The following is a 127,381-nucleotide window of genomic DNA, read 5'->3' as shown; positions in this document are numbered from 1 at the left end:
GATACAATAGGAAATAGTGTTTATTTTGGAAAAGAAGGGATTTGGCTATTTTCAAGGGTCAAAATTTTAGTACAGACCAAGTCGTCATGACCATTTTATATTGGTTTAAATTATTAATGTGGATGGCATCTGAGTCACAAAAATTTGTATTTACATTGTAGGAAGTTTTTCAGACAGAGTGGTATAAACTTAATATGGATGGGAGAGTTAACATGCGATCTGGAAGTGCGATAACAGGTGGGATAGTAAAATTCCACCAGGGTGTCTGGGTAGTTGGGTATGGGCGTAACATAGGTGTTAGCTCTATCCTAGAGGCAGAACTCCGAGCAATTGTTGATGGGGTAGAAACAGTTTGGCAGAAAAAGTGCGTCAGCTACTAATTGAAAGTGATAGTAGGACAGCAATAGACCTAATACTTGGAGCCAAAGTGGTGGGATTGCCGAGATTAGCATCGAACGTTTGCAATTGGATATCAAGGGATTGGCAAGTGGACTGGAGATTCGACATGTACCATGAACAACAAATATGGCTGCTAATGCTATACACAAGGCAATAAGGTGTTGTCAAATAGGTTTTTTATTTTTTCTCACAATCTCCTTTGACAATGTAAAATGTAACGTTGAGAGATAAGTGTTGAGTAACTAGTCTATTGTTATCGGTTGAGCGTTATAGTTGAACTTACTTTTGTAACTAAAAAAAAAAAATATCTAAGAGATCTATGTATTATAGGGATTGTATCAAATTAGTCATTTTATTGTTAAATGGACCAATTTATTCTCTATACCATTAAAAGAATCAGATAAGTTCAAATTTTAACAAAATAAACAATTGTTCAATAAAAATGTTTTAATTTTTTCAGTTGTAATTCAATTCTAACAAAAATTTAATTTATAAAACCATAAAAACTTTAAAAATATTAATTTAGCTAATCAATAAATGATATTTATTAAACAATAATGTTTACTCTATTCTAATTTGACATTATTTAATTATTTTAATAATATAAAGATTAAATTATTGAATCAACCATCCCATTATGCAAAACACTCGGTGGATTATCAAGTTCTTAATAGATGTTGTTAATTTTTAATGATTTAATTATCATTTTTTTACTCGAAACGCAGCGTTTTCACGTGACTTTAAAAGATAGCGCTTAAAATGATAAAAAAGGAATTAGGACTAAAGTGACAAAAAGCGTAAACATTAGGGATCAAGTTCAGAATTATGCTTAGCAGCCATGTTTAAAGAAGCTTGTATATTCCAACCGCCATAATGTGAAAAGGGGAAATTTTCTTAAATTCCCATTTTTGCTTTCGCCATACTTTCTCTGACTTTTTTTAAAAAATTTAATACAAAGTATAAAATGATTGGACTACTTTAAAACTATCTTTTGATTCTAGATATTGAATTGAAATGTTATTTTAATGAAATTTTGAACTTGAATGATCTCTATCTCTCCCTATGTAACTTCAACACAAATAGCTTTCGTATGTAAGCTTTATAAAAATAATTGATATCCTGAAAGCAATGGCTTAGGGTCATAAATGCTAATTTCCCAATTCTTTATTGTTTTATAAAAAAAAAGTATTCATATTCTATATAAATGTATATCGATCTAGACAGAGAAATTGAATCAACCTATAAACAAATTGTTTAAAACCAATAAAAATTAGAAATCGAGACAAAAAATCGACCGTTGAACCAATATAGCTAATTTTATAATATATTATTGTTTCTATGATTTTTTAAAATTATTTACTTAATTATTATCGGATCGAATATTGACTTGAAAATCAGTAATTTGATCTAATAATTAAAACATTGACATTAAGCAAAGGTCTTATTCGTTAGACCCGAATAACAATGGTCCATAAAAAAAGGGATTAGATTATTTTATAGTCATAATGTCAAATTTAGCCCTCAGCATTTATATCCATTATAAATTTGATCCTAATTTTGTAATTTATAATGTAATACATTAATATTAATTTTGCCTAGTCTTATACACGACATTTTAATTTAATTTAATTTTCACAAACCACTAGCACTATTATTGATATTACATAAACAGATAATTATACTTATCTAATATAAAAATAAATATAAAATTAAATTAAAATATATATTTTTATATTTAAATTAAAATCAAAGCTTAAAATATGAGTTTAAATCAAAATTTCCTTTTATATAAAAAGAAGTTTCCTTATGTGAACGCTATCTCTGTTATGCAAACTAACCCATCTTTTCTCCTCATCTTATATCAAAGTCAAATATTTGATTTTCAAACGAATACTATATATATATATATAGACATCTCTTTTGGGTTTTATATATAAAATATGTTGCCACTTATAGGCGGCTAGCAGTAGTCGCTTAGCCAGCAGGGCTGGTTGCTTAAAATAGAAATTTTTATATTTTATAAAATTTAAATTAATAACGATAAAATTACGATATTTTAAAAATAATAATAATTTAATTTAATTTTAAAAAATTAAAAATATATAAATTATTAAAATAATAAAATTATATTTTTTACTATCATAAAAATAACTTGACTCTAAAAAAAAATTGTTACTCCCAAACTGGCTAAGAGCCAATTTGCAATGACAGAAATTTGACAGCCAAGTCAAATGTTAAAACAATATAATATCAACATTAACACAAATTGCAATAACGATGTTGACATATATTAAAGGTAATCAATTATTTTCGATCTCTCTAGAGGATCATATACGTATGGGAACAAGTTTCCATCGTGGTGAGAAAATCTACCGTTATCTAAAATTATTTTTATATTTAACAGTACATATGAGTATGGTATGGATGGGTAATGTGGAGTACAGTGGCCCGTAAATATTATCCGAGCCTTTTATTTTCTTTAAAATATTCATTTATTACGTATTTAAATATGGATGATAAGATGTGGTTGAATCAAATTAGTCTCAATTTTTTTAAATATGTTATTTACTTTTATAAAATATAATAAATTACGAAAATAAAATACATTAATATATACTTATAATCAAAACGAATAATTGACTATTGAAAATATAAATACGCGTTCAATCCTTGTAGATTGCGAAAGTTGAAATTTAATCTTTATAATATACATAGAAAATTAAAAGTTAAAAGTTAAATTCTCTCATTTTCTCGCTTATTATCAAAATTTGCTTACTATGTTGATAGTATTGAATGATAATAAAATTTGACAAAAATACTAATGGTATGAAAGATGGTCTATAATTTCAAATCGAAAAAATAAGAAGAAGATTCCATTTTTAAAAATTTAACATATATATGGATTAAATTATAAAGTTCATTCAAGTACAGTGACTCACAGCATAATTTGACCAACATTCCAGAACCAAATGCAGATTATAATAAATTTCGTCGTCCACTCTCCGACATAGTGTGAATCAGCCAGAAAAGTCCCCAACAAAAAAAAAAAAAAGCTAACATAATATTCAAAACATTAAATTAAAAAAAAATTCAACAATTGAAATTATTAATCAACTTTTGAATGGCGTGCGGGGAATTCCAACCAAATTTGATTTCTTTACTCAAAATTTACATTATATAAATACCATTCCATCACTTCATAACTCTCCATATATCCATCATTTTGCCTTTGCTAGTTTCCTTTTAATTTGAACAATGGAATCTACAGATAAACCGGCGGCGGTAGCGGCGACGACAACCACAACACCATCAACGACGGTTGCTGCTAGCAAATGCCCTTTTAATTATTCAGCTGTAGATGTTGGTCTTAGGGTGGTATTGTTTGCTGCAGCTGTAATTGCTGTGGTGGTTATGGCTACTAGCAAGCAAACTGAAATGGTTCCTGTTCCAGGCTTGCCTACTTCAGTTAGGGTTCCTTTTTCGGCCGAGTTCACCGATTCACCTGCCTTTGTGTAAGTCTTTTTTAACTTATATCACTCGTACTCGGGTTTAGTTATATTCTATATAAATAGAGGTAAGTATTTAATCGAGTTGAATCAAGTCAAAAAATTTTGAGTTAGTCAAGTTGACAAATTTTATTTTAGCAACTGAACTCAATTTGATTTTTTTTCAAATTGAATCGAATCGAGTCAAATCAAGTTGAGTTAACGAACCCTATTATTTATTCTCAATGTTGCATTTAGATAAACCAATTATTTAACTAGTAAGCGAAGTACAATATTATTTAACTATAGCAACAATATAATGATTTTACCTTTTTAACTTAATGGGTAAATATTTATCAAAACGACATAGTTTTGACTTTTAACTTAATTATTTTGAATTTTAACTTTTAAAAAGTAAACATTTATCAAAACGACATAGTTTTATATTTTCTAATTGAATTTTGAATAACTTAAATTGTATAATTTATATTCGAGTTAAATAAAAAACTTAATTTTTATTTAAGTTGATCCGAATAATTTGATTAACTCAAATAACTCGAATTATTTAATTCAAAATTTAAATTTTTATAAAATTTTTGAATCGAATCGGATTTTGCTTACCCTAGATATAAATACACATTTCACATGAATACGTTGAAGAGTCATATTATATTTTATCTTCTCTATTTAAAAATAATAATAAACTAATATTTATTTATTAGATTAAAAAGTACTATTAAAATTTCATTGGTTTCTAATGTTAAAATTTAGTCCTTATACATTAAAATGTCATGTGTAACTTTTAATTAATTTATCAATTACGTGAGCTTTAAAATAAGTAGAGATCATATTATATGAGAGATATATCATGTCGAGGTCGGATAAAATATTATCCCAATAAAATTTAGTATTAAACAAAAATTCCAAGATTGATGTTATAGGATCATTATTTTTATTATTAAATTATATCTCGGTATATTATATTCATAAAATGAGTTTTCCGATAACCGCTATGAGAAATCTAGTTTTATAATAATGTAATTAATAAAAATAATTATTATATAATTGTGCAGATACTTTATGGCAGCATTATCAACAACAGGCTTATACAGCATCATCACTGCTCTCGCATCAATTTTGCTCGGCCGCAAGCCTTCTTATACCAACACCATCTTGCTCGCCTTTGCATTAATGGATGTGGTAAGGCTGATAATTATTCCTTTCAAACCCCTTTCATTAAGGGTTGTCAATTGATTTGTTTTGGATAGGATGAATTTAAGTTTGTTAGTCAAATTTTTCGAATTTAAGTAAATTTTAGATACATTTTAGATTATTTTATATTTAAGAAAGGTTTTGAGAATTTTAACGACTCTTAATTTAAATATTTTATCTAATTTAAATAATGTTAGTCTAAGACATTTTGAATTTATATCATTCAAATTTTTAATCGATTTTTAGGGTCAAGTCATATTAAATTATAATTATTTCGAGTTTAAATTTTTTGTTTGGATCATTTCAAACTCAAATTAACTAAATTTTAAATTTTTTTATAGTTTCACCTAAAAAAGTTAATAGGTGGGGATATTCAATCAATTTCAATTTAATTTTTTTTGGAAAATCAATGTAAAATCAGCCGAATTAATTAAAATGCTTTAACCGATTAACAAATTTTCAAAAAAACCAATAACTGACTAAACTAACTAAATAAATTGATTTTCAGATCCGATTAATTTAAATCAAACCGAATTAATCAATCTTAATCATACAATACAGGTATTTGTGGGAATTGTTGCCTCAGCCACCGGTTCCGCCGGTAGCGTCGCATACATCGGATTAAGAGGCAACAGCCACGTCCGGTGGGACAAAATCTGCAACGTTTACGACGAGTTCTGTCGACATATTGGAACGGCAATCGCATTCTCGTTATTTGCGGCCATCTTGTTGGTGTTCCTCACCATGTTCTCCACCTTCGCCCTTTACAAAAAGATCCGTTGATAATTTTTAGAAACACAGTTCTTAATTACTCTCATGTCTGAATTTGGATTGTGTGTTCATCTCTTGACTATATAAGTGGCAAGTGTTATTGTCTGTAAATGATGGCTTAGTTTGTATTTTTTTTTTTTTTCTTAGATTTGTTTGTATGTTTTTTATTACATAGTAAATTGAATTGTTTCACATTTAAATAGTTTAAATTAGATAATTGCCCATGGAATAAAATATACTAGAATTTATTTACAAAGTGAGTAAAAAATAGGTTAAAATATCTCATAAGTTTATCTATTTTCATAAATTTAAAATTTAGTTTATGTATTTTTATTTTTAATAATTTAGTTTTTTATTTTAAAATTTAAGTTTAATTGTTAACTCTATTAATTTTTGTTGGTTAATTTTATTGGTATGACATTTTGGAATAAAAAATACTCATTTGATAGCAATGCACCTATAAAATGTGTTGTAATAAACTTAAATTTAACAAAATAATTTTTGACTGTGTTAATATTTGGATTTCGATTTTAAAATTTGAAAAATAGAAAGATTAAATTCTTAAAAATAAAAGTATAGAGATTAAATTTTAAATTTTGAAAAGTACAAAAACTTTGAAATAATTTGAAGTTTAAGACCGATTTAGAATGGGTTAAAGTACACGAGAAGCCATTGTATTATAGGGACTAGATTAAATTAGTCCCTTTATTTTAAAATAGATCAATTTAATTCTTATACCATTAAAAAATCAAATAAGTTGAAATTATAACAAAATTAATATTTTTTATAAAAATGTTTTGAAAATTATTTTTTCAATTGCAGTTCAAATCTAAACAAAAAATTTATTTATAAAATTATGAATACTTTAAGTATATTAAGTTTATTAAACAGTAAATGATATTTTATACATTAACATTAATTTTATTCAAATTTAGTCTTATTTAAAATTTTAATAAAACAGAAACTAAATTAATTTATTTCAAATTCCTATAATATAAAATTTGAGCCATAACTCGGCAACAACAAATGGAAAAATTCATGTACCAAAAACGACGTAGTTTGTAACTTTAAATCACAGCCTTCCGCTAGGAAACTCACAGAATCCTAGATCTCAAAACAGACAGCCAAGTCCAAATTTGGCCCACGTTGCAAGAATCCGACAATCGAACATATTTTCTCAGATCTTCTAGTTTCCCATAAATTTCGGACAGAACACAAAATCCCACTTTTAAATAATCCCAAAAATTTAGTAACCAACCAAAAAAAAAAAAAAAAAAAAAACCACATGAATCAATCAGATTACTCATACAGTTCACTACCAAATGATATAGCTCTCAAAATTGCTTCTTCCCTTGAGGTTCGCTTACTTGCTTTATCTTATTTCTTTTTACTTTTTTTTTTCTTTTTCTGGGTATTGAATTGAAAGTAAATGAGATGTTTTTGGGTATTCGGGTTTTTAGGTACCGGATCTTTCTTCATTGGGTTGTTGTTCTCGGGTTTGGCGAGAGATATGCGGGTCGGATTGTTTATGGGAGTCACTTGTTAAAGAAAGATGGCCTCTTTTATATGAAGCTGTTAAAGACCCTAACTTCAAGGTTGTATTTTTTGTTTTGTTTTTTGGTTAAGTTTTTAATGTATGTAAATATATGGTGTTTTTTCCCCCTCATTTAAGTTGTTTTGGACTAATTGCTCTTGTTTCATGGCTTTGAACTGGGTGTTTTTAGCGAGGATACGAGTAAGGGTGTAAATGAGATGTTGGTGCTCATAAGCTATTCCAGTTTAATTTGGAAAAACTTGAATTTGATCTGGTAACTGTGGAGCCGATTTACTATTTGGATGGCTTACGAGCCTAATCAAGCTTTTTCCTTTTTAGTATAATTTTATATCATGAAATTAGAAAGAGCTTAATTACAAATGACACGATAGCCTAATTGAGCTTTTCCTTTATGAAGTTACATTTTTATTATAGAAAGAGTTTAATTACGAATGAGATCGAGCTTAATCAAGCTCGAGTAGTTGGATCATGTTTGGAGCTGAGCTCAAGCTTTGAAATTGATGTTCGAGTCGACCTTGAGCTTGCCACTATTTGATTACACCCATAGTTATGAGTTTTATATTTGTTTGGTAGAAAGGAAAAGGAAGGAAAATGGTGAGGAAAGAAAATATGGAGGGAAAGGAAGGTAAAGTTTCATATAAAATTATTAGCTTAAATTCATGAATGTTTTCTTTCTACACTTGGAAAGATAGGATTTTGAGGGAAGGAAAACTGTAAATCCACTCATTTTACTTCACTCTTCCTATTTTCCTTCCTACCAAACAGAGAAAATGATGGAAAAAATGTAACTTTTCCTTTCTTTTTTGCCCCTCATACCAACCAAACTATTACTTTTTGTTGATTAAGCAAAAAGTACAATTCCTTCGGATTGGTGTTTGAAACTTGTGAAATGTATATGATATAGGATTGGCGAGGATTTTATGTAAAGCAGCACGAAGAGAAGAAGGGTCAAGCCGATTCTGTCATTAACTTGGTGGAACAATGCTCGCAGTCCGATTCACTCAAGGTTATAGACTATCTGCATGCAATCAGAAGCCTGAAAACGATGCAGTTCGGTTTCAGAGATGTTCAAATGCTGCTGTTGAAACAGAAGCTGAATGTTCTGCTTAACTTGATTGGACTACATTACTGCCTTAACATTCTTCAAGTGCAGGTAAACTTCTTTACCATTTGTTTTCGTTTTGGATCGTGTTGAAATAGTGTTTTTCCTGTCTCCATTAACTGTTAAATCCGAGAATGTAGTGCTGTAGTGAAATATTTTGGTTTAAGTTGTTAGTTGATATATGTCGGTATTGGTGTTCATGTTGAGGAATTTGTGTTTATGTTGAAGATCGGTTCTAATAAGCTTTGAAGAATTGAAATTCTTCGATGACTGGTGGATCGGAAGCTTCTTTTATTTGATGATGATAAGACAAGATGACGTGTTAAAGAAAATTAACCCCTTAAATTTTATTGACATGGTCTGTTTTCCAAGTCGATTGTGACGTAGGTACACTCACGCTTTCTAATTATGCTTCATGTCATATCCGAACTAACATTTAATGCCTAAATTGACAACTAGAATGACGGTTAAAAATATCAAGGAGGCCCCTATACTCTAACAAATTGCATTTTATCCCCTACTAAAAAAATGGGCAAATTAGTGTCAGTACGTTAGATCAAAGAGTAAACTAGTCCTTTCTATTAAAAGTTTTATCTATTTCTACAGTTAAAAACTTACATGATTGACAAAATAACCAAACAGCAATATGTGTACCTTCTACTGACATATAGGGACCAGTTTTTAATAGTAAAAATGGATGAAATTTTAACAAAATGACCAATTTACTCTTTGATCTAACATAAAAGGATTAATTTGTCCATTTTTTAAGTGGAAAGGGCAAAATGTAATTTGTTTCTTAGTACAAAAGCTTCCATGGTACTTTTACTTAGAATGACCTGATTAATAAAAGACTAATATTTGAGTATTCAATTAGAGTGTTTTGAAGTCTAAGGACTAATTTGGAATCTTTATGATAGTTTGAGGGTGTTTAGTGCTATTAACCCTAGATTTTAACTCTTCATTTCCCAAAAGTAGAGAGCCAAAATCCTCTACGTATGTGGAAAACTTAAATTTTAGAGTACGCCTGTATGAGATATATATCGGTTCTACTCGCCTCCGATTTTGACATCGTAATTGTACAGGCTTTTTGTATCGCAGAAGCACTTCGGAGTGGTAAGATAGTTGATCGACAAGTTTGCGTAAAGTGGCGACAGCCCAGGAGATGGGTCTACGGCTTTCGTATCCGAGATGGATATCATTCCCGCTGTGTCTATCTCGAAGATCTTGTGACGGGAGAAGATGATGGCGAAGTGTTGACGGTACTTGAACGAGGAGCTACTCATGAATTTTTACGAGTTCAGGTGTTTGTTGTTAATTCCCCCAAGCAATCTCCAGTCTAGCCAAACCTCAAATGACTGGTTTCATGTATATATATATCTGTACAGTGTTCATGTCATAATGGTAATAATGTAGTAATAGAACTAAAAATACATTATAATGAACTTCAAATTAACAAAATAGTTAACAATATTAACTTTTGGATTTTAATTTTAAAATTTAAAAAGTATAGAGATTAAATTTTAAATTTACTAATAATTATGACATATTATAACATAAAAATTGGAATGGTGGTTGAACTGGTTAGATTATTGTTTTTGATTAAATTATTGTTTTTGATTAAATTGTTGGTTCAATAATAAAATTTTAAAATATATTAAAAAATATAAACTTGTTCAATCAATTTATTTTATTTTGAATTACCTTTTTATTAGTTCGGCGTTTTGACTTAAAATTGATTCTATCTTTTGTCTTTGAATTCATATATCAATCGGTTCGATCTAATTATAACACTGTAAAATGATATGAATATGCGAATTGTGAAGTAAAAACAACTTTGAATCATATTAACTTGATATTATCTTAATTTGATTATAAAAATTGAATTAATTGAATCAGTTAACGAGAACATAAATTGACTTAATTTAAAACTAGTTTAAACTTAATGTTTCAAAACAATAAATCTAAAAAATTTAACTAAAAGAAAATAAATAATCTGAAATAACTCGAATTCATGATAATACAACTTTCAAAAACTAAACTTGAAATCATTTGAATCTGAATTCGAAGTAACAAGCATATCTATTTCAAACAGATTAAAAACATGTTGAACTGTTATTCAGATTAGAAAAAAGAATCCAGTAATTCAATATTTCAAACATCGACAACCCATATATTTGAACCCCAAGCAGCAAATTTTCCCGGAAAAATAGGCGAAAAGAGCTCGTAAATTCTTACAAATTTCAACAAATTTGCAGTCACCGTATATTCGTTTTCCGATCATCGGTAACGATAAACAGCATAAACAGGACGTCGTGGCTGAGGGCTACAAATCGACATCAACAGAATCGCCAAGATTAAAACGATGAGAAATCCGGTGAGACTTAAACCGGCATCATCGGATTCTTCCACGCAACATACTTTCCCCATTGTGAAATATGCCTTTCAGCTCAGAAATTCTTTTTCTTTGTTTATTTGCTTAAATATAACATTTGATGAAAATAAAAACATTTATAAGAAAAATATCTAGAGAGAAAAGTCAACTTGGATTTTCAATGGTTTTATTGTGGAATTTTGGTTTTCTTTGAAAATAAGTAAACAGGGTTTCTAATATTAAATTTCTAATTAAAATTTGACTTTAGCACTGATGAAAATATAAAATTTACAACTATTTTTCTTTTGATAGTTGGGAGTGAGAGAAAGTTGGTTCAAACGGAGGGAGTTTTAGTCTATAGAAGGAAGTATATGAAAGTCTTGGAATAGGTGCGTGAATAATGAGGGGCGCGTCATAGTTTAAACCACTAACTAAAACTTCACTTACCTTCATTGATCGAGACGCTTCTCTCTTTGAGCTGTACACAACTCCCCACAAAAGGTTGGAGACAAAACTTAAAAATTCGAGTCAACTATCTAGAGAACGACACTTTAAATTTTTCTCTTAAAAGAGTTGATTTTCCCAACAATAAAATGATTTTATTACTTTTATTATTTATTATTATAACTAGTTTTTTATTTGCTCGTTCATGAATATATGTGTTCAATTTTCTTGAAAAAGTTTATAAAAAAACACGAGACATAATTTTAAATAAATTGATCTTAAACATAAGGTGAAGTCTTATAAATGAGCTGAATACTATAAACAGAAAAAAAAATTAACCAACAAACAAAAACCTTCATAATTATAACACCCCTAACCCGTGCTGTCGCTGGATTAGGGTTACAATGCATTACGGAGCAAAAATAAAACTCCAAACATTCACACATTCATACAATTCATACTCATAAATATATAAAGCACATGGCTAATTAAATATTAAACATGCTTTATTTATCATATTGCATTTATGAATCATATCTCAAAATTTAACCGAATCTATACCTTTCAAAGAATCACATTTTCATTAACAAATATAAACATACGCATATACTTTCATTATATACCCAAACCATCATTCGAATTAACAATCAAAGTACATGTATACATGTACACATAATTATCAATTTTGCAAAAATGCATATAATGCTCATGGTGTACTATTGCATAAAACCACTATTCAAATGGTCATTTATCAATGTCTCACTTACAAACATTATTAAACAATAAAATCTCAATAATTCACCATTAATAAACTCATAACTAATTATAGTACTTATACATTTTTTTTTTCATGCAAACCGAACTAAACTAATCTTTGCATATTCGAATATAGGCATGCCTCATATCATGTATTTCTAGTATACATGAAACATGCTAACACCTGAGCTTACGTTTATAAATGAATAAACATATATCAAAATCAAATCATCAAACCATTTTTATTTATATTTAAACATATCAAAACCAAGCAACCAACCACAGCCAATTCCACTTATCATTTCAAGCTATTACCAGCACATATAATACCATTCACATTTACTTTTCATTCGCTTCACATATCATTATGATCAAAATGAGATAAACCATTGCCAAACATAACCATATCCAAACTCTAAAGATAAGCCATATTCACATGGCTCAATATATATATATATATACATATTCAAAGTTGAACAAAATACATATTAGCCTATACATGCCATAAGTTCGAAAATAAACTTTTAATAGTACCGAAAGTTGATGATAGTGTAGATGACTTCGATAACGATCCCCGAGCTCGTGACTTACAACCAAAATCTATAAAACAAAATAAACAAACACAAAGAGTAAGCTAACTTAGCTTAGTAAGCTTTAAGCACAATAAACAACTCAATGAATAATCAAAACATTCAACTAACCAAATTATATCAATAATATTACACATTAACACATTAAGATACCTTAGCCGAATGTTCAAAATCAAATATATATCATCATATATATATTTCCTATATAACCGATTATACAAGAACAAATATGTTATCACATTAGCACTTACATGTATAGCCGAATACACAAAATTCTTAATGGACTCACAAATGGCCGAATATATAAAAGTTAAATAAAACATCATATGTAACCTATAGTTCAAATTCAATAGAACATCACATATAGTCGAATAGGCACATTCAAGTTAACTTCACATATGACCGAATACACAAATTCAATATAAACTCACATGTAATCGAATATTCAAATTTAATATAACCTCACATGCAACCGATTATACAAGTTCAATATAAGCTTACATGTACTTACCTATGTGGCCGAACATAAACAAGGTAATTTATCTCAAATTCACTTGCTCAATATCCACAATAAGTTGAAATCTTATAATCACAGACTTGTAAACAAATCACCAGTATAAAACCTGCTAGGCATAAGCCTGAATCACACACTGGCACAAGGCTTGCTAGACCTAAGGTCTGATATTTATTCACTAGCATTAAGCCTGCTAGGCACAAAGCCCGATCAAAGTCACCAGCACAAGGCTTGCTAAGCTCAAAGCCCGAATATCACAAATATAGAATCATTCCATAACATTTCATATATCGAATCATATAATATTCCACGTAACACATACACACTTTCAGAGGTTTTAAACCAGTCGAATGAAACTCAACCACAATAATTCAATGATACATCCATTCGACTATTATACTAATAGATTATAAAATTCGAATCATCACAATAAAACATTCTATGTTCAAAATAAACCATGTTTAATTGCTTAAAGACTTACCTCGGGTATCGACGGACGTTACAAATCGGCTATTCGACTATTTTTGTTTTTCCCCGATCCAAGTTCGATTTCCTTTGTTCTTGATCTATAGAATTTCAAATTAAACTCATTTAAACACAATTTCATTCAATTTAATCCAACAACACATAAATGAAAAATTACCATTTTACCCCTGATATTTCATGCTTTTTACAAATTAATCCTAATTGTATAAAACACAAAATACACAAAATCTCACAACAATATAGTTGGGCCAAATTTTCCATATAAACATACTAGTCCATATATTTCATCTATTTCACATTTTAATCCCTCAATTTATTATTTTTGCAATTTAGTCCTAATAACTCAAAATCATCAAAAACTCCAATACAAAACATGTTAATCTAAAACATATTTTTGATATTTTATCATCAAACATCACAAAACACAAATATTCATCAAAGGCATAACACAAAATATTCACCGAAATAAAAAATTAGAGCATGGGTCGGGTAGTATTCGAAGCAACGATTACAAAAACGTAAAAATTATCAAAAACCAAGACAAAACATGCCTTAAAATTGAACCAACAATGGCCGAATATACCAAGCTTTAGTTCTTTTTCTTTCTTTTTAGTTTCGGTCACAATATGAGCTAAAATGCATGGCTTTCTTTTCTTTCTTTTTTTTATGTAATAATATATCATATATGTCTTTTATTATTTTACAATTTTAACCTTAAAATTTTAATTATAAAACCATATAAATCATGCCTACAACCGTCCACTCATATAGCCAATGGCATAATTACAACATAAGTACTTCCATTTAAAAAGACAATAACAATTCAACCCTTATACGTTAAACTATCAAGTTTTCATTTTATGCTATTAAACCCTTTTTATTTAATTAAGCACACAAACAATCAAATTTTTATACGAAACTTTCACACATGCAAATTCACATATAATAAACACGAAAAATAATATTTAAATATTTTTTTGTCTCGGATTCGTAGTCCCGAAACCACCGTTTCGATTAGGTTCTAAATCGTACTCATCTCAACATTTCGTTGGATAGGGTGGATTGGCCATGCCTCTTTAGGATCATTGATTGACGTATTTGGAAGAATCAAAACTTGTTTACCTTTCAAGGCATTTCTTGGAGTAATGATGAGATTCTTAAATTTTCGTTTAGTAGGGCAAAGCAATACATTTTAATCTCCAAAATTGCATGTCACAAGCCTCACAATTATCTCCACTCTTCACTTTTAGCTAGTTGTTGGGTTTGTTTGAGAACAGATAGTTCGGTTATGCTTGATGAAAGTTTTGCAGTAGTTGGAGGTTAAATATGTTATCATAATGGTGGGTGGATCATTAGATTCTGCCGATATTTGGGTAATTGCACAATGACAAAGGCTGAGCTTTGGGAAATCTTAGATAGGTTAAACCTTTTTTTGAAAAGATGATTCGATGGGGTCTCAATCAAAACTGACAGTATTGAGGCTGTTAACATTATTCAAGATGGCTCTTCCAGAAACTCTAATTTGATCCTAATCAGGAGAATACTTCAAGTCCTGAATATGTTTAAGTAATGGAAAATTCAACATTTGCCTAAAGAACAGAACTCAATTGCAGATAGTTTGGCTAATGTTTAGTTTAGCAATGCTTCTCAAAAGTGTTTTTGGAGAAAAAAAAAACTTTTGGAGAGAAGCCAAAATTTTTAGCTTATCAAAAAAGTACTTTTGGATTAATTTTTGGCTTGGAGAAACACTGTTTCTCTCAAAAAGTAATTTGTTTAGGAGTGATTTTGTCTCAAAAGTGTTTTTTGTCCCAAAAATGCTTATTAGAAGTAATACTAAAGAAGCCTTAGTTTAAGATTATTTGAGGATCCTCTTTGTTTATCTAATTTAATTATTTTGTAATTTTAATTTTTCACAAAAAAAAAAACCAACCTCAATTTAGCCCAATTAGATGCATTCATTGTTAGCATACATATAAAATATTAAAAGGTAAAATATATGTAAGGTCATTAAATTATTAGAAAGTTTATATTTTGATCACTTAACTTTAAAAAGTTACAAAATAGTCACTAAATTATTCGAAAGTTTTTATTTAATTCATTAGACTATTAAAATCGATGTTGGATGGCCTCCTTCGTCTGCACCACTTACACCAATCAAAAACTCTTATTCCCCTTTCTACAATTCAATATTTTTTCATGAAATAACTTTGAATATCATGTATCTATGAACCAAAATCCAAACACTTTTTTTCTCCGATCTTTGACATGAATCTAAGGTATGTTATTTTACTTGTTGATGAGTACCGATTCACTCAATGGCGGAGCCAGGATTTTTTTTTGGGGCGAAATTAAATTGTATATTTTTACGATAGTAAAAATGCAATTTCACCATTTTAATAGTCTATATCTTTATAAATTTCAAAGGATTAAATCATTTTTTTTATTATTTTGGAGGGCCCAAAGTGTAATTTTACCATTATTAATTTAAAATTTTATAAATTATAAAGGGCCTAAATAGAAAATTTTTCATTTTAGGGGGTCGAGGCCCTTGCCAGCCCCTTGGGTCCGCCACTAGATTCACTGTACCAATCTTGAATCATCTTTTTTCTTTAGAAAAAATTAACAATCAAATTACTTAAAAGAAAATTTTTGAATAATTCAATGATTTAAATAAAAACTTTTGAATAGTTCAATGATCATTTTGTAAATTTTAAAATTGTATGATTAAAATGTATACTTACTAATACTTTAGTAAATAGTTTACCCAATACTGAAAATGTAGTTATATTTTAATTTTATTATTTAATTTGAATTTTCACAGGTTTAGTTGGTGGAATATTTATTTGTAGCCCTGAAGACTGATAACGATTGCTTTTACTAATTTTAAGAGTTACTTTAAAGTAATAATAATATAATAATATTTTCATATAATATATTAATACGTTAACTTTTTACAAAATTAATTAATTATGCCTTTTTATGAAATATTACTTTACTGACCACTTTATTAGTCATAACAGTTTTCTTTAATCAAACGTTAATAAAAAGTAATTTCAAAAGATAGAATAAGGTTGGAATTTTAAAGACAATAATATTGAAAGAGATATTCATGAATATAAAATATTAATATTAAAATATAAAAGAAATTGTTATTTTACAAAAGGGTGACCTACTTTTTTCTTTCCCTTTTTCTGATTTAAATTTGAACGGTCGTGATCATCATGATGACCATAAGAACAACAAACAATAATAAGTGAACATACATTGTAAAACCAAAAATAAACGGTACGGATGTTGGTGACTCACTGAGTCGTGTACATATTTAACGCAACAAAGGCATCATTACAGGCTGAGTCAAATGCCGGCAGCACTGTTCCCAACTTTTTTATTTTATTTTTCTTTTAAATGCATCAGTGGGAAAAAAGGGATATCTCATGATGAATCTCACCGTCCACATGATTTCCAGGTGGAGTATCAACTAAATGGATCCTCCAATTTTTTTAAAGGGTTAATTCTACCAAAGTCCTCTGGTTATGGTCTGGATTTTAAATTGGTCCTTGATCTCCAAAACGTTGTGATTGATTCTTTTAAGTATTAATATCATATTAATCGGTCCGTATTACATTAGCCGTTAGCTTAGACAATAAATGTTAGCTCAAATATGATGTGATGCATATTTAAAACGTGTTGATTGCATTATAAATATGTATATATCTATCGCATAAACTTGGGGGTAGAATGTCATTGGAACCAAAGGGGCCATAATTTTGGAAAATGTTCAACATGTCCTTTGTTTGAATGTTTTAACTAGGTCCCTCAAGAATTTTAAAGATACTAATTAAGCCTTTCAAAAGGTGTAAAAAATTTAATCAATCCCCCTCAAAAATTAAAAATTATCATTAATTTTAATATATATTTTAAAAATTTTAACTAGACCCATTGAGATATTTTAAAATTTTAAGAGGTCCTTCAAAATTTAATGTCATGTTCCGCCACTACATAGGCTACTTGAATTGACATATTAAAAAGAAATAAAAAAAATTAGCCATACTAAATTTTGTTGACATGTATGGTTTTTTTTAATATGTTAAATACAAATTGCCCATGTGATATGTAGCTTTGTATTTACAAATCGATTTACGTGTTAAGCATGCTCAACATCAAATCCGAACTTCATTTAACATCTAGATTGACATTGAGGCCATCGTACAGACCTAAATACAATACTCTGAAATTTTGATTATCCAATTAGAACATTTCAAAGTTTAAGACTGATTTATAATCTGAGTAATAGTTTAGGGGCATTTATTGAAATTGATCCTTGTTTCTAAATTTATGTTTCCTGCTCCCCACTCGTGGGGTTTTTTTGTCTGCACAGCCACTCGCGTGGCGTGGATTGCAGGCACCATGATTATGTCATTTGTTTCACTTTTTTAAAGATTTTTTTTTATAGTTTTAATTATGTTTGATTAATGTCGTTTGGTTTTATGTCATTAGTGAAATGAAACAAAAAAAAGGACAAATTTTATTAATAACCCACAAACAAGGAATAATAATATTCGAAATTTTTTATAAAATCTACATTATTTGATTATTAATTTTTTTAAAATATAATTATATTACAAAATAAAATACAAATTGCTTGTTGTATTGCAACTAATCAAAGTTGCCGCCAGCAAATGTCACTGGTGCCAGTGAAGGTGGCTTTTCACAATGGGTTCGTGTTCCGTTAATTAAAATAATTTTATATTTATAGAAGGAAAATAGGTTATTGGAAGAAATTTTCAAAATGTTGTCTTTTGAGTAATTGATTTAGATCTTAACAATTAAAGATTTTCAAAGTTTTGTCTTTAACTTTTATGGAGAGGTTGTTTCAATCGGTAGAGAAGTAGGTACTTGCAAGACTCAAGTTAAGTGTTAATTTTAGACAAGTCAATGATAATAGAGATGCATGAGTATGTCGTAATTCAAACCACTAACTTTAGCCTTATATGCACTTTATTTGTAAATATTGTCCCACTCAGCAATCTTGTAAATACCTACCTCCACTAATTGATGCGTCCTCTCCGTAAACCGTATATAGCTCTCTGTGAAAGTTGGAAGTGAAATCCGGAAATAATACCTTTAATTATTAAAATTAATATTTGCTGCCTTGACTACTTCGAAAAAGTCAATTCTCTCTTAATGATTATAAATAAAATATAGCACAAATAAAATTATTAATTATATTATGATTTAATAATAAAATAAATATTAAGCTATTCTCGAAAGAACTTTTTCCATAGAAATAAATAAATAAAAATAATTTATTTGAGTTTATTTCAAACAGTAACAATTTTTTGTGCATAATTATTTATTTAAGGGTGAATGTAACATTTGGCCTTCAACTTGTAAGTAGGTTGATATTGGCTTCTTAATTTTTTTTTTATTCGCTTTGATATCTAAATTTGCAAATGATTATTCATTCAAGTATATTTTGTCAATAACCATGAAAAAAATGAGATAATGTAACTTTTGCCTCCTGAATTTGGCAAGTAGGTCCACATTGACATCTGAACTTGACAATTAGGTTTACTTTAGTACTTGTTCTTTTTTTTTTTGCCCACTTTGGCTTTTGAAATTAATAACTAGGCCTATTTTGATCCTTAACCTTGAAAAATCTAAAAGATTGATGATGTGGTACTTTGAGGTTGAAAAATAAAATAAAATTTTAAATGATAGTATGGTACAATTTCAGAGTGTCATATTTAATATTTTAATAACCAAATCGATAGTTGAACAAGTTAAGACACCAATTCTTAATTCAACCAGTTTAACTGATTTGACCGTTGGACCAACGATAAATAAATAACCATAAAAATATGAAAAAAAAAGTAATATATATAATACTGGTTTTACTTGGCTTTTTAGATTTTTATGAATTTTTAATTATTTATTTAATTGTTGTTGGTTCAACTAGTTGAACCTAGTATAGGTGATCTAACTTGCTCACCTATCAATTTGGTTATTAAAACATTAAGTATGTCACTCTAAGATTGTACCACATTATCATTTTTTTTAGATGATGATGTGGCATAATCTTAGAGTATCATATCATCAAACTTTTGAATTTTTCAAGTTTGGGGATCAAAATGAACATAGTTGTCAAGTTCAAATGTTAAATGTATGGCCCAAATTTTGCCCGGGGCCCAATAAAACCAAACCCAAATAAACATAACTCAACTACCCAATTAAAACCCAATACAAACCCAAAACTTAGCCCAAAACACTAACCCAACCCCCAAAAAAAAAAAATCCGAAAAAGAAAAAACCTAATCTTATCTACTCCATCACCATAATTAGCCACCCACCCCATTTTGCTCCACTTGCCTACAATGGAAAAAGCAAATAAATTAAAAAAAAAAAGAAGAAAAGTGGTAAAAGCTTATAAAAGCCACAATCTTAATGTAAAAGAGGGAGGGGATTGGAGAGAATTTATTGTATTTTGGAGAGAAGAAATTTTTTGAGATTCAAGAAGAGGAATTTTGATTAATACAAAGAATTTATCTTCAAAAATACCTAAAGGTGATTTTATCTTCTTTATTATTTTACTCTTATTTTTATTTTTTATTTTTTTCCTTTTTTTTGAATCTATTAATCTATATATATATACATCATAATAAAAAAAATATAATAAATATATATATACAAAACAAATATAAAAAAATTACATTTTTCGGCCATCGCGTGCGGTGGCGGCGCCAATGACAGACGGATTGACCGACAATTGTCCATTGACGACCCTTGGCGGATTCCCCTCCCCTCCTTCTCTCTTCCTCTCTCTTCTTTTTTCATTTATTTTTCGTATTTACCTTAGATTTCATATTATTTTGCTATTTAATTTAGCTTTAAATATTAACCATGTTATATATGTAATATTGTTATCACTATTATTTTATATATATTGTTAATATTATATTATATTTAGCTATATATATATATTTTCTTTATGTTCCGTTTCTTACTATTGTATGCATATATATCTATTATTATATTTATTATTAATATTGTTAGCATTAGTACTTTTACTTAATGTGTATGTAGATATACATGTACATATTAATAGTTTTTATCATATGTGTATATTGTATATATTATATTTATATTATATATATATTCTTAATGTTATTAGTTGTATACTTCTTGTATATTTCCATGTATATATTTTATAGGGTCTCATGTACATACTCAAATACTATTATATATATACGTATTTTTAATACCATATCATGTATATATTATTATATTTATTTTATCCTTATTATATTTATTATTAATATTAGTACACATATTTTATTATAGGAGTATATATATTCTTTTCTTTATATAGTATTATTTTCATATATCGTTATATTTATTATTATATTTATCATTTTCTCTAATGTTACTTACTATTTTGTTTTAAATTATTATGTATTATTTGGTATATATCGTCTTTTATTATTACTCTTATTATCATTATTAGTTCATGTCCATTATATATGTAGATATTTTTAATACATATAAGTACATATTCATGTAGTGTCTTTAGCATATATATATATAAAATATATTTTTCTGTTATTAATATTTCTAATATATGTTGTATATTTTCATTTTGGTATGTCATGTATATATATATATATGTATATGTATGTTTTATGTATATATTGTTATTTTTTATTGTCATTATGAATATATTATTTTTCTTATTATATTGGTAGTACATCATTTCTATTTTTTTTGTAAATATTAATATTGTTGTTTTAATATTCTCAGTTTTAACATTTCATTATTAATTGCATCGTCGTTTTGTATTATTTACGAATTCTTATTTTAAATAATGTTTTACTCATAATTTTTAATTTCAATAAATAAGGCAACATGCCGATTTAATATTAAGTCATTGATTTCATCGCTATGTTGGGTGAATATCAATCGACTCGTGTTAAAACGGTACGTCCTTCTCAAAAGAAAACGAAACTTGAAATTTCTCGTGTTTTGATTGGATCACGATTCAATGTTACTTTGAACTTGCAATTTTGAAAATTAAGACAATACCTGTTTAATAAGATACCAATTTTGGGCGTCGTAAGGGTGCTAATACCTTCCTCGCGCGTAACCGACTCCCGAACCCAACTTTACTTTGGCTTTTGACATAGACCTACATTCGGCCTTCATTTTTGCGCAAGAATAAGTTTTCTTTTCTAAAAAAGGATGATTTATTAGGTGTCCGGTCACACCTGGAAAAAAGATCGGTGGCGACTCCCTTTGTTAATAAAATCGAAAGTTGGTTTTCAAATGTTTAATAAATCACCACAATTAGCGACCAAGCGAAACTAAAATTTTTTTTTACGTCGCTACATTAAAGTGAACCCCAAAAAATTATAGGTACCAAAGTAAACCTAATTGTCAAGTTCAAGAGCCAATGTGGATCTACTTACCAAGTTTTGGGGCCAAAAGTTACATTATCTCCATTTTTTTTACGGTCATTAACAAAACGGACTAAAATGAATAATAATTTTTATGTTCAAGGGTCAAAGTGGATAAAAAAATTTAGGGATCAAAAGTTACATTATCCGTTTATTTAATTAAAAAATCTTTTAAGGCGGTGGGTTAGGGTACAGTTGCACTTACGTAAGCGCATTAGACTTGGTCGGCCAAGTATTTTTGTTTATTCAGACAAACCTTTGTTTCCGACAGGAAAGCGACAAACAGAACAGAAGGCTACAACAAACTGAAGAAATCACCAAAAGGCGAATCTCACTCGTTTTCACTTATTTTATACACTTTTGTAATCTTTATATATATTTTTAAATACTATTATTAATAGGAATTATGAAAAAAAATAATATAAAGATATCACATACAGTAAAACGATTAATAAACCACTATAAATTAATACATAAATGTATATAATTTTGAAAAAAAAAAGAGGTAATTTGACAGTAATTGTAGCATTGGAATAATTTGAAAACAAATAAATCATGCATTAACTTGATCAATTTGTTAAAATTTGCATCCTAACTTTGTCATTGTCAAATTAATCTGATGATAAACACCAATCAACTAAAAAAAAAAAACTACCAAAATCCCTGAGACACACACCAGATCTATGATACACAAAAGTCAAATCTCAAAGGGCCTACCCCTCCTCATCTTCTTGAATTTATCACAATCACTATAATTTATCATGATAAAACCATTCGAGAATGGTTTCTAAGAGATTTGGTTGCACCTTTATATTGACAAATATCATGTCTATTTGACAACATAATTAAAAGTGAAAATAAAATCATGTATACTTTAAAGAAAACCGACTGGACAAAATTAAAAAAAAAAACTAAAAATGTGGACAAAATAAAACCATGAAACTATGGACAAAAACAATGATGATGTGAATTGAAATTAAAAATAAAATAAAACTATGAAGAAAAAAATATTGAAGAAATCACTACCCATAATTAGCCCAAAGTTCGTCATTGTCTTCTACCAAACAAGGATTTAATTTGATGAGTAAATTTAAAATAATGTAAATTACACTTAAAGTTATTAAATTATTAGTAAGTTTACGTTTTCACCATCTAACTTAAAAAAAGTTGTAAAATGATAACTGAATTATTTAAAAGTTTTCATTTAAGTTACTAGACTGTTAAATTTATTGTTGTCTGACATTTTCTGTTTGCACCATCTGCACCAATCGAAAGCTTTTTTTTTTCCCTTCTCTTCCACAATTCATTTTTTTTCATGAATTAACTTTGAAAATCACGAATTTGTGAACCAAAATTTATATAGCTTTATTCTACGATTTTCAACTCTGATCGTCAAATCGACTTTGATCAAATGTATGTTTTTTACTTTTCAATAGATATTGGTCCACCATACGAATCATTGAATCATCACTTAGAGCTCAGTACTTAGATTTTTAAAAAAATTAACAACCCAATGACTTAACTTTTTAATAACTTAAATAAAAATATTTGAATAATTCAGCACTTTGAAGTTAAATGAAAAAATTAAACTTAATAATAATATAATTTACCCTTAAAAATATTGAAATATTTAATATTATTCTTATTATTAATGTTACAACATACCAAATCACTAAGATTCTTAAAATATTCCAATTACTATATACGTTTAACCTCTAAACTCAAAATTTTTATTCAACCAGTTAAATTGATAATTTTATAAATTTCAAGTGATTTTTGAGTCAAATGATACAAATTTCAACCTCATTGTTTAAATCACTTCTCAGTTCATCCGATCTAGTCCTATTCTAATAACACTAGTCAGATCATCAAATATAAACACAATTCAAGTTCAAGACTAAAATAGATTGAGTTACCAATTCCAATAACCAAAATGAACAAAAAAAAAAAAAGTACAAGTACAAAAATAGATGTAGTTGCCAAGTGAAGGGACCAAAAATTATATAAAGTACATTAATTTAATAATCCTAGGAGAGCGGAGAGCTTCCTATTCCATTTGATACACCAATATTGATTCGACAAAATGATACTGTGTGGGCCCATCCGTAATTCATTCCGATTTTCTTTCTCTTTCCCCTTCGTTTTCCACCTTCAAAAATTAAGGAAACAATCCCATGCAAACCGAAACCATCTACAACTCCATCACAACCGTTTATTTATCATACTTTCTATAATTAATTCTCATCAACGGTTAAAACCGTTTCCATTTTTTTTTAACTTCTTATGAAAAAGAAAATACTATAAATACTTTGGCGGACTCTCTCACTTTTCCCATCTCTTCGCCTTTCGCTCCTGCACTCTCACTCTCAATTGAACTGCAAACTCTCAAAGCTTTGGATTCTCTCATTTATTTTAAAAAAAATTCTCTGCTGATTTTCGTTCTTCTTTTTTTTTGTTAAATTGAAATCAGCATTGCTTTGATTCAGTTGGAAATTTGATGATCCAAAAAGGAATGTGTTTTGTTATTGGATTGAAGCTTTGAAGTCCGGAAATCGAGTTAAGGTGAGTTGAAACCTGAGTCAGTTTTTTCTTTCACTGATTTATTTATTTATTTTTGTAAATAAATTCTCCCTTCTCTCTGTTTCTATAATATTTGAAGTTCCCGAGTTGAGTTGTCGACGTGGCTCTGTTTGGCCACCAAGAATATGTGTAGGAAAAGAAAAGAAAACTAGAAATAACATGATTTTGTGTTATAAGCTTTTCTTTTATTATTTTTTTCGATTTTTCGGATGTTTCACTTTGAGTTTATTTCTTTTTGAATTTGAATTCTTGGATTTTGAATCTCCTTTTTGTTTAAGAAACAGAGCAATCGCTAATGAACTTATCTTGGTTTTTTTCAACAGATTCTTAGGGGAGCTAGCAGCTGGACGTCACTGGAATGAGAGCTTTCTGATTCAAATTCAAATATTTAAAGGAAAAAATCTGAATTATAAAACCGAGCTTTGAGTTATAATATAAATTAAAAACTCTTAGCAAGGACTTCAAAATCATTAAAGTATTGTTCGTTGACACAATGGCAATCGGGATACTAAGCACTCTTTTAGCAAAATCAGAGACGATTTTAGGGTCTGGTCACAGCTCAGTAGTTTCAATGAATTTATTCGTTGCTCTTCTTTGCGGGTGTATCGTGATCGGTCATTTGCTAGAGGAAAGCCGATGGATGAATGAATCCATTACTGCCCTTGCCATTGTAAGCTTTTTAGATTTTTGTATATAGATTTCTTTATTATTACATATATTTAATAATAATAATAAGCTATTAGTTTTCGTAATTTTGATAATTTTTTATGATAGGGGCTGTGCACTGGAATTGTAATTTTGCTTACAACAGGAGGAAAAAGCTCTCATCTTTTAGTTTTCAGTGAAGATTTGTTCTTTAATTATTTGCTTCCACCTATTATTTTCAATGCAGGGTTAGTTTTTTGTGCTTGTATTTAATCTTTATAATAAAACGATTGATTTTTTTGCTTGTTCTGAATTATAAAGTGCACTTATATGTATTTTCTGGTTTTTTTTTAGGTTAATGTAACTTTTAGTTCTCGAACTTAATAATTAGATTCATCTTGATATGTATATTTTTTAGTTCATTTTGATACATGAACTTAGTAATTAGGTTAATTCCTAAACTTGACAAATATAAAAAAGTTTGATGATGTGATACTTTGTGTTACCTAATCAAACTTGAGATGAAATCTAACTTCAAAGACCAAAATAAATTTAGTTATCAAATTTAGGTATCAAGGTGAAAAAAGTATAATTACCAATAATCATTTTGAGTATGTGGGTATTTGAATGTGAGTTTTTAGTAGGGAAATATTGACACCCTTAAAGATGATATTAAAGGAAAGATATATACAATTAATGGATTATTTTTAGTAATTAAATATTCCTTAAGCTCCTTACTTTTAATTTAGATCATACAATGGGATAATACTTGATAATATAGTCTGCTTTAGTGGAAGCAAATTGATATTATGTTTTTCTTTGGTTCCAGATTCCAGGTGAAAAAGAAGCAATTTTTCCGCAACTTTATGACCATAATGCTGTTTGGTGCAGTTGGCACTTTAATATCCTTTGCCATCATATCTCTAGGTAATGTGTTAATGGGGTTTGATGATAGATAAACCTTGGTATGCATGCACATGTTTTACTCTTATCATTGCCTCTAGAAGTTCAAAAGCATGGACGTTGTTGCATGCGTTGTCTTCAACTACTTGACATTGTAGTGATGCTCTATGAAAAATCCATTGCTTTCAAATAATAGTCTTTATTGGCCTATACAAATAATACAAACATGCACTTTTGTTGGTAAAAATATTATTGAGATTTTTGTATTAGATGTGATGTCATATCAAAAGAGTAAATTGGTTCTTTTTGTTAAAAATTTCATTCATTTCTATTATTAAAAAGGGGCATAGCTGACAGAATAACCGAACAATGACATTTGATGTGCCATTTGTACTCATGCTGACATATAATGACCAATTTTTAATAGTAGAAATGGATAAAAATTTTAACAAAAGGACTAATTTACTCTTTGATCTAATGTATAGGGATTAATTTGCCCTTTTTTTGCGTAGAAGGGACAAAATGCAATCTAACTTTTAACACAAGGGCATTCATGATACTTTTACCTACTTTTGTTCATACACAATAACAAATACAAAATGAAATTGGTTATTTTCAGAAAGTATGACCTTAAGCTGTTTGTGTTTTTAACTCACCGCTATTTCTTATTTCTTTCTTTATTGTGCGACATAGGTGCCATACATTTTTTCAAGAAAATGAGTATTGGTAATCTCAAGATAGGGGATTATCTTGGTAAAATTTTCATGCCACTATATCTATTTTAATTCAATTTCTTTTTGTATTTATATTATAGTCTTTTGTTAATTCTACTTGCTCTTCTTAATTGCAGCCATTGGGGCAATATTTTCAGCAACAGACTCTGTTTGCACTTTGCAAGTATGCATGTTTAAGAACTAGAATTCCCTCTTTACAACTCTTAAAGACCAGCACTTGTGCTTTAACCTATTTACCTCTCCTTGTTGGCTCAGGTGCTTAATCAGGACGATACGCCTTTATTGTATAGTCTGGTTTTCGGGGAGGGAGTTGTGAATGATGCCACAGCGGTTGTTCTTTTCAAAGCAATCCAAAGCTTTGACCTTCCTCACATCAACACCACCATTGCTTTGCAATTTGTTGGGAACTTTTTATATTTATTCATCTCGAGTACATTGCTTGGGGTTTTGGTAAGACTATTTCTCTTCTCAGTCCTTGATTGTTGGTCTCTATCTGCTCCTCATGAACACTTTTGTTGATCTCCTGCAGGCTGGATTGCTTAGTGCTTACATTATTAAAAAGCTCTATTTCGGAAGGTTCGTATACGTTCCGGTGTTCGTTTTTCTGAATATTAAGTTGTTAAGATAATGTCCTTAATATCTCTTCCCTCTTCTTACAAACAGGCACTCAACGGATCGCGAGGTTGCTCTCATGATACTCATGGCTTACCTTTCATATATGCTGGCTGAAGTAAGGTTTTCATAATTCTACTGGTGACCCCTTTTTCTTTAACATTATGCAAAAAACAGTCTAATAATCACAATGTTGGCATTACTGTCTTTCTTGCAGTTTTTCTATTTAAGTGCGATCCTCACTGTGTTCTTTTGTGGGATTGTTATGTCTCATTATACATGGCATAATGTTACCGAAAGTTCAAGAGTGACAACCAAGTATGTTCAATATCCACTATCGGTTACTTTGAACACTTGAATTAGTTTCCCACCTTTTCTTGCGGAAAAGCCAGCCAACTCGGAATGGCAACGGGTTTTCTCACTGCAATCCCGGTTTGATTCGGGGTTTTTTGGCCAACCCTACAGCCAACATTGTCGTGCTATTGATATTTCATTACTTATCAATTGATTACTGCAGGCATGCTTTTGCCACACTATCATTTGTTGCTGAGATTTTCATCTTCCTCTATGTTGGTATGGATGCTTTGGACATTGAGAAATGGAGAGTAGTTAGTGATAGGTGAGGTCAATGGTTAAAATATTAATATTTGATGCATTCATAGTGTAAAGTTAACGAACTAGATTTGGACATATATTTGATTGGTAAAGTACCATGCAGGCTCTTATATTATGAGTCCGATTGCATTATGTCATTTTCATTAAAAAAACTGACAAATTAGTCCTTGTATGCTAGATTAAAGAGTAAACTAGTCTTTCTGTTAAAAGTTTTATCAATTTCTACTGTTAAAAATTGATCCTTTTATGTCAACAAGAGGTTTGCATTTATGTCTAGTTATTTCTTTAGTCACCTTAATTTTTAACAGTAGAAATGAATGAAAAGAAATTTTAACAGAAATATAATAAACAATGACTAATTTATCTATCTTTTGAGTGAATGAAATAAAATGCAATATGACTTCTAATATAGAGGTTTCTATGGTGCTTTTACCTATTTGATTCACTGGTGATATTGCATCAAATATAAATAAATTTAAACTTAAAACTCAGTTTTTTCGAATTTTGGGATTGATTTAACTCATTTTTTCTTCTCAGCCCTGGGAAATCAGTTGGGGTGAGCGCAATTCTATTAGGCTTGATTCTTGTTGGGAGAGCAGCCTTTGTTTTCCCTTTATCTTCCATTTCCAACTTGACTAAGAAAGCTCCATGTGACAAAATTGATTTCAAACAGCAAGTATGAGTTTCAAAACACTTAATTGACTTTGTATGATCTCTATTCGGTCTTTGAAATGGATTGGTGAATGCTTACTTCGCTTTGGACTTACTTAATTTTTGCAGGTTACCATTTGGTGGGCCGGTCTTATGCGTGGTGCAGTTTCAATGGCACTTGCTTATAATCAGGTATAAAAGATTTTCTTCTTCCGTAGATAATACAACATTATATAATTTTCTGATACTGACGGTAGGATGGATGTTGGAAAAAAAAAAGAGTGCTAAATTACAAGCATGATAATCCATGATTTTATCACAAAAGTTTTACAATTTGAATCTGTTGAATCAATTTAATCAAATTTAGGACAATTTAGATTCAAAACGATTTGAACAAGTAAATTGAAATGACACAATTCTAAAGTAATCAACACTTAAAATGATTTAAACTCGTAACGATCCTACTAAAAAACTTAAACTTTAAATCCAAATGACTTAAACCAAAAACAATAAACAACTAATATGATCCAAATTTGAAATTAACTTAAATTGAAATGACTTAAAAATTTAAAATAATAAATTCATCCGGTTTAGATTAACTAGACACAAAATTAACTTAGCTAAGTCTAGTTTTCCTTTGGACCATTTATGAATGTTCCTTAGGATTAGCAACAGGGTGGGGGTGGGGTGGCTTTTGCTGGCCCTAACCTTGACCTATCCAATTTTTATGTATACTACCCGACATTGCTCGAATCCAATTTTATTTAAAATGTTTACTTTTGTTCTTGAAATAGTTTTTTTTTTTTGTCTTAATTTGTCACTAAATTTTAAATAACATTATATAATATATTGTTTTTAAGAAAATAAACCAAATATATATTATAGAATCCTATAAAATTGTTTTCAAATATAAAAATAGTTATAAATTAAAAAAAAGGTATTTTAGAAAATATATAAGGTAAAGGCGAGACAAGATGAAGAGTGATTTTACCTAAACCCGACTCTGCTGAAGTATAAGAAATGTGTGACAATGAGCTTAACTATTCGTTTTTTGCAGTTTACCAGCTTGGGCCATACTCAGTTGCGAGGGAATGCAATGATGATAACCAGCACAATCACAGTTGTACTTTTCAGCACTGTGGTAAGAATCTCAATTCATCCAACTCGATTCGAACTGTAACACTCTGGTTTAATCACATGAAAAAACATCGAAGAAATCTGAAAATTAAGTTCATGATCCCCAATTTGATCATTGGAAATCATATGCAGGTTTTTGGCTTGATGACTAAACCATTGATTAGAATCTTGCTTCCTTCACCGAAAAATCGAATGCTCTCTTCCGAACCGTCTACACCTAAGTCACTCACCGTGCCGCTTCTCACCAATGGCCACGACTTAGAGGCTTACGAAAGCGACCGAAATCTAATAACCCGGCCAACAAGCTTAAGGATGTTCTTGAGCACTCCTTCCAACACCGTGCACTACTATTGGAGAAAATTCGACAACGCGTTCATGCGACCTGTATTCGGAGGAAGGGGTTTCGTACCCTTCGTTCCGGGATCGCCCATCGAACAAAATGATCAACAATGGCAGTGAATAATGAAGAGATCACAGATACCAGGTACTAAAATACTACACTAATTTTTATAAACTTGTAGGATAGTGGAATGAAAACCGGCTTTTCAGTGTGAAGTTTGCTAATATATACGTGAGAGTTATGTTATTTGGACTCGGGTTTGGGTTTTAAATATGGGTATATGTCTGACTTGGATATATTCATAAAAAAAATTAAAACAAAATAGAAGGACACAAAAGTGAGAGTTTGGCCGGTTGATTTGATTTTAACAATTTTTTTCCAGCGTTTGCTGTTTAATGTTTGATTGTATCTTACATTGAATGCTGTTTTGGAGTTTTTTTTTTTTCTTTTTTTGTGAGGGTTTTTTTTGTAAAAGGTTTAATTTTATTGATTGTATATCTTTTATTAAAAGTACCCCTTCCTTTATTTATATTTTTATTTATACACTCTTGCTATATAATAATAAGGTTAAAATAAACCATAGGTTCTTATTTTTTTTTTAAATTTAGAATTTAGTTATTGTATTTTTATTTCAAAGAATTTAGTTTTATTTTTGAGGTTTCAAATTCAAGTTCAATTGTTAAATTCTTTTGTTAAATTTGTTGTGTAACAATTTTAAAATAAAAAAATACTCACTTGGTAGTAATATAGCTAAAAATGACATTCTAATGAACTTAAATTTAATAAAATAATTTTAAAAGTGTTAATGACTAGATCTGAATCATGAAAAAGTAGAAGAATTAAATTCTTAAAATAAATGTATAAAGATTAATTTTAAAATTACTAAAAATTTAGGGACATGGCTTACTATTTGACCTAAATTACTATTTAATAATAAAAATAATATTAATGTAAAAATAATTAGATGATTAGACTAATTTAACCTATTCGAACAATGAATAAGTTAATGTTAGAGTTTAACATATTTATGATTTAATTTCATTGAAGGGATTAAACTCGGGTGAATTTTTATTTAATTGTAATTATTATTATGATTAAATATAACAATCTCTTTTCTTTTCTTTTTTTTTTTCAAAGGAGATTGAGTTAGGCTATCTAACAAATCAAAATAGTTGGCATTAGGTAATTGGCAAAATTTGGGGCAATAAAGAGAATAGGTTTGATAGTGTACAATAAGATATAATTATTTTCTCTAAATAAAAAATGTTTTTCAGTTTGGGTAACTATTTAGTTGGTGACCCAAATTTTAATGTGGATTAATTTTGGCCATCTTAAATGATTTTTTTTTTTAATTTGGTCACTCAACTTTTAGAGCGTTTTCATTTTAATTATCTAAACGTTAAATTTTTAATAACGGTTAACTGTACATGCCACATCATGTCTACATTTTCATTTTAGTCACTCAACTTTTAAGTCGCTTTCATTTTGGTCACCCAATTTTTTTTCTAAAGTTTTGATTGGGGTAAAAAAAATTAAGGATTAAAGTGAAAAAGCGGTAGAAACTAAAATAATACACAAATTTTGTGAAATTGTATTTGTTTATACTATCACAATAAATTTTAAATTTCTAATTTTAGTATTCAAATTTTAAATTTTAAAACATCAAAACAATTTGAACAAATTACTAAAAATATTATCTATTGATAATGTCAATCAATTTGTTACTATAATATTAAAATTACTTAATTTAATCTGCTTTTTAATTTTTAATTTTATTTTATGTTTCAGACTATCCTTACCAAAATCAACTCAAATAACTCATATTTAATAATTGTCTACAAAATTTAAATTTCTTTTAATTATATAATCTAAAATATTTCATGCTAAGCTAAAGTTAAAAAGAAAAGATACTTGCAATTAATTAAATTAAATGCTTGTTCTTTGTTTAGGTAAAAAGTTATGAGAAAAATTTATGAGTTTTGTTTGGAATAAAAGATAAAATCAATTAATTGCAAAGACTTTTATTTGCTTTTAGCTTAGAATGGAAGATTCAATATAATATAATCAAAATAAATTTGGGTTTTATGGACAATTATCAAAGATAATAATTTTCATTTATAATTTTTAAAAATAATTTCAAACATCAAAATAAATTAAATAATTTGTTGAATTTTTTTATCCATTAATAATGTCAACTTATTTGTTATGATTCTTAATATTTTATATTTTATATTTCAAAACCTAAATTTAGAATTTTTCGGTAATGAGATAAACAAATAAAATTTTAATAATTTTTTGTTATTTTAATTTCTATCATTTTTTCACTTTGATCCTAATTTTTTTACCCAATCAATACTTTAAAAAAATATTTTTGGTGACTAAAATGAAAACAACCTAAAAGTCGGGTGATCAAAATGAAAGTGCAAACATGATGTGGCATATACAATTAACTACTGTTAAAATTTTATTGCTTGAATGATTAAAATGAAAGCATCCTAAAAATTAAGTGATCAACTAAACAGTTTACCCTTTCATTTTTAATTAGATTTGTTCACTATTTAAAATATTTAAAACTGGTGTTAAAAAATATGATGGTTTTTAATCTTATTTATATTATTTTTTGAAATTATAATTATATTAAAATTTCAATCAAAATCAAATAGTTTAAAATAATGAACTAAATAATTAACTCGACAACTAACTAAACCCAAAACTAACTAATTATAATCGGAATAAATTTGAGAGACAATACATATATTTAAAAAGGATTGGACTTGAATTTGGAATCTCAAAATCGCCATTTTCTCAACCTTGTCATTGAGATGAGACCTCGATGACATGCTTATGGAGTGTATTAATTTCACATTAAATGTATCTAATGGTAAATTTAAAGGGTTCAAATGTATTATAATTGCTTAGATTCTTCGTAAATTTGTAATTTTATATCTATTTTTTTATTTCTAACAATCAAGTCTTTCTAACTTTTAGAATTTAAAACTTAAGTCTAATTGTTAACATTGTTAAAATTATTTTATTAAATTCAAGTTCATTACAATAATTTTTGGTTACATGGTTACCAAATAAATTTTTTATTTTTTAAATCTGAAAAAGATGGACTAGACCCTAAAAAATGTAGGCATTAAATTCCAAATTTATAAAAAAGTAAAAGAAATTTACATGTTTTAAATTATTTGAAATTAGGATAAGCTACAATTGTAGCCACCCAAGTATTGGTAAGTTTATTTTTTGATATTCTAACTATGAAAAGTTACAAAACTGGCACTTAGTTATTCAATTTTTTCTTCTGTTAAATAACTTACAAAAAGGTGACGTGAAAGATTTTAAATTTGGCATAATAAAAACTTTAGCCCTCAACATTTATACATTATATCAATCTAGTTTTGATTCTAAAAAAAATAACCCTTAATGTTTACATATTGTGTAATTTGCCCTCCTTTTAAAACTAAAATTGTTCAGAAATGTACAAAAAATAGAAACACCCAAAAATTCAAATTAATAAATTTCATATTTTCTCTTTCATTTAAAACTTACCCTCAATGTCATAAATAAAAGTAAAACTATAAAAAGACTAAATTACACATTGTGCAAATGTGAGGGTTACTTTTTTAGAATCATTATTAAATTGACACAATTTATAAATGTTAAGAGTTAAAGTTGCTATTATCCCAATTTTAAAAGATTAAAATTTGCTATTAGTAATTGTACTTTTGCAAATGTTGTGAATTTAGTCCCCAAACTTTATTTTGGTCTTTTTTTTGTCATTGTACTTTTCAAAATTTAAAATTTTAGTCCTTACCAAATGATAACTATTAAAATTTTAAGTTCTATTAATTTTAAAATACGATTCAACAAATATATTATCACAAGTGTAATGCCATGTCATGTTGTTATTTCCACAAATTACTTACTAAAATTTCAATTAATGGATTAACGACTGCCATTTTGCATCAAAACTGAAAATTTAAAATTTGAAAAGTATAACGACTTAGAATAATTAAATTAGAGAATATCGACTAAATCTACAATTGTACGCATGGTATAAAACTAGTAATTGAATTTAAATAAACAGATTTAATTGTTACTATTTGGGGTATGACTAAAATTTTAAAAATTGAAAAGTATAGAGACTAAAATTGACCAATTCAAGAAGTACAATAACCAAATTTAATCAAATCAAAGTATAAGAACTAAATCTATGATTTTTGCAAAGTATAAGGACTAATAGTATAATTTAATATTTTAAAAACTGTTGAACTTAAAAAAAAAAACATTAGTCCAAAGATTTTGCCAAAATAACAAACACAAAATTCTCATATTCCTAGACAAACTTGAAACATGCAATTCTTGTTTAGTTTTGGTTATTCTCCAATTCAATCGTATGGGTTGAGAGCATCTCTTTTAGTATAATTATTTTTTCCAACACGTGAATTGTTGGTCAATATATTCTCTTTATTTTCATTATTTAATTAATAAATTTATTTAATGCAATTACATAAAATAATATTAAGGATAAATTACATAGGTCATGGAATTATTCATAAATTCAAGTTTTAATTTTAAATTTTAAAAATTACAAAATGATTATTAAATTATTTAAAAGTTTCTATTTAAGTTATTAAGTTATTAAAATCGTTGTTGTACGACCTTCTACAATTCCAATTTTTAAGAAATAACTTTAAACATCATAAAGCTGTGAAATAAAATTTAAACAATTTTCTTCTCGATATCTAATATTAATCGATAGATCAATTTAGATCTAAGTTATAATTTTCTACTCATTGATTGACACCAATCCATCATGTCAATTGTCAAATAGTTAACCATCCATAACTCCAATAGAAATTTTTGAACAGTTTAGTAACTTAAATAAAATTTTAGAATAATTTAATGATTATTTTGTAATTTTTAAAGTTTAGTGACTTAATTATAAAATTGCTAATAGCTTAGTGACGTTTGATGTAGTTTACCCAAAATGTTTTCATTATATTATATTATATTATTAAAAAAAGTTTGCCTGATGGAGAAGGCAAGTAAGAACAGTGTTGCTTTTCGATACAAACTATGAAATGCAAGAGGGAAATTAATTGCCAAAACAAATCTCAACCAAATTCCAATACCCTCACAAGGCAAAAAAACCACCACCAGAGGCATCTATAAAAACAACTCATTCTTTAAAGCATTCCAAAGAAAAACACTTCAAAACACCCCCTCCCTCTTCCATCGTGATCTCCGCTCTCTTCTCTCATATCGAACAAAAAAAAACCCGATCCCAATGGCTTCTTCAACTGGATTTTCACTCAATTTCTCCCCTCTTTCAACTTCTTTCAAGCACAACCAGGTCTTCCTTTTTCCCTTTACTTTTTGGTGTTTTTTTATCTGATTATTGTGCTTTTCTTTTTTTTGGTTTTTTTAAGTTGGGTTTTGGTTATACATTGATTTTTTTTCTTCTGTTAGGGATGTTTTAGATTTGATGCTGAGATTTGAATATTTAGCTGAAAGATGATCTTTTTAATCACTAATCAGTTATTGAATTTAAGTACAAATAATCGAGTTCAAGCAGTTGGATTTTTATTTTGAATCACATTTAAATTCTAAAAGTGAAACACGATCGAGCTCGACTTCGAATTTTTCACTGATTTTATTCAATTCTATTTTTCTGCAGGTACCTCATCATGGGATCTCTAATGTCAACCTACTTAGTCTCCCATCTCTTAGAATCCGACCGGGACCTATGCGCCTCCGGGTTTCTTGTGCGGTACGTATCGATTCGAGCCTAAACCGGTGCCGGCATATACCAATATGTGTAGTTAGGGTAATACCGAAATGATATATTTAAACACACCCATATCCGGTACATACCGAGAATGGTATGTTACCGCATCCGAAAATATAGTCATTTAGTGGTACAATGCCTGACTAATTAACAACCGGATCCGCATCGCTAAATGGCTAATGCGGTGCCGATTAGCCGATCATTGGAATCCTTTTATACGAAAACAAGATCATAAATGTGTAACTGTACCGGTGAAAGGACCTTTAACTGCAACTGTTTGGGCCTAGCCGAAGTTGTTTTTAGGAAAATATATTATGTTAAATCGGATTTTTCGATTTCTTTGAAATATCTGTATCCGATATTTGCTTTCTTTATATAGTTGGATACATGTAAGTCTAGTTGTGTAAAAATGTGTGGAAACTTAAACTTTGAGCATGCTTGTATTTAACATTCAATTTCGAGTTCGGGTAACATAGTCCATATGATGAAGCCTTTACATGCATTTCTCTGTATCAATATGCTTAACTGGCTCTTTGGATGTTAATATCTTCAGGCCAAACCCGAGACGGTGGACAAAGTTTGTAGCATAGTGAGGAAGCAACTAGCACTACCCGAAGATTCTTCTGTTACCGGAGAATCTAAGTTTGCTGCACTCGGAGCTGATTCTCTTGACACGGTAACCAAATATCTACCCTATAGGATCTATTACGTTTTGATATTTTGCTGGAATGAGTGGATATATTACATTAATAAACTCAAAAAACACTAAAATCCAATGATACTTGTTCTTGTGATTCAGGTCGAGATTGTGATGGGACTCGAGGAGGAGTTCGGAATCAGTGTGGAAGAAGAAAGTGCCCAAAGCATTGTCACCGTTCAAGATGCAGCGGATCTGATTGAGAAGCTCGTGGAGAAGAAAGATGCTTAAAACACCATTGAAAACGGCTGGCTGTCCGGCAACGAGTCCTTAAAAAATATATCCCCTGTTTTTTTCTTTTTGGCTACTCCTATGTTGTTTTAATGTTAGTTTTGTTTTTGTTGCTTATGGAACATGTAAACCAACATGAAGTTTGGCTGTTTCTCATTGTGGTTACAGTTTTAAGGGTAGAAAACTCAAAAGTGTCTCATTTCCATGTTGTCTTGAGCCATTTGTTCTATGAAATCTCGGATTTAATTTAGTTAGGTTTGTATAATCATTTATTTAGCATTTCTATAGCTCATATTTGGTTTTATTTAGCATTTCCATGCTATTTCGACTTATTTGATAGAATATTCTAAGAGTTAAAATCCTTATTTAAGGATTTTTCAATTTTATGAAAATCGAAAAGATCTCATTATCGTTATAACATGGATTTCTTTTTTAATTCAACGGATTGAAATAAAAGAATAAAAACATTAATTTGATAATTTATTTAATAAGTTTTAGACAAACAGAATCCGAAAGATTCTACAAGATCTCCCTAAAATAAGGTTATAAACTTAAAAAGATTCTACTAGATCTCACCAAAATAAGGTTATAAATTTATGGATTTTTAAATTAAAGTTTAATTATAAAATTCTCCCGTCTGATTTATGAAATTTGGGAAGTGAGAAGTTAATTCCTTTTTACTAAAATTGTGAACTGGAGTCCAATTGATACTTTTAAACCATATCATTTAAATTGCTGACTTTAAATTCTATACATTAGCAATTTATAGACTAGTAATAAGCAAAAATCAGCACTGCAGCAATGTATATATCATAGTTTAGCAAAAATCAACCGCTTAATTCATGTGTTTACCAGAGGATCGAATTTTGACAAATTATAATAGAGAGGTTAACTTTTCCATTTTCATAAAGTAAATGGTAAAATTCAGAATTAAAAATCTAAATTCCCATTATCTTGGTTCACAAAAACAAAAAGGGTAATATACCATTTGGTACCTGACTTTTTCTTCAATGTTTAATTTGGTACTTGAGTTTTTTTTAATTTAGTACCTGAGTTTACTTTAATGTTCAATTTAGTACCTAGATTAAACAACATAACGTGGTTTGATAAGTGTGTTCTGATAAAAAAAAGGACTTAATTGAGTAAAAACGCTCAAGTACCAAGTTGAAAAAACTCATGTACCAAAGTAAATATTGAAGCCAAAATTCAGCACCAAATTGAGAAAAAAAAAACTCAGGTACCAAATTGAACATTGAAGCCAAATTCAGGTATTAAATAGCATATTAACCAAAACAAAGGGAGAAAATAAGAAATTTCCCCAAAGAAACTCGGCACGCACGTAAAACTTGTACGTGTGTTTTACGACCATTTTTATTTACTCTCTTCGGCTTCCTTTTGTTTCCTGCAAAATCAGAGAGCTCCATTCCCATTAATGAAGAGGTTTTCAAGTTCGAATCACTCTATGTAGCTTACCTAAGAACTCTTCGATCTCCGACTAGGTTTGTTTTTGGGCCTTTTATTTGATCGAATTTTCTTCGGGTAGGGTTTTCTCGTCATTGATATAATAACATTTTCGAGGAAAAAAGAACGATCGTTTCTCGAGAAACAAACAAATTGCTAAGCAAGTCGCATTACAGTGTGGTGTAAGTAGTTTTGGATCTTAATTTAGTGGTTTTCAGCTTAATTATAGATTTTCTTCCATAAAAATGCGGTTACTGTGCTAGGACGTTTTAGGTGGCCATAGAAAAGAAAAGGATTAGGAAAATTTAAGTCTCTGTTTTATTTTATTTAGTGTTTTGTTGTTTTATTTTATTGAATTTTCAGTTTAATTACTATCATATACATGGAATTGAAAATCTGTAAGTCTTAAGTGTCTAAGGAATCGGAAATTACAAGTTTGGTGTGAAATGTAGGGATTAAATCTGATGGCTTGGGACTAATAAAATTTTACTTGCTTAGTGGCTGTTAATTTTATAGTTAGTAGGAGGAGATGGCGTCTTCTTCGCATCATGTTGAGTTGGAGGCCGCAAAGTTTCTGCACAAACTCATTCAAGATTCTAAAGATGAGCCAGTGAAGCTAGCAACTAAACTTCATGTGGTATGCATAGGTTTTTGGTCAATTGAGCTGTCTTATTGTGTACTAGTTAGCTCTTAAGTTTAATACCATTTATATGGATTTTGTTTTAGATATTGCAACATATGAAAGCTAGTGGAAAGGAGCATTCAATGCCGTTTCAAGTAATATCAAGGTGAAGTATTTTTGACTTATCTGTCATTTGATGGGCTTTATTAAGAATTCTTGTTAAAAGACCATTGGATTTTTGTAGCTTGGGGAGAGAATGTATCCAAGTTATTTTCATCTATATGGAGATAGCAAATTAGCAAATTGAGTTAATTAAGATAATGGTGGATCTAATAAATAATTTTGATAGAGTGTGCTGTTTACTTTGCTTATCAATTGGCACTTGAAGTTTTAGTTTCTTTATTTTGCTTTAAAGGGATGCAAGTGCTTTATATTATTTTGTAGATATTGAAATGACCGGTGGAACTATTTGGTCTTTATTTGGGTAGTCATGCAAATCTTGAGACACCTTTAATGAAGAGTGTGCCCTCTGCTGTTATCAGGGCATCAATTACCCCACCATGCATATGGTTGGATAAGCTAAATGTCTCTCTGTCTCAGTTAAAACTTTTACTTTGGTCTGCCCTCTTTTTCGCCAAATGAAGCTGTTCTTACTTTTCTCCTTCTGGATAGATCTATGTATTGTAGCAACCAAGACATGCTTGAATTAAATTAGAAATTTGGGTTAACATTTAGCTTTGTTCGTATATATGATAATTGCTTTTTAACTTTTTATATTTTACTTCAGGGTTACATATGATTAAATTTCACAGCTTGAATCAAAGTGGTCTGAGCTGCAATAAAAATACAGTCACCTAAAATTCAAATTACAACTTGATGTATCCTCCTTTGTTCAGTGTACTTAATTTTATGTTTATTAAAAAAAACCTGTACATGATTTCATATATCTTCATCTTGCATTTGTTCTTTGGCTGATCGAACTGTTGTGTTAACTTTTGTTTGTCCTTTTTAGTATTGGCATGGTTGCAATGGAGTGTTGAACTTACTGTTTCAACTTTTATGTTAACTTTCTTTTGTTCTTTTCAATATTGGCATGGTTGCAGTGGAGCTTTTAACTTCCTATTCCAGCATGTGCACCCTTTCTCTGATGTTTTTTTCTTTATTGAAGGGCAATGGAGACTGTTATCAATCAACATGGTCTTGATCTTGAGGATTTGAAGTCATCACGGCTTCCTCCAACAGCTGGACCGCAAACATTAGATGCTACATCTGGACAATATTCTGGTAAATTGCTGTTAATCAAACTTCAGTTAGCTTGAAAAAACATTTTGCAAATGTGTCCTTGTTAAGTGGCATACTGAGCTAATCATTTACAAATGAGACTCTTCTGTCCAGGATCTTCCCAGGGTGTTTTAGTTCCAAAGGACTCTAAAGCAGGATTGGCCCAAATTGAGATGCCTAAATTTGATCCATTCTCATCCGGCAGGCAGCCTGTTGGTCCAAGCATTGCCGGACATGACTACTATCAAGGAGCTGGAACTCATAGGAGTAGTCAGTCTTTTGATCATGAAAGTCCATCTAGTTTGGACACTCGGTCTGCTAACTCGCAATCCCAAGACAAACAAATGAGTCAAAATGATAATAAAAAGGCTGCATCTAAGCGAAAGAGGGGTGATCCAATGGAACCAAAATTTGACACTTCCCAGCAACTTGATTCTTGTAATGCTCCGATTGATCCAAGGAAAGGGAAGATGAATAAGGCTGAACCATCTGGCCCTAGTAACTACAACATGGTCCAAAGTAGCGTCCAAATGGAGCATTTTCCATCTTTACCTGGTAATATCAGATCAGTGCTTAGGGGAAGACAGGATGGTCAGAATGTTACAGAAAATCTAGTGGATTCAACTAGCAATTTGATGTCACATGCTCCTAGTTCAAAGTATCCTGAAGAAGTGGAAGATTCTTCCAGTCAAAATGCACCTGGGCTGCAGCAAGAGGGACTACTTGGTGCACATGAAAACTTTCCCTCCGGGGGTGGTTTATGGAACCAAAACAAGGCTGGGTTAGCCTTTGATAGATCTCAACTTCACAGGTTTTCTCCAAATGTTGTTTCTGGCAACATGACAGCTGAAATTTCGTCTCATCAGTCAATGCATGCATCATTTGTACCAGGTGAGCTGATAAAAGGGAAATAATTTCTATTTGTTAGATATTTTAATACTCATATCTGTCTCCCACACTTGTGTTTGAAATAGTTCAATTTTAGCTGGGTGACAAAGGAGAAAGAAACCTTAGCTTTAGATTGTCTGAGTTAGAGAACTTGTCTCTTGACGAGATCATGTATCTTGTCTCTTGACGAGATCATGTATTTTTTGCTCCTTCACTCTATTTTTCTTGTTCTGGTAAAGTTTAGTTGTAGTTTAAATATAAACTGGACCCATCTTGGTCTTGACTGTTTTTGTATTTATTTTGGCCTGGCCAATTAAATTTAAACCTCCCCTGCCCTTTTCACAGAGTAAATATATTTGAGAACAATTATTTTTCTTGTTGATAACAATCTATAAACAGAAGTTGAATGACAATTTTACTTGAGGTTGAACAGTTCTTAAAATGGAGTCTGGATTTCCTGAATTTCCAAAGTATCTCCTTGGTCAGATAAAATAATTATCAAGTTATTGGTATCGTTCAACTTTCAGGTGCTTTTGGGAAGGTTCAAGGACTATTGCCTGCCACATCTAATTCATATCCTGCAGGTGAGCTACCGTCCTCAGGCCCAGGCCAATTTAGTGGCTCTGAGTGTCAGAAGCATGGATTATCCAAAGGTTCTGTAGCAAGTCCTGATGGGTTGTCCACAACACTTTCTGCTGGAAAAGTCTTGGAACATGATGGAGGAAGTTCAAATATGTTGGCAGAAGCAAATAAGACAGCTCAGGTAGTCACTATGGCTTTTCCTCCTTTTCATGCACTTCTTTTTATTTTTTATTTTTTAAAGTCACCGTAGCTCAAATATGCTATTTTTTATCCAAAGGTGCTAATTAGACTTGGACTACTTTTTAATATGTTGCTTTGAATTTGTTAAGAACAGGTTTTTTCTATTCCATCTTATTCATAAGAAATTACATAAATATTTATACACATAGTAAGCCTAACTTAGGAAACTCTATACTAGGAAACAGACTAACTCTAGGGATGCTGTCTAAAAAAAACAGCCTTAAAGTTAGGGATAGTAATCAGTAAAATATTTACAGAATCCTATCTGATACACTTAAATATTCCTTAATTAGTAAACTGTAATCTGACACTCCCCCTCAAGCTGGGAAGTGGATATCATCCATTCTCAGCTTGCTTACTAGTTTCTGAAACAACTTTCCAGACAACCCTTTGGTAAGTATGTCTGCTAGTTGACCATCAGTGGACACAAATGGAGTGCAAATTAAGCCACTGTCCAGTTTTTCCTTTATAAAATGTCTGTCAACCTCAACGTGCTTCGTACGGTCATGTTGAACTGGATTATGTGCAATATTGATAGCAGACTTATTATCACAATACTACTTCATTGGACCTTCCCACTTGATCTTCAAATCTTCCAAAATAATTTTTAGCCATAATAGCTCACAAATTCCAAGAGCCATCGCCCTAAATTCAGCTTCTGCACTAGATCTAGCCACAACATTCTGTTTTTTACTCCTCCAAGTCACAAGATTGCCTCCTAGGAAAGTGCAATAGCCCGAGGTTGATCTTCTATCAACCATAGACCCTGCATAATCTGCATCAGTATAGGCTTCAAGGGTTAAATTCTCCCCCTTTTTAAATAGGATTCCTTTACCTGGCGTGCCCTTTAAGTACTGTAGAATTTGATACACAGCGCTAAGATGTGATTCTTTGGGGTTTTGCATAAACTGACTTACAACACCGACTGCATAGGCAATATCCGGTCTGGTATGAGACAAGTAAATGAGCTTCCCCACAAGTCTTTGATATGAACTTTTATCAACTGCTGCATCTTCTAGTGCATCTCCAAGTCCGTGATTCACCTCTATGGGTGTGTCTGCTGATTTACATCCCAACTTGCCTGTCTCTGTCAACAAATCAACTATGTATTTTTGCTGGGATATGAAGATTCCTTCCCGAGAGTTTGCCACTTCAATACCAAGGAAATATTGTAACTTTCCGAGTTCTTTGACTTCAAATTCTTTTACTAGGCATTTCTTTAAATTCTCCATTCCTTCTAGGTCATCACCAGTCACTATAATGTCATCTACATAGACTAATAAAGCAGTCACTCCCCCTGAAGATGAGTGTTTTACAAACAGAGTGTGATCTTCTTAACTCTGTTTATACCCCAACTTGAGCATTACTTTGGTAAATATTCCAAACCAAGCCCTTGGGGACTGTTTTAGTCCGTACAAAGCCTTTTTTAGTCTGCAAACTACCTGTCCTGTATTTGGACCGAATCCTGGTGGAACATCCATATAGACTTCCTCCTCAAGATCACCATGTAAAAAGGTGTTTTTTATGTCAAATTGCTGTAATTTCCAGCCTCGGTTGGCAGCTAGTGACAACAACACTCTCACAGTGTTCATCTTTGCAACAGGGGCAAATGTCTCAAGGTAGTCTACTCCATACATTTGAGTGTACCCTTTAGCAACCAATCTTGCTTTGTACCTCTCCAAAGAACCATCTGATTTATACTTCACTGTGTACACCCAGCGACATCCCACTGGTTTCTTTCCTCTCGGTAATTTCACCAAGTCCCATGTCTTATTTTTTTCAAGAGCTTCCATTTCAACCTTCATGGCATTTTTCCAATTCTCATCTTCTAATGCCTCGGATACTGTTTTGGGAATGGAGATAGAATTTAGGCTAGTAAGAAAGGCTTTGTGGTTATGGGACAAATTTTTGTAAGACAGAAATAAGTACAAGGGATGTTTTGTACAGGCTCTAATCCCTTTTCTAATAGCAATGGGAAATTCATCTAAATTTTCAGTAGTTTCGGTAGTAGGTTCAGCAATTACCTCAGGTTGTATAGGAGGAGAAGATGATTGAACTTGCACCGGTGCCTTCTTCCTTGAGTAAACCAGTAAAGGACGAGTAGTGTCCTGAATCCCTCTTTGTGATTTGGGTGTATTAGGCTCTGTTTCAGGTTGCTGGACAGGAGCTGGAATGTGAGTGTTTGGTTGCTGGACGGGAGTTGGAATGTGAGTGTTTGGTTGCTGGACAGTAGCTGGAATGTCAAGAAGAAAGAATTCTCTGTCCTTATCTTCTGTGAATAAGATCTCCCCCTGAAGATAAGGACGAGTAAAGAAATTCTCTTGTTCTGCAAAAGTAACATCCGCTGATACATAAAATTTTTTTGTGGCTGGATGATAGCATTTGTACCCCTTTTGAGTGGAAGAATAACCGAGAAAGACACACTTGATAGCTCGTGGATCAAATTTTCCTCTATTTTGAGAATGTACATGTACAAAGGCAACACAACCAAATATTTTGGGAGGAAGGCTACTTGAAGTACTAAAATCAGGAAAGAATTTTGCTAGAACTTGCATAGGACTTTGAGATTCAAGGGCTTTTGTAGGCAATCTATTTATCATATGAGTAGCAGTTAGAACAACCTCCCCCCAGTATTGTTTAGGGACATTTTTTTGGAACAAGAGGGCTCTTGTAATAGCTAAAATATGACCATTTTTTCTTTCGGCAACACCATTTTGTTGGGGTGTGCTAACACAAGATGACTCATGTATAATGCCTCTTTCTTGGAAATATGGTGAGAGAAACTGATTGAAATAGTCCTTGGCATTGTCGACCTAAACCTTTTATTTCAGCTCCAAATTGTGTTTTGATCATGTTGTAAAGGTTGAAAAGACAGACCTTACATCAGATTTCTGTTTTAAAAGAAATATCCAAGACACACGGGTACAATCATCAATAAAGGATACAAACCACGAGCCCGAAATATTTGAAATAGTGGATGGTCCCCAAACATCACTATGAATAAGAGTAAAAGGAGCGGATGTTCTTTTATTGCTTAGGAAAAGAGGTGCGTTTATGTTTTGCAAGTTCACAGCATCACAATGGAATTTTTCAACAGTTAATCCTTTGAACAATGAAGGAAACATAATTTTAAGGACTCTAAACGATGGATGACCAAGGCGGAGGTGATGAAGCCAAATTTGGTTTTATTGGTTTTAATAGATTCGGATATGAAAGATAATGGTGAGGAATTGAGCACTAACTTCTCCTTTGGATTCCTCAAGATAGTATAGGCCATTTACTTCCTTAGCACGTCCAATCATCCTCCTCGTATACATTCTGAAAAAGACATCGATTGTGATAGAAAACCACACTACAGTTAGAGTCTTTGGGAATTCTTTGGATGGATAGAAGATTGGTAAATAGTTTTGGAACATGAAGGACATTCTTAAGAGTAAGGGTTTTGTTTATAACAATATCACCTGACCAGCCATTGTGATCACAGAACCATCGGTTCTTGTTATCTTTCTACTACTAGGACAAGGTGTATATGAAACAAATTTTTGTGAGAGTGGGTCACGTGGTGCAGTAGCTCTGAGTCAATGACCCAAGAACTTTTTGTGGGTATATCCGAGATTTTAGAATTTTGAGAAGAGGATATACCTGAAAAAACCAAACCACTAGTACCTATTGAAGGAGATTTTTCCAATGATCCCAGCAGATTCTTCAACTTCTCAATTTCTTCTTTACTGAACTCAACAGATGATTCTTGAGAATTCCCTTCTCCAGTGTTGCTGGTTTTGACAGTTTCAGCCATGTTTCTTTTGAACAAATTCTACAGGCTTGAGGGTTGATCGGGAATGAGAAGAAGTTGCGGACAAAGAAAAAATCCCAGAATTTGAGCTAAAAACGGCTCTGATACCATGTTAAGAACAGGCTTTTTCTATTCCATCTTATTCATAAGAAATTACATAAATATTTATACACATAGTAAGCCTAACTTAGGAAACTCTATACTAGGAAACAGACTAACTCTAGGGATGCTGTCTAAAAAAAACAGCCTTAAAGTTAGGGATAGTAATCAGTAAAATATTTACAGAATCCTATCTGATACACTTAAATATTCCTTAATTAGTAAACTGTAATCTGACAGAATTTAATTGATTTTATACAGTGAATTTTCTGGCAGTTCATGTTATTCACCTTTTGTAGGTTGGCAGGCAAAATATGGCCTCTGAGATGACCATGGTTAGAGCCACAACTCCAAGAGATATGGGAAAATCTCCTGTCTCCCAATCTTCCACTTCCTCTGGCATGCCCTTCAAGGAACAACAATTGAAACAGCTTAGAGCCCAGTGCCTTGTTTTTTTAGCTTTCAGGTAGTACCAATTTCTTGCAATATATGCTACCATCTTTAATGGGGGTATAGGTGGTAAGAATCTTTGCATGGTCTGTTGTTTTTCTTTATTCTGTATAACTTGTGTTCTCTACGTGCAGAAATGGTTTGATGCCCAAAAAGCTGCATCTTGAAATTGCGCTTGGAAACATATTTCCCAAAGAAGGTTGTTTTAATTATTTAAATTTGTTTTGCAAAATTTAATTTTCAGAAGTCTATATCATTTACTTGGTAATCATCAGCTGGCAATACAGATGGCCCTCACAAAGAATTGAATGAATATGGAGGGAAATCACAAACTTCCAATGAGCCAGGTAGCATATCTGAAGTTGCAATGTCATTTGGAAGGATGAATAATGCACCTCCAGGTTTCACATCTACTGGAAGATTCCCTGAGGCTGATTCATTGTCAAAAGAAGCTGAAACATTAAAAGTGGAGGAGAGTAATGGCCCAACTTTTGATCTTTCAGCAATTGTGGACGAAAGGAAACAAATTCTAGCTAGAAGGAAGGCAGAGCCTGAAATTCAGAGCTATGAGACAGTGGGGCCACAGGCATATTTAACTAGACAGCCTGACTCTGCTACTGTAAGGGGTGGTTTTACTGTTAGTAAACCTGTGGGTGGCATGGATAACTGCCATCTGCTAATGAGAAAACCTGATCTAATTTCTTCTGTGATGGTGCTAATATGCAGGTGAACCCTGAAATGATGGGCTGGTCTGGAATTGGCAGTCATAATGAGGTTTCCAGGGCATCTTTGCCAGCGGCTGCTGTCCAGCATGATTTGGTGCTAGAGAGAAAAGATTCTGATTCTCAGTTTCAAAGTCCTGGTAATTTATGGAATCAATATCTTCCTAAAAGTTAACTTCTTATTCATCAACTTAGTTGAAACTAGAATGATAATCTTTAAAACTTCTTATTCATCAACTTAGTTGAAACTAGAATGATAATCTTTAAAGCTTTTTTGATTAATTGAAGTCAACCTTTAGGATGTGGTGAATCTGGTGATTATGGTGCAGAGGATTCAAATTGGGTACAAAGTTCATTCTATTAACCATTTGCTAAGAAATGATGTCTGTTTTACACAGAGCAAGACGAGGAAGATAAATCTGTATCAACTGAGCCTTTGCCTTCTCCAAAGCACACTATGTCAGAGAAATGGATTATGGATCAGCGAAGACGGAAGCTATTAGCTGAGCAGCAGTGGGTTCTAAAACAGCACAAAACCAAGCAGAGAATGATTACTTGTTTCACCAAGTTAAAGGTTTGCTACAAACTTTCTTCTGAAGTTCTTAATACCTGGTTTAACCTTGTTTTTCCCTCTATTTGTCTGTAAAACCATCCTGCAACATTTTTAAGGATAGAACTGTTATTTGCTATATTATTTGTGAGCTTTTATTGAAAGGAAAAGTTTATGTGTCCCCTGGTACCCACAAATTTTGTATGAATAACAAAAGTGGAAGAAAGGTCGTAAAATCAACCGAAAATTTCTCTGTAGAATAAGTGAGATTGGAGTAGAAAGTTAAATTTTAGTAGGAAAGACCAAACAAAATGTTCTATTGTTTTAGTAAAGCAATCGTCCATTTCTAATTTGTATGCACTTTATATTCTTGCTAAGAGAAGTGTTTGAGATTTTCATTCTTTTTTAAGTAAATTTCTTTTTGTGAAAGCCAACGAATGGTTTTGTGTTTAGCTTTAGAATTTGGAGTGATTCTGCATCATAGACTGTGATCAAGATTGAAAGGAATTCATCTCTAAAATTTGGTAAAGCCTTATTATTGGGTAGAAATGGGCGATTTTAGCACTTAAGCTTGCAAATTTGAGTAAGAAGCTCACTGGATGGTATAATAACATCTAAAGTAGTGCATGCTTTTATTATGGATTTAGAATTGCATGTGCATATGCTTTTGTAATTAATGCATTCACATGTAGGAAACTGTGAGCTCATCTGAAGATATATCTGCAAAAACCAAAAGTGTTATAGAATTGAAGAAACTCCAATTATTAGAGCTCCAACGCCGTCTGCGGAGGTAATTGATATGTAAAATTTCCCCTCAAGTTATTATTTTTTGTATTTCGTATCTTGGTTTATTGTTGCCAGTTGTAGCCATAAGTAGTTGGTTTGGCTGTTTCCTTGATTTTGTTATGAATTTTTATTTCACATTTTCTTCTTAAATTTTGGCAGTGGTTTCCTGAATGATTTTTTCAAACCAATTACAAATGATATGGAACGCCTCAAATCATACAAGAAACATAGACATGGTAGAAGGATAAAACAACTTGAAAAATATGAGCAGAGAATGAAAGAAGAGCGGCAAAAGAGAATTCGTGAGAGGCAGAAGGAGTTTTTCAGTGAGATAGAAGTTCACAAGTATTTACCACTTTGCTTTTCTTACCATTTAAAGCCTTTGTCTTAGTTGGTTGCTTTGAATAAATCTACATCCTTTCTAACTAGCTTGGTAAATTGAAACCTCAGGGAAAGGCTGGATGACGTGTTCAAAATTAGGAGAGAACGCTGGAAAGGCTTCAATAAATATGTGAAGGAGTTCCATAAGAGAAAGGAGCGTATACATCGTGAGAAGATCGACAGAATCCAGCGTGAGAAGATTAACTTGCTTAAAATCAATGATGTGGAAGGTTATTTGCGAATGGTTCAGGTTAGCTCAGGCTTACTAGCTTCAAGTAGTGCAAAAATTTTTCTTTCATATTCGTATTGAATATAGTTCTTGATGTTTTACAGGATGCTAAATCAGATCGTGTTAAGCAATTATTGAAAGAAACTGAGAAATATCTTCAGAAACTTGGATCCAAGTTACAGGATGCCAAGGCTATGGGAAGTCGCTTTGGGAATGATATGGCTGAGATGCGAACTGCAAGTTTTTTTGAGAATGATACTGCTGTTGAGAATGAAGATGAGGCTAAGGCAAGTTTTTTACTTGTGCATTTCTGGAGTTGCTGTCTTTCCTTTATCCAAAAGTTTTTCAGTCATCCTTTGTTAGATGTTGAATTTTTTTGTCATCAATCTGGTCTGCAGCATTATGTGGAAAGCAATGAAAAGTACTACCTGATGGCTCATAGGTATCAGTTTTTCATATTTTTTCTTGTATTTTTTTTAATTAAACATCTTGTGGTTGTTTTGTTTCCTAATTCTTTTCTTAATTAGTATTGAATTATTTGTAATTGCTGAAAGTTTCACAATTAAAACTGTTTTTGCAGCATAAAAGAAAACATCAATGACCAACCAACTTTTCTTAAGGGTGGAAAATTAAGAGAGTGAGTAGAATATGCACTTTGCCAACATATACATGTATATATATTTTGGGGAGGCCTGGCATGGGGAGTGCTTTGTTCATTCTCTTGCTTGAAGTTTCTTTCAATTGTACTTTTTATGTGCAGGTACCAGATGAATGGTCTTAGATGGCTGGTTTCACTATACAATAATCATCTTAATGGAATTCTTGCAGATGAAATGGGTCTTGGGAAGACTGTTCAGGTATTGATGGTTCTATATCTTTTCTTGATTGCAGTTTATTTTATAATTTATTGTAAAATATTTTCATTTGTAATGTTATATACTTTTGTAGGTTATTTCTCTTATTTGTTACCTAATGGAAACCAAAAACGATAGAGGACCATTTTTAGTGGTTGTTCCATCCTCAGTTCTGCCTGGATGGGAGTCAGAAATAAATTTCTGGGCACCTGATCTACGCAAAATTGTTTACTCTGGGCCCCCAGAGGAGAGGCGTAAATTATTCAAGTAATGACATTCAAACTGGGAATAAGAGCCCTTCCTATCCTATACTTTTTGTTGTTTTAAAATACATGTAAGCCTAGTTATCCATTTCTGGTGCAGGGAGAGGATTGTACATCAGAAATTTAACGTTCTCCTGACAACATATGAGTATCTGATGAACAAGCATGATAGACCAAAGCTAAGCAAAATTCACTGGCACTATATTATAATTGATGAAGGTCATCGGATAAAAAATGCTTCTTGCAAGTTGAATGCAGACTTAAAGCACTATCAGAGCTCTCACAGATTGCTGTTGACTGGAACACCATTACAGGTTACCAATAATATTCTTTGGATGCCTTTTAATATATTCTATTCATTTAACATTTGTAATCAATACTTGCTGTCATTTCCTTGTTGCTGAGCCAGCTGTATTTCGTGCTGCTTCTTTATGAGTTATTGTGTTGATACAATGTAATTCTAACCTTTTACTTATCTTTTTATGTAGAACAATCTTGAGGAGTTGTGGGCACTACTCAATTTCTTATTGCCTAATATATTTAATTCATCAGAAGATTTTTCTCAGTGGTTCAATAAACCATTTGAGAGCAATGGGGATAATTCTGCTGATGAAGTATTTAACTTCGACCTTCTAGCTATTGGAGTAATTTACTCTATTATCAAACTTACGTGTTTATGCTAAATATTTTGACTAGGCCTTACTATCTGAGGAAGAAAATTTGTTGATCATAAATCGTCTTCATCAAGTTCTCCGACCTTTTGTGCTTCGGAGGCTGAAGCATAAGGTTTGTATCTACATGGATATTGTATTAAGGATAACTTTTTCTTAGTTAAATACTGATTGTCTTTGTTTGTTTTTATGTGTCTCATCATAAATGTATGCATGACTTAGCACTTATGAAACATTGAGAGGCTCAATATTTTGAAGTCATTGTTTTGTGTGGTACTAAGATCCTCGGAATTCAAGTATGCTAATTGTCTTGCATCTTCTTATCTCTTTTGGTAGGTTGAAAATGAGCTTCCTGAGAAGATTGAGAGACTTGTCAGATGTGAAGCTTCTGCTTATCAAAAACTTTTGATGAAGAGGATTGAAGAAAATCTTGGTGCAATTGGAAATTCAAAGGTTCCCTTATGACATTCTATTCTTATTTATAGACGTGAAAATATGAACTCTTCAGTATATCACTGTTTTAGACATTTACAATTCTTTATTCTGACCATTCTTCTTTTGCAGGCTCGATCAGTGCACAACTCTGTTATGGAGCTTCGTAATATATGCAATCATCCATACCTCAGCCACCTTCACGTGGAGGAGGCATGTCCTTTTCCTATCTACTAATGTTTAGTTTTCTTGAGAATTCTAGGAGATAAAAGATAAGAAAGTATAGGACAGTCTCTTTTCTGAAGCATCCTGTAAACCTTTTATCTTCTTTATGTAATTAATTCTGGAATAAATCAGTAGTTCTTAAAAAAAAAAAAAAAAATTCCTATGAAAACTTGGTAAGTTGGAATACTCAAAGAGTTAAATATAATATTGGTCCACTTGATTATTTTCTTGTAGCAAACTAGGATATCCTTAGTTGGCTGGTATAAATTTTGCCTTGACTGGTACAAACCTAACTTTTGGATAAAACTTTTGTAGGTTGATAGTTTGATACCACAACATTATTTGCCCCCAATCATTAGGCTTTGTGGCAAGCTTGAGATGCTGGATCGAATACTCCCCAAGTTGAAGGCAACTGACCATCGGGTAGGCAAATCTTCTGATGTGGTTATGCTAAGATCTGGGTGGAATGCATAAAACTCTGTTTTAGCATGATCATCTGTGATTTTCCTTGCTAGAACCTTCACATTCTTCCTTCGTTAGTGAATGCTTGTAAATATTATAGTTTTTTTTAAAATATAAATTAATGAAACATTCATTCCTTTAATTTGAATTTGTAGGTTCTTTTCTTTTCCACAATGACTAGGCTACTTGATGTGATGGAAGACTACCTCACCTTTAAACAGTATCGCTATCTTCGGTTGGATGGTCATACAGCTGGGAATGATCGTGGTGCGCTTATTGATAAGTTTAATCAACAAGATTCCCCCTTTTTCATATTTTTGCTCAGGTATAATTTTCTCCTTGGTCCTCACATGCAAAAATTAAGTAATATGGATAAAGTTTTAACTGCACCACACCAAAAAAGAAAAAGGGGGGTGGGTGGGTGGGGGAAGAAAAATTCAGCTATGCTGTATGCTTCTGAACTTCGCAGGCTCTTTAAATGAGAGTTATTTGTGGATTGAGACGAGATTAGAATGTTGTAGCGGAGAGGAGTAAGGAGGGAAAGTTCTAGTCTAGAGGTTTATCGAAACTTGGGCATGTTCTTATAATACATTTTGTTCTAGTTATATCCTAGGGGGTTATATTTTGTAAGGGTTTAGACATTAAAGGGGATCAGGTATTTGAATATTGGATGGTTAGCATGCACTAGGCATCATTTTGAACATAGAAGTTTATCAAAATTTGGGCATGTTCTTATCATTTAAAAAAAAAAAAAATTACCCCTGCAAATCCCACTCTTGGAACTCATCCTTAGTAAATGTTCTTTATTTTGGGAGGTTGAAAATAATTTAATATACTAAAAGAGGGTAGTATTAGACTGGGACTCTTTGCCTAATCATTTGCTACTTAGATTATTTGTATGTCTTACTACTGAGTAAATAGTCTTGTAGTTTTGACATTTGAATGTTGGTGTCAGTATTCGAGCTGGTGGTGTTGGAGTCAATCTTCAAGCTGCTGATACTGTGATCATATTTGACACTGACTGGAACCCACAGGTTTTATAGAATGTTACATTTCCTTGATAGTTTCTTATGATATTGGTTATAATATATATATTTTGGTTGATACTTCTTAGGTTGACTTGCAAGCACAAGCAAGAGCTCATAGGCTTGGCCAGAAGAAGGATGTACTTGTTTTACGTTTTGAAACAGTATGTTCCTAATCATTAAGTAGTGTTTTCTGTTGCGTACCTTTTTGTTTTACCTTGAATTGTGTTTGATTATATTTTCTTTGATAAGGTTCAAACTGTTGAAGAACAAGTCAGAGCTTCTGCTGAACACAAATTGGGAGTTGCTAATCAGAGTATCACTGCCGGATTCTTCGATAATAATACAAGGTAAATTGGGTTGTTTGTTGAGCTATAGTTAGTTGCATGGAGCACAAGCAGTTTCAAGAGTGTTTTGACTCATGCTCTTAAGTAAATTTCTGTGATTTTATCGACAGTGCTGAAGACCGTAGGGAGTATTTAGAGTCCCTCCTGCGGGAGTGTAAGAAAGAGGAAGTTGCTCCAGTGTTGGATGATGATGCTCTAAATGATTTGTTGGCTCGCAGGTATTCTTAGATTTGATCTTATTTATCTATCTGTAATTGACCGGTGAAGGATTCCTTATATAAATAAGAGATTTTGAGCTGTCAGCTTTCTCTGCAAGGCTATGTCTAGTTGGAAATGACTGCATTTTCTTTTAGATACTTCGAGATTTTTATACTGATCCAACTTTACAGTTGTGCTGTAATTTAACATGACAATTACTTTCTAGTAATATTATGAGCTTTTAGTTAATGACATGATTTTGGTATTAACATATATTACATGTCTCTGTGATACAGTGAGTCTGAGATTGATGTGTTTGAGTCGGTTGATACACAAAGGCGGGAAGAAGAGACGGTATGCATCCAAGTCTCTTAGACAGGAAGTTTCTCCATTGCTCATGTGCAGCATAAACGTGCTTGGCCTGTTGTGCTTACTTCTATTTTGATGCCTTTTTTTTCCCTTAAAACATGCAGGCAAAGTGGAAAAAGTTGGTATGTGGATCAGAGATGGATAGCTCTAAGCCTCTACCACCATTACCACCTCGCCTTGTTACAGATGATGACTTGAAAGAATTTTATGAAGCAATGAAATTGTATGATACACCAAAGACTGAGTTACAGCCTAATAATAATATTGGGTCAAAACGGAAAGGTGGATCTCTTGGCAGTCTTGATACGCAGCAATATGGGAGGGGAAAAAGACAAAGAGAGGTTTGTTCTCTCTCTAATATTTATGGCTTTGCCTGTTGCTGCCGTTGCCTCTTTAATCAAGTGAAATTGCATTTTGTCAATCTTAAATTATTGCTGTATTAGGTGCGCTCATATGAAGAGCAATGGACAGAGGAGCAGTTTGAAAAAATGTGTCAAGTTGACTCACCTGAATCCCCCAAACCAAATGAAGAAGCTGTTGAGAGGAACATGCCAAAAGATGCTTCAAGGGGGACAGTCAGTAACACAGAATCTCCAGCTCCACTTCCTCCACTACCACAACCACCTGCGGTGGAGCCTGCACATCAGCCACTGCAGCAGAACAAAGATGCTGCACCACCACCTAAACGGGGACGTGGAAGGCCAAGAAGAGTACCAGTAGAGAAATCTCCCCCTACGCCAGTGTTTTCAACACCTTCTGAGACGAGTAAAGTGGATGTTGGGTTACAAAAAGCAGCAGGCTCTAGCTCATCAGTATCTACTGCTCCTGATCCTCCTAATACTTCAGGAGTTTCTCCGAACTTGCAGCCAAGAATACCTTCTGTTTCTATTACACCTGTTGAATCTAGCCCACCTGGGTTCTCTTCACCAGTGCAATTAAAAGGACAAGGTCAAAAGGCTCAAAGTGGTGGACAAGCACCTCGTCGAAGGGCAAAGAAACAAGAGCCTGCGTCCATCCCTGCTGCTGATGGTTTAGCTAGTCCAGGTCCAGAACCAAATGAGCAATCTCAAATTAAATTAGTTGATCCACCTGATAATCAAGCTGTTGCTATAAGTGGAATTGTTCCCAGTGTCTCCAATGTTCCCATGACCAAGTGCAACAATCTGTTACCCATTTCTCCTGGTATGGATAGTACTAGTGTAACCAATCTTCCTTCTGATGCAGGGGTTAGTTTGAACTCTCAGTCACTTACTACTTCTGGTGCTCCAATTGCTCAATCAGCTCCATGCCCTACAATACCTGTCCAAGGTAAAGGCCAAGGCCGTAAGGCTCAGAGTGGGGTAGGGACACCTCGGCGTACAGGAAAGAAACCGGCACAAATATCAGCTGCCGCTCAGGATGTTTTGGTTGGTCAGGATTCAAAATTGAATACTCAAGCACAGGATCAATCTGCAGCTGCATCACCAAATAAAGTCATTCCAATCAGAAGCAATCAAGAATACGATGCTCCTTCCCCAACAAAGGTTATTCAAGAGCAAGCACAGGGAACTAATGCACCTGCTGTAGTAACTGGTCATAATCAACATTCTGCTGAACATGACAATTTATCTCAAAGCAAGCGATCAGAGAGCTCACCGGAAGTACCTAATGCTAATGCCGTAACTCTTGGTAAGAATTTGGATGAAATGGATCCTTTAATAATAGTCGAATGGATATTGTACTATATACTCAGTATGAGAGACTTTTGCAGGGCCTGCTGTGGGACAAATTCAAAATGCTGATGCTCGTGACAAGGTTTCTGTGATTGCAGAAGTTTCACCTGTTATACCTGTATCAAGTCAGACCGCAGTTGAATTGGTAAAGAACCAGATTGCAGCACATAAAGCTTATACAACAATGTCAACTGTGAAAACATCTTCAGTTGCTAGTGCTCTGACAGATAATTTGCCTTCATCAAATCCTTTAGAAGGTGGCAATAAAACCATTCCTAGTCCTGGTGCAAAGACTGCTTCGAGCTCTCTGCCTTTTCCAACTAATGCTTCTGTTTCTTCAGCACCACAGTCTGCTGCTTCTAGTCCTGCTGAATCTGTTCAAAGCAAAAGGCCAGGTCCCAAGAACACGAACAGGACAGAAGCACCTAGGCGTAGAGGAAGGAGACCTGCTATTCCTGATGCTTCATCTGGCCAAGACTTGAAAGTAAATTCGCTGCCCTCGAATAAATCAAGGGAATATTTGGTCAATAAAGCTATTACAGGGAAGAGCAATCAAGATTCTGGTCCTCATGAACTGGAAAATGTCACTCCCGTACATGCACCTGAAGTTCTTTCTCCGGGTGCTTCTGTTGGTCATGATTCAAAGAGAAAAGTGACTAGTGCAATTCCAGCATATAGTCGAATACAGACTGCTGATGTTAATGATGTTGCCCGAGTGATGAAGGAAATTTTCTCTGAAACCTCATCAAAAACCAAAGCTGGTGAAACTTCTGGGAGTGAGGGCAGGAATACTCCTACTGCACCCGCACCCTTATTGAACCAGACACCGGATGTGTCAGATGAAAAAAGTTTAGATGGTAAATCAGCTGTCTGCACACCAGCTCGTGAAAAAGCTGCTCCAGCTTGTGATGTCCCCAAAGAAGAAAGTAAAAAGCTATCTGTTACTGAAGCTGATGCTAAAGAACCGGAAAAAAATGCAACTCTTGTGGTCGAGGCCTCTGTTCAGGGGGCTGATTCTTTGAAAGCTGAACGCAAGACCCATACTGGCTCAGAGAATGTTGCAAGTTCAGGACAGGTTCCAGATGAAAATTTAATTACAGAGAGTAATAGGGAGGTTGATATTGCATGCCCTCAGAATGCCGGTGGCAAGCAAGATGTGTCTAAAGGAACTTCTGCTTCTGGCGGTGATCAAACAGGTTCTGGAGTTCAAGACCCGTCTCCCAGTCCAACGGAACTGCCTCGAACAGGTGAAAGTGCTAAGAGTGATTGTGTTGAAGTTTGTGATAAAGAAGTTAAGCCCTCAGAAGCATCATCGTCCGAGACAGCTATGCAACCTTTGGAAACAGCAGTTCCTGTTTCTGATATCTCACAAGACAAGAGTATTGAACAGTCCCGGTCAGAAGCAGATGCAAGCAAGTCAGAGGAGAAATCAGTGGCTGCTACGGGCCCTGATAACATTCCAGATTCCAGCCAGCTTTCTTGCGAAACCACAATCACTGAGAGTGGCAAGGAGGCTAAGGGAGATGGCACTGACCCTATTGTTGTGCCCTCTAGCAATCAATTAGAATTATCTGCGGCATCTCCTACTAAGGTAGAATCTGATCAGTTGAATCAGAATAGTTCTGAAAATGAAACAGCTATCTCTTCAGAAGACTCTCTGGAAATGACTCGTGATGTTAGTAAGCTTGAATCCGCCGTAGAGTGACAAATGGCAGTCAGGGCAAAGAAATAAACCCCACAGGAACAGAACTTCATTCACCCCAGCCGGAACATGTTGCCAAAGCTCCATAGCTAGCCTAAGGTTGATAGTTTTGATGTCTCCAATGACCGAAGCAACTTAATCTGATTCATCATATTCCCTCGATCTATAAGCTCTGAAGTTCTTTTATCTAATCAAGAACTCATTTTTATTGTTCAGAGTATTATAGGATCGAAAATTTTACCCTTTTATTCAGGTTCTGTATGCAGATTGATTGATGATTGCAGCCTTTCAAGGCTCGATGATGGCCGTTATATATTTTTTATTTGACAGGCTTTGTTGAAGAGCTTACTTATGAGATAGATCGCGTTGCATTAATGGCGGATAAATGGTCGCCTGGCTGGGCTCGACTGCAATGCAGTTGAGGCAAAAAGCAGGTCATTATTAAGCTTTGCTATGGTAGAAGCATGTTCCTGTCATGGATTTGTGGCAATGTTGGGGGATTGTTTACCATATCTTGGTCGTAAAGATATATTGGCCATGTGTGTTTTATTTAATCAAACTATGGCATTTAATAGTAAAAATCAAAATTTTATCCTCAATTATGAAAATTATTAGGAACTTATAATATGTCAACATTCACATGATTAGTTTATTTATATAAGGGAAAAGAAGTAAATTGATGTGGAGGATATTGTTAATGCCTTAGAAATATGAAAATAAAATCCTTTGAAATTCCAAATTTCTACAATTTTGATTTACTAAGTAGGTCCTTTTATTATTGAGATTTAATCAAATTGATCCTTTTATTATTAAATATAGATAGTCCTTCAAAACAAGATTAGATAGATTAGTAAATGTCTAAAAATATCATCTCTTTTTATGGAGTTATTATTTTTAAAGTTTTATGGTTTTGTAAATAAATTTTTTGTTTAATTATGCTATTTTTAAACAGTAAATTTAACTGTGTTACTTTTTTAATAATAGAGGATTTAATTAAAGGTAAATTATATAAATGGTCGCTTAACTATGTATACGTTTTTTTTGCAAATAAATTTTTTAACCTTTAAATTTGTTCTTTGGTCATTTTAAATTGATAACAGAAATTTTTTAACTGATATATTAAACACATTTAGTCCTTAATACTTACATATTCTATCAATTTGATCTTAATTTTAATGAAAACTTGTTTTAAATTGTTTTTAAAGTTTAATTTTATTAATCTATTTTGAAAATATTTTGTTTACATAGTTTAAATTTTAAATTCAAGTATGTTACTTAAAAATTAAATTATTTTTAATTTACTAATAATTAGATGGCTACCAATATAGTTTATCAATTAAATAAGAACAATTCAGATTTTACTGTTTAAATTAAAATTATTAAAATTGAGTAACCAAAACAGGAACTCAAGTATAGTTGAGTGACTATTTCTAAAGTTTACCATTAAATTAATTCTAAAGTTTACCATTAAATTAATTCAGTTACCAATCATGTAAATTGTAATGGTGAGAAGAACCAAGTATTGATTGCTACATAGCATAAATACATGGTATAGAAAAAAGTGGTAATAGAGAGAAACATGTATCAGCTACTGTTGCAAATCATATACTGAAATATGAAAACTGAATCAAACATTTCGGTTTGATTCGGTTTTCGGTTTTCTTTGGAGTTGAAAAGGGAGGGTAAATAATGGAGAAACAATGCAAGTAGAAACACACGTCAATTTATTCAAAGCTTTTGCAAAATTTGATATTGTCAACGAGAAACAGAACCTAGGAGTAACATTGATTTCAATAGCTGCTACTACCAGCTTCAACCTTTATTTCATTTTTTGTTCAGTGAAAAGAACATGGCGATTTACACGAGGATCGTACTTGCGGAACTCGAGTTTCTCAGCCACTTTCTTAGCACTTTTCCTCTTCACATAGAAGAAACCGGTTCCAGCAGCCGAGACAAGACGAATGAACATGAAAGTCTTTTTCTTTTTGTCACCCATTTCTGGACATACATGATATAAAAAAAAGAAAAAAGAAAAAGAATGAACATATCAGTAGAGAGAACAAATCCGAGTCTGAGTAGCATAGACATTAATCACTCCAATTGGTAATCAATCATCAATTCTGTAGTTTTACAAGTGTAACCCTAGTCCCAAAACTACGAGGTTCCGCTATGACATGTATGCTTTTCAAAAGAAAAACAAACCCGAGTCAAGTAACACAGACATTAATCATCCCAACTGGTAATCAATCATCAATTCCGTAGGTTCACAAGTGTAACACTCTAGTCCGAAAACTATGAGGTTCGGCTATGACATATAACTTTTTTGAAAGAAAAGCAAACCCGAATTGTGTAATCAATCGCAAATATTGATTACTCAAACTGTAATCAATCACCAATTCCGTAGGTTTACAAGTGTAGCACCCTATTCCCTAAACTATGAGGTTCGGCTATGACGACTTTTTTGAAAGAAAAACAAACCGGAGTCTTGTAACATAGACATTAATCACCCTAATCGGTAATCAATCACAAATATTAATCACTTAATTGGTAATCCATCACTAATCCTGTAGATTTACAAGTCTAGCACCCAAGTCCTAAAACGACGAGTATCCGCCATGATGTATATGTAAAGAGTTAAACCTACAAGCCACCTTTTGTAAAAATAAAACCGTAAAGTGCTTGGGGCCTTTCTTCATTATATTCCGAGTTCCAAAACCACCCCAAAACCCTAAAATTTCTATGTTGATCGTTGATGGGAGCCATTTCAGAAGAAAAACTGGGTTCTTTTTGGCAACGATTAAGAACATATATCTAAAAACCCATTGCAAGTAAAATATAAAGAACCATAACCCCAATGCAAGGAAAAGGAAACACTTTTTCTTTTTTGCGTAAATTCAAATTCCATTTTCTACACTTAAAATCAGATGGAAAATCTCTGTAAATTTCAGCAAACTCAGTGCTTTACTCCATCACATGAACCATAGAGAAATACACACATATTAATAAAGAAGTGATTATAGCCATTAAATCAAAACAAAAGGATTTGAAAACTTACCTTTGAATTATGTGGCGGAATCACTTGTCTTGAAATTAGCTGAAGACAAAGCAATGAAATTGAAGAAAGCCACCAGGGTTTTTGGCCATTGGGGACAAATTGAAATGATGTAAAGACGTAAATACCCTTCATTGCAGAAAAGATTAAGGTCAAATTTTGCTTTGTGGATTTAATCATTTTTCCTTTTAACTCTATTTTTCGGAATTTGGGATTACCCTTTTCTTATTCTATTGAGAGTGTAAGGTACTTTATCATTATTTGGATTAAGAGTTAAAATTTAAAAAGGGTAAAATTATTTTTACAGTTCCTCTCAATTTTGAAATAGAATAAATTAGCCCCACTTAGAAAAATCGAAGGTCCTAATTCCTGTCACTTTTAAGCAACCAAGGACAATAATTAGTGTGTACATAATTTTAATTGGTATAATAAAATTTTAACCTTAATGTTTATATATTTTATCAATTTGGTCTTGATTTTAAAAATAATTAATAAATTTAGTCTAAACATTTACACATTTACATAAATATTACAGGCTAAATTTGTTAAATTAAGACCACATTGATAAAATATCTAAATTTTGAGAGTTAAATTTATTATCGTATCAATCAAAATCATGTACAATTGATAGAAAATGTTAGCTCATGCTAATTATCCTTAATTACTCACTTTCTAAATTGAAAAATATTAAATTGATAAGAATCAATTTGCTCAATATAAAAATTAAGAGGGACTAAAAAGGTCTGCTTACCGAAAAAACTAAAATTGAAAATTAGAGTAAAGAATGAAAGTCGAAACTCAACATAACATAGGGACTAATAGTAGAATTTTATCAAAGTATTACAACCCGTCTTCACCGAAAGTATCACTACCTAACCAAAAAGAACTCCCAATTTCTCTCTCAAATCCCAATCTTTTCTTTCAGTTTAAAACAAAACCCATTGATTGATTAAGGTAAAAGATTAGTCACAATCTTAATTGTATTGAATTAACGACTTTTATTTTAATGGAGTTTGTATTATTTTACTTTGGGTACTTTTTTGATTGGTACAGAAAGAAGCGATCTTTCTTCGGAAATGGCGAACGTGGTTGATGCGGCGGGTGAACCGATCCCGACATCGTCGGTTCTAATGGCGGCCGCTAAGCACATCGAAATTAATTGCATGTCCGAAAACGTGGAGTTCCTTAAGTGTAAGAAGAAGGATCCGAACCCTGAGAAATGTCTCGATAAGGGCCGCCAAGCTACTCGTTGTGCCCTTGGACTGTAAGCATTTTTATTTTTCAGTTTTTACCTCTTTTATTTCAATTTCTTTGTTGTTATTGTTGATTTCCTTTTTGCTGGATTTTGTTCCATATGAATTGGGTTGGAATTGATAAGGAATTCGTATGGGATTGATAATTAGGGTTTTTGGGGTAAAAGTATCATAGTGACTCCTATGCTAGTAGTCAGATTGCATTTTGCCCCCTTTGCTCAAAAAATGAATAAATTACTCCTGTATATTTATCAAAAGGCAAATTGGTCTTATTGTTAAAAATTCTATCAATTTTTGCAGTAAAAAACTGGTTCTCCTATGTCACCATGAGATAACGCCATGTGTCACTATGTGATTATTCTGTCAATATTGTCAATAGTATAAATGGATGAAATTTTTAATAGAAACCATCAATGTGCTTTTTGATCTAATGTATAGGGATTAGTTTGCCCATTTTTTGAATATTGGGGGAAAAATGCAATTTGACTTTTAGTATAAGGGCCTCCATAGTATTTTTACCTGTTTTTGGGTTTTAAAAAGTTGAAATTTAGGGAATGATATTAAATCTAATATGTGTATAGTTAGATTATGTGCATAGTTAGAAATTTCAAAGTTTTTTCAATGTATTTCGAGGATTGTTGAAGGTGATATCCTGTGTTGCTCGAATTCTTCATTTTTCATTAAGTACCTTCAAATACATGGAAAAACTTATAAAAACTCGCCATACCCATGTCAGATACATACCTTTCTTTGACACTCACACTCAAGTCCGAGGAACATAGGTCATATCTCTATATCCTTGTATCAGGCATGAAAATCAGATATCATTACTTTAAAGAAATACAAAGTGGAAGCAACATAGGTTCTATAATGTGAAAGTTTGGCTAGAGAAAACAGGGATCAGTCCTTGCCGGTTGGCAGCCGGAGAAATGAGTAGGCCGGGTGGTTTTGGATATGTCATTGAAAAAAATTACTAAAATATGACAAATTTATGCAAATACACATGATCAAATTTAGAAATGAACCTCTATCGCGGTTTTGATTTGTTTAACATTTGGATGAGCTTATTAGTTTTAGATTTGCTTAATGTAAACCATGTTTTTTATTAGGTTTTAGCCTTCTCTTTGTTAGTAAGATACTGAATACCATTTGGTTAAAGCATCTAACCAGTCCCTATATTTTACTCCAAAGTGTAACTTCGGTTTTTGCATCATAGAACTGAGTACCAGTTTAATCCTTGTACCTTTGCATTGGAGCAAACAAGTAAAAATTGATTAATAATGTTAACGGAAAACAGTCTAAAATGTGTAGATTCGAAGTCGGTTTCGGATTGGGTTTATTGGAATCTACCTCAGCCACATTTTCGTATTTTTTCTATATTGTCTGCTCAATCTGCTTGAATAATCTGTAATGGTAACCATCTTATATATTGATGGTTTGAGTTCCACTATCAAAATCGTACATATATATATGGGCTACTTTGGAGTTAAAAAATTGAATACACACGATATGCATATATAGATGTATGTATGTGTATGTGTACATAAATATATGTGTGTATACATATGGTGATGTTCAGTTCCCCATGAAAATGTGCTACATTCTATGTATAATTGGATACCAACATGAGTGCACTCAAAATTTGAAGAACCGTTCTCGTCCTCATGTCTAAATATGCATTCAATATAAATGTCAAAAATGAGTGTTTTAAAGAAAACGAAGAATAGGGATAACATAGCTTCAATACTTTACACTTTTTGTATTTCTTTTCATAATCATAATGTAATGTTTTTGAGTGTGCAGGCTAAAAGAGCTTTACCAGAGATGCAAAGACCCGATGGAAGGATACGTAGGCTGCATGTATTACCATACAAACGAGTTTGATTTATGTCGCAAACAGCAACAAGCATTTGAGAAAGCTTGTCCTTTGGAGTGAGTGATATTTTGGCAATGGCAACGAACATTATTTGAGATTTCCATGCTTGAGAAATAAAATTTTTAAAATGAAAAGGACGGGTTTTGCATTTGAGCAAAAAACTTGTTGCAGTACAATTGTATCCTGATTTCCATTGTGATAAGCAGCAATGTCTTTTTTTAAGCTAAAATTTGACTCTCAAGCTGCCTTTTTTTTTTAACATGATTAATCATTATGATGAATGATTTATTCATGGTCTCATTCGGATATGCACTTTCGCATATGATTTTTGTTGACTGGGGTTTTAATAGTTTGGGGAAAAGTCTGTGAAACGTAGTTCTCTGTAGAGAGTTGATAATAGGTCTAGTATTATCTTCGGTGGAAACTGTGTCCTCGCCTTTGCTTAAGAGCCACAAGCAGCAGTGTTGTCATAAGCCTAGACCTTTAGCCTAGTAAACCGGGAGAGCGCCTTTGTCACAGGCTTATACTTTAACCTAGCAAATCGCGTGGTTTTAGGCGGTAAATTCGTTTCAAAAATGCCAAGACACTTAAAAAGCAACTAACTTTGGTAGGCCTTAGCCGGTAAATTTATTTCAAATTTACTTAAATCAGCTTGAATTCTCGAAAACTGAGGATTTTAAATAGAGTTTAAAATTAAGTGTTGAAAAATAAATGTTAAAAAATGGGTATTGAATTATAAAATATATTTGGTATTTTATTTAAAATTAAATATTAAATAGATTGTTTGTTAAAGGATAATATAATCTTAAATGAAATAAAATTAAAAATTATTGAATTTATTCTCTATTAAGTGATAAGTAGGTTCCTATCTATTTATTATTTTCTATACTTTATTTATAGAAAAATATTATATCTATAGTTTTCATTGAGGGATGTCAAATATGTTTAGCAAATTAAGTTGTTGAAAATATTAATTTTAAGTTGATTAATTTTTTTCAACACTTTATCGTGTGAAATAAAGCACAAGAAAGCAAAGCTTGAGTAAATGCTCTCAAATTGATTATTGAGAAAAAATGATTACAGTATTGAAAAATATAGATGAGGTGGGAGAAGACTTTTATTTATACTTGAGCTTTTTTAAATCTAATAATACAAATTAAATTATATCAACGACTTAGATCCAAGCTTTTCTACAAAATAGAGTCCTAAGGAATTTAAATTTTCAATAATCTTATCTTTAGAATTACAAAATTACCTTGGTAATTATAATTTACTGGAGTGTTGTACTGGATCACTAGACGACTTTTCACAATGTTCAAAGACTTGAGCCAGTCTTGATAGATTAAGCAACCCCAATTTAATAAAATAATTACTTCAGGCTGTTCTATGTGCTTTGGTTACGAGCCTTTGTGACTTTGGTTACAAGCCTTTGTGCACGAATTGTAATATTTTCACTTATAAAAAAAATTAGTAGAATTTGAATTCATGCCTTCACATAACATTTGTGGTAAAATGATACCTTTATTTGGAAGGAAATTTAAGTTTGTTATTATTTGAGTTGGGTTCATTTACACTATAATATGATTAGCAGTCTAATTCGGTCCCAAACCTTGGGCTGGACCATTTGAATAATTGCACCAATACTAATAATCAAAGTTGGAAATATTAATTAATAATTACACGTTTATAAATCTTTAATTTTTGGCCCCATCGTTTTGACTAATTTCATTATCTCATATATTCATTCATCACAAAGTATAAACAAAAAGTAGGAATAAATAAATATATATATATATATTAAATGAAAATAAATTAAAGACAAACGAGCCCTATATTATAAATATAGAATTAAAATAATGAATACGGCCATTAATGTCATTTAGATGAAAGCTTTAATTAGATTCAAGATTCTTCCACAAGTGGTGAGATTGGATCAAGATTGGATTAAAAATAAAAATAATATTGATTCGTATAAATGAGTTGAAGTTGAATTAATTGGATTGAGAATAATTCTAAATTAATTACACTAGATTTTATAATTTTAATGCATATATTTATTTGCTATTTTATGAAATTTTTAACAATTTATTTAATTAAAATCAAACGAATTATTGGATTAAAATTTAATATTTAAACCAGTCTGATTCTGAAACCCGTGTTAATTTAAAATTTTGATCTGAATAGACAAGTTGAAGACTATCAGTTTTGACTCGAATTTGAAATTTTGATCCCACTTATTTGAATGCAGACTTGACTTAATTTAATTTGACTATAAAAAATCAATAACTCGAACTTACTTAACCAAAATTCCAAAATGATTTAAACACAAGTTCATAAAATAAAATAAAACATGAAACACGCGTAGATTGTCATGCGGGCTGCCATGTTTAAAAATTTAATGTTTTAATCCGTATTTTTATTTAAAACAATAATCCAACTCTTTTAAAAGGTTAAAAGTTAAATTTAACTAAAAAGAGACTTAGATCAATAAAAATATAAACATTAAGAGTTAAATTTATCATTATACTTTCTTAATTTTATATCAACAATGTTTCATTATAAAACAGTGGAAAACTTTGAAAAAAAACCTAAATTATCTATGTACTTTATCAACAATTTGTAAATTTTCAAAATCTTATAATTAATTTATATTTTGACCTTTGAAGCTTTGCGTGAGATTATCAATGGTGATTTCATCATTTTATTATAATAAATCTTTAGAAAAATGTATATATTTTAATTTTTTTTGTTGTAAGTATATATTTTAATTTTGGTCAACTTAATGAATCCCCCTTTTCTTCTTAAAAGTCACGCTTGCTCGTGCTTTGAAAAAAAAAATTGATCATTAATAGCGTTTTATCAATTGCTTCATTATTCAATGCATCTAATTCTAACTTCCTTTCCAAGTTTTCTTTTCCTTTTTTTTAAATAATAGATTTAAAAAAAAAAGATGAGTTTTGACTAGGGTGAATATGAAATTTTTTAATTATAAATTGTTGAGATATTTATCATATATAAATTTATGATTTTATGATTTTTGAAAGAAAGAAATAATTTGTTTTATTAATTTATAATTTAATCATTTAGATCTTTTCTATTTTTGTATTTGCCCCTAATTTGATTTTAACATATTAAAAATCATTGAAGTGTCAAACTTATTTGATAAAAAAAATGGTGTTGGGATTTAGATTATCTAATGCATTCCAATGCTTAAATAATTGGAAGTTTTATGATTTTTCTGGCACATTTTTGTTGAATCTATTCTTTTCTTGGTGGAGATGGTGTAATTAAGTTAATGCCACTAAGTACATAGTTTAGTGACTAATCACTTCTTATCTTAATCTATGTACTTTTATTTTAAATCATCGGCAAATTTTTAAATCCATCTAATTAAAATAAGAGATATTATTCACTTAATTGAGTTTAAATTTATAATCTTAAAATTGTTGCAACAACAACGATGTCAATTATACTAATATTTAATTGCGATTACTTAAAAAGTGTTTAAACGTAATTAAATGTATAATATCCTTTATTTTAATTAGATGAATTTAAAATTTACAGTTGATTTAAAGAAAGTACGTAAATACTTATTATATATCAAGAGAAACTATTATCAAGAAAAACTATTTTTAATAAGATTTAAAAGTAAATTAAATAATTAGGTAAAGTTTGTATTTTAAGCACCAAAAATAAAAAATTATTTATATATTAGACAACAATAATCAAAACAGGTTTTAACATTAAATAATTTTAAAATTGGAACTAAGGTCAGCATAAACCCTATCCAAACACATCATATTGAGAATAAAATAAAAAAGAGAGGATGTGTTGAGTTTGACCAAAGATTAAAGAAATAGAACTAGTGGTAAAAGGAAAGCTCCTTTAACTCACGTAAAGGCTTTAAATTTTTGTTATTAAAGCAAAAAGCATATTCCTACCCTATCTAATTATGCATAGTTAAAATATATAAAAGCAATGCACTTTTCAAGTTCCACAATCGATGTGGGACTATTTCTCTCCTTAAGACCTATAAAGGCAATTCTCATTTAATGGCTGTGAAACAAGATCTTTCCGTTAGTGGGATACCCCTTTGAAAACTAATTACCAAACGAGAGTTATATTATTATAAATATAATTAAATTTTTTTTCCTGAAATTGACTCCAGATTATTATTAACTGAATATATATATATATATATATATTTATCATTTCATTGGTCGACATGCATGTTAAACAAAATTTTCGAAGTTCCTTTTAGATTTGAATTCATGTTCAAAATGGGTTTGATTTTAGAGATAAAGTAATATTTAACTTTTGAATTTGATAATTTTTCAATTTGCTCCTTAAAATTTTTCCACATCAGTCTTACATTTTGATAATTGTATGTGAATTATTGGTCTGATTTTTCCTTTTGGGGTTCCAGTCCATGACAATTTCACTTTGTTTTCATTGTACTTTTTGCATCAAACACGGCAAGTCATATTGAAGATGTCTTAAAAGAAACAAAGTCTACTGATCCAAAATAAAGAAAATAAGAAACAAAGTCCGAATAAGTTACCTGTTCCCTTACCTGCCAAAACATGTCCAATTCAACCATTACACAAATTTCGTTATTAGTCCCTGTATTATGCATAAATTATGAATTTAGTTTCTATACTTTTTAAATTTTGAAATTTCAATATTAATGCAAAAAGACATCAATTAAATACATTTATTGGAATTTTTTAGTAATATGTAGAATAATAAACTAACATCACATTATACATGTGATAATATATTTGGTCAAGACTAGAATTTCAAAATTCAAAAAAGTATAAGGATTAAAATGATCAATTAAAATATAAAACTAAATCCATAACTTATATAAAATATAAGGACTAGTAATGGAATATAACCATATGTTTAAATAAGAAAATACCCAATTGAGCAAATGAAAATGAAGACCCCCAAAAGTCAAAGCATAAGTCTAAGGATCAACCATAAAAAACAATGGTTGTTTCATTATTTTTTCAATGTTTATTTTATCTCACCTACAACATATTATTAACTATTTAAATGACTCTTTCAAATTTATTATATTTTTATACTCGAGTTTGATAATTTGTATTTTTTGTCTAACGTGATACATTTATTTAACAAAAGTTATACATTTTAGTATCAAAGGTAATAATATTAACTTTTAGTATTTAATTTAGGTTTTATGATTGATTTCATTAAAGTTAATTGAATAAATTTAATACTAATTGTGAATTATTTAATTTTGTGTTTAATTTCTTAAATATAGTTTGATGATTGTGCTCTTTTCGACTATTAAAGTTGATTTAATAAAATTTAATTATTAATATTATTAATTAATTAAGAATTTCCATCTTATCAATTATAAAACCGAATTAAATATTAAAAATTAATATTGTTAATTTTGTACCAAAATGTATAACTTTTGTGTACCACATGGGGAAGCTTGCCTCATTAGTCCTTTTAGAAATTGCAAAATTTTAAGTTAATATAATGGTAAGATTTTATTTGACTCCTTCTAAAATTTAAAATTCAATTATGTCTTTTCAAAATTGAAAAGTTTATAATTTAATCCCTTAAAAAATTGTAAAAATTTACACTAATACGATGCCAGAATTAAAATTTTATCTCTCAAAAAGTTATAATTCATATTCAGCCTTCCAACCAAAAAATAATTCAAGTACTTTTTTAATGTAAATGATGATGCATTAAGGCTAATCAAATTAATATAACATGAGTTTTTAGTTACCCATATGTATAGGTGAGGTGAGGTGCTTGACTTTCAAACATTATAAAATTTCCAACTTTTCCATGTTTTTATTTTTTATTTATAATTTCCGTATTTGAAAAGTTATAAGACTCTGATGCAGTACTCTTAGAGAAGGCATAGTTTCATCTCATTTGTCTCTTGTCTCTGACCAATAAAACCTCCATTAATTTTCAGAACATTTATCATTCAAAAACTCCCCCTAGTTTATTTTGAAACTGCATATATTTATTTTATAATTTCTTTTGAGTTTTATAGTTTCAGACATTGATGTAACACTTGTTTGATCACTTGTCTGAAAGAATTTTCTTTCTTATTTTAGCTATGAAAATGTCAAGGCAACTGAGAAATTCATGGATGGTTATAGTTTTGATCATTGGAACAAGTCTTTACTCTGTCGAAGCCGAGCCTCATCGGATTCTGTTGGATAACGATGCCGATACCGATGATTTCTTCGCGTTATTGTACCTGTTGAAGCTTAACAGATCGGAATTTCGTTTGGAGGTAAGCTATATAAAGAAAAATTGTAACAACTTAAAAATTAAATGAATGGTTCATTATTTGTGATTGCAGGGAATCACTATCAGTACAAATGCATGGACTGATGCTGGTCATGCAGTGAATCAAATTTATGATATACTTTATATGATGGACCGTGATGATATACCTGTTGGAATAGGAGGAGAAGGTGGGATTATGGAAAATGGTACGATACAACCGAATGTTGGCGGTTATCTTCCAATTATCGAACAGGTACTCGGCGGTTCGAGTTTTGGTTTATGTGTTGGTTCGAGTTGTTTTTATATACATGTTGTTTTGTAATTTGATTTAACAGGGAATGACAACGTACGGAGGTTGTCGATATAGGCAAGCAATTCCGGTAGGACTCGGTGGACGGTTAGATATCGACACGAATTACGGTCTTCGAAAAGAGTTGCTTCCATGGGGTAGTCGAAGATATGTTCCTCTTCAACAGCTTACTGCACAGCGAGTGATGATTGATACAATATCTGCTGGTCCTACTAATGTGATTCTTACTGGAGCTCATACAAATTTTGCTATTTTTCTTATGAATAATCCACATTTAAAGAGAAATGTTGAGCATATATATGTGATGGGTGGTGGGGTGCGGTCCGAAAACCCGACGGGTTGTTGTCCCGAGAATGGTACGTCGTCTTGCCAGCCTCGACAGTGCGGAGACCGTGGTAATCTGTTTACGGATTACAATAGTAATCCATATGCCGAGTTCAATATCTTTGGAGATCCTTTTGCAGCATATCAAGTGCTTCATTCAGGTATACCGGTAACACTTGTTCCCTTGGACGCAACGAATACGATCCAAATAACCGAGGAGTTCTTCAAGGCATTCGAGGAGAGGCAGGGCACTTATGAGGCAGAATACTGCTTTCGGTCCTTGAAAATGGCTCGTGATACTTGGTTCGATGACCAATTCTACACGGTATGTACCCTGCAAAATGCTAATGCCGTTAGTCTTATGTCACTAACCGTTGTGTTACGATGTTTTGCAGAGTTATTTCATGTGGGATTCATTCACGTCCGGTGTAGCAGTCTCGATTATGCGTAATTCGCACAAGAATAATGGGGAGAATGAATTTGCAGAAATGGAATACATGAACATAACCGTAGTTACTTCGAACGAGCCTTACGGAATATCTGATGGTTCTAATCCCTTCTTTGATGGCCGAAAAATTCCGAAGTTTAATCTAACAAAAGGCGGAGTGCATAGCGGCCATGTCCAGACAGATCTTCGAGACCCTTTTTGCTTCGTCGAGGATGGAAAAGGGAAATGCAAGGATGGTTACACAATGGAGGTAACTGGTCCGGATGCAGTTCATGTTCTCGTTGCGACAAAGGCAAAACCGAATAAGGACGTTAGCAGCAAACTCGACCGGGAATTTTACATAAGTTTTCTCGATGTAAGTTCTTACAAATTTTTCATTGAATGTCTGATATTTATGTATGATGTGTCATGAACATTGTTTGAGCCTGGTATGTGTAGGTTCTAAATAATCTGGAGCATACAGGGCGGTTCAATCTTATGACCGAGTTCCCGTATTACAGAGAAGTTTATTACAAACCGGATTTTCGAAACAAAAAGGGGAAACCAGTTGTTTTCGATATGGACATGAGTGCCGGAGATTTCCTGGCTCTATTTTATCTCCTCAAAGTACCTGTTGAAGTGCTCGACATCAAGGTAATGGGTTTTGGTTTCATCGGTTTCACTTGCTTAACTAAGAAGTAAGCCTTATGAGCTCTCCAAAAAAGCAGGTTTGAATGGTTTAATATGCTCGACTTTCTCCTTATGCAGGCAATATTGGTAACTCCGACCGGTTGGGCTAATGCTGCAACTATCGATATCGTCTATGATTTACTACACATGATGGGTCGGGATGATATTCCGGTTGGTTTAGGAGACGTATTTGCAATGAATCAATCCGATGTAGTTTTCCCTCCTGTTGGAGACTGTAAGTATGCTAAGGCTATCCCGCATGGAAGCGGCGGATTCTTGGATTCAGATACTCTTTACGGGCTAGCTCAGGAATTACCACGAAGTCCTAGAAGGTGTTGTACAATGTCCTTGTTGCTCTTTAACTGTATTTCTTGTCGGAAAATGCTTCGGGAACTGAACTGAAACATGTCGGTTTTAACTGCAGGTATACTGCAGAAAACTCAGTAAAATTCGGAGCTCCTCGGGATACTGATAATCCCGAACTAAGACAACCTTTTGCATTGGAAATTTGGAACTCAACATTGAAAACTTTGGATCATGGATCAAAAATTACTATATTGACAAATGGACCTCTGACTAGTTTGGCCAAGATTATAACTCAGACAAGAACAGCTTCATTGATCGAGGTACTTGGGTTTTCGATGTTTTCTCGGATTCGACTCTTCTTTCGATATCAATATGCCATGTCGAGTGATATTAAGATTTTTTTTTTTACTTGCTGTAATTGCAGAATGTGTATGTTCTTGGAGGACATATCAACCGAAGTCACCTTGATAAAGGAAATGTCTTCACTATTGCTTCCAACAAGTATGCTGAATTCAATATGTTTCTCGATCCATTCGCTGCGAAAACCGTCTTCGAATCAGGGCTAAACATCACACTCGTTCCGCTTAGTATTCAACGCAAAGTTGGTCGGTTTCTAAAGACACTCGAGAGGGTAAAGTTGACGAGGAAGACTCCCGAAGTTCGGTTTGTCAAGCGTTTGTTGTCCCGACTACAAGCATTGCAACGAACTCATAAGAGATATCACCATATGGTAAAGTTTTTAAATGAGCTCAAAAGAAAATTTCAGTTTATGCTTGATTTCTTGTGCTACAAGTAACAACCGAATCGAATTTAATTGCAGGGTACATTCTTGGGTGAGATCCTTGGTGCAATATTAATGGCTGAAAAACATCACAACCTGAAACCTGAAACAGAAGAAATGGCCATTAAAGTCATTGCCGAAGGTGTCGAATCGAGGGACGGGCAGATTTTAATTGATAAAAAACGAGGAAACAAGGTGAAAATATTGAAAAATGTTGATCATAAGGCTTATTATGACCTATTTGCCAATAGATTGGGTGATGAAAAGCAATCTGCTGTTTTAGGAAGCTATGATGAACAGAAAAAAATGTGGAGAACACCATCGAATCGAACTTGAAAATGGTTCAGATCACGAACTTGAGTTTTGTTTTTGTGTTAGTGTTGCGGATTTATCTGTATTTGCTCAATCTGTTCATTGTAGAATCTGCCCCAAGGGAGACCATATGCTTCAAATAAAGCTGAGTTAAATGAAGATGCCATTAAAGCTCATCAAACCCAAACTCAACTCGTAAATTACATCAAATCAAAGCGGTTGAAATACGGAGACCTGCACTCGACTTGTTCAACTAACGAAATATTTAACAAATCTCTTCATTCATCAAATTCAAGCTCAAAGTCTGCTAAAGAACAAGAAGAGAACGTCATTTTATGTCATTACAAAACACTATTTGCTACTTAAAAACCCAATTCGATAGTTGGAACTGACCCACCGGATGCCATGATCTGTTGCTCTAACTGCAATAGCAAAAGAAACTCATTATTTTAAACCGAAAACCCATCATGAATGAATGAACCAAATAAGCAAAAAAAAAAAAAAAAAAAACCAGGGTTCTTTTTAAGTACTAACCCTGAACAAAGTTTCAAACTTGTTCTTCACAAGGTAACACTCTTGCTTCACTTGTTGCAGACATGTTAGGCACCTGTTTTGGGCTTCCGTAAATTTCAATCGGAAAAAAGAACAGAAAACTAGATACTTTTCGAAGTGAAACTAAAATCTCACCCTTCAATGTTCTGCACATCACAGTAGTTGCGGAAAGCAATGCAAGCATTTTTAACCCTTTGTGCACCAATGCTGTTTTAAAACACACACAAGGAACCATTGAGTCTTCTTAGAAAAACAAACAACGAGCAATCGCGGCCAAGATGGTAAGGGGTTCTCAGTCGCAAATTCAAGAGAAGATTATAGCAAAAACGAACGGTTTATCGGGAAATAGGCTGGTAGACTCGAACTTTGTTCTTACATGATTGGTTTGATTTCGAACAAGGCAACCAAGTTGTTCGTAAGAATCAAAATGGACAGATATTAATGGTTTCTTCTCTATCAAGTTAATGGTTTTAAGACCTTTTTTATTTGAGTTACCCCAATCTTTTTGCAGTGAAAGTTTGAGGTCAAATTCTTTTATTAGTCCTTGTACTTTTTATAAGTTATTAATTTAGTCCATGTACTTTTATTCAGTCAATTTTAGTCTTATACTTTTCAAAATTTAAAAATTCAGTCCAAATCCAAACACTAGCAGTTAAATTTTGTACTAAAGTTGCAGATTTTGTACATGTTCTCCAATTAGATAATCCTTAGTCCCTAGATTTTGCTATAATATTTAGACATTTAGTACATGTATTCCACTAAAAATGACCAAATTAAAGTATATGGACTAAATCCACAACTTAATACTAGTACAAGGACTAACAGCAGAATTTAACCAAACTTTAAGCTACAACTTTCAACTACTGTTGAAGAAAACAAAAAAAGATATTCAGACAAAATGTAAAACAGTAAAGGGGCAATTTTATAATTACCTGGAACTGCTACCTTTCAATTGATGAACGTGGCTATCAAGTTTTTTAAAATCCACATTTGGCTGATCTCTGTAAAAAAAAAAAAAAAAACAAATGATAATCTTTAAATAAAATAAAAAAAGCAGCAGCCATGGCAGGGATGAATGAAGAATTTTGACACAGTAACTCAGTGAGTTTATTACAAAGCAATGGTGAGTTCATTGAGGAGTTTCTCGAAATCCTCGAAGAAAAGGGACACAACTTCGAAGACAAAGTCTGGGTTACTATCATCTTGAAGCTGTTGAAGCTGTAAGAACTGAGCATCCAGGAAACCCTATATTTTACCAAAAAAAAAGAAGGAAACAAAATCAAAATATACCCAAAATGAGATTTTTGTTGGGTTTTTTTAGGGATTACCTCCATAAACAAGGATTTTGTGTAGTCCACCAACCTTCTCTGAATTTGAACCAACTCCATTTTCTCTTTGCCTTTCTTTTGTGTCCAAGAACAGAGAAACCAAAATTTTCTCACTAATAAATGCTGCAAATATGAGTGTACATATTATATATAAATATGCAAATATGAGTGTGTATATATATGTGACCCAATCCCAATAAAGGTGAAAGCTTCGTGGCTTAAATTTTGTATCTTTTGGGGGTTAGAATTGAATGGAATTCTTGCACACTCAAAAAGAAAAGCAAACAAACAAAAGGGTATAAATGCTTTTATAAACTTTTCAGAGGGATTTGATGTTTATTGGGATTTATAATTTGCTACAAAGATTCCAAAGTTTTTTTTTTTCTTTGTCTAAGTCCAAGTGTCGCAAGTTGCCATTTTTTTTGGGTTAATGAAATTTTGTCCCTTGAATTTGTTAACTAAGTTGATTTTGGTCTTGTATTTTTGTTTTCTATTTTGATAATTGAATTTAACAATTAGAACAATTTTTATCCTAAACTTATAAAATGTAAAAGTTTGATTATGCAGTATTTTGATATCCATTTTTAAATGATAATGTGATATAATTTTAAAGTGTTACATCATTAAATTTTGACAGAACTTAATTCTAAAGATTAGAATGAATTTAATTGTTAAAGTTCAAATACCAAAGCTGACAAAAAATAGAAGTACCAAACTAGACATAATTACTAAGTTTGGGGGACTAAAATTCATCTTAACCTTTTTCTCTCTCTCTTTGAGGCCTTAATTTCATAGTCTAATCGAGTCAAACTTTTAAATAAGAAATAAAATTCTCTTAATATTGTATTTTTCATTTACAAAACTCGAGTATCAAACTTTATTTAAAGAATATTAAACTCACCACTCCTAATCTGCTTATAATTATTTTTAAAATTTTATTAAGCTAAATTTTAATAGTAATTAAATTGAAATATTTTACGTGTTTAAATATGCTGAATTCATAATCTGAGTTATTACCTAGTTAACCCTTTTATTATTTAAAACATCAATAAAATAAATATTAATTTTATATTAATGATTTTTAATTATATTGAGTGAAAACTTATCTAGACTAATTTCTAGCCATATATAAGAGTTATATATATATATATATATATATATATAACTAGTATGATTTTCCACGTTTAGCTTTAAGTTAATAGTTAAAATTTAAAAGTTATAATATGCTCTAAGTTTTTGTACTCTTTATATATTTAAAATTTAGTCCTTGTATTTTAATTTTTAAGAATTTTGTGTCTTTATTTTTTAAATTTAAAATTCAAGTCCAATTATTATCATCATTAAAATTATTTTGTTAATCTTACTTGTGTGACATTCTAAAATTTAAAAAGCACTCGTTTGATAATCATGTGATAAAGAAATAGTATTGTAATGAACCTAAATTTAACAAAGAATTTTAATGAAATTAACAATTTTAAAATTCATATCAACATTTTAACTAGAATAAAATATTTCAGTTAACTAATAGCATTATAAATGTTGATGTACCAAATTATATAAAAATTAAAGTATAAAGATTAAATCTTAAATTTAAATATTGTACACGTGTCAAAATTAAAATTTAACTATATTTATATAATTTAAAATAAAAACCAAAATTGAAATTTAACCAATAATGTGAAAAAAAAAACACTTGTCAAAGAAAGAAAATCCCATGTTTCATTTGAGTTTGAAATGGTAAATATGATATTTTCCACCAATTACTTTGTGTCATGTGGTTAAAATTATGGACGGCACGGCTGTATGATAAAAGAATATTTTCAACTATATAAATTGAGTTATATGGATTAACATATGTAAATATTTAGTGTTAAAAGAAATATAAAATTATATTCGTAATAATATAATTTTATAAAAGAAACATGATTTATAATAAATTTTCAATTAATGACACAAGACTAAATAATAGTATTAATTTTAATATCTTCCTCTCAATTTCATTTTAAATAATAATTTATTTAAAAAAAAAACAATGAAAGAATCTTTGGGAACAAGAAGCCTTACATACAGCTAATTTTACTTATTTTAAAATTAAAAAATATTGTTCAAATGATATTATTATTATTTTTAAAAATTATTTATTATAAAATAAATATTTACCATATTAACTAATTATTACATATTATATATATATATATTCAAAATATGATATGGTAGAATCATTTCTCAAAGTTGAATTCCTAGGGATATTTTATTTTGTGTGGACAAGATAAAAGCATAAACGTGGAGAAAGAACCCTTATCTTTTGCCAATATTTTATTCTTTAAAAAAACATTTGATGGTAAATGAATCCAACGAATCACAGTAGAAGGATTTTAAATAAATTATAATTAATTTGTAATTATGTTCAAATAAAATTTTCATTATTTTTTATTTTATTTATTCACGAGATATTTAATCGTAATTTGTTATTAGTGCATAAAAATTTATGCATTAACAACACATTAAATATTACACCGAAAAAATTTGGTAGATATCTATGTCCATTGCATTATTGGTCTGTTTTACATTATTGGCGTATGTCATTGGAATGATCACAGTCAATATGTTTATGATGAATATTCCGATTACCTGCACTTAGGCACCTTTTTTTTATTGTTGCTAGAGGACATTGAATTTTTTTTTTTGTCTACCTAAAAATTTTTTGAAAAAAAAATTAGTTGTATTATAAATAAAAGTTAACATTTAAAAGATGTTGATGAATCAAGTTTGCATTTAAAAGATGTTGATGAATCAAGTTCGAGTTGAATTTAAATAGGGATAGATAGTAAAATTATAAATAAATTTTGATTTAATTTGCGATATCACACATGAACTTTAATTTTGTATAATTTTATAGATTAAATTTTGATTTGGCTTAATTTTTAAAATCATTTACAATATTACCGAATTAACATAATTTTACGTTAATATATTACATATACAAATAATTATATTAATTTAATATAAAAATTAATGTGTACTTAATTATATAACTCAATTGAATTTTTCAAACACACTTAAAGTACATATTGTTGTTTAATTTAAGGATACGTAATAATTTACATGTGGTAATAAGAATGGTATAAAAGAATTTTAAGGTTTAAAAGGCTGGATCTGATTAAAAAATTTCTCAAAAAATAAAAATATAAAATTCAGGTACCAAAACTAAAGATTATTGATCACGTATTCACAGGCCGGTCCTCATACAACTTTAGTATAAGACTCGACGCATACAGATCGAGCAGCCTCACCGATCTTTGGAGCGGTTTATATCCACCACATAAAAGGTTGACCACTATAACCATATGGGAACATATTGCTTTTAGCTGCAAATCCCCAAGGCATCTATGGTTGGATAAAAAATTTCCGTCCATTTTTTCCAGCTAATATATGTTTTCAAGCAGGAGTAGAATATGGAGAATGAAAACTTTACTATCTGATAAAGACTTAAAAGATAAAATGATAATCTTCATAAAGAATGTGTTGACCAATGCTAATAAGACCGAATCCGGTTTTACAAACAATCGGGTTTTTTTGGGGCAGACGGAGGACGAAACCGGTTAAGTACTTAGTAGAGCTAAAGGAAAAGGAACATGTACGAAAAATCAACAAATAATCCACATGAGAAAAGTTTAATAGCAGAAATAATCATGTAAAGATGGGAGAGCATGTAGTGTAAAGTTTAACATACTTTGCAACTTCTTCTACAGTATCCAGGAAGCTCGGGTGATCCAATCATGTATTCCGGGTTCTTCGAACACTCGCCGAGAACAGCCCATCTCTCGCAGCTTTCGTTCGAATCCATGCAGTTATCGCCAGCTGCCAAATTTTTGTCAAAAGAGTCAACATGAATCCACTTTGTTGCCGACCATTTCTCACCTTCGGTTACTGGGCATCCGGCGTGAAGACTGCTTGGATCGGGGATAGCATTAGGGTGGAGACTGAAGAAGAGAAGGGCATCCCCTCTTCGCGGTTTCACTAATTATTTCAGAGATGCAATGGTAAGAAAACAACAAGATATCAATTAATAACTTGAGTAAAAGTATATAAATTTTCAGAAAAGCTGTTCTACTTTCTATGTGGCTAACCTGCAATGCCTTTCTTTGCACAGTCAGAAAGATCGTCTTTTGCAGGAGTCGTGTGAAGTGACGATTCCTGTTGATGAACTTAAATTAGAAAATTAGTATTAAGTATAATAACATAACCACAATCATCCCCGCCTAGCACCGTATTGGGAAGCTTATCCCATTTATCATCCATAAGCATGTATCTTATATGTAAGAACAGATCTCAAAAACTTCCAAGGATGAAATCATGAAGCCTAAAAAATGTTTAAACCATGAGAAAGCACCAGTCGAAAAGAACATGCAACTTAAATCATGTGAAATAACAGCGGAAGAGTTCTAATACGATTATGGACACTTGAACAAACCTCTGCTTCGGGGAACACGGTTTCACCACCTTTGGTCACATTTGTAAGATACATTAGTACAGTTGCCGTGCGGTGTCCACCCCTGGCAATGTTCACCTTGTCAACAAAGTAATCATAATGCGGATCATATTTCTGTCCATGCTCATATCTCAATACTTGTATGTCTTCCCCGTTTTCTGGAATGAGAAAACAAATCATGTTACTATGTACTTAATTTAATCACAATTTCTAATGTTTTTCCTCCATTTTCCTAAAATATATATACAGATATGTATGTTCATGCATATACCTGGCTTTACATTAAACCTATCATACATAAGGTTTGTCACTCAACCAGGGAGTAGCGTGAAGCTTTATGATGAAGACTAGAAGATAATCACACTAAGATTATTTAGATATTGAATGTTCACAGATCGTTAATGCTCTATTTGGGAACATGAATTTCAAATTTTGGATTTGGATTTCATTTATTAATAAATGCTAAGAATGTGATGCATATATTATGAGCAAATTAGTTGAGGTTCAATACAATATATCTTAGAAAATGATAAAAACATCGATTTGTGAAATCCAAGAATACTTTAAGAATTTCAAGTTTATTACTAAATAGGCATCTAACAAATACATGAATTTAAGAAATTATCATGAATGTTACCTTTCTAAATAGTTTACTACTTAATTTACACTATTTTTCAAACCCAAATTCTAAAATCTGAATTCTCAAAAGCTACCTAAAAAAAGGCACTGGAGATGCATAAATTAGCTATCCAGCTATCTGATTCACAGACACAGAAATGTGCAGAAATAACAACCTTTATCCTGTAAAAGTACCATGGAGCCCCATGTACTAGGAGTTTGATCGCATTTTGCCCCTTCACTCAAAAATGGACAAATTAATCCTTGTACGTTAGATCAAAGAGCAAGCTGATCCAATTATACTGTTAAAAACTATGGGGGTTGACAGAATAATCAAATAGTTACTTGTGGCGTGCCACGTTTACCTTGTTTTGACATACAAGGACTAGTTTTTAACAGTAGAAATAGATGGAATTTTTAACAGGAAGACCATTTTGCTCTATAATCTAATGTACAAGGACTAATTTGCCCATTTTTTGAGTAGAGGGAGCAAAATGCAATCTAAATCCTAGGACAAGGGCTCCATTGTATTTTTACCGCAGAACATTCAACATTTTCCATGCCCACAGCATAGTCTCTGGTCAATCTTGTCGATTGAGACTTATCAAATAAGGTTTCGTGCATTCAAACTGGAGGATACAATCACAATAGCAGAACCTAACTAAATTAATCATTAAAATGCAACCTAAAACCTTGACGGCTTGAAGATATATTTCAAAATTCACTAACCTATAATCATTATGGTGTGCAAGAAATCTTCATATCTTGTCAAAAAGTCACGAAAACATAAATTTATGCCAAGGAAACAAAGGAAGTGATTGTAGCAGTCAACACCAGTTGGTGCCAATGGTACTCAGGCACCAAGGGTCAGCTGGTCCCAACGATGCTCGAGCACCAATGAGCAGCTGGTGACCAATCGTGCTAGTACCCAAATTAATTGTGGTAAAAAGTTAAGATAAGGAGAGAAAGATGCATGACCAACATCTTTCTTGAGCATTCATACCTTTGGGAAGAAATGTCCATGTTGAAATCTTGTCCTCAATACCAGCAACAATAGGATCCTAAAAAAAAAAAAATGGAGACTTTACATAATGTGTCTCGTAGAAATACCCAATAATCAAAGGCATAATAGTTTCAATGTTGTGAGTGCATCCTTTAAAAACTTATGGCTAAAAGCATGTCAAAGAAAACTCTTTTGAACATCATTAACATATACTTTTCATCATAATATGCCATACAACTCAAGGCTATATAAACAATGCAAAATCATGAAACTATGGGACCAGCACTATTATATGTAATAATAAAAGCATGAAATTTACTACCATTTTCACTAAATCCCACAAAAATAGTTTCCTTTTATATCAAATGGCCAATGTTAGAAAGGGGCGAAGCCAAAACATTGCTTTAGGGGCAGAGATGAATCATCAATTTTTGGGGGCCAAAGTGCAAATTTATGATTATACAAATATGCAATTTCATAAAATTTTAAGGGGCTAAATGGGAAATCTACCATTTTTTTTTTGGGGGGGGGGGGGCAAGGCCGGCCCTCCTACAAAGGATTAAGTGTTAAAGTAAAGCTTAAAGCTTGGTTTCTATAAATGCCAACAATTAGGAACTTCCATGATTGGATCAAATTAAGATTTAAAAGCAATACAAATATAATGCATAAAAAATTGGATAAATGATTGAACCTTTGCTTTAGAAATAAACATCCCTGAGCTAGTACGGACTTCGCTAAGCTTGCTTTTTCCACTAACATTATCAGCAACCGCAGATCTCTTTAGCTCAGATTTCGCCTTCATAGTAATAAAAAAAGATCGAATCATTATAAAAGTACTGAAAATTAAATGAATTCAAGTTCTGAAACAATCGATGGAAGTGGAAATGCAACTTACGAGAGATATCAAGTGATCGCATTCGAGGTCCGTCAAGAAGCCTTCATAGACAAAAGCTCTGCAAAAGAACAAGAAAATCTTTTTAAAACAAAAAGAAAATGAAATTTCTACTGAAATCAAAATGAAATTTCTACTGAAAGAAGTGGCGAAATGAAGAGAAAATTGAAACCTAGGTTTCCAAGAAGCTTGTTTGACTTTAGAAGGATTGATAATGGAGCTTGGAGGAGACAAGAAGGAATAGCAAGACTGGTACAAGAATGAAGCGATTGAGAACAATATCATGAATCGCAATGTGCAACTCCTCGAAGCTGCCATTGAAAACGTCGAATGATTTGGATCGAAACTGAGATTTTCCGCGAAAAAGAAACGATAAAAGTCAAAATTTTCTCTGGAAAATGACACTTTCTTGATCTGATTCTAAGTTCTGACTTTCTGACAAAGAGAGTTATTTAATTAAACTATAAGAGCAGCCATTCACGACGGTTGGTTATTCTTTAACTGGTTATTATTTTGTATGTGATGAGATAAACGGTGCCGTTTTATATGATATTTTGAAAAAGAAATTATTAAGTTGTAAAATATGCTTTGTATTATTTATATGGTTGGAATTTATTTTTTATTTTTACTTTTATGAATTTCGACACACTATTTTTTATTTTAAAATTTAAATTTAATTATTAATATAATTAAAATTCTACTATATTTTGAAATAAAAATATTCTTTTGAGAAAAATATAATAAAAAGACGACATTAGAATGCACTTAAATTTAATATAACAATTTTATTGATTAAATATGAATTTTAAATTTGAAAATTAAATGGATTAAATTTTTAAAATAAAAGTAGAAGGATTAAACTCTAAACCTATAGGGAGTATAGACACTTAAGTACAATTTAGCTATTATTTAACTATAGTATAATAATAAATTTAACTTTTAATATTTATATTTTTATCAATTTAATCCTTATTCGTTTTTTAATTAAATTTGCCTATTAACCTTTTATAAAGAATCAAATCGTTTTTCTTTTAATGGAAATGTTGATTAAAATATTATTTTTTATAAATTTTATAAATTTATAATAATTTTTAATTTTAAAATATATTTTTGAATTTTTAAATTTTAAAAATTAATTAATTGTTGACACATCAATAATGTAAGTTGATTTGATAAATAATGCAAGTTTAAGAATTAAAAGAGACAAAAATTAAATAAATAGCTAAAATAAATTTTTATAAAGAACCAAATAAATCATTATGCCTAATAAAATTAAATTTAACATCTTAAAAATTTAGAATTTAGTTTTTGTCTTAATTTTTTAAATTTCGTCCCTGCTTCGAGGGACATCCCTAACCATGTTACAGCATGGACCAGTTTTAATTCTGGGACTCTTAAACAATGAGATGTCATGCATATTTGTCAATTGAATCATGATTAGAGGAATAAAAAAGTTTCTATTAAGTTTTTAGTTAGGTAAAAGTATAGTAGCAAAACGTAATCTCACTCCAAATACTGAGGCCTCATGGTAATTTTACCTTTTTAGTCGATGCCCAACTTCGAGTTGAATCTCGAAGGAACTCCAATCCCTTCCCTGTTATAACTAAACTGAGTGGAATGTATCTTTTCTCAGTCATGTTTTTTTCACCTGTACATTTGGTATGTTGCTATGCTCGAGCTGTTTGATTGGTGATAAAAGAAAAATCAAAATCCATGTCAAAGAACATGATGAAACATAATCCCTTAAATTGTAGCTTCTTCACAGTTCGAATAATCACCTTCTGGCAATGCACAGAAAAGTGAAAAATTCTCTGGTTTTCTCAAAGGAAAATTTTTTTGGTTGAAGTGTCGGCAAAAGAAAATGTAAAAAAGAACAAAAAGCTGGCAGTTTGTTTACTTTGTTTCACGTTCTAAAGACCCAAAATTCCTTCAATAAGCTAATTATAGGAAACAAAGTCGTTTCAAACTTTCAGTTTTCAATTTGTTTTTATAGATTTATGCCAAAATAAGGGAAATGGATTGAGAGAAAGCCTACTTTTAGGCACAAAAAACCAGGTGATCTGTCGAAGTAAAAAAAAAAAAAATCCAATATTTCAATTTTCACACTTTTTTTTATTTATCATTTTCAGTATCTCCATATTCTTTGGCTATTGTTGTTTTTTTGTTTGGCTTCTATGGTCTCCCTGGTTTAAAGCCCAAAAAACCATGGGAGGTACCAAAGAACCTTCTGCACATTCATGGTATATTCTTGCATATTGCTTCTTTTTTTCATTTTCATTTTGTTTGTGTTTTTGCAGCATTGGGTTTCAAAGAATTTTAGAATATTCATATGTTTTTATGCTTTGATGTTATATGTGTACATATATATATATTGTGCGGATGCATTGAGTTATAATTTTAAGGTTTATTTTCATAAAATAATTAGCATTTGATGATTTGAATCATTTTTTTCTTCTTTTTTTGTGGCTTCTCAGGTCTCCCTGGTTTGAAAAGCCATGGGGGATACCAAAGATTCTGCTAATTGATGGTACTTTTGAATGCATCCTTTTTGGACTTTTAGCCTTTGAGTCCCTCATTGTTTATGTTTTGCAGCTTTGAGTTTATGTATTTATACTCATGTTTGATCTTTTTAGGCCTCTTTTCATATTATATATATATATGTGATGGATTTGTAATTTCTTGCCATGTTCTTTAATTTCTTTTCATTCAATTTGTTCACACCATCTGTTTGTTAAAATTTCTCACTTGTAGTGATGAAACACCAATTGGCATCAAACTAATCAAGAAAGCCTCTGAAAGGAGGAGATGGGAGCCTTTCCGGTTTCGCAATCCACGGAGACGGCAACATCGAAATGCTTTCTCCGACACGACCGCAACTCGTGGTAATCAAATCATCCATTTATTTGGTATAAGAAAACATCAACGATCTTTGCTAAAAACATGTTGGTGTCATTTTTCAGACATTGCATCATTAAGCTATGAAGTAGAGACAATAAATGTGCCATCTTCAACAACTGTTAATGAGGACTGTTCAACACCTACCACAGAATGTATAGAACCAAATCAAGAATCTATAGGAAGTTTAGGGTCTATGGAACCTGAACCAACTTCTTGTAATAAGGCCAGCATTTCATCAGATTCCGAGAATCAGTACAGTTTTGCTCAAATCGTTCAATGGCGTGGTTTCCTTCAGTTACTAAAGAAAGGTCCCGGAATTGCTTCTCAAACTTTACCTCAATTCAAGCCTAGGTTCTCTAGGAAAAAAAGCAAAAGGCTTAGAGATGAAATGGTTCCAAATCTATGTTCAGCTCTTGATGCTGAAATGTCCTGTTCTAAATCTTCATGGAAGAACTTTTCTCTTTCAGAACTTGAAGAAGCAACCGATAACTTCAGCCCTGGTATTCGTTTCGATTTCATTATCCTATGATCATTTTTTTTGTGTGTGTTTATAAATATTTATTTGATAGTCTTTGTGTTTTTTTCTTTGAGAAGAAAATCTGATAGGTGAAGGAGGGTATGCAGAAGTTTATAAAGGGAAATTGAAAACTGGAAATCTCGTTGCGGTTAAGCGCCTAAACCGTGGTCCGTCGGAAGAGATGACCATCGATTTTTTATCTGAGCTAGGAATTGTAGTTCATGTTGATCATCCAAATATTGCTAAGTTGATTGGTTATGGAATTGAAGGAGGGCTGCACCTTGTTCTTCAATTGTCTCCCCATGGAAGCCTTGCTTCATTACTTAATGGTTCTTTTCGCCCTTGAAGCTGCTTTAAGTTCTATTTTCTTTAAAAGTTCTTCATTCAACTTATTGCAATGCATGCATATGTGCATAAATATATATCCAGGCTCAAAGGAGAAATTGAATTGGCAAATCAGACTCAAGATTGCTTTAGGGGCTGCTGACGGCCTTTGCTACCTTCATGAAGGTTGCCAGAGGAGAATTATCCATAAAGATATCAAGGCTTCAAATATTTTGCTTACAGAAGAGTTTGATGCTCAGGTACATGCATGCATGCATACATACATACATATATATAAGTATAGGTTTGGGTTGAATTTCCAATTTGTTTGCAGATATGTGATTTTGGACTAGCAAAATGGTTACCTGATCAATGGACTCATCATACAGTCTCTAAAATCGAAGGAACATTTGGGTTTGTAAATCCTAAACCCTAAACCCCTGATTATTTTTTTTCTAAACCTTTGAAAACTCTTTTTTATTACATAAAAACTCTTGTTGTGACAGTTATCTTCCACCTGAGTTCTTCACGCATGGTATAGTTGATGAAAAGACAGATGTCTATGCTTTCGGTGTGTTGCTACTGGAGCTTATCACTGGGAGGCAAGCCATAGATAATTCACAACAAAGCATTGTTACGTGGGTAAGGTTTGCTTTACTGCACCACTTTGTTACTCGGACTTGGTTTAAGTGTTGGATATGTATTTGAGTATTCGGAGTAAACTAGTCGATTCTTTACCTGATCAACTGGAACCAACCCATATTGACCATAACAAGTCAATAAATTGAAACAAAAAATGACTCCAATGTGAAATGATCTAATCTTGAAATGATCCAACCCTGCAAACTGAGTGAATTCCCATTATTTGAATTTTTGCAGGCAAAACCTTTGATCAGAGAAAACAAGATGGATGAACTTGTTGATCCGATTTTGGTCGATGCTTATGACTCAGACGAGTTGCACCGTATTGCTGCAACAGCTTCTATTTGTGTACATCAAACTGCAGCAAATCGACCCCAAATGAGCCAGGCATGGTCCCTTTCATTTTCCTCTTAACTAATTTTTTTTTCCTTCCAACCAAACAATCATTATAAGTTACTTGTACTCCAAGTAACAACTGCAGCTTTTGATGATTATTTTTAAACACAAGTCCTCATTTTTCTTAAAGTATTTATCTGATACTTATATTTGACATAGGCATGAAGATATAACCCCCATTAAATTCTTCAAATATAGGAAAAAATTATTTTTGATCTATATACTGGTCTAGTTTAAATTGAGTAACATGGGTGTTTGAATATAGGTTGTGGACATCTTGAAGGGGGATCTTAGCAGCTTGGAGATGCTGAAACAAAGAGAAAAAGACCAAAGGACTCACTCAGAGGAGATCTTTGATGCAGAAGTATACAATCCAACAAAGTATTTGAATGATCTTTATCATCAAATGGAGATTCTTTTGGAACACTCTAATGATGTTTAAAAAAACCTTTGTTAGGGGCCTCATTGAAAATGTATTCTTAGTCTTCTTTTTGTAGGTGACTTTGATTTTTTTGTTCTTACTCTAATTTTGTAAATTATGTAAATTGTGGATTTTTTTTTTTGGATAAGTTGTTTTCTTTTATCTAAGAAGCAACAAAATTTCACTGCCAACTTAGAAAATTATGGGGTTGGAATAAATTATTTAATTTCACCAGAGTTAAAATATAATTTTATTATTTTTAATAATTTATATTTTATAATTTAAATATATATATATGTAATGTTAATAATTAATTATTTTTAAAAATTTAAAAAATTTAATTTTTTATATTTTAAAATTTTTAATTTTAAAAATTAAATAATTATTGACGTGGCATTCACGTGACGGCTCACGTATATGCCACGTTAACAAAGTTTAAATAATAAAAGTTGAATATAAATCTATGATTATTTAAAATACCCAAATAATTATTTTATATTCAAAATAATTCAACCTAAAATTATGTATATATATTAGAGAAAGTATGGGTATTAAGGAAATTCCAAACTCCAAGCTTAAAGCAGAGGTATGGGTAAAGCTTCCGAAGAGTAAAAGCAAAGCCATTCTCTCTGTTACACCATTTTTACGTACAAGCAACTCTCTTTAAACGACACGAAAAACCCAAAAGAAAAAATATTTAAATTATGACATTATTAATATATATAAGTCTAAACGTCTCTAAATATAATATAACACAAATGTATTAAAATTTATATAAATATAAAATAGGTTAAAATTTTCTGTTAATCCTTATACTTTATGAAAGTTATGGACTTAGTCCTTGTACTTTAATTTGGTCATTTTTTGTCATTGTACTTTCTGAATTTTAAAATTTTAGTCCTCAACAAACGATAATTGTTAAATTTATTAAGTTCTGTTATTTTCAAAATTTGATGCGGCGAATATATCATCATATATGTAATGCCATGTCAGCTTGTTATTTCTACATATATGGATTAATGATTGTTATTTGCATCAAAATTGAAATTTTAATATTCGAAAAATATAGGGACTTAGAATGATTCAGTTGGAGAATATGAACTAAATCTGCAACTGTATGTAGAGTATAAGACTAGTAATTGAATTTAACTTAAAAAATTAATTGTTGTTGCTTGGGTCAAAATTAAAATTTCAAAATTTGAAAATTACAGTATTAAAATTGATCGATTCAAAAAATACAAAGACTAAAATTGATCAAATTAAAATACATGGACTAAATTTACAACTTTCGTAAAGTATAAGGACTAATAGCAAGTTACAACTACACTTAAGGTCATTAAACTATTAGTAAGTTTACATTTTGGTCACTCAACTTCAAAAAGTTACAAAATATTCACTTAACTATTCAAAAGTTTTTAATTTTAGTCATTGGGTTGTTAAAATCGTTGTTGTATGGCATTCTCTATTCGCAACCCCCAATCGAAAGTTCACCTTCCCCTTCTCTTTTATAGCTCTATTTTTTTTTCATGAAACAATTTTGAATGTCAAACTTGCAAACCAAAATCTAAACAGTTTTCTTCTCTAATATTTGACACTGATCAACAAATCGACTTGGGCCAAAGCTATATTCTTATACTCATCAATAAGTATTGACCCTCCGTAAATGGTTATCAAATCATCTCTTGGAGCTCATTAATCGAACTTTAGAAAAAACTTAACAGCTCAATGATTTAAATAAAAACTTTTGAATAGTTCAGTGACTTAAATGAAAACTTTCTAGTAGTTTAGTGACCGTTTTGTAACTTTTCAAAATTAAGTGACCAAAACATAAACTTTCTAATAATTTACTAACCTAAAGTGTAATTTACCCGTATTATTTCCCATGATTCTCTTTATAAAGTACTACTAATCTTTAATCTTTGCAAAAACCATCATCACAACCAAAAGAAAAAAAAAAACCTGTTTTAAAGTCATTACCAGCATTTTCACTTTCAATGGCTAAATTCAAGAATGCTAATCCCTCTTCTTCATCAACTTCAATTTCAGACAAGACGTTTACAAGTTTAGGTAATCTTATCAAGCTCCTTCCGACAGGAACTGTCTTCATTTTCCAGTTCCTTAACCCTGTTTTAACCAACTACGGCCATTGCAGCCCTGTTAACAAGGTCCTAACCAGCTCCCTCATTGGCTTATGTGGTTTCTCTTGTGCATTTTCTTGTTTTACCGATAGTTACAAAGGCGGCGACGGTTTAGTTCATTACGGCATAGCAACGGTTAACGGTCTTTGGCCGTCTTCGGGTTCGGATTCGGTCGACTTATCGAAGTATAAGCTGCGTATAGGCGATTTCGTTCACGCTTTTTTTTCGGTCATTGTGTTTGCTGTTTTGTCGTTGTTGGATTCTAATACCGTCCAATGTTTTTATCCGCCATTTGAGGCAACTGAGAAGGTTTTGCTTATGGTTTTGCCGCCGATGATCGGAGCGGTTTCGGGTTTGGCTTTTATGGTGTTTCCGAATACTCGACACGGGATTGGATACCCTTCATCCACTGATTCTTCCGATGAGTACTCTTCGGACGATGACTCGTAAATTTGCTGTGTATGGAAAAATTTTCCATTTTGCATGAGAAAAACTGTATAATTATATTTTAATTTGTTTGTTTGGATTGTAATGTGTGTTTGAAAATATGATTTTTTATGTGTAAATTAATGGGATGTTGATGATGTTTCTATAATTCAAAGGTAAGGTAAGATGGAGATAGAAATATTGAGGAGTTTATGTATTATATTACGTCTGAGAAAAATTATTTTTAACCGAAGAATCCATTTATTCTTTAATTTAATGTATATAGATAAAATAACTCATTTTTTAAAGAAAGAGAACAAAATACAATCTTACTCCATAATATTTTTACCCAAAACATATTTAAAGAAGCAAAGATGACCGTTGATTTATGCTTTAAAAGTTTGTTTCATGGATTAAAATGTTAAATATATTTTACACTAATATATTAACCTTTTAAAGTTAAGCTTTGTTCTAAATTTATGAGAGAATATTTCTTTCATACAATATTAAAGGTGGGGCAGGGGCGAAGCCAAAATAAATATTTAGGAGGTGTTGGATAAAATTTTAATTTTTTATAATTTATATCTTTATAATTTGTAAAGGATTAAATCGAATTTTTATAATTTTAGGGGAGTCAAAGTACAATTTTACCTTTACTAATTTAAAATTTTTAAAAAATTTTAAGGGCCAAAAGAATAAATTTATATTTTAGGGGGGGTCGGAGCCCATGCCGGCCCCCTAGCTTCGCCGGGATGAAGGTAATACAATTTGAACTCATACAAATAGGTTTTTGACAAAAACTTTAACCAAAAATTCATTTAAATTTAGACAAGAATAGATATTGAATCTATATAACTGATAAGAATATCTTCAATAATAGTTAATGCGACGAAAATAATATTAAATATAAATCTTGTAGACTTATCATATGTAAATATGTAAATGAAATTTGTTCCTTAAACCCTCAGGTTTCGTTTAGTTTTAAACCGTAGAGACTATTTCCATTTTCACTTTTTAAATGAAAAATATTAAGGTTCCTGAAACCAAATACGAAATGGAGCGTAAGAAAGACATGTATGGTTAAAATTTTGAAAATAATTTTTGGAAATATGTAAAATATGAAAACAATGTAAAGTCATTTCCATTATATTCACTAAAATTATTTTGTAAAATTGAAAAAAAAGTTGAAATAAGGATTTTAAATTTAATTAATTAATGAATTGGAACTGACTCAAAAGGACAATCTTTAAATATCAAAATCTCTTCCTTAACCTCAAAAGAATATATATATATATATATATATATAACAGAACTCTTAAATTAGCAGTTAAAAAGAAAAGAAGAAATGAAATGAAGTATCATCTTGCACCATAATGCAACTCTCAATAGACTCAAACTCTCCAAAAGGTATATATAAACTCACATGATTATTCAATTCAAAAGAGTCCCACAAACATTATTGATTTAACACTCAACTTCAAATATATATTAAAATTTACGAGTGAGCATAACGTACATTAATACGCCGCTGGATGGGACTCCTACAAGAAGGGCAGTCCTTCATTCCTTGTTTCTCATGGAGCTCATTGCATGCAATGCAAACAACTTGATGAGCACATGGGATGAAAACCACCGACATCTCCTCTGAAAGACACATCACGCATTCGCGTTCGCGTTTCACGGCTCCTTTCCCCGAGAACTCATGAAAATCTATCACTGTAAGAGGGGTTCGAGATTCCTTTTGACCTGTACCGTGTCTGTTATCTGTAAACTTCCCTGCGTGGCTTCCATCGATGCCCCTTCGAAGTGCAGCGATTTTTGAAGAATCTGTTTTCAGTCTCAATTGAGAGATTTCCTTTTCGAGTCTATGAATGTCTTCTTTGTATTTTTGTAAACTGGTTTCGGCTTTTGACTTCATCATGTCCTCCTTTAATTTTGTTGAGGTTTCAATTTCTTCTCTTTCCTTTCGTATTAAACTAGCTCGAGTAAGTATTTCTTCCTTCGCCTTTTCTTCTTGTTTGAATCTAGCCTGTCATTGTTTTTCTTTTCAATGAGAGTAGGATCACAACATACGAAAGACTAAAGTACCCTCAAATAATGTAACTTTTTTAAATACAAAAAAGCATTTTTGTAATTTCTCTAACCGAGTTGGTGTCTGGTTAACTCGTGACACCCTTTCAGTAAAGGGGGCTTAAATAATAGTATAGAAGCCATAATTATCAGGAACACCCCCAAATAGCAGAGGTTTATGTTCTTGAACAAAACAAGCATCATACCTCAAAAATTCTGTTAAGTGGTGGCCTGAAACCATACAATTGACATGCTAAATCCAATCAATTTGGAAATACATAGAAATATTTTCAAGAAAGCATGAAATTTGTGGAAAAAAATACAAGATAACTCCACCAAATGTTTTGATACAATTTGAAATTAGCGCTACAATGTAAAAAATATTAGCTTCTACCCAATTTTATTCAAAAAACTTTTGACATCAAAATCCAAACCAAAAATGTTAATTTAAAAAGGAAAAAATTAATTATAGAATTGACCTGCAAATCTAGAGCAATTTAGGCAACCTATACTCTTTTGGCATGTCATTGCAATGAAAAATCTCAAAAATATCTACTCTTTAGAAACATTGTCCAAACAAAAAATATGTAGTAATTAATACGATTGACCCACACAGCTCGAGCAATTTACGCAATCTGTACTCTTTTGGCATGTCATACAATGGATAATCTCAAATTTTCTAGAGACTTATTCTTAGCATTTTTATTTACTTTTACTGGCAAAAACATATCTTTTACACCTATTACGTGCAAGTGCACCATTTATATGCGTTTACCGTTTGTCACCTCAAAGGAGTTTCCCAATCGTCTGCTGCACTTACTATGATGTGAATGTAACACCTACATGAAATAAAGGACGCCAAGAGACTGCCATGCAAAAATATTTTAGATCCAACACTTCACTTTGGGGACTTCATAAATGGTGTCAAATCATTAAAAACACTTTCCACAATCTCATAAATGAATTACCTTTGTGGAGCAGATTGGCAATTTCTTTTGAAAATTCAGATTATATAACATGCAAAAGATTACAAAGTGCAACCAAGTCTATTATCAGAAATCCAAATCATCTACATAAAGCAATGGATGATTTCCTCACTAAGTCTCATTTTCATAAAGCAGCTGGTAGAAAATTTTATAACATTACCTCTAGTTTCTATGAGGAGAAAATTTGAGAAAGTAGAGATGAAGATATGCTTGAAAATTAAACGTTCACGAAGACATACCTCAAACTGTTCTTCAAGAGCTTTAGCCTGCTGTAATTCCTGTAGCATCTGGGCAACCTTGCGTTTTTCAGTCATGAGTTCTTCTTGGAACAAAGCTTTTTGCTTCTCCCAAGACTGAACTTTCATCAGTGTTTTTTTCTCCCTCTTTGATACCTCCTCACAGCTAGCAGCCGACTCTGCCGCATGTAATTTTGCAGCTTCCATCTCTTGTCGTAGAGCTGCATTTTCCACCTCAAGCCTGCACACAGTAGCATTGGCACGTTCAACCTGCCCACTAGCCTTAGACAAAGCAACATCCATTTCAATGAGCTTCTTCTTAGTGTTTTCTTCCAAACTCAACTTCTCTTTCTTAAGCCGTTCAACTTCTTCTTTCTCTTGCCTCAAAGTCTTAAGTTCAGCTTTGTCCTTACTTAGCCGACAGGCGGCCTGCATGACCTTTTGATTGGCCCACTCAGTCCATTCCTGGAGCTGATTTTGTAGTTCCTGCACCCTTGGGACCAGCTTCAGAATCATCTCATCCTTCTTATCCTGAGGGGCCCAATGCCCATACAGTATCCCAGGATAGCCTGAACTACTAGCCTCGGAATGAGAAACAGTAGGCACTATAGTTGAATTACTTTTGGCGGGCAATGAGAGGGAAAGCTCCGTATCAGCGGTTGATAATGCAGGTGAATGTGGGTTTTTGGTAGGTGGTAATTCAGGTGGAATGTTTACTGGTGAAGTATGATTATCATTATCTAAGCAAAATGCAGCAGAAGAAGAGGGACCTGAATTAACCGAAAGATTGTGACTCCCATTATCTTGAAGGACATCAGCTTCCATTGCTTTAATTTTCAACGATGCATTTTTTACATTAAGAGCAGTAGAGTCCGAGACTGATTTGAGTTTCTTGTCTGTGATTAAACCTCCAAAACCGCTTACTTTAGCTCTGGATGATCCTTTAGATCCATATGTCCTATAGTTTTTATCTGGATGAAGTGACTTCTGCCGAAGAATATGTTCTCTCTTGGAAGAGTGAATCTTTCTACCCACGAACTTTTCTTCCAATGTTGAAGACTGAGATGTTCCTGCTGCAGTGAAGGTTTTATCTGCACTATCAGATATGGAGTTTGTTCCATCTTTCTCTGAGGCTATACCACTTAGAACAAGGGAATTCTTTGATTTTGTTGTGTTATTGATTCCTATAGATGGTACATCTGGCAGAGGACTATGAGAACAAGGAATAGATGGAACAGGTTTACAAGGACTCGGAAGGTTCAATTCAGAAGTTTTGGCTTCTGTCTTCAACGCAGGTTGGTTGAAAGTAAAAGAAGTCCCATTTGAACCTCCATCACCAGCAAAACCATTTGTCGGGTCACCATCCATAGCACAAGCATGCGAGACATTCATATCACAAATTAACAAGCACCACATTGCGTCCCCAATGCTGAAGAAAGGCCGAACTTCTCGAAGAACACAAACCAATTCTGCTAATATATATTTCTCCAGCTGCTGCAGATCCTCGAAACAGTGGTCCCTTGAAGGAATACAATCTTGGCCACTTCTCAGATATGCTAGGGTATTGTCCACTATATTCGAGACAGTGTCTTTACAACCATAACAAAGGCCAGACCTCAAGACTGCCTTAATAGCCATCTCTTCTGCATAACCGCAAGCAACAATTTTCTTTATTGCACTCTTGAATATCGCATCCAAATTGCTCAAAACAAGTTCTTCTAGCTGAGCTTCTGTGAGATCACTCCAATCAGCGTCTTGAAATCCATCAGCTTCTATCTCCTCTCTAGGCTGACTTGGCCAAGCCTCGGAAGAACCTAAGGTGCTAGATAATCCCAGGTCGAGTTTTAATCCGTTGGAATGATCCTGATTAACACCGCACAAGTCACATGCACTAGCTTGACCATGAACTGGGTTGACATCAAACCTCTCAGCACAAAATTCATAACTCGGACACCCATTTTGAGGTGAAGTTATAATCTTATTCGGATCACCTAAAGGTGGATCAGCCCGGAACTTCCTCTTATTCCTACTACCTTTTTCTTGAATTGATATCAATGAAGAAACTTGATTACTACTACTACTACTACCTTTAAGAACCATTGATGCCATTTTTTAAGCTGAATCAAAAACAAAAACAATATGAACACATTTATAAAGCTATCAAACCCAGGCAAAACTACAACACAAAAACCCCAAATTCAGAATTGAAATTTTATTTCATAATCAGCTCAATAGATCATTCACTGGCAAACGAAAAATAGTATTAACATCATATTATACATTCAAAATAAGATCGTATCTTCATATCTCAATATCTCATGTACCGAAATTCACAGCACCAAAAATGTAAATTCCGATACAAAAAAAAAAGAAAAAGGCAAACTCAATTCAAATAAACATAAACTATCCGATCAATGCATTAGCAAAAACCCACCAAGTAAAACCGAAAAATTTTTATCCGATCAGTCATTTCCGATATGAAAATCTAATTTTTTTTTAAAAAAAAAAAAAGCAAATAGATCAATAAAAAATTTCCAAAAAAATAATCGATTCAATCGAGGCTAGAAAAGATACTTTTACTTGATTTATGATCAGATTTCGATAATAGATAAAACATACCCGATTGTAAGCTTATTTTCGTTGTAGCAAAAATCAAAGGCGAATCTCTCAGAGCATCGGCAAAATGGAAGAAAATATATATATACGGGAGAGCTATTTTTTGGATTTTTGTTTTGTTTTGTTTTTATTTTTATTTTATTTTATTTTTATGTTTATGTTTATTTTACATTAAACGTCTCTCGGTCACTCTCTACAAAAAATTATTAAAAATATTTATTTATTTATTTATTTGCTTTTAATGTATGTGGTTGTCTATTTTGCATTCCTAACTTAGCCATGGTTAAAGAAAATTAATTTGGGGCTTGGAATTTTGTTTAATTTTTGAAAAAAAATTATTATTATTATTATAAAATTTCAAATAGAAAATTGTCTCTTCAATTATTATACCAAAAATTCCTTTAAACCACATTTCTTTCAATTCATTTGTTAGTTCACATTATGAAGTTTATGTTTGATATCTAAAGTTGATTAAATTATAACCAAAAAAAATATTAAGTTTTTAAATATAATTTATTATATTTTTACTGATTTCAAATAGACAAATACCACGTAAAAATATTTATTTTGTTTTACAAAATTTAGCTCATTATATATATTATTTTTAAAATATATTTCAACTCATTTATTTTATTGAATTTGGTATCTAGCTTTAAACCAGCTCAATTTGTTAACCTTGATTTGCTTCTTTGGTGTATTGTGCACTTTTCATCGTATTAAAAGTAAAATGATTAAAAATATATTTTTATATTTTTATTTTAAAAATTATTTCTAGTGGAATAAGATATACAATACAACGATTTATAAAAAAAATCGATTACAAATAATAATAATAATTTGGTCACACTCAATTAGAAGTGTTCATGAGTCAAACTAAGTTCAAGTCAGACCTAAGTATAATATTAACATAATTTATGCTTACCCAAATTTGGTCCAACCTAAAATATGGATCTAAAATTTTACCCAAACACACTCGTATTTTAAAAAAAAAATTAACCCATATATCCAAAAAAAATTTAACCCAATTTTAACAAAACATGTTTTTCTTAAGCTCCATTTCCAAAAAAAAATTTGCCTAACCCTAAAATTAACTCATATTTTAAACAAACTTAATTTTTTTGTCTAAACCTATTTTTCAGATCTAATATTTTTATTCAAATCTTCTCAAATTTTGGATAAATTATCGAACTTAAAAAGATAACCCGACTTAACCCCAACTAATGAAAAAAGAAAAAGGCCCCCACAAACTCGTAAGGAGGGTTACAAACGACCAAGAGCAAAGACCTCAGACAGTCTAGCCAATGAGGCCATTGATGGTAAAGAAACAAAGACCATGGACGATCTAAACAGCAAGGCAACCGACGACCAACAAAACACGACAAAGACCAAAATAACCAATAAAGACACTGAATGGCTCCAATCCACAATACATTTATCTCAAATGAACAAGGAAAAGAGCATCACCCATTTGAGAGCGGTTGATAAAGGAGATAATCGGAGACGTCTAACCACGAAACTCTTCACGAGGTGTCACACAGACGGCCTAGAAATGCTTCACAAACTTGAAGTACTAGGGGCGGCAAAAGAGAACCTGACCAGAGGTCAAATGGCCAAAGCGGAAAGAGGTTATCTCATTCAAGGTTGTGAACTGACACCGGGGGTCAACGACAAAGTGAAGTGATACCCAAAAAAAAAAAAAAGAAGTTCGAGAGAAGCAACCAGCAACCATCTGTCCTCTATCCCACAAAGAAAATTTGTCGAATGGCTATGACGAGGCGAAGGCAAAATGCGCAGCCATTATTATTCCAAGAAAAAATAAGAAAAATAATAGTGTAACTATGACACACAAACAATTTGTGCATCACGTAAGAATCCAAACTAATTATATTATTATAATAACTAAGTATAATAAATGAAAGTGCAATTTAAAAAATTGTAAATAGTAATTAATTTATGATTAAAAATATGCAATCCAAACATATTAACAAAATATACGTTTTGAAATCAACTTTTAAGTAAGAAATATCATATTAACATTGTTTTCTAAAATAAAAATAAAATATAATATATTTCGAAAAAATATATATATTAAATGTAAAATTCTCATGATTGACTTGATAATCAAGGGTTATTTACTTTAGAACTTATTCGCGTTTGAACTTTTAGAAGAGCGGTGATAGAAATTTACTTGGACAATTCTCTTTGAACATTTTTTTTTCTTTTGATTAAAGTTAGAAATCTCTTTATAATTAATTCAAAATATTATTTATTTATTTATTTGCAACGAGAAATCCCTCACAAAAAATTAAAAAAAAAATCAAATTCTGCTATCTTCACAAGAGTTTCAACATGATGGGGTTTTAAAGGATTAATGCAAGAACCCTGCACCTAGACAACAATGGCGTGATCAAATGAAACGCAGGGTTCTCGGTAGTCAACCCCATAAACACAATGCTTCCATCTTCAATCACAAGCAAGAAATAATTTTCCTTTGCCTTATTAAACCTATGAGCTTCATCAACAAAAAGCAGTCTTATTATTCTTAACTCTCATCTTCCTAGCTTCGTCAATAGTATCTTTAACATCTTTAACCCCACAAATAACATTAGATAAAGATACAAATAGATACAAAGGCCGTCCTTGAGCCGAGTTAACAATGGCTTTAGCAATGGAAGAGGGATTCTGTTACAATCAAAAGCAGAACCCCATCAGGTTACAACCAACCGTCTTTGTTATCTATGTGTAGGGCTCTTACAATTTGACTTCTAATATAGAAGCGCCTATAATACTCTTCCAGAATTAATGATATTATAAAAATTATGTATGTCGGTTGGATGTGAATATTACACTCGAATATCCATTATCCAATTTACTTTACTTTTGCATAAAAAGTATTCAAAACCATATACAATTTATTTTATTTTTGCGAACACTAAAATTATAATTTAAATATTTTTTACTTTTTAAAATTTTATTTAAATATTTTTACTTGCTAAATTTGAATATTTAACAGATTCAAATATCTAGTGAATAATTTATTTAATTCAAATTCAAATAGTAATCCTCCAATTCAACAAACAAAAGTTAACTAGGGAATTGATACAAAGGACTCAAATAACCAAATGACAGTCACAATTGGTAAAAGTATAATGGAGGCCTAGAAACCGAATTGCATTCTGACCCTATACTAAAAAACTAAGTAAATTACTCCCTGTGTTTTAGCTCAAATAACAAAATGATCCATTTATTAAAAAAGTATCCATTTTTATGTTAAAAACCAATCCATGCACATCAACTAGAGATACACGCACGTGTCAGTGTCTAGTTATTCTATTAATCATGCCAGCTTTTAATAGTACAAAGGGATGGAATTTTTAAAAGAAATAACCAATTTGCTCATTGATATAATGTACAGGGAATAATTTGCCTATTTTTTAGTGGAGAAGACAATGCAATCTGACCCCTAATATCAAGACTTTCATGATACTTTTACTTATTTTTTGTTTGTTAAAAATCATACACTTACAGCTTGTTCTTTATGCTGAAACAACCCTTTTTTCCCCCTCATAGTGAAGGAGTTGCATCGGCTGTGACAAACTTGATTGAAAAGCTGTTGACACAGTGGCGTTCATCAGTCGGCACCGAGAATCCTTCCCCTTTAAAAACATGACCCAAGTGTCCCCCACAAGCTGCACAAGTAATCTCGGTTCTTCTTCCATCAGGATCAGGCTGCAAAAGCATCAGTTGCATGTTTATGATCTAATTGAAGGCCAATAATACTAGTATGACACCGAAAAGAAGGGGATTCGGGAATGAAAAAGACTCACGGTTCGGTTTATGGCTCCAGGGAAACCCTCGTAGAATGCAGGCCAACCGCAGCCGGAGTTAAATTTGGTTGTGGACTTGTAAAGTGGTGTACCACAACCGGCACAATTGTAAACACCTTCCTGGAAAAATTTGTCGTACTCTCCGGTTCCTCGTAACCTGTAAATGATGAATATCATCAACCTTTGGAGCATTATAGACCAAAGTATCTGGCTACCTACATCAATTAAGCAAAGTTCTAACATTCCATGTTTGCCTAAACTAAAAGTTTAGCAGTCTTCTAGGGCAAATTCCCGCACATTTTGAATTTGACATTTCAAAATTTCATGTTTCAATGCTGGGCTAGGTAGGATGACACTGAGGCTTATGAAATGGAAAAAGATAAAAAAAGGGTCATTCGGAGCTTAAGAACAAAATAGATAGCAATGAAGCAAATCAGTGTCTCCAAAACCTTGCAGCCAATTTAATCTCCAACTATCTAAGATGGATGTCCCAGAGAGACAAAAAGTGTCACGATCCACATCAACTTGCAATATATAGTACCTATTCATACTCACGGTTTTGTCCCAGAAAAAATCATGTAGGTTCAAAATGGCACAAAAACTTATATCTCCAGTCCAACCATAGTACATAGCCGATATGAGATTCGTGATTCCCTCTATGACCATGACACCTTCTCTACCTCTATTATTCGTTTGGTTACTAGTGTAATAACATGAGAAAAACCTAATTTAATATATATGCTCTGAAATAATTAAGACATAAAATAAAAAATAATTAGTAAAAATGTAAAGATGTAATTAGAAAAATAAGTAAAAACTAACAATAAGCAAAAAAGTTTTCCTCCTCTTTTGACATAAACAAGTCATGTGGCTAAATATTACCAATTGCGATTAGTTTATTACTAATGAAAATTTTATGCAAATCTGAAAGATTTCTTTCAGATCAGGCACATAACTTTTCAAAATAAAATAACTAAGAAATCTATTAACTTTTTTTTTTCAATTGACACCCATTAGCTATCAGCCTGGTGGCTTCTTCATCATGTTTTACAACTAATGGTCGCAGCAAGAAAACTGTAAACTACGAAATTCTAAAACAGTCAACAACTTTTACAATTAATATGAATATTATTTTTTTAAATGAACAAAGTCAATCCAAGAAAACTCAACTTTGCGATTCAAATACTTGTTCAATGGAACAAATCAAAGATACCCAGTATCTAAAACAAGTCAAAGTTTCTAAACAGAAGTAGTGATGATGTAATTGAAATGATGGGGATTTTGTTCTTACTCGGTTCCTTTTTGACGTAGGATCCGAAACTGTTCTGGGGAAAGAATCGCCCGCCATTCTTCCTCTGTTTTATGAACGGAACCCGATGATGAACCCATATTCAAAAGGCTACAAATTTACAAAGCTCGAGTCTCGTATACTGCAATTTCACCTTTAAAACCTAGCGCATGAATCTGGACTGATAGTAGAAAGAAATTGTATTCTTTGTTATAGATTTTCCCTAATTACTGGAGAATGAAATTGGACCGAATGTTGGGAAATGGGGAAGAATTTAGGATAAAGCAGCGTTTAGTTACTAACGTCCCTGGACTCCAGCGCGATGCATTTAATTTTTTTTTTTATACTAGAGTTTATTTAAATTAGAAAATAAAAATCACTACAGCTTTTGAGTGATGCAGGTAGATTATATAACATTAATTTTTAACAATTTATTGATTTAAATACAATTTTTTAAATAATTTAATGAATATATATTATAATTTTTAAAATTAGGTCACCTAAATAAAAAATTATTAATTAGATATTGTGATTTAACCTTTAAAAAAATAATTATCCACTATAAACTTTTTATGGGCTTTTGGACCAGTAGTGGATACTATGGAGGCTCAAATTTAAGGCCATGGGTTCATTATGAAATCACTCCAACAGCTTTACCAATGGAATACAAACAAAACGGCTGCGTTTTTAGTTACGGAAAACCTGATATAAAATCTAAACTTTTTTGTTGATGAAATTGGGTTTTTATAAAAAATATTTTTTTTATTTTCCAAGTACTTCTTCTCCTTTTGTCTCCAGATTCAAAAAAAACCCCAACGTAAAACCAAGGTCACTGAGCTCCAAGCTTAAAAAAAAAGAAGAAGAAGACCCTTTTTCTTGCATCAGCAAAGGGAACCCATGTTTTGAAATTCCAGTTTACGCCTTAAAAAAGAGCAAAAAAAATTAAAAAGCAAGGTAGAAAAGTGAAAACAATGTCAGGTTTTGGGAAGCATTCAGGTCCAACAACTGCTCCAAAATCTGCAAATCCTTTTCAGTTTCAACGCCCTCCTCCTCCTTCATCCACTCCTCCAATCAGGCGCTCGAGGTATTTTGCTTTAATGCTTGTTCTTTTAACGGTTCTAATTTAATTTTTTTCGGTGTTTAAGTTCGAAGTAATGTTTTTCTTTTGTACTTCTTTAATGGGTTTTTATTAGTTTGGGGTTTAGGAGATTGGTTGTATTGAATGAGGGATAGAAGAATGTGTAAAAAAAAGGATTGACTTTTATGGTTTTTTTATTAGGGTTAAAATTGCTAACCTGACTGCTAGTTTATTTTGTTATGCACCAGTTATACTCCTTCATCTAGTCCTCCAATCAGGCCCTCCAGGTATTTTGCTTTAATGTTTGTTCTTTTAATGGTTCTAATTTGATTTTTTTTTTTGTGTTTTAACTTTTAAGTTCGAAGTAATTTTTTTTTTTTGTACTTGTTTAATGGGCTTTTATTAGTTTGGGGTGTAGGAGATTGGTTTGAATGAGGGATCGAAGAATATGAATAAAAGAATTATTAGGGTTTAAATTGCTAACCTGACTGCTAATTTATTTTGTTATGCACCAGTTATACTCCTTCATCCACTCCTCCAATCAGACCCTCGAGGTATTTTGCTTAAATGTTTGTTCTTTTAATGGTTCTAATTTGATTTTTTTTTTTCAGTTTTTAAGTTAAAAGTAATTTTTTTTTTTGTACTTGTTTAATGGGTTTTATTAGTTTGGGGTTTAGGAGATTGGTTGCGTTGAATGAGGGATCGAAGAATGTGAAAAAAGGATTTACCTATACGATTTATTTTTTTGCTAGGGTTTAAATTGTTAACCTGACTGTTAATTTATTTTGCTATGCATCAGTTACACTCCTCCATCTACTACTCCAATCAGACCCTCAAGGTATTTTGCTTTAAAGTTTGTTCTTTTAATGGTTCTAATTTGATGTTTTTTAAGTGTTTAAGTTCGAAGTAATTTTTTTTTGGTACTTTTTAATGGGGATTTATTATTTTTGTGGTTTGGGAGATTTGTTTGAATGAGGGATCGAAGATTGTGAAAAAAAAAATTGACCTTTATTAGTTTTTTTTGTTAGGGTTTAAATTTCTGACCTGACTGCTAATCTATATTGTTATGCACCAATTATACTTTTGGGATTTAGGTGCTAAGTTTTAGAATTTAGGTGAATGGTTTTGCCTTTATGGAAGTTTTAAGTTGCTTGTTGTGTTGAATCTAGAAGCTTTTCATCGCATTAGTTGCGGATTTGGTTCCTTTTCTTGTTGATTAAAAACTTATTGTTTTTGTTCTTATTGTAGGGTAAATGAAGCTGCAGATAGAGTTTGGACACCACTGTCGGCTTTTGAGAATTTCGGTCCTGCTTTGAGACCTTATCAGTATGGTGGGGTCCAAAGGTAAAGAACTCATGTTATTTTGATCTTATTTGTATGTATTTATTTCTTTTGTTAATGGTGATAGAGCTCCAATTAGGTAAAATGCAACCCTCATGCGACAGTTTATGTGTAATCCTATGATGCATAAATAAGCTTTTTTTCTATTGAAAATTATTTCTCGAGTTGAAAAATGCATTTATCTTGTATTGTATAATATATGTTGCAGTTTTCATGATTATGAAATAGAAAAAATTATTATTTGTTCTGGAATGCCGATTTAATGTTCTGCTTCTCTTCTAGGCCTATGGAATCTTCTCCTAGATGGGATGATGGCAAAATTCCCTTAGAAGATTATGATGCCCAAAGTCGTTTCAGACCTCCTGTGGTCACATCATTTGCTGCTTCACAAAATCCTGAAACTAGTTTTACTGCTAAGGCTAGATTTCAAGAGTCAAAGAGTACTAAATCACCACCGACAGTGTCTATAGATGACACTGTACCAAGAAATTCGAGCCAAACGATCCTTCAAAGGCATGTTCATACATTCGTTTTCCAGCTGCTTGCATGAGATAGTATGGTTTATTTTGTTGATAATGGATTTGAATTGGCGCAATTTTGTGACATTTTGAACTTGGTTTTTTCCGTTACTAATTCCATTGTTTGTAGTTGTATATCAAGATGTCTCTGGACTCCGGCTTCAATTTTTTAACCTATCTTAAGACTTGTGGCTTGAACTGATTTTACCACAGTTGACTTTATTCTATCTTTTTAAAATCCAGAGTGATCATTTTTTATCCATTCATCCAAGCCAAGTATTTTGATAAGTCAACTCCGTTAACTCACACATGTGTGTTCAGTCATATTCTTGGGGCTTTTGTTGAAGATAATTTCTTTATATGGTAGAGACTTCTATCCAATCGCTTTATTCATAAGGATTATTTTTTCTTGCAGACCTTCTTTTAATCCCCATATGCCACAGAATCCTGTCAAGTTGCCAGCCAACTATCCCAATTTCCCAGCTCATCAGGACCGGTCCATGGCCTCACCGCATTTAGGTTCCGCTGATTACAGGAAAAACTTTGTAAATGAAGTACCTGATATGCAAGTTCCCAAACAAGGGAGGTTGCCATCTCAGCAGTTTGATGACGAATTTACCCAGGAGCATCATAAGTCTGTTCGCAATGGTTCTAAGAGGTGAGTATGCTATATTAATGGATGTATAAATGCTTTTTTAGTTTTCTCCATTGAGAGCAGTGATCTTAAAAAGATAAATGATTTCCTTTTCCTTTTCCTCTATTTTCTTGCATAAAAAATGAAGAAACTATCTCTTGGTAGTCAAACCAGTCAGTATTCTACGGTGTTGTTCACTCTATAATTTTCTTGCATAAATGCTTTTTCACCGTCTTATGTGTTTGATAGCCATGATCTTAAAAGGCAAATGATTTCGTTTTCTTTTTCCTCAATTTTCTTGTATAAAAATGAAAAAACTATCTTGATAGAGTTCTTGAAAGTTAAACCAGTCAGTATTGTACGGTAGTGTTCACTATATGATTTGTTGGGGAATTGAGAGATTATGTACCCATGCGTCCAGATATCTTTACTGCCTTGCTGTTTTTATTCATATGCCTTTGTGAATTCCCTTTTTTCCCCGTTAATTCGGTCATTCACTCTTACAGGCCATCTGGATCTCCTCCGAGGTTAGGTACCAAGTCAATCTCTCCTAGCTCTAATTTTCCAATTCGTCCAAGATCCTTGCCTTCTGCGCGCAATGATCCTCCTCCCACAGTGAGAAACATTGGGCCTCCTGTTTCTAAAAGAACGAGATCGCCTTTAATTTACCATGATGACTTTCTTCAGGAAAGCTCCACTCCTATTGAAGATGATACTGAGCGGTAAATTTTAATATCCAGTAAAACCATAACTGTAAATTGCATTTTATTATAGTTTCAATATTCCTGTTTTATTGCAGAGAATTGCAAGCTAAAGCAAAGCGATTAGCGCGTTTCAAAACTGAATTGAGTGAAACTGTTGAGACGAAACGTCCAGATATTGCAGATCAAAGATTGTCTACAACTAGATTTCAGCACAATGTGGAAGAGAGGAAGAAGCATGTTGGGGAACAGCCTATGGATTCATCTGGGGAGTCCTTGAATGACCTTGTTTCATTCGATTTTGATGGCACAGAAGCATCCAGAGTCATCATTGGGTTATGTCCAGATATGTGTCCGGGTATGTTTCAAGTCTCCTGAAACTTAGAGATAAGGTATTGATGGGTATGTTGACCATGCCTTGAAACAAAGAAAGTCACTTTTTATGGTTCATCTCTTTCAATTTCTGTTTTATCTGATTGTCTTGTGTCTTGGAGAAGCAGATATCTCATTACATATAAAATAGCTGTCTGAAAACAGTTTCATTTTTTATGCGATCCAAATTTTGTATCAATTTCCAGAATCGGAAAGGGCAGAAAGAGAAAGAAAAGGTGATCTTGACCAGTATGAACGTGTGGATGGTGATAGAAATCAAACAAGTGAATCCCTCGCTGTTAAGAAGGTAATGTAAAAAGAAACTTCTTTTCTCAGCGGTTTGTGTGTGATAACGAATGATGAATATCTCTCATTTACTGTACAGTATACTCGGACAGCTGAGAGAGAAGCAAGTTTGATACGGCCAATGCTAGTCCTGCAGAAGACAATAGATTATCTACTCAATTTGCTGGATCAGCCATATGATGACAGGTTTCTTGGAATATATAACTTTCTATGGGATAGGATGAGAGCAATTCGAATGGACCTGAGGATGCAGCACATCTTTGACCAAGGGGCAATCACTATGCTAGAGCAAATGGTATGTCCTTGCAACTGGATCTTTCTTGTCGATTGGCCCATTATCTTGATTCTTGAATACTTGTGAATGTTGTGTAAAAATTATCCCAACAAGTATTATTAGAAAAAGAAGTTCAGTTTCATTTACATGGTCAGATAGAAGGTATTCCTATTTATGCTGTGCTTGTGATTTTAATTATATGTAGAATGAACTGATAAACATAGCTGTTTTTTGGTCTTGCCTACATTTTTGTTCATCATTGTTTTGCTCCATAAGTCATAACGTATTGCATTTGGGGACAAATATCTAAATCATTGCTATGGTTTGTTCAATTAGTGGTGCTGATTGCTGTTTTTGTCAGATAAGGCTTCACATAATTGCCATGCATGAATTATGTGAATACACCAAAGGCGAGGGCTTCTCTGAGGGATTTGATGCACATCTAAATATCGAGCAGATGAACAAAACATCAGTTGAGCTATTCCAAATGTATGATGATCACAGGAAGAAAGGAATTAATGTTCCAACAGAAAAGGAGTTCAGAGGTTATTATGCACTTCTCAAACTTGACAAGCATCCGGGGTATAAAGTAAGTCGATACAAATGTTGAATCAATTATTCAAACTTCATCAACTTTATTTTGAAAATAAGCACTCCCCACTAGGTTGAACCTGCAGAGCTCTCACTGGACCTCGCTAAGATGACTCCAGAGATAAGACAAACTCCAGAAGTGCTATTTGCTCGTAATGTAGCTAGGTTGTTACTTCCCTTCAACTTTCATTACCACTGGGCTGTTGAACTTGGTCTGACTATTTAAACTCTTGGCACTTCCAGGGCTTGCAGAACGGGTAATTTTGTTGCCTTCTTTAGACTAGTGAGGAAGGCAAGCTACCTTCAAGCATGCTTGATGCATGCCCATTTTGCAAAGGTAGGTACAAGGAATTATTCGATCCTGCACCTCTCCCCCGCCTTAAACGTAAAACTCATTTTCTTGGTTTTGCATTCATTCTACACACATTCATACTCGTACCATTTCTTTGGTTTGCTTCTTGGAACCAGAGGTGGTTTTGGGATGATCATGCCTGAGGGAGCAAACACATTTTCTGTAATTGCACATTCATGCCATATTAGAGTCTGACTAAATTGTGCTATTCACAGATGACACTTTGTCACGAATCCCCTATAAATTATGATATTTATTTTGGCGTGCTGCATGATTTCTCTTTTCTATATTCATTGGGTTTTAACCTTTTGCGCTTTTATCAGTTACGAACCCAGGCTTTTGCTTCTCTACACTCTAGTCTTCAGAACAACCAAGGCCTCCCTATTTCCCATGTTGCCGAATGGCTTGGGATTGAGGTAATATTATTACCCTAAAACGGAAACTAAATTTTATTTTTCATCACCATGATAAGTTCTTTATTATCTTATGCTGCTTCTGGTTTTTGGATTTTAGGAAGAGGACATCGAAAGCATTTTAGACTACTATGGCTTTTCAATAAAGGAATTTGAAGAGCCATATATGGTGAAGGACGGTTCATTTCTTAATGCTGAAAATGACTATCCTACCAAGTGTTCAAGACTTGTTCATCAAAAAAGATCTAGAACAATAGCCTTGGATGTTGCAACTCCTCACGAAGTGACTTCCTTGCCCATAGGAGCATCGAAGGAGAGTCAACCAAGTAAAGCTTATAAACAAAGGGCAAATGTCTCACCTTCTCCTAAAAGGAAGAGTTCTGTTTCAGCAGCTGATGAAGAATTGCCTGATTCTAAAGTTGTTCCTTCTCCAAAGTCTAGTTCGCAACTGCATTTGGTGACTGAGACATCAAAAGGGTTACAACAGCTCCCAGAAGGTCATCTCAAGTCTGGTGCCTCCAAACCGTTTAATTTCTCTATGGATCGTAGTTCCCCTCGGTCATTTCCAGCAAAAGTTGTGGTCATGGAGAAATCAAACAATGTCACTGTTTCCTCATTGCCTGACGGAACAAATACTTATGGCATGGAACAAATGCCACCACTAACTTTTTCACAAGCATCTCAGCCTGAGAGATCACCTAGTGGTAGATTTCATCTCTCTGTGGAAAACCCCGTACCTCAAAGTATGGCTATTATTGACAATGTAAAGTCCTCACCAGTGAGATCACCTAGTGGTAAATATACAGAGAACACATTGCCTCAAACGATGGATCTTAATGACTTAAAATCTCAGTCAGAGAGGCCAAGTGTTAAATATGATAAAGCTTTGGAAAATTCAGTGCCTCAAGGGATGGAAATTAATGATTTAGGAGATAAACCTCTGGATGATCATCAAGAAATTGAGAATCAGCAAATAGTTGCAAATATTCAGCGCAAGGAAGTTGCTGAAGCAAAACTCAAGTTGATCCTGAGGTCTGTAACATTGCCAATCTTGTTTGGGCTGCAGCATTGTGTTATATTTTTCTAACCAGTATCTTTCCTTTCAGGTTGTGGAGCCGACGTGCTGCAAAGCAAAGGGAATTACGGGAACAAAGACAGTTAGCAGCTGAAGCTGCACTAAGTTCATTACCACTGGGAATACCAGTTCGGCAGAACAACGATGTAAGATTTTTTCGGACACTACTGGAATTTTCAGATTGTGCAATATGTTCTAAGTTTTACTTATTATTTACTGTGCAAGTAAATTCTAATTACCATGTTTTATTTGAGACACTTACATTGAAATTTGAACAACTGCCCTTCTTCCTCTTGGAAAGGATAGTTCCCATTTCATTACCGGTGCCTGTCATATTCTTTCATTTTAGTTTATGCTAGATTTCACTGTGCTTATTCCTGTTCTTTTTACTGATCCTTTGTAGCAATGGAGCACATTTGATGAGCTTGATTTTGATCATGTAATGAGTGAGAGATGCGAAAAATATGAAAGGTCATGGTCGAGGCTGAATGTTTCTGATGTAGTGTCAAGTATTTTGGGTCAAAGAAACCCGGATGCTAAATGCCTATGCTGGAAAATTATTTTATGTTCTCCGGAGAGCAGTCAAGGAGAGCAACCAAGGCAGAATAACCAGGTTGGCCATTTGGCAGCAGGCCCATGGTTGTTCTCTAAGATCATGCCTTCCACAGAAGATAATAACGATGATGATTTAGCAATCACGTCTCCTGGTATGTCGATATGGAAGAAATGGGTTCCTAGCTTATGTGGTACCGATCTAACTTGCTGCTTGTCTGTTGTGAAAGATGCAAATTGCGATAATCTGGATGAGGTCGTATCTGGAGCAAACGCGGTATTATTTATTGTATCTCAGAACATTCCATGGAAGCTCCAAAAGGCCAAACTTTATAGTCTTTTGAATTCAGTTCCTCCTGGTGCATGCTTACCACTTCTGGTCTTAAGTGGTTCTTATAACGTAGAAGATTCAGATCCTTCCTCGGTTATAGTTAATGAATTGGGGCTGCATGAAATTGACAAATCACGGGTAAGCTGCTTTTTGGTGGTTTTCCTTGTTGGTAAGTGGCATTTAGAACACTCAAATGGGTTTTTCAGTGATGAAAAGTTAAGAGAAGGACTGAAGTGGTTGGCCGATAAATCACCTCTACAACCTGTTCTTAGCAGTGTGAAGATGCGCGAACTTGTCATGTCTCACCTGAGTCCAGTGTTGGAGGAACTTGATAAAATGGGTGATTATGAAGTAGGTCCGAATCACTGCATTTCAGTCTTCAATGAAGCATTGGATTGGTCATTTGGAGAAATTACTGCTGCTATTAAAGCAAATCCTACCAATTGGCCTTGTCCAGAGGCTATGCTGCTAAAAGACTTTAGTGACGAATTTTTAGCTGCGAAGTTGTTCCTGCCAAGTGTGGGGTGGAGCTCGCCAGCAAAAACTGCACCACTCGAACACGCATTGAAAGATTGTCGACTTGCCCGTTTTCCCGATGATATCTCATTGCTACAAAGGGGTTCAATGATGGGAAAAGATATTGATAACCACAGATTACTACTTGAAAATTGTTTGGTAGAATACCTAACACAATCAACAAAGATGATGGGAATTCCACTAGCTACAAAAGAGACATCCGTGATGATACAAAGAAACACACGGCTCGAACTCCGCAACTTGAGTTATTATCTTGTGCCAAACTGGATCACGATCTTCCGACGGATTTTCAACTGGCGACTTTCGAGTTTATCAACCGGGGCCTGTTCCTTTTCATATGTATTGCAGACTCATCATGTGCCTCCATTGGGAGATCTACTTAAGTTACCACTTGAAGTCGACACTTCACCGAATTGCTTGAGTCATCCATCTTTAGATGAAATACTTGAAGTTGGTTGTAGTCCCCTCAAATCTCGGAGGATCAACTTCGATCCCCAACCTTCTCAGGATAAAGAAGACCATACTTCACAGAAAAATGGATTGGCCATTACAGGTGATGTTGCTTGTACTACAAGTAAACCAGATAGCAGTTATGGTAAAATGGTGGTGGCTGGAACTGAAACTGATAGATTAAGCCAATTGTTGGAGAAATGTAACATAGTACAGAATAGTATAGGTGAGAAGCTTTCAATTTACTTCTGATATACGGTTCTTTCTTGTAACTTACACATCTCATTAAAATTGAGGTGGTTTTACAATGTTATATTTGTTCAAAAATGTTTCTTCTGTCTGATGAGAAAATAACAAAGGTTTTTGCGTTTATTAGCCTGAATATTTAGTTTAGCTTTCCTCATGTGGATAAATGAAGTTACAAAATAATTACTTAATTATTTAATCGTCTTTTTTAGTCATCGAGTTAATAATAGTAATTTTAACCATCAATGTGTATATATTGTGTCAATTTAATTTTATTCTTAAAATTTAACTTTCTAACATTTATACATGGTATAATTTAATTTTTAATATTATTTTCTTTATTACCCTTACACCTTAAAAGTTAAAAACTAAATTTATTAATTAAATTTCATTGAAATTATATAAAAATAAAAATACTAAAAATCCAAAATAATACTTTTCATCTTCTATCATTCTTTTAAAATTAACCTTAAATATAAAAATAACAATATCACAAAAAATCAAATTACATAATATATAATACAGGAATTAATTTCTTAGAATCTAGGACTAAATTAACATAATTTATAAATAATAAATTTTAAAATTATTATTATATCAATTTTAAAAGCAGCCAATTAGTCAATTTATGATTAGAAAAAGACAATTTAAACTAAAACTAAAAAAAAATCATAATCCAGGGATAAAAAAAATTTACAAAAAAGCATAAATAGGGATCTTAGACATGGTAAGCTTTAACTTTTCTGCTACAATAGCATTGATTTACCATCCAAGCTTTCTTTAGAGCAGGAAATAGAATTTAGAAAATGGCTACTAAAGAACATGGAACATAAAGGCTGTTAATTTGTCAATTATCTAGCTTATGCACTAAAGTCATTACAATTGATATATTTCACATGAGAATAATAGAATCCATGGTGAGCAGTTAACAAGCAAGTCTTATATCTCTATGCCTCACATAATCCCAGCAGTGTGCGGGAAACAGTTGATGTCTCCTCATGGTAGTGCTTTAGAGGCAATAAACAAAGGGGAGTTCTTCATTTTTCCGATTCCGTGTTTCCATCAAGTAACTTGCTAACTTAATTACCTTCAACCTTCAAAAGATGGGTTCTTTTTCTCTACCTGTTCAGATCGTACTGGGTTCAAGATCACAGCCACCACGATAGGGCCTTGAGATCATTCACCAAGAGAATCTTGTGGTGAAAAAGGTAACTTTCTCTTTGTTTCCCTTTGTGCTTACCCCACATCCAATTGTGAAGGTCTCTGATGCATCATTGGTGATGGAACAACAATAGCAGCACTACGATTCATCGAAACACTATGTTGACAAGACTGTTGTGTATCAGACAAATCAGTTCTTACTGAACCATATGTTTCTTCCGGCTCTGAGACACTGCTCGTATCAAAACTTCCCTTGATTGACTTCATAACCATTGGCCTGCAATCTACTTCATTATCCGTAGCACTAGCACCCGACTGCAAAAAATAAAGAAAAAGGTCAGTTAATCACAATGCAATTAGAGTGCAAAACATCACACTTTCTATAGTCTATGGCCACTACTATGTTTTTTTTAGATTACGTAATCAAATCAACACTTATTCTTTTTTGAATGAAGATAGATTATGCAACTCGTAGCAGTAATTCGGTTTGGCACGAGGCTTAAAATTAGGTGCAAAAGCGGAACTTTCTACTTTGCAATCTAAAAGATCATACTTCAATCACTTCTAAAAAAGAATACACCAGCAGAAGAAGAGTATTTTTATACATTGAGAACATGAACAGCCAGATACGGATTTAAGTAGGGCATACATTAGACAAGCCTTTAATCTGTACAATGATGATTGTAATATCATCGGTCCGATTTTCATTATCCAACCAAAGCTTGTAGGATTCTCCAGCAATTGCAGCACATGCATCCCTAGGATCTGCGTATTCCGCTGCCTATACGAAGAAAAATCATAAATTTGTTAAGAAAATGCTCAAATGACTCAAATATAATGAGTGGAGAGTTCCCTAACAGTACAGAAAGCAAACGACACAGGAAAATTCATTAGCACTTTCCTTAAGACTTGATTGTATTAAACAGGCTTACAAACATCATTTTGCAAGAAACATGATAAAGACACTTCAGTATTATAAGCAAATGAGAATCATAATGGTGATCTATCAATTCCAAGGATTTATATGAACCATACCATGTTGACAACAGTTCTGCTAGAGAGAAACTCGAAAACTCCATCACTTGCAACAACAAAAAATAGATGATTACGCGTAAGCCGAACAACCGAGATCTCAGGAACAGCAATCACACCAATCTTCTCCGCTATACTATCGCCTACACTCCTCGTAAATGCAGTCCCAGGATACATTCCATCAGGAACCCACAGCCTCGGAGGATCACCACCTTGGCTATATTCGTCGCCCCAATTTTGAATATTGGGGTCTTTAAGGCCTTCCACTTGATCAACGCTCAAGACCCTAGCACCACAAAGCTTCACCCTTTCATACTCATCTTTCCTAAATGGTGTTTGATCCTCAGATAAATCCTCAGCCAAAATTCTATCCCCATCCTTAACAGCAATCACAGCTCTTGAATCACCCACATTAGCAACATAAAGTGTATCCCCAACAACAAGCACAGTTATTGCTGTGGTACCACTCATGGTATCATCAATCTCACTATCATGTAACTCAGAATTTGTAGCTAAAAAAGCTGAATTATAAGCTTTTAAAGGATCATCCAACAATGTGGTGTCATTAGCTAATCTTTCTACAAGTCTATCCTTAACAAAGTTTGAACATTCAGCACCATATTGACCATGTCCATCAAAGACACCAAAGAAATGAATATTCGGGTTACCTTGAAGTTGTGTTTTAATACAGAAACTATCCTGGTTTTCCCTCTCAACCGTTTCTGGATAATAACCATGCTGTGTTAAGACCGAGAACTGCAAAGTGAAGTTGTGAGATGGAACAGGAACTAACTCCAATGACCTTTGTGTAAGAATGTGTTTGCATTTGTAAGGCCTCTTTTCTCTACGGCGACCTGAATCAGCATCAGATGATGATGGATATCTAGTACAACACTTTCCATGAACACACCCCATGATTTCAAAACATAAAAAAATGATTATTTTTTTTGTTCCAAAAAGTGTAGATTAAGTGTTTGAGAAAAGGCCTCAAAGGATATTGAAAATCAATGAAAGGGTGTAGAAAGATCCAAATTTAGGTGAAAATGGAGAAATGGGTTTTTCTTAAAGTTAACAATTTGGGTATTTTTATAGGAAATTTGGTTAGAAAACATGCCTTTAAACAGAAAGAAAGATAAACAAAAAAACCCAGAAGAAAAAGGCAAAAGAAGTGATTTTTATAGACAATGCAAAACCAGGAGAGTGGGGTTCCAAAGACAGAAAAAAAGAAAAGAAAAAGAGAGAATAAACCCCAAACCAAGCAAAAGAAAAGTGAAATTCTAAATCAAGGGTAAGGGAAAAGAAGCAAACAACAGTGAAGAATCAAGGCAAAAAAAGATTACTTTCTTGAGAGAAAAAAGAAGATCAGACTTGATGATCAGTTTTGCTTGAGTAGGAAAAAGAAAGGAATCAGTGAAAGAATCCCCAATTCAAACAAACAAAAAAAAATTTGGAAAAAGGATGCCCTAAAACTGAGGGGGAAATGTGGAGTTGATTGCTTCAAGTTTTCAACTTTTCGAAAGAGGGAGAGAGAGAGAGGCGGAGAAAAATCGAAAAGTGTGCATGGGTGAATTTTGTCTTTGTACAGGGAAAAGCAAGGACAATGAAATGAAAATAAAATAGAAAATATTTTTTATTAAAAAGTAATGGTAATAATAAAATGCTCATTTACCGAGAAAATAAAATATCTGGAGGCCTTATAAATTATATTTTATTTTTATTAAAAAATAAGTAAATAATTTTTTATTAAATTAAAAATAAATTAATTTTTTGTTAAAATTTTAATTTATTTTTATTTTGAAAAACTAAGGTGGATATAATTTATAATGACTAATTTATTATCTTTTAGTAAAAAAGTAAAATATCATCTAGCTTTTAACACAAGGGCCCTATAATATTTTTACATTTTGTAACTAATGAGATTTTTTTATCACTACAATATTAGAAGGGAAATAAGATTATAAGGTTTAAACTCATATTATTTAGGTGCTAGATAAAAATTTAATTACTACTCTACACATGTCTCGGCGGGATTGAAATCATTTTAGATTTAAATATCACATGCTTGAATTATTAATTTTATATTGAAAACAAGTTAACTTAAGTTGAGATTTAAATTCATTGAATTAAGTTTTAATATTTTCAAATTTTATCAAAAATGAAGTATAAATAACAGGAAATTGCGATGGAAGAAATTCTATGATATTTTTTTATTAAGAAAATCAAGTGATAAATAGTTTGATATTTTTAAATATAATCAAAATACGAATACTTTTATGGATCAATATATAATATAAATTAAAGGGAAATGAAATATAATTTATTATTTAAAGTTAAAATATAAATATGATATACCTATTGAATACAACTGTATTAATTTTTTAAAATAAACCAATTTTAATAGATTTTTTTTGTTTCTTCATAAGCACTCGATAAAATATTAGTCACACTAGGTTTCGATTAAATTCAAAGTTGAACTAGGTTAGATCTTAAATGATACAAACATCTTCCAATGTTGTATTCTCCTTTTACAAAATTCAAACTCCAGATCTTATTTAAAAGACATCGAATTCTTTATCATTTGATCAAACAACTGTTGATAATCTTAACCGTTCTAAATTATTAGACCCAATCTAAATTCAATATTTAAATATACCAATCAAGCATAGACATTAGGGGTGTAGCTAGAGAGTGGTAGGCAAGAGCTTTGGTCCATCAGAAATGAAAAATTATCTCTTTAGTTGCTTGAGTATTTGTAAAGTTTTAATTTAATGGTAAAATTATATTTCGACTCCTAAAATATAAAATTCAATTATGCTCTCTCCAAAAACAAAAAATGTATATAATTTAATCTATTAAAAATTATAAAATTTTATATTAATATAATGATAAAATTATATTTTTAACTCTCTAAAAAAATTATAATTCAAATTCGAACTATTTTAAAAAAATTTGACTTCAACTTTAATAGACCCGAATTTAATCTAATCTAATCAAGAAAACCCCTACAAAAACTTTTCCAACTCACTTTGTTAAAAAAGGTGGTTGGTTTTTTATGGATTAGGTGAAGGTTAGCTGTATAGTTTGCTTTTGTCCAATTGATGAATGTTTTGGAAGTTTTTTTTTGTACGAGAATAATAGAAGACACCTCAAACATCAAGGCAATTTAGATAGACTTGGGTGAAGGAAAACCAAAGGCATGCCCCTTTTCTACCCCCAAAGTGTATCAAAGCAAAATCACAAAATTTTTATTTTTTTATTAAAAAGCTTTTGTATAATAACAACAATCAATTGTCTGGTCGAGATTGAGCCTGATTTCAAAAAAAAAAAAAATCAAGTTCGGGCTCGGGTATGGCTTGGTCCAACTTATCTAAATGGGTCGTTCTATTGTTTAAAAAAATAATATATATTTAATTTTAATTATAAAATATTAATATTAAATTATTTTTATTTTTATTTTTATTATTTTATATAGTAAAATAGACCAAAACCAAGCCGGCTCGAGATTAAAAACTTTACAACGAAGATACTTTATTTACCTTTTAACCCAAATGTTATAAACATATTCACGAATTACAAGTAAGAATTAAATTGAAATTAATAATATAATTCAGATTTTTTCAATCCAATTCATTATTTGATCAATTAATATGTTTTGTAATTGATGATCAATAAATAAGCTTTTATTGCATTTTAATATAGTCTAATTAATAACACCAAAAATAGATTGTTCACTATATCAATCTACTTATATACTTCCATTACCAAGACCTTACCACTTGAGACAATCTAAAAGGACTGGTTTCTACACCATTTTGCAACCAATTTTGTGAATTTTAATCTGCGCTCAAATCAACTCAATTTTAATTAAATTCAAATTGGTCATAAAATATAAATAACTTAAATTTTAATTAACTTAACTTAGATAATTCAAATTAAAAGAAAATCTAAATCTCAAATGACACGAATAAGAAATACTAATGATTAGAACTTAAAATAAATTGAACTTATAATAACCTAATTTAAAAAGTCAATCTCCAAACATGAATGATTAGAACCCCTAAAACAACCCAAAGCTAGAATTGATTTAAACCAAAATGACCCCAAAATTTTAAAACTTAGATTTATTCAATCCAATTTGATTTGGTTAAAAAACAAACCTAATCAACTTAGTTTATGTGATTTCATTTTTAGTATTATATAATTAGAGGATTAATATTCACACACAATAGGATCACGCCTATATATCATATTCAATAAGAACCTATCCTTAAATTACACCTTCCAATTTGTGTCAATAAACTTGAACCAGAATGAATTTTATAAAGTAACCATCCTTAGATCATTAGTTGGAGATTAAAGTAGTGAAATTTAACATTTAGTTAGTTGAAATAGCAACGGAAATAATGATTGAAAAGTTAGTTGAAACCCCAAATTTGTGTTTTGTGTTAATCCCACTTAATGCAAAAGCAACCAAATAATCTCCCCAACTGTAACTTTGTGTTGAGCCACATGTTTAACTCCAATAGGTTTATTTTGTACTGCCACTAATGTCCCCTACCAAAACCCAATATGTAGAAGCAACCTTAATGGTTATTTAAACTTACAAATCTCATAATGGGATTTCAAATATTAGGGGATTTTTACCTTAAAATGTTCTAACATTCAAATACAAGGTTTCATGCTTTGCTTCAATTGCTTTGGGAATATCAATCAGCGATTTTGTTTGGCAATTAAATGGTTCCTTCTCCTTTTATGTGGTAAGCAATTTATTAATTTCTTTTACCTCACATGAATAGATTTAAAAATATGGTAAATTATGAGAAATATTAAATTTTGTTTTTTTTAAACATTTTTATTATATTTTCATGTTGTATTATGAAAATTGTGTTGTTTGTTGCATTCATTTAGCATTTAAGTAGAAACAATTCCTTTTATTATCCTCAAATCTTTGAAAGGTTGTTGTTTTATGCATATATTTTAGAGGTTTTTTTTTTTACAATATTCAACCTGAAATTTTATTATAAAAATTTATTGAAATTTTAGATTAAAATATACTCTAAGTCTATGTATTCTATGTACTTTTATGATTTAAAATGTAAGTCTAATTGTTAATACCGTTAAATTTCTTCTATTAAATTTAAGTTCATTATAGTAACTATTTTTACATGACTATCAAGTAAGTATTTATTTATTTCTAAAAAACGTACTATCAAATTTAATAGAATATTTTTAATAATGTTTATTAAATCTAAAAATATGAGGATTAAAATCATGAAAATAAGAATAAGAAGATTCAGGAACTTATATTTTAATCAATTTAATTTGACATTTGGATTGAGTTTTTTTGTCAAACAAAAGAATTAGCCCAAACCCAAAAGCCTATTTAGGACTTAGAATCAAAGCCCAACATAAAAACTTTAGCCTATCTTAATCTACTTTGCATTGGTTAAATAGCTAATCTCCTAAAATAATTGATTAGATTTGTTCATAAAATCTCTTTTATATTAACAACATAGTCTTTTATATTTCATTCTCAACTCTTTAAATTTGCATGAATACAGCCAGACCAATGTGATTATTTTATATACACATGAGTTTATTGAATTAAAGAATTAAATTTGATAAAAGAACTAGAAGTTTTATATTAAGAGATGAATTATATTTTATTCCTTTTATTTAAAAAAAAGATAAATTATGTTATAACAAAAAGCTATAAAAGTTTTATTTATTTTAGTGTTAAAAATTGACCCATGTACGTCAACATAATATACATATGATACACTATGTGGAACTATCTAGTTATTCATCAATTATGTTAATTTTAACAATAAAAATTTTAACAAAATTACCAGTATGCTCTTTGATTTAACATTCAGAGATTAAATTGCTATTTTTTTTTAATAAAAGAGGACTAAATGTAATATGACACCAAATATAATGACTTTCATGATACTTTTAGCTCTTAAACATATATAAACAAGTTACAAAAACTCAAACTTGAGGTGAAATTGATAATACTAATTTAATTAATTGAATCGATTGAATTGATCTAATTAAATATTGATTTAATTTTTCCTTATTTCAAAATAATGACATACAAATCAGATAAATGATTAATTTTCAAAATTATCCATTCAATGGATTGGTTTGTTCCTATATATTGACAAAGGAGGCAATGGAATGAAGAAGAAGAACATTAGAAAAAAAGTGCAAATTTCATATAAACCTTTATTTTTTTCCATATCTTCCCAGTACATGTAAACCCCAAAAATCTTAGGCGTGACAATCCTAAGTGGGGTGCATTATAATGGTGATTCCAATTCCCCGCATCTTCTACACCCAACCATTCCGATGATGCCACCTCATCTTCCTAAAATCCCCACCATTCATTTCTTTAGGTCTAGTTCTGCCCTCACTCCCTACACTCTTGGGACTTTTGAAATTTAAGTTACTCTTCTTTTAATTTCTAAATTTTATAGTATGATTTAAAAATAAAATCCAATTAATATTATTACTAATTGATTTTCGTTAAATTTAAATATGTGCTATCGGTTGGGTTTTAATTTTAAATCAAATATTAAAATATTAAAATGTTATATATTCAAATTTAACAAATATATTTTTGGACTTTAATTTTTGAATCACATAAGTAGAAGAACTAAATTCGTGGAATTAAAAAAAGGACTAAATTTCAAAAGCCCAAAGAGTACAGGGCCGGGGCAAAATTAAACCCTTTTCTTTATCTTCTTTCTACTTAAGTCAACCCACATTCATTTTCAACCAATGAAGTCCTTCCACGTCATCATATAAAATACCCCCCAATTTAAATTTTTTTCCCCACGACTAAAACCCTCTCTAAACTAAAACCCCTTTCCCACATTTTTCTTTTTTATCTACCTTTTTTTGTCGTTGTTTCTTTTCCCGATGTTATTTCCGGCGAGCCGCCGTGAATGTTTGGAAAACAACCGTACCGGCGGCGGGGAACTCATCCATGGCAAAAGTCCGACATTTGAGTCCCAACGGTTCCATAGCACGCGCCACCGTCGTCCAAACTTCACGGCTATTACTCGTCGTTGAAATGGAAACCGTCGCCGGCTTGAAAACCTGAACGGCTTTCTTCAAGGTCTCAACAATGTCGACATCGTCATCGTAAACGGAGCCAACGCACTCGAAGCTCGCGTAGCTATACCCGTCTTCAGGAGTGACGTGGATCGTCGAGTAACGATCACCGTCGATGCCATTCATGGAATACCCACAAGGATCAAACGCAAAATCACAAATGAAAGCTCTAGGGTTTATATCATCAATCCCCGTCAACACCGTCATATCTTTCCCGGCCGAATCCCCTGTTTTGCAATCCCCGGCTTTTTTGTAAAACTTACGCGCCAGATGACGGTCAAGCTCCGTCATACAAATTTCAAACGTAACATCGGAATTCGATTTCTTACGGTGGTTTTGATCACCGGCGGCGAAAACATGCCACGAATAACAGGGATTTTTCGACGGCATGACGGCGGCTTTTCTATAAACAAGATTTTTCGGGAGATTTTCTTCGATGTAAATCACTTCTTCTTTGAAATTCGTATGAGGGAAAGGCTGAGATTTGGGGAAAATGAAACTTCCCCTAGTGTATCGACACCCACATAATTTAAGATTAAGCTTGTTGGCAAAGTGAGTCAATGGACGAATCGATTTGAGTAACTGAGTCGTCCCACAGGTTTTGATTATAATCTTAGTCGGATATACGAACATACTCGATTCCGACAAGACGTAAGCATCAAAAAAATGGTTACCGACGGCAGAAACGACGGTGCATTGGACGGCACGAAGGACTTGTTCGATTGATTCGAAATCAAGTAAGCGAAGACCCATATTGTTGTTTATTTTACTCAATGGATCATCACCGAAGAAATGAAGTTCCAACCGCTTCTCAAAACCTTCAAACCCTGAAACCGCCATTGCCAAACAACAACAAAAAACCAGAGACAGGAACTTGAAAACAGGGATAAAAAACAAGAGAAAATGTAGAAAGAAAATGAAGATGTTGGTTTTTGGTTTAAATGGTGGGATTTGATGGTGTTGAAGAAGATTACTACAGGTGAGAGAGAGAAGTGGGGAGGGAAATGGGGTTTTATAGGTAGGATATTGAGAGAGAAAGAGTGGGAGGGGGGGGAGGAGAGTGGATATTGAAAGGGGCATGCGGGTGTGAGGCAACCAAGAATCATTATTGCAGGCATAATGAAGGTGAATAAGATGATGATATGTTCTGGTTTTTGGTTTTTTTTGTGTTGTTTTCTTCTTTGTTGGGAGTTTCGATTTTGATTCAATGCAAACAAAATTTTCATGAAAATAGAATGGTTTTCATGCCCGCGCGCATGCATTTCAGCTCTTCTACGAAGGTTTTCGTAATTGGATAGATAATCGAATTTAAATAATTAATTTTTCTTTCGATTAAATAATTTATCAAAATATTAAAAGAAAAATGAATTCAATTTAATCAATTCTTACTATTTTTAAAGTAAACTGTTGTACCTCAACTGGTTAAAACATCATTGTTTGTCTTGTAATTCTTGCTCATGTAATTTTGAAATTTATATGTTTGTACTCACAAGTTATGTGTTTTATTTGAAAAAATTGAAATTGAATTGAAAAATATTAAATTGAATTTAAGTTTAAACTATCAATCGACTTGAATTTGAGTATTTTAATATACTCGATTTGAATGGATTTTTTTTTACCTTTATTATATTTAACTATGAATAAGTTTAATTGAACTTGAGTAGAAAATCTGATAAAAAAGTTGTAGTTCGATTATGTCTCTAGTTGAGCTCGGTATTATGAATTAATGTTTAGTCAAACTTAAGTCAAGTATTAATCCTCGAATTTTGAGTCAACCTCAAGCTTATTACTGTTTGAGCTAGATTCAGCTTAATTACACTCCTAGTTTTATATTTATATCGTATTTCATTTATGATATGTAATCATATTGTATTTTATGTTATATTTTCTATATTTGTAAAATTGTTAGTTCCATTTAGATCTATTTATGAGTTGAATAAATCCATTCCACCTTACATGGAACAAAATCATTTTTATATCAAGTCAACTAGGTTTGGCCTGTCTCAATTTTAAAATAAATATTTTTTACTAATTTTTATTATATAAATCTTGAAAATAAATTATTGAATTGAATCGAATTTAAACTTAAATCATCATGATTATTTTTAAAAAATATCACGATTAAAAATCTTTACAGATCAAATTAGATTGATGACAATAAATCTTACCCAAAATTAATCCAAATAGAGTCTAGCAGATCAGACCAAACAAATCATTCAATCTATGGATAAATCTAGTTGGGCAAGGTTGAAGTCAGGACAAGTTTAGTTACAATCAATTACTCTTACATTACTAATGTGTAACAATTCAACAGTGTCTTTGGATTGAAAAATCACACTATCTTTTTGTTAATTAAATTTTGATTTATGAAAAAAAATACAGAATAAAATAAAAACTGCATTAAACCAACACAAACACGATCTTTTTTTACTGTTCAAACCACTAAATAATATTTTTCATAAATAATTAGTATAATTAATTGTAAAAAAAAATCATAATTGAACCACTAAAATTACATGCATAAAGTTTAATACAAATGGAAGGGCAAAACAAGGTTTGATGTTGTCGACTCTAACACGATCTGTCATTACAGTCATAAAAAGCTTCCACTGTTCATAGTTTTGATTAGCCAAACAAATGGGGATTTTAGCATGGCTTCATCAAATCATTGAAAGCTTTTGGTACATAATTTAATTTTTAAAAAATAAATTAAAAATAAATATTAAAATGGGGTTGAAAAAGAGCAAAAATTAAATCTTTTTGGTCAAAATTACTGTTTATAAGTGATTGGCATGGGGGGAGTTTTTTATAGAAAAAAAGAAGAAGACATAATCATAGGATGGACCAAATGGTTTGAAATCAGGACATATAATAATCAGAGTTTTCAATTTAGAAAATATGTATGTTTTTGAGTGCTTAATTTTGATGTTTATAGATGTTCTCAATTAGCTTAAATAGGGTTTAGAAAAAGCAAACAAGGGAGAAAACAAAAGAAAAAACAGTAATGTTAAAATGAACAAAAAATTGACATTGGTTTTGCTTTTATAAACATGGATGGAAAATAAAATTTAAAAAATTGGAGGGATAAGAAGTAGAAATTTTATGTTAATATGACTTAAACCAGTGGCGAACCTAGGGGACTGGCAAGAGTCCGGCCCCCTAAAATGAAAAATTTTCATTTAGATCCCCTAAATTTTTAATGGTAAAATTGTACTTTTACTCTTAAAATTATAAAAATTGATTTAATTATTTAAAATTATAAAGATATAGGCTATTAAAATAGTAAAATTATATTTTTACTATCGTAAAACTATATATTTTAATTTCGCCTTAAAATGTTTTTGATTTCGCCCTTGACTTCAATTGAATTATAGAATTTTACAGGGCTAAAACTAAAAAAAACATTTAATTAAGACAATAAAAGATTAAACCGAATTAATAATTTTAAGAAGAGTTTTATATGAAATTATACCATTTCACCAATAGAAGGTCAAGATTAGAAATGGTAGTAGGTCGAATATCTGTATTTTCTTGAGTTATCTAAATTTGGAAAAATCCAAATTTGATTTCCTAATTATTTATATATATATAAAATTAAAATTATAAATGTGGGTTTGAATAATACATAATTGAGTAATTTATCTACATATGCTCGAATTTGCAATGGATAATAAATTTAAAATACGAATCCAAATATTATTTGAATCTACAATATTTAAACCTGTAATATTAATTGACATCCCTAGTAAAAGTCTCTACATGCTTTCTACTTCACTTTTAAAGATCTGTATACTCTCGGATCTAAAATCAAATATATATATATTCATACTGAATATATATTTATTTTTGAGATAATATAATTTTTAGCTCTTGAACTTAACAATCAAGTCCACTTTGGTACTTGTATTTTTTTATCCACTTTGACACCTGAACTTGATAACTAGATTCATTTTTGTCATTGATATTGAAAAAATATAAAATTTTGATGACATAGCTCTTTGAGATTACACCACATCATCACTTAAGCTGGTCAAACTACTAGTTCCCTATTCAATCGGTTTGATTGATTCAACTGTTAGACCAATGATAATTATGTAAAAAATTAAATTTCATAAAAAAATTTAAAAGTACAAATATTAAACCGGTTCAACCTCTGTCCCAATTTATTACTGGTTTTGAACAATTCTCGATTCAATCACTTCAACTCCTTTGCTTGGACTAGTATATTGATTGGTTCTCAATCCAATCGGTTCAACCAACCAATCAATCATGTTTCAATAATATTTTCACATTATTAAATCTTGACAAAATCTAAATTTTGAGATCAAAATAAAAAAATCAAATACTAAAATAGACCTAATTATCAAATTTAGAGATAAAATATATTATTTTTCCATTTTTAAAAATTTGGGATATGAGATAGATGATGATATGAAAACATGAGAGTAGGACTAAATGAAGAAGTTTTGTCGATCTGAAAGAAGGCAATAAGCATATATCGGTGATGAATGAAAAAAAAGAAGAAGAAGTAGACGTGCCATAAATATCATCAATATTTATTGGGTAAAAATAATAATTATGCAGAACCATAAGCTTGCATAAAAAAAATCCAAAAAAGAAAATTACAAAAAGGAATCAGGCGTGGCAACTAAATAATGAGAGTATCCTTGAAATTAGGGGGAAGCCCCCCTAGTACATGAAAATCTCAAGCAATCTCGCATCATTCTTTTTAGTGATGTTCAGGAATTAGATGAGTCGGATATTTATATTTTTTGAATTGCTTAAATTAAATTTAATTAAATATCTGAATTTATTGAAATTTGAAATTTAAAATTAAACATTTTTAAAATTTGTTAGATATTTAAATCTCGGTCTTCAATCTTGATGTAATTTTAGATTTTAAATTTGAACATCAAGATTCGCTTTTAAATAAATAATATTCGAGGATGTTTATTTATATCCACTTTAATTTTTAGAATCGAGATATTTAAAAACACAGCATTTAGATCTACAAAAATAGATTGAATATTGAATTTATAAATCTAAATTGTCATCTCTCATAATGTTCGTGATTTGAAATTTTTATTTTAACTACAAATAGGATTGAATTTATACAAATTTGATCTTTCATTTCACTCTTCATAAAAATAAGATATTTTATATTTTATAATTAAATAAAAATCATTTCTATTATTGATAAATAAACACAATTGTCGGTCCAAATTCGAACAGATTTATTATTATTTTTCAAAAGAAGAAGGAATTTCATGTTGGTTTAGGGAGATGATGAGATGAAGATGGAGATTGCTTTGGTAGTATGAGTGGAAATTAAATGTAAATTAATTAGTTTGGAGGTTTTAGGGATAGCTTTTTTGGAAGTAGTTCCGTAATTGACTTTAACACTTTACACACCAAATTAAGATTACTATAATAATTCAACATCATATATCCCTACCCAACCCATTATATACTTCATGAATATGCATTTTGGTATAATACAAACTATTTATAACTATTTATAACTCTTCATCAATATTTAGATAAGAGGATAATGCACTTCAGCACATTCGAACTCATGTCCTCCAGCATTGACAATAATATTGATGTCAATTGAACTAAGACTCAATCGACAAAATATCATAATTATCTCAAAACCAAAAACATCTCCAAAATTAATTTCAAAGAGATTATCCATTAAAATTTGTTTATTTATATAACCTTTACTTTTATTCGGTCACACATTTTATATATTTTTATAATTGGGTCACACATTTTTAACAAGGGTAAATCATTGATAACTTACGTAATGATTATTCTTATGATTTCAAAATGTTAACGTGAAATCTTTGATATGATTTTTTTTATTTAAAGAATACCCGTATTGTTAAGTTAAGAGTAGAAATTTAATTGTAACGTAAATTTAATAATTTTTCTCCCCAATGAAAATTTTTAAGTTATTGATGAAGTGAAGATTTTATTTGAATTTTGAAATACAATTGCAAAATTCGAATTAGTTAACCTATTTCAATGAGTTTTAATTAAACTTATTAATTATAATTCAAGTGGGAAAATTTGAATCATTTTACTTAAATTCATATTAACGTGAATAATATTTTTAATTTATTCTGCTGGAATCTAAATTATCTTTAATTTTAAAATTAACCGAACTCAAAATAAAGGGTATAAGACAAGAAAGTGAGGACAAAAAAGGAGAAGGGTGGAGGAGAAGCAATGATGGAAATTGGTGAGTTTTAGATAAATAGAAAAAAAATGCAGAGTATTTATGATTGAGAATGTATGTAAATGTATTTTGGGGGATGAATAATGGTAAATGGGCTTAATGGGTGGATGGTTGGCATAGAGGCCCCATTATGACCACATTCCCACATCTTCACCTGCACGCGCATCCACCAAAGTCTTTCACTATCTCCCTACTTATCCTTAATACACTCATATCCAAATATCCATTCTTAAATAATTATTTTAAAATTTTAATTTTGTTAAGGGAGGTAGTTCTTTGAGACGGTCTTCGATCTTTGAACGGTTGAGATATTATTTTTGAGTGTATATATTTGATTTTGTTCTTTTATTTAGTCATAGTATTTTTATACGCTTAAAAGTATGAATTCGAACGGAATAAAAGTCAAATGCTAAAATATTTTTTTAGTGGTGAGATGTTCCCATAAATTTTGTGAATTTTTTTGGATTCTCTTTAATGTCAAGAGACAAAACTCGAGTCTAAAACCATAAACGCTCCGATAATAATATCTTCTTTTAGGATTTAAGATTAGAGAGTTGACCCGTCAACAAATTTTAATTAATTTTTTCTAACTATAAAACATAGAAAAATCAATAAATGTTGGGTACAATAGTAATATACATTGAACTCTTAAGGGGAGACGTAGGTTCGAATTTTGAGGGGCATTTACAAACCTTGAACATGAACCATAAAACGAGTGCGGATATTTTTAAATAATAAATTTGGTTAAGAGTTCAATTTTGGCCTAATTCAACTTGAATTATTTAGGTAATAGATGAGAACTCTAATTATTGTTAACTAATTTAAATAAGTCTCAATAATTTATTAAAGTAATTTTTTTATAGAATACTTATTTCTACTCATAATTTCTCCCCAACAATGTACTTAAGTGTATTGCAATAATAATTGTGCCTATAAAAATATATAAAATATGACAAAATACATTACTAATTAAATTTTTTAAAGGGTTTATTCGTCTGTCTCTATCAACAAAAAATAGTCAAACACTTCCCAACAATAAACACCCATATTGAAAAATCAAATCTTTAAAAAGTCACAAACAAAACTCTCAACAAAATCCCCACCTTTTCTTTTTACATCAAAAGTTGCAACCGAAGGTCCAAAATCTTCCTCGTTAGTCCCTAATTTCTCTTGTGAAAACCCCCCAAAAAAAGGTAAATTTAATGGACAAAGCAAAGGATCTTTTGCCAAAAAGAATGACAAAAAAAAAATATAAAAGTAGGCCTAATCTTAATCTTTTTGGACCCACTTTCTTACACTTTTTTTTGTCTAAACCCTAAATCATGTAAGCCTAAGCTAAGCTAAGCCCCCCAA

The 127,381-nt window shown here is 31.6% G+C and overlaps 17 protein-coding genes across 24 annotated transcripts; 10 read left to right on the top strand and 7 right to left on the bottom strand.

Moving 5' to 3' along the window:
* Positions 1 to 3,585: 3,585 nt before the first annotated feature.
* Positions 3,586 to 6,084, top strand: LOC108455958 (CASP-like protein 1D1). The gene is made up of 3 exons (XM_017754542.2): positions 3,586 to 3,911; positions 4,958 to 5,084; positions 5,658 to 6,084. Exons 1-3 carry the CDS (start codon positions 3,655 to 3,657, stop codon positions 5,877 to 5,879), a joined length of 606 nt encoding a protein of 201 aa, XP_017610031.1. The 5' UTR covers positions 3,586 to 3,654; the 3' UTR covers positions 5,880 to 6,084.
* An 836-nt stretch (positions 6,085 to 6,920) lies between these two features.
* LOC108455977 (uncharacterized) lies at positions 6,921 to 9,982 on the top strand. Of its 2 annotated transcripts, none has more exons than XM_017754563.2 (4): positions 6,921 to 7,224; positions 7,328 to 7,462; positions 8,327 to 8,575; positions 9,623 to 9,982. In XM_017754563.2, exons 1-4 carry the CDS (start codon positions 7,153 to 7,155, stop codon positions 9,644 to 9,646), a joined length of 480 nt encoding a protein of 159 aa, XP_017610052.1. In that variant the 5' UTR covers positions 6,921 to 7,152; the 3' UTR covers positions 9,647 to 9,982. The 2 variants fall into 2 exon arrangements, with proteins under 2 accessions (XP_017610052.1, XP_017610051.1); XM_017754562.2 differs by having other exon boundaries at positions 6,971 to 7,224; positions 9,607 to 9,982.
* Positions 9,983 to 24,471: 14,489 nt separating this feature from the next.
* LOC108455948 (sodium/hydrogen exchanger 1-like) lies at positions 24,472 to 30,883 on the top strand. The gene is made up of 15 exons (XM_017754532.2): positions 24,472 to 24,697; positions 25,039 to 25,385; positions 25,490 to 25,608; positions 26,190 to 26,287; positions 26,957 to 27,016; positions 27,114 to 27,160; positions 27,253 to 27,447; positions 27,527 to 27,573; positions 27,661 to 27,727; positions 27,827 to 27,927; positions 28,127 to 28,228; positions 28,762 to 28,900; positions 29,005 to 29,067; positions 29,933 to 30,016; positions 30,145 to 30,883. Exons 2-15 carry the CDS (start codon positions 25,209 to 25,211, stop codon positions 30,469 to 30,471), a joined length of 1,626 nt encoding a protein of 541 aa, XP_017610021.1. The 5' UTR covers positions 24,472 to 24,697; positions 25,039 to 25,208; the 3' UTR covers positions 30,472 to 30,883.
* A 4,509-nt stretch (positions 30,884 to 35,392) lies between these two features.
* LOC108454469 (acyl carrier protein 1, chloroplastic-like) lies at positions 35,393 to 37,324 on the top strand. The gene is made up of 4 exons (XM_017752940.2): positions 35,393 to 35,711; positions 36,036 to 36,128; positions 36,700 to 36,822; positions 36,946 to 37,324. Exons 1-4 carry the CDS (start codon positions 35,646 to 35,648, stop codon positions 37,072 to 37,074), a joined length of 411 nt encoding a protein of 136 aa, XP_017608429.1. The 5' UTR covers positions 35,393 to 35,645; the 3' UTR covers positions 37,075 to 37,324.
* A 1,080-nt stretch (positions 37,325 to 38,404) lies between these two features.
* On the top strand, positions 38,405 to 59,319 carry LOC108456612 (chromatin structure-remodeling complex protein SYD-like). Of its 6 annotated transcripts, none has more exons than XM_053018929.1 (35): positions 38,405 to 38,573; positions 38,661 to 38,717; positions 39,052 to 39,172; positions 39,262 to 39,323; positions 40,326 to 40,441; positions 40,553 to 41,329; positions 41,854 to 42,089; positions 46,340 to 46,506; positions 46,625 to 46,689; positions 46,766 to 47,109; positions 47,217 to 47,352; positions 47,611 to 47,786; positions 48,455 to 48,552; positions 48,708 to 48,893; positions 48,999 to 49,179; positions 49,263 to 49,445; positions 49,557 to 49,600; positions 49,739 to 49,795; positions 49,919 to 50,015; positions 50,107 to 50,279; positions 50,376 to 50,589; positions 50,764 to 50,889; positions 50,972 to 51,061; positions 51,283 to 51,399; positions 51,511 to 51,591; positions 51,919 to 52,026; positions 52,221 to 52,390; positions 53,021 to 53,099; positions 53,180 to 53,254; positions 53,343 to 53,440; positions 53,548 to 53,655; positions 53,932 to 53,989; positions 54,109 to 54,345; positions 54,448 to 55,672; positions 55,755 to 57,777. In XM_053018929.1, the coding sequence occupies exons 3-35, from the start codon at positions 39,065 to 39,067 to the stop codon at positions 57,419 to 57,421; spliced, it is 7,659 nt and encodes a 2,552-aa protein (XP_052874889.1). In that variant the 5' UTR covers positions 38,405 to 38,573; positions 38,661 to 38,717; positions 39,052 to 39,064; the 3' UTR covers positions 57,422 to 57,777. The 6 variants fall into 6 exon arrangements, with proteins under 6 accessions (XP_052874889.1, XP_052874890.1, XP_052874888.1 ...); XM_053018930.1 differs by having other exon boundaries at positions 39,034 to 39,172; positions 46,778 to 47,109; XM_053018928.1 differs by having other exon boundaries at positions 39,034 to 39,172.
* On the bottom strand, positions 59,126 to 60,628 carry LOC108455872 (uncharacterized). The gene is made up of 2 exons (XM_017754441.2): positions 60,474 to 60,628; positions 59,126 to 59,416 (listed from the first exon to the last, which is right to left on the bottom strand). The coding sequence occupies exon 2, from the start codon at positions 59,412 to 59,414 to the stop codon at positions 59,238 to 59,240; it is 177 nt and encodes a 58-aa protein (XP_017609930.1). The 5' UTR covers positions 59,415 to 59,416; positions 60,474 to 60,628; the 3' UTR covers positions 59,126 to 59,237.
* Positions 60,629 to 61,281: 653 nt separating this feature from the next.
* On the top strand, positions 61,282 to 63,828 carry LOC108455749 (NADH dehydrogenase [ubiquinone] 1 alpha subcomplex subunit 8-B). Its single transcript, XM_017754291.2, has 3 exons — positions 61,282 to 61,424; positions 61,524 to 61,734; positions 63,527 to 63,828. Exons 2-3 carry the CDS (start codon positions 61,547 to 61,549, stop codon positions 63,657 to 63,659), a joined length of 321 nt encoding a protein of 106 aa, XP_017609780.1. The 5' UTR covers positions 61,282 to 61,424; positions 61,524 to 61,546; the 3' UTR covers positions 63,660 to 63,828.
* A 5,640-nt stretch (positions 63,829 to 69,468) lies between these two features.
* Positions 69,469 to 73,215, top strand: LOC108454232 (nucleoside hydrolase 3-like). Its single transcript, XM_017752621.2, has 9 exons — positions 69,469 to 69,888; positions 69,958 to 70,137; positions 70,220 to 70,843; positions 70,914 to 71,321; positions 71,405 to 71,599; positions 71,714 to 71,967; positions 72,060 to 72,261; positions 72,366 to 72,671; positions 72,762 to 73,215. Exons 1-9 carry the CDS (start codon positions 69,709 to 69,711, stop codon positions 73,056 to 73,058), a joined length of 2,646 nt encoding a protein of 881 aa, XP_017608110.1. The 5' UTR covers positions 69,469 to 69,708; the 3' UTR covers positions 73,059 to 73,215.
* Positions 73,216 to 73,279: 64 nt separating this feature from the next.
* LOC108454233 (histidine-containing phosphotransfer protein 1-like) lies at positions 73,280 to 75,195 on the bottom strand. Its single transcript, XM_017752622.2, has 6 exons — positions 74,915 to 75,195; positions 74,701 to 74,831; positions 74,519 to 74,587; positions 73,722 to 73,793; positions 73,569 to 73,641; positions 73,280 to 73,456 (listed from the first exon to the last, which is right to left on the bottom strand). Exons 1-6 carry the CDS (start codon positions 74,972 to 74,974, stop codon positions 73,397 to 73,399), a joined length of 465 nt encoding a protein of 154 aa, XP_017608111.1. The 5' UTR covers positions 74,975 to 75,195; the 3' UTR covers positions 73,280 to 73,396.
* Positions 75,196 to 78,396: 3,201 nt separating this feature from the next.
* Positions 78,397 to 82,401, bottom strand: LOC108455945 (probable prolyl 4-hydroxylase 4). The gene is made up of 7 exons (XM_017754530.2): positions 82,092 to 82,401; positions 81,923 to 81,980; positions 81,719 to 81,823; positions 81,028 to 81,085; positions 79,389 to 79,564; positions 79,045 to 79,111; positions 78,397 to 78,934 (listed from the first exon to the last, which is right to left on the bottom strand). Exons 1-7 carry the CDS (start codon positions 82,235 to 82,237, stop codon positions 78,639 to 78,641), a joined length of 906 nt encoding a protein of 301 aa, XP_017610019.1. The 5' UTR covers positions 82,238 to 82,401; the 3' UTR covers positions 78,397 to 78,638.
* A 1,214-nt stretch (positions 82,402 to 83,615) lies between these two features.
* LOC108455996 (receptor-like cytosolic serine/threonine-protein kinase RBK2) lies at positions 83,616 to 87,383 on the top strand. Its single transcript, XM_017754587.2, has 9 exons — positions 83,616 to 84,159; positions 84,671 to 84,801; positions 84,880 to 85,317; positions 85,412 to 85,663; positions 85,764 to 85,918; positions 85,993 to 86,072; positions 86,165 to 86,300; positions 86,538 to 86,687; positions 86,962 to 87,383. The coding sequence occupies exons 1-9, from the start codon at positions 84,125 to 84,127 to the stop codon at positions 87,136 to 87,138; spliced, it is 1,554 nt and encodes a 517-aa protein (XP_017610076.1). The 5' UTR covers positions 83,616 to 84,124; the 3' UTR covers positions 87,139 to 87,383.
* A 1,660-nt stretch (positions 87,384 to 89,043) lies between these two features.
* Positions 89,044 to 89,880, top strand: LOC108456267 (protein DMP2-like). Its single transcript, XM_017754864.2, has one exon. It carries the CDS (start codon positions 89,112 to 89,114, stop codon positions 89,703 to 89,705), a length of 594 nt encoding a protein of 197 aa, XP_017610353.1. The 5' UTR covers positions 89,044 to 89,111; the 3' UTR covers positions 89,706 to 89,880.
* Positions 89,881 to 91,027: 1,147 nt separating this feature from the next.
* On the bottom strand, positions 91,028 to 95,786 carry LOC108457023 (putative E3 ubiquitin-protein ligase RF298). Its single transcript, XM_017755819.2, has 3 exons — positions 95,593 to 95,786; positions 92,977 to 95,090; positions 91,028 to 91,710 (listed from the first exon to the last, which is right to left on the bottom strand). Exons 2-3 carry the CDS (start codon positions 95,080 to 95,082, stop codon positions 91,177 to 91,179), a joined length of 2,640 nt encoding a protein of 879 aa, XP_017611308.1. The 5' UTR covers positions 95,083 to 95,090; positions 95,593 to 95,786; the 3' UTR covers positions 91,028 to 91,176.
* Positions 95,787 to 97,831: 2,045 nt separating this feature from the next.
* LOC108454631 (peptide methionine sulfoxide reductase B5-like) lies at positions 97,832 to 101,090 on the bottom strand. Of its 2 annotated transcripts, XM_053018673.1 has the most exons (4): positions 100,708 to 101,090; positions 99,417 to 99,573; positions 99,116 to 99,318; positions 97,832 to 98,271 (listed from the first exon to the last, which is right to left on the bottom strand). In XM_053018673.1, the coding sequence occupies exons 1-3, from the start codon at positions 100,803 to 100,805 to the stop codon at positions 99,154 to 99,156; spliced, it is 420 nt and encodes a 139-aa protein (XP_052874633.1). In that variant the 5' UTR covers positions 100,806 to 101,090; the 3' UTR covers positions 97,832 to 98,271; positions 99,116 to 99,153. The 2 variants fall into 2 exon arrangements, with proteins under 2 accessions (XP_052874633.1, XP_017608646.1); XM_017753157.2 differs by lacking the exon at positions 97,832 to 98,271 and having other exon boundaries at positions 98,595 to 99,318.
* A 346-nt stretch (positions 101,091 to 101,436) lies between these two features.
* On the top strand, positions 101,437 to 110,601 carry LOC108456730 (SAC3 family protein B). Its single transcript, XM_017755354.2, has 18 exons — positions 101,437 to 101,788; positions 102,031 to 102,069; positions 102,298 to 102,336; positions 102,582 to 102,620; positions 103,031 to 103,126; positions 103,406 to 103,636; positions 104,057 to 104,299; positions 104,782 to 104,997; positions 105,075 to 105,334; positions 105,555 to 105,655; positions 105,734 to 105,949; positions 106,290 to 106,517; positions 106,593 to 106,684; positions 106,763 to 106,856; positions 107,195 to 107,287; positions 107,385 to 108,316; positions 108,391 to 108,505; positions 108,763 to 110,601. The coding sequence occupies exons 1-18, from the start codon at positions 101,676 to 101,678 to the stop codon at positions 110,479 to 110,481; spliced, it is 4,866 nt and encodes a 1,621-aa protein (XP_017610843.1). The 5' UTR covers positions 101,437 to 101,675; the 3' UTR covers positions 110,482 to 110,601.
* Positions 110,602 to 111,203: 602 nt separating this feature from the next.
* Positions 111,204 to 114,248, bottom strand: LOC108456731 (probable protein phosphatase 2C 35). Its single transcript, XM_017755356.2, has 3 exons — positions 112,672 to 114,248; positions 112,286 to 112,417; positions 111,204 to 111,951 (listed from the first exon to the last, which is right to left on the bottom strand). The coding sequence occupies exons 1-3, from the start codon at positions 113,581 to 113,583 to the stop codon at positions 111,712 to 111,714; spliced, it is 1,284 nt and encodes a 427-aa protein (XP_017610845.1). The 5' UTR covers positions 113,584 to 114,248; the 3' UTR covers positions 111,204 to 111,711.
* A 4,616-nt stretch (positions 114,249 to 118,864) lies between these two features.
* LOC108456139 (S-adenosylmethionine decarboxylase proenzyme 4-like) lies at positions 118,865 to 120,793 on the bottom strand. The gene has a single exon (XM_017754736.2). It carries the CDS (start codon positions 120,625 to 120,627, stop codon positions 119,596 to 119,598), a length of 1,032 nt encoding a protein of 343 aa, XP_017610225.1. The 5' UTR covers positions 120,628 to 120,793; the 3' UTR covers positions 118,865 to 119,595.
* Positions 120,794 to 127,381: the final 6,588 nt, after the last annotated feature.

The sequence above is a fragment of the Gossypium arboreum genome, chromosome 9 (assembly GCF_025698485.1).
Source record: "Gossypium arboreum isolate Shixiya-1 chromosome 9, ASM2569848v2, whole genome shotgun sequence".
Taxonomy (NCBI): domain Eukaryota; kingdom Viridiplantae; phylum Streptophyta; class Magnoliopsida; order Malvales; family Malvaceae; genus Gossypium; species Gossypium arboreum.
The sequence above is the reverse complement of the archived record's forward strand: the minus strand, read 5'-3'. Positions and strand labels throughout refer to the sequence as shown.

What these genes read in the sequence shown, in the direction of transcription:
- LOC108455958 (XM_017754542.2), top strand. Translation starts at nt 3,655, where the DNA reads ATGGAATCTACAGATAAACCGGCGGCGGTAGCGGCGACGACAACCACA. An exon ending in ACCGATTCACCTGCCTTTGT is followed by an intron (nt 3,912 to 4,957) that starts GTAAGTCTTTTT and finishes ATAATTGTGCAG; the next exon opens with ATACTTTATGGCAGCATTAT. An exon ending in CCTTTGCATTAATGGATGTG is followed by an intron (nt 5,085 to 5,657) that starts GTAAGGCTGATA and finishes CATACAATACAG; the next exon opens with GTATTTGTGGGAATTGTTGC.
- LOC108455977 (XM_017754562.2), top strand. Translation starts at nt 7,153, where the DNA reads ATGAATCAATCAGATTACTCATACAGTTCACTACCAAATGATATAGCT. An exon ending in AAATTGCTTCTTCCCTTGAG is followed by an intron (nt 7,225 to 7,327) that starts GTTCGCTTACTT and finishes TCGGGTTTTTAG; the next exon opens with GTACCGGATCTTTCTTCATT. An exon ending in TTAAAGACCCTAACTTCAAG is followed by an intron (nt 7,463 to 8,326) that starts GTTGTATTTTTT and finishes TATATGATATAG; the next exon opens with GATTGGCGAGGATTTTATGT.
- LOC108455948 (XM_017754532.2), top strand. Translation starts at nt 25,209, where the DNA reads ATGGCAATCGGGATACTAAGCACTCTTTTAGCAAAATCAGAGACGATT. An exon ending in ACTCTGTTTGCACTTTGCAA is followed by an intron (nt 27,161 to 27,252) that starts GTATGCATGTTT and finishes TTGTTGGCTCAG; the next exon opens with GTGCTTAATCAGGACGATAC. An exon ending in AAATTGATTTCAAACAGCAA is followed by an intron (nt 28,901 to 29,004) that starts GTATGAGTTTCA and finishes TAATTTTTGCAG; the next exon opens with GTTACCATTTGGTGGGCCGG.
- LOC108454469 (XM_017752940.2), top strand. Translation starts at nt 35,646, where the DNA reads ATGGCTTCTTCAACTGGATTTTCACTCAATTTCTCCCCTCTTTCAACT. An exon ending in CTTCTTTCAAGCACAACCAG is followed by an intron (nt 35,712 to 36,035) that starts GTCTTCCTTTTT and finishes ATTTTTCTGCAG; the next exon opens with GTACCTCATCATGGGATCTC. An exon ending in GAGCTGATTCTCTTGACACG is followed by an intron (nt 36,823 to 36,945) that starts GTAACCAAATAT and finishes CTTGTGATTCAG; the next exon opens with GTCGAGATTGTGATGGGACT.
- LOC108456612 (XM_017755170.2), top strand. Translation starts at nt 39,065, where the DNA reads ATGGCGTCTTCTTCGCATCATGTTGAGTTGGAGGCCGCAAAGTTTCTG. An exon ending in CTTGTTTTTTTAGCTTTCAG is followed by an intron (nt 46,507 to 46,624) that starts GTAGTACCAATT and finishes CTCTACGTGCAG; the next exon opens with AAATGGTTTGATGCCCAAAA. An exon ending in AAAGGCGGGAAGAAGAGACG is followed by an intron (nt 53,990 to 54,108) that starts GTATGCATCCAA and finishes TAAAACATGCAG; the next exon opens with GCAAAGTGGAAAAAGTTGGT.
- LOC108455872 (XM_017754441.2), bottom strand. Translation starts at nt 59,414, where the DNA reads ATGGGTGACAAAAAGAAAAAGACTTTCATGTTCATTCGTCTTGTCTCG.
- LOC108455749 (XM_017754291.2), top strand. Translation starts at nt 61,547, where the DNA reads ATGGCGAACGTGGTTGATGCGGCGGGTGAACCGATCCCGACATCGTCG. An exon ending in ACTCGTTGTGCCCTTGGACT is followed by an intron (nt 61,735 to 63,526) that starts GTAAGCATTTTT and finishes TTGAGTGTGCAG; the next exon opens with GCTAAAAGAGCTTTACCAGA.
- LOC108454232 (XM_017752621.2), top strand. Translation starts at nt 69,709, where the DNA reads ATGAAAATGTCAAGGCAACTGAGAAATTCATGGATGGTTATAGTTTTG. An exon ending in ATCTTCCAATTATCGAACAG is followed by an intron (nt 70,138 to 70,219) that starts GTACTCGGCGGT and finishes TTGATTTAACAG; the next exon opens with GGAATGACAACGTACGGAGG. An exon ending in TTGAAGTGCTCGACATCAAG is followed by an intron (nt 71,600 to 71,713) that starts GTAATGGGTTTT and finishes CTCCTTATGCAG; the next exon opens with GCAATATTGGTAACTCCGAC.
- LOC108454233 (XM_017752622.2), bottom strand. Translation starts at nt 74,974, where the DNA reads ATGGAGTTGGTTCAAATTCAGAGAAGGTTGGTGGACTACACAAAATCC. An exon ending in TTGAAAGGTAGCAGTTCCAG is followed by an intron (nt 73,794 to 74,518) that starts GTAATTATAAAA and finishes GTTTTAAAACAG; the next exon opens with CATTGGTGCACAAAGGGTTA. An exon ending in AGTTTGAAACTTTGTTCAGG is followed by an intron (nt 73,457 to 73,568) that starts GTTAGTACTTAA and finishes TTGCTATTGCAG; the next exon opens with TTAGAGCAACAGATCATGGC.
- LOC108455945 (XM_017754530.2), bottom strand. Translation starts at nt 82,237, where the DNA reads ATGGCAGCTTCGAGGAGTTGCACATTGCGATTCATGATATTGTTCTCA. An exon ending in CAAGCTTCTTGGAAACCTAG is followed by an intron (nt 81,981 to 82,091) that starts GTTTCAATTTTC and finishes GTTCTTTTGCAG; the next exon opens with AGCTTTTGTCTATGAAGGCT. An exon ending in ATGGACATTTCTTCCCAAAG is followed by an intron (nt 79,565 to 81,027) that starts GTATGAATGCTC and finishes TTCTCATTCCAG; the next exon opens with AAAACGGGGAAGACATACAA.
- LOC108455996 (XM_017754587.2), top strand. Translation starts at nt 84,125, where the DNA reads ATGGGAGGTACCAAAGAACCTTCTGCACATTCATG. An exon ending in AAAATCGAAGGAACATTTGG is followed by an intron (nt 86,073 to 86,164) that starts GTTTGTAAATCC and finishes TTGTTGTGACAG; the next exon opens with TTATCTTCCACCTGAGTTCT. An exon ending in AACAAAGCATTGTTACGTGG is followed by an intron (nt 86,301 to 86,537) that starts GTAAGGTTTGCT and finishes GAATTTTTGCAG; the next exon opens with GCAAAACCTTTGATCAGAGA.
- LOC108456267 (XM_017754864.2), top strand. Translation starts at nt 89,112, where the DNA reads ATGGCTAAATTCAAGAATGCTAATCCCTCTTCTTCATCAACTTCAATT.
- LOC108457023 (XM_017755819.2), bottom strand. Translation starts at nt 95,082, where the DNA reads ATGGCATCAATGGTTCTTAAAGGTAGTAGTAGTAGTAGTAATCAAGTT. An exon ending in CTCTTGAAGAACAGTTTGAG is followed by an intron (nt 91,711 to 92,976) that starts GTATGTCTTCGT and finishes AAACAATGACAG; the next exon opens with GCTAGATTCAAACAAGAAGA.
- LOC108454631 (XM_053018673.1), bottom strand. Translation starts at nt 100,805, where the DNA reads ATGGGTTCATCATCGGGTTCCGTTCATAAAACAGAGGAAGAATGGCGG. An exon ending in CTACGTCAAAAAGGAACCGA is followed by an intron (nt 99,574 to 100,707) that starts GTAAGAACAAAA and finishes CATCATTTACAG; the next exon opens with GTTACGAGGAACCGGAGAGT. An exon ending in CTGGAGCCATAAACCGAACC is followed by an intron (nt 99,319 to 99,416) that starts GTGAGTCTTTTT and finishes ATGCTTTTGCAG; the next exon opens with CCTGATCCTGATGGAAGAAG.
- LOC108456730 (XM_017755354.2), top strand. Translation starts at nt 101,676, where the DNA reads ATGTCAGGTTTTGGGAAGCATTCAGGTCCAACAACTGCTCCAAAATCT. An exon ending in CAGTATGGTGGGGTCCAAAG is followed by an intron (nt 103,127 to 103,405) that starts GTAAAGAACTCA and finishes CTTCTCTTCTAG; the next exon opens with GCCTATGGAATCTTCTCCTA. An exon ending in AGCCAAACGATCCTTCAAAG is followed by an intron (nt 103,637 to 104,056) that starts GCATGTTCATAC and finishes TTTTTCTTGCAG; the next exon opens with ACCTTCTTTTAATCCCCATA.
- LOC108456731 (XM_017755356.2), bottom strand. Translation starts at nt 113,583, where the DNA reads ATGGGGTGTGTTCATGGAAAGTGTTGTACTAGATATCCATCATCATCT. An exon ending in GCAGAACTGTTGTCAACATG is followed by an intron (nt 112,418 to 112,671) that starts GTATGGTTCATA and finishes TTCTTCGTATAG; the next exon opens with GCAGCGGAATACGCAGATCC. An exon ending in AGATTAAAGGCTTGTCTAAT is followed by an intron (nt 111,952 to 112,285) that starts GTATGCCCTACT and finishes TATTTTTTGCAG; the next exon opens with TCGGGTGCTAGTGCTACGGA.
- LOC108456139 (XM_017754736.2), bottom strand. Translation starts at nt 120,627, where the DNA reads ATGGCGGTTTCAGGGTTTGAAGGTTTTGAGAAGCGGTTGGAACTTCAT.